General features: G+C 37.6%; 4 protein-coding genes and 1 non-coding gene across 6 annotated transcripts; 3 read left to right on the top strand and 2 right to left on the bottom strand.

Annotated features, from left to right (window-relative positions):
- The first annotated feature begins 8,379 nt into the window (after positions 1 to 8,379).
- On the top strand, positions 8,380 to 8,453 carry Trnai-aau (transfer RNA isoleucine (anticodon AAU)). The gene has a single exon. It is a non-coding gene; the product is annotated as a tRNA-Ile (tRNA).
- A 23,488-nt stretch (positions 8,454 to 31,941) lies between these two features.
- On the top strand, positions 31,942 to 86,655 carry LOC131681238 (low density lipoprotein receptor adapter protein 1-B-like). Of its 2 annotated transcripts, none has more exons than XM_058961947.1 (4): positions 31,942 to 32,810; positions 82,912 to 83,100; positions 83,159 to 83,712; positions 83,814 to 86,655. In XM_058961947.1, the coding sequence occupies exons 1-4, from the start codon at positions 32,765 to 32,767 to the stop codon at positions 83,835 to 83,837; spliced, it is 813 nt and encodes a 270-aa protein (XP_058817930.1). In that variant the 5' UTR covers positions 31,942 to 32,764; the 3' UTR covers positions 83,838 to 86,655. The 2 variants fall into 2 exon arrangements, with proteins under 2 accessions (XP_058817930.1, XP_058817929.1); XM_058961946.1 differs by having other exon boundaries at positions 83,783 to 84,426.
- Positions 86,656 to 95,211: 8,556 nt separating this feature from the next.
- LOC131681240 (YEATS domain-containing protein 4) lies at positions 95,212 to 96,368 on the bottom strand. The gene is made up of 3 exons (XM_058961950.1): positions 96,122 to 96,368; positions 95,555 to 96,035; positions 95,212 to 95,498 (listed from the first exon to the last, which is right to left on the bottom strand). Exons 1-3 carry the CDS (start codon positions 96,167 to 96,169, stop codon positions 95,335 to 95,337), a joined length of 693 nt encoding a protein of 230 aa, XP_058817933.1. The 5' UTR covers positions 96,170 to 96,368; the 3' UTR covers positions 95,212 to 95,334.
- A 2,689-nt stretch (positions 96,369 to 99,057) lies between these two features.
- LOC131681237 (5-methylcytosine rRNA methyltransferase NSUN4) lies at positions 99,058 to 100,726 on the top strand. Its single transcript, XM_058961945.1, has 3 exons — positions 99,058 to 99,201; positions 99,260 to 100,527; positions 100,582 to 100,726. The coding sequence occupies exons 1-3, from the start codon at positions 99,139 to 99,141 to the stop codon at positions 100,724 to 100,726; spliced, it is 1,476 nt and encodes a 491-aa protein (XP_058817928.1). The 5' UTR covers positions 99,058 to 99,138.
- Positions 100,715 to 101,979, bottom strand: LOC131681239 (general transcription factor IIH subunit 3). Its single transcript, XM_058961949.1, has 6 exons — positions 101,938 to 101,979; positions 101,693 to 101,873; positions 101,442 to 101,637; positions 101,139 to 101,384; positions 100,908 to 101,080; positions 100,715 to 100,852 (listed from the first exon to the last, which is right to left on the bottom strand). Exons 1-6 carry the CDS (start codon positions 101,942 to 101,944, stop codon positions 100,789 to 100,791), a joined length of 867 nt encoding a protein of 288 aa, XP_058817932.1. The 5' UTR covers positions 101,945 to 101,979; the 3' UTR covers positions 100,715 to 100,788.
- Between the last annotated feature and the right edge of the window lie 16,450 nt (positions 101,980 to 118,429).

Below are 118,429 nucleotides of genomic sequence, written 5' to 3'. Positions count from 1 at the left end.
TCAAACACCCCGATTGATTAGGTGAACGTTGGAACCTAAGAACCTAAGCTCGCGCAATCATGAATCGGTCACGTCCGGAAGTCTCCGCCCTTGATCATAGCAGCCCAAATTCATGCCTTTAGTTGGACCAATAGAAATAAAAACTAGACAAGACGTCCATGTGCGATCGTTGAAGAATACGCGAACATGCGAATGGCCACACGCTTATAAAAATAATGTGTCCACGCGAAGTTACATACTAGCACACGCGACAAAAACGTCCACATACAAACGCTCGAGTCCTTCTCGATCATCCACGCACGACTACACCCACGATCTCGTAAAAAATGTAACACCCTGGTGACTAAGGGAACGGTTTAGCACTTATAAATTAACAATCCCGGTCTCGAGAGTGAGCCTCCAAATGCCCGTGTTCCCGCGAAACTACATAAAAATCGTATGCAAAGTCACATACACGCGACAAAAAAAAAAATCAAAATGCTTGAGCCCTTCGCGACCATCCACGCAACCTATGCTCGCGCTCTTCCAGACATTATAACATCCCGGTGATAATATGAACTTCTCGGCACTTGTAATCACTCAAACGCAGTCTCAAGCGTGAACCAACAGTCCCCCGCACTCGCGCATTCATGAATCGTTCGCGTCCGGAAGTCTCTATCCCCGATTCCAGAAGTCTAGGTCCATGCCTTAATTAAATCAATTAGCTCTACAGTTCCAGTAGGACAACTCTCGAAAAAAATCGGCATATTATTAATACTCAATAACAATACTAACTCTTCTCTTTATTTTATTTTTTTTATTTATTTTCGGTCTCATGCGTTATTTTCTTGTGATGACCTTTTTGAGCTCATACATCCAAGAAGAGCAACATTGCTGCCAACAATGATTCTTCTCTGCCATCGGACGTCGCCAGGTTTTAGAACAATGGATATGTATTCTCATACTCGATGGTATCAGATAAGTAGGAACGATCAACAAACTGCAAGTAGTATATTACACATTTCTTGTTTTGAAGTATAAAATATTCGTATTAAAATATTATTTACAGGCTCTACACATATCTCAACACACACAAATACACAAATGCTTGACAGGTGATTGGGCCAAGTGCATTCACTCGTAGGATCTATCATTTCGATGATCGCCTCGATTCTGCGAAACCAGTGCACAAGTAAGCTGACATAAGCTAGTCTCATCTGGTGAATGCATGTAACCTGGAAACCCCAGACACGACAGGACGAGACGGACAGACTGGACTCGACGGGGCCTAGTTCAGAGTTTTTGAGCATTCTTCAATGCACGGTTATTGACCTAAAAAAAGAAACATTCGGCATGTTATTTTTCCTTTTATTACTGTATCTTGAGTTGGGTTCATACTGATATTCACTAGCACAGTCAATTGCATATTCTCCCATATACATTCACATCCAAAACGTGCAAACGCCCGTAACTTTCGCGATAACACAAACCTGGTCAAAAACGCGAACTTACATTACAATTTCAATCATCCACATACACCTACACTCGCAATTTCGCCAACACCCCTTTACTTAAGTGAACTTTTCAGCACCTATAACTTTACAACCGCGGTCTCAAGCATTAACCCACCACTCGCGCGATCGTAGACCGGCTACGTTCGGAATTCTCTACTCTCGATCAGCCTAGACTCATGCCTTCAGTTGGACCGATCGGGAATGATGCTCATATTCACTAGACAACACGTTTCTCTACCATACACTGAAAATTAATTATTAGATTCACGGTCCGCGCGCGATCGTTCGAGAATATACGTGAATGTGCGAATGGCAACACGGATCTAAAACCGGATTTATGCACGCAAAGTTAGAGACACGCTGGCATTCATATGCTCGAGCCTTTAGCGATCACACTATTACACAATTAGTAAACGCCCACGCTAACTCAGACAGATATGCACTCCTGGACTCGAACGCTAAAAACCACACCTTCCACGCATACACCACCCAGGACTGAACATTAGATTCATACATACAAAGCAACAAGTAATAATTACAGGTATTCGACTGGCAACCGGGGGAAGTACATCTCAAACGCAGAACTTATCATTTCAATGATGGCCTTGGATCTGCGTTGCCTGTGTTCAAGGCACCATAGCTTTGTCCGTCAGGTCAAGGATGTATGAAACCCGCTAGCCACCACCCTCGGCCCTAGCTGCCCATAAAGGGATAAAAAAAAAAAAAAAAAAAAACTTTTGACGTATTTTTATAATTAATACTATTTGCAGTCAAATATACAATTTTCTTTTTGAATATGATTCTAAACGCTATTTTAAATCAAAATGCTCATATCAAAAATTTTCTGAAATGTAGTTTTCGAGATATTTCAAATTTCGTTTTAACAGCACAATTATTTTGTTTTCTTACGACCTTTTCATAAGTTATTCACGTTTCTCCATCAACAATAATACGTTTTTCAAATGGTCCATAACATTTCCTGTAACTTTCTTTTTGACATCAAGGTGATATTGTAAACCATTTGAAAGCTATACGAAAACAATCAAAATACTATTTAACCATAGGGTCCTATGATTAAACTAAACAGTTCGATCATATTTTGGTTGTCTTCGTATAGATTTCAAATGGTTTACAATATCACTTTGATGTCAATGAGAAAGTTACAGGAAATGTTATGTGCCTTTTGAAAAACTTATTATTTTTAATGGAGAAACGCGAATAACTTCTGAAAAGGTCTTAAGAAAACAAAAGAATTGTGTTAATAAAACGAAATTTGAAATATCTCGAAAAGAAAGAAAATTTTTTCAGAAAATTTTTGTTATTAGCATTTTGATTTAAAATGACGTTTAGAATAACATTTTGAAAAAAATGTATTTTTGACTGCAAATAGCATGAATTATAAAAATATGTCAAAAGTTGTTGTTAGGAAAACATTTTTATTGAAAGCTTCTCCATGATCCAAATACACTGAAAAAATTTCTTTTACGTCTTTAAAACGATAAACATTAGATTTTTGACATTTTAACCTTGTCAAAATAAAAATGCGGACGAGCATGGTCAGGCGATTTAAAAAGTTTGACATTGGACTCAACTCGCCTGTGCTAATTGCCCCTAGGAACAAATGCAATTTGCGAATGCGATTTAAAGGCAATTGCAATACTTAGACAAATTTTCTGGCGACTGAAATGGACTTGGTTGTTTTTTGCGTTTTTCAAACATGGCGGTTCATGCATGGCATAAGCTTAAAATTGTTTTTGAACAATTGGTGTGTTCTCAATTGTATTTTGTTTGTCTAGTGCACTTAATTTGGCCAACGAATGTAGAAAATTGTGGAATCGTGTGTAAGTATAGTAGAACAAGATCTCTGACCTAAAGTCTTAATGAACGTCAGTTTTGGTGTGCAATTGGCGATTCTACGTTGAAACCGCTCGCAGATAGCGCTGGAAGGAAAGTGTTGCTGATTTTATTCTGTTCTGTCATAGTGCATACATTTTCTGTAAACATTGGTAAAAATGACTTTTAAACACCAAATTACCGATCAATTTGTTGATAATTGTTTATGAAAATGGAAGAAAATCATCATTTTATCAGATGATGAGTAAACATCTTGCGAAAAGAGTGTAAAACATAGTGGTTTCTAATATTATTCGCAGAGCTATATGCGCGCTGTTTCGAAATGTAATTGGTTGAGCACCGTAGCCGCCGCAACAGCATTTCCCGTTCGTCCTAAGTTAAGCTAAACCTTCATGAGATGGTGTAAATTCATGAAACTCTCCAGATCACGTGAGGAAAGAATATATCCGGCTAATAGGAAAGTGTCAGCTTTGTATCATGCACAGCCGATCCGTCTCTCCGATAGTCTTCACTGAATCTCCTACGTAGTTCAAAATATAAAGGAGTTTGACATTGGTGCTGATTGGGTCTCGGTTTCGAGTTGGAACTTTATTTATGGAACGATTTTTTATAACCACAATACCCCGATTACATTTCGAAGAAATGTATGAGTCAAATAGTTGCAAATGGCTGTACTTTCAGAATAATTGCAAATAAAACTAAATTTCTTACTCGTTTCATTCATATTTTGGCAGTGGTTAGCTTTTTCCGAGAAGATAATGAAGATTTTGTTGTAAGCTACGACTCACTTACGGGTGAAAAAAAGCAAATTGTATCACTTTGCCAGTTCATGAGCTGAATCATAGGTGTCGCATGACTAATTTTGGTTTTGCTGCAAATCGCCAATACCAATTTCACCTTTGATTCTTCCTATAAGTTGATGGTGATTACCTACTATACTGGTAAGTATATGTGAGTAGATATTGAATCCGAAAATTAATATTATTTTTAATTTCATATTAGGCAATTAAGGGCGATTAAATGGCGCGTTCCGTGGGCGATTTGAGGGCGATTTAGGCGCGGGTTGGCCGGCAAAAAATGACGGCGGTAAATCGCCCAAATGTTGCATTTGAAATAGCTCCCTAATAGGCATCTTTAGGGGTGTGCGGGTTAAGGCATATTCTGATACAGATTAGTACCGTGAGTTAATGTCTCAGTCCTTTTTCAATTTTTAGGCCCGAAACTATTGAAAAAAACATTTTTTAGTTTGTTTCCTTTTATGACAATAACACATCAACACCCATGCGACTTGCACGACTCTATAGGTTGCCTTATCAGATCTACCATAGTTTGCAGGTGAAACCTGGGATGGCAGGCTGCTAGCGGATTGACAAAGTACCAGATCATTTTGTGTGTGGTGCTGTCCCGGTTAACAATGAGGCGAACGAGATATTTGCCGATACGTCATTTAGTGGGACAACTGTCAGTTTGTTGGTTGAGTTTAATTTGTTTTTTTTTTTAGTTTAAAAATCAGAAAAGAATAATTAAGGTTTAAGAATGATATGAGTGCACTCGTAAGGACACCCGCTATCAATACATATGAAAAACTGGCACAATTTTTCCAAATTAAAGATCCCTATTGCCAGCAATTTGGTGGCAAATCGTAGGGCAATTGGCACATCCGAGTTGGCAAATAACGCCCCGTTAGCCAGCAACTTGCCCTTTTTGACTGGGATGATGGGGTAGCGCTAATTAACTGTTTTGTTGGAACAAAATTCAAAATATCGCATTTTCGCAGATTTTTGTTAAACATATTTTGATTTAAAATAAGACTAAGAATTATATTATATTATTAATCTTTTTTTTGTAAAAAATGCCACATTTTTTTCAATGTATATTTTTTCGTACATAAATATTTATTCCCTGAAACTCGTTCTCAAAAAGTTTTGCTGAATAAAATATAGCAATCGAACCAAAATTTTTGAAATTAATGCACATAGAAATGTTTACGCCCTTTTGAAAAAATTGCTCTTGTATCAACATATTGCAATTGTTAGAGAAAATAATGGAGATTCATAAATCGAACACAACTTCAAAGTTTCGTTCGAATCGACGATGGTCATAGTTTGTGGTCGGCCGGTTTCTCATGGAATCCTTCATGAGTACGATCACGCAGGAAATCCCGATTTTAACGAATTCTGCAATAAATGCATAAAGGTGAATTTTTTTCCAAAATGTGGCCACAACTGCTTGGAATTGTAGAAATAGGTCACTAACAGCCATTCAAAGTTTCTTTGTCCACATTGGTCACCATCATCGGTTCCGGAAGCCCCGGCGGAAGTATCCAAATTCAGAATAACAGTCACATTGGTTTCTCGGAGATGGCTTGACCGATTCGATCCAACTTAGTCTCAAATGAAAGGTGTTCTATCCCCGTAAATGGCTACTAAATTTCATCCCGATCCGACTACTGGTTCCGGAGTTACGGGTTGTGGCGTGCGGTCACAAAGCATATTCCGATTCAAACCGATACTCCGATGAATGCAAAAAAGGTCAACATTTCGCCAAAATGTCTGTCCATGTGTCGGAAGTAAGAGATTCTAAAATTATTGAGTTTATTCATATTAATAGTTGCTAGTTATTATGATGGTGTCATCAATGATACATTTAACAAATTTTTCCTCAATTAGAGGATAGTAGTAATCAGTGTAAAGTGTTTTTTCGATTTGTGCACAATTTTCTTTAATTGAATAAATTCTGAGCAGTTTTCTTTTGGTGATTAAATCATTGAAATATATATATATATATATATATATATATATATATATATATATATATATATATATATATATATATATATATATATATATATATATATATATATATATATATATATATATATATATATATATATATATATATATATATATATATATATATATATATATATATATATATATATATATATATATATATATATATATATATATATATATATATATATATATATATATATATATATATATATATATATATATATATATATATATATATATATATATATATATATATATATATATATATATATATATATATATATATATATATATATATATATATATATATATATATATATATATATATATATATATATATATATATATATATATATATATATATATATATATATATATATATATATATATATATATATATATATATATATATATATATATATATATATATATATATATATATATATATATATATATATATATATATATTAATCCTCTTGATGGCCAAGAAACTTTCCTAACCGGGGCTCATATTTGCCAGGCCAGGGCCAGTCTTGAAAATAGTTTCATTTAAATAGAATATGTAAAAGAATTGTGTTGGCATGATTCCATAAAACTGGTAATAGTGGGAAGACGCCAGATCAAAAAATAGAAGTTGAACCGTTTCTACGCATTTACAAAATATCTCCCGCTAAATCAGAAGCTTTAGTGCTAATTTTTCCATTCTCTTCTACACCTTGCAATCATGTAGTTGGGAATACCTTGCATATCCTAGCTCCATCAAGAATTGTCGTATTCGGTTAGCATATAAATCCTTTAAGCTCTTGAATATCCGTTGTTGTAATGAGAGTAAATTGTATCTAATAAATAAATAATAAAAGTCAAATTGTACACCAATAATCTGTCGGTTTTCTATAGTCTTTATTGTGACAAAGCACTTTTTTGGATTTTTATTTTTTATTGTCTTACATTTGGAATTGACTTCATAGGGAACTTCTTAAAATTTAATCCGATCAGAATTAAAGATTTATGCAATAATTTTATAGCCTCTCCCGAAACAAAATCCTGGCTACGGGATTGATCACTACCACTGGTATAAACCGGTTTTTAAGACAAAAGATTCTCGGAATCCCTCCAGTTTGCCAAAATGTACGTCGACCCTACGCCTAAGACCGAGTCACATGTTCATGAAGATGTTAATGTTAATGTCGAGTCAAAACCATGTTACAATTTCGAAAATGTAGCCATCTTTTTCGTGCATGCAGTATGGAAAGTATTTATTTTTCTCTAATGCTTATTTACATTGATAATTCTTTGTTTTTGGAGGCAATATGCTAATATTTACAATTTAACAATATAAGATGGGTGGGTTATGTCAGACACATTTTTGGAGTGAAGTAAAATTCACTTTCGGCGGTTACTTCGCTTGCAGCAATTTTTAAAAACTATTGAAAGATTGTAATAAAATCAGATATTTTGGTAGCACCTCGTGTTCTATCTTATTCCTTTCACATCCGCCCATTCACAAAAGTCCATGATTGATTTGTATCAACAATCAATACAGTTTACGGTTCTTTGCGTTCTATTTAAGACAGAAGGGCGATCGATGACCGCTTTCTGCCATAATTAACTATTAACCTAGTGAATCCTAGTGGTATAAGTTGTTTCAACTATTACTTGTTGACAATAACGGGTTCGATAACAATTTAAACTGTTTTCTTGTTCTGCATAAATGTGTGGTGAATCTTCCTGCAGCTGCCTGTATATTTGATGAACCATGTTATTTGATGGTATGAAGTGATATTTTTTAATTACACCATTTTCTCTTTCGTCTGTATAAAAATTAAAGTCGGGAGTTGACGGGTTATGTGGTGCCGTTTATAGTCACTATGTTTAGTTTCCTTTCCCTTCAAAAGGAAATTAAAAATAATACCTGCCCGTCTACTGTCATAGTTGCTACCTTATGCGCATTGGATTGGCTAGCGCAGATTTCACACCGAGCACACGTGATTGGTTATTTATATTTATATTTTCGCGCGCAAGACATATACTATGTACAGTCAACGGGGGTTCAGTTTGCGTCTTCCGTTGATAATTTTGATTAACTAAGATTAGTACGAGTTTTGTATAATCATATTTCATGGCAAAGATAATTGTCACTAGTGTCGACTTGAAAACGAACTAACATTTCATCAGCTTAGTCATGCATTATAATTTAGACAAATAGAAACAATAATTTAAAAAGCTGATTCGCAAGCGGCTCCATAGCTCAGTTGGTTAGAGCGTCGTGCTAATAACGCGAAGGTCGTGAGTTCGATCCTCTCTGGAGCCATTTTTTTGTTCGCTGCTCTTTAAGCGAAAACAAAAACAATTAGGTACGCATTAATGTTTCGTTGCATGAAATCAAACTACGGCGCGAAATCTAGGCTATCAGGGGCAGACGCGCGTGAGAAGTCTTATCAATTTAGTTGTGGCGCTTTAGAAATTATGGGTACGGACGGCTGTCTAACACGTGATACACAGTTACTAGAAAAAAGGATTCCGCGGCGATAAAGACAGTAAATATTTTTATTCTTGAAGTGAATGCGCAGTAAAATGTTGCTGTTTATTGGAATCATAATTGACCATGACATGTTACTGCGTAGAATCTTATTGCAATTGCATCCTTGATCTAATAATACTGATACACAGGAAAGGTTCACAAGTGAGTGCATAATATCTTTTAGTTGGAAAGAAGCAACTGATAAACATGCCTGTCCCCAGGTTTCTGCTTCGGGGGGTCTTGAAAATTTAATGGTTAATTCCATTAGTTTTAATCACATGGAATCACTAATTTTTACCCTAGAACGGTTTTGTGGGGTACATTTGTACCCCAGAGCTATTTGCAGTTCCTGTTATTCCGTTGCGGTTTATTTTAACTGCATGCAATCTTTATCATAAATCAATTTGATTATTAAATTTCCATTGAAGCAGGTGCAACCTATTTGTTTCACTTGACCAACTTAACAGCGCCCGCTTAAAATTTGTCTGTACCCCACAAAACCATTTACGTTAGTGTTTTGCCATGCCGTTCGGAAAATTTATTATATATTTTTCTAAAAGTAAAATATCGATACATAGTAAGCGAAAAACTTGTGTAAAATAAATAATATAATCTGTTATTTGATATAATAAAGCTACTATAGAAAAGTAACTAGAAAATGTGCCTAGATCGTTATCGTAATTTTTGCTTTTGCGGTTGAACGAGGCAAAACATGCGTGAATATGATTTGTATAGAATATGCACCACGCACCACTCGATTCGTCATCCTCTGTAGCCCAGGCTCTAGAACATACTACCTGTTTCTTCGATGACTTCCCGGTTCATATCCGTTACTGCATATTGCTGTATTTGTACTGTTCATATTGACGTTTGGTGTTCAAAAAAGCATCAGAATAAATGCACTTTTTGACCTGTTTTTTAATAATTTACTACTTGTTCAAAAAGCAATTTAATAATCTCTATAACGTCTTATAGATGGTCGAAATTCAAAAAAAAATATGCATATAAGAGCGATTTTAGTTCTGGGGTTCGAATGCACCCTACAAAACTGTTTACGTATAGAAAAAGTTGTAGGGTTAAATACTGCAAAGTTCAGACTTCAAAAGTATTCAAACTAGAGTTCCTATTACCGACTATTTTTGGTGCGAACCAGTACTGTAATACTGAAACCCTCAGTACCGGTAATCCAATTTGTTTTTCACGAAAGAACAGAAAACACTCCAAAGTGAAATTAGTAGTTCAAAAGGTAAAGTGTAAATAACAAATTGTGCCATCCGAAACGATTGATTCGCCTACCAATTGGCTATGGCACTTAGTCGGCGATCATCCATTTGTAGAGAATGATTTTTTATCAAACCGAATACAGACGCAACTCAGGTCATAAACTAATTATGTCGGCACATAATGAATAATGAGAATCAATCCAAACGAAGTTTATGAAAGATTTGAAAAAATCTAAAAACTTATGCTAGTAGAACATGATTTGAAATTTTATTTAAGATCCAAGTAATTGCAGTCGAACATTTCAACGTTTATATTTCATTAGCCATAGGGTAATTTCGGGAGAGATGCCGTGTCGGTGAGATGCCGCACTCTCTATATCTCGTATACAGAGTTATGTGATATTGCGAGTTTGTCTTTCAAAGCATAACAACAGTGGAGATGTAAAGTAATCCTTCTTATTAACCCACAAAAATATTATTAATGATTATATGAACCCAGTTGTATCGCGGAGTGTCGAACATTTTCAGAGAAAATCGTTCCTTTTCAAATTGTGCGATTATTTAAGGTAAATCGTGTAGCTGGCACCTTTTAAGAGGTATTCTGATCATGATTGCGGCCATCTATAATTTCAGAGGAAAATGTCGTCGTGCGGCATCTCTCCCCTACGATTGGGAGAGATGCTGCATCAAAATTGCGGGTGAGATGCCGAATTCGGTGTCAAAGGATGGTTGGTTAAAATGTATTTTTTCACATCAGAATGTCATTAAGGGGTTATAGACAAAGTTGTGGCGAAAAAGTGAGCTAAGTTCGTGATTTTTTTAAAGCGTTGTATGCAATTTTTTTTTTTTGAAAAAGCAAAAGACAGCTCGTTGGTAGTGCTATCGAAGTTCGAAAAAACAAGTTGAATTAAAAAATATATTGAAGGTTGCCGGAGTTATGGCCCATCTCCCGTAGCGAGTTTTTTTTTGGCAGAGGTTTGCGGTGAACGCTCTCCAAACCGAACCGCTCAACTGAAATCAAAAAAGATATAAGGTTATTGAAGAATAATGTATTGTGGTGCACTTGAATGGATCGGTTTCCCTAGCCAAATAAAACATCACTTAAAATCCAAATACAACCTAAAATGCTTCAAGAAGAGAGAACGCAAAAAAGATATCATCAACTTCTAAATAAACAAAACAAAATAAATATTGACAACTTGGATATAACAAAAGCGTACGGGTTATTAGTAGAAAAAGTTAACACTTGTGCAAAAGAAGTACTTATGAACAAAAAAATACCTATAACTCCCAAAAGAAAAGCTGCGCTTAAAGATCTTAGAAACGCACAAGAGAAACTGAAAAAAGCAAAAGAGGTAGGAATAGACATTGAATGGTATAGAAAGGAAATTAAAATAAAACGGCAACTCTACAAAGCAAAAATAAAAGAACACAAAGAAAAAGAAATAATTAAATTCTACAATGAGTTAGAGGATTTTGAAGTTGGAGAAAGAATGAAACGTTCATACAACTATTTGAAACAGTTTACTAGAAGCAAAGCAAACAAAAACCCAATAATCCCAATGAAAAAATGGATAACAGAATTAGAAAATTCCTCTGGACAAACTTTAACAATACCCAATGATCCAGTTAAAGAAAAACTAACCGAACCTCCAACAAAAATCGAAATTAGGGAAATAATTCGAAATCTTACAAATGGTAAAGCATCAGGCAAGGATGGAATTAAAAATGAATATCTTAAATATGCGAACGATGAACTAATAGAAGAATTATGGCTAATAATAAGGAAAGTATGGGAAACAAATGAAATACCGGACCAATGGAGAGAAGCTCTGCAGATACCTATACCCAAGAAGAAAGCCCCAAAAAATACTGCAGATTTCAGAAGAATAACACTGAGTAGCGTAGGGTATAAAATTTATACAACTTGGCTAGTTAGAAGATTAAAGGAATATTCTGGAGAACCGGGATATCATCAAGCAGCATTCGTTAATAATCGGTCAACTGATGATCAAATGTTTTACGTTAGAAGATATATGGAGGCATACTGGAATAGGGGAGAAACAGTGATAGTAGCATCATTAGATATAAAAAAAGCATTTGACATGGTGAATCTGGATTCAATACAGGAAATACTGTTTGAACTTGGAGTACCGCAACATATAATTAACAGAGTTAGACAGGCAATTAATTATGAGTTTACAAGTATTCTTTGGGAAGGCATAGAAACAGAGAAAAGAATGAAAGGAAAAGGCATTAAACAAGGTTGTCCAATGTCCCCATACATATTCACGTTAATAATCCAGAAAAATTTAAAAGAAGTTAAGGCTAAGTTTCCTTCATTAAATCTACTTGAATTGAATAATAAGCATTTACCTGTTTGTTTAGCTTTTGCAGATGACATATTAATAATAACGAAGTCAGTAAAAGAATTGGACAGCATTGTTAAATTATTAAAAGAAGAATTCAGGAAAGTAGGACTAGAGCTAAATCCAAGTAAAAGTGAAATTATTATTAGGGAACCTTCAACAAACAGAAAACTACCATTAACACTACTGATCGATGGAGACCAAATTAATGTTGTTAAAACGATGAGGTACTTGGGGACATATTTAACGGAAACTTTGGATAGAGCAAATACTACAAGAATTAGGTGTAGACAGGCAACAAATAGTGCAAAGATAGTGATAGAATTTATGAGAAAATTTAAACCAAGTTGGAAAATTGCCAAATTGATTTATATGACAGTGATTTCTCCAGCAATGACATACGGATTAAAAGGAGCAGCTTTATTAAAAAGAAACAGAAAATCAATAGCAAGGTACGAGATTCAAATAGTAAAAGAATTATTAAAATATTCCAGAGATAGACCAAGAGGTAGGATTAAAGTATCAAAATTACTTAAAGGTAAAACCGCAGTGAACAGAATAAGAGTATTGCAGCTTAAATATTGGGCACATATTCAAAGAAGGGAAAGGGGGCATCCCCTAAAAATTGCTCAACGATTAGAATTTAAAGAAAGGAAAATAGGCAGACCAGCAAAAACTTGGAATAATACAATAATGGAAAATAAAGAAAAAATACCAGAATTATCAGAAACTGAATGGAAAATCTTGGCGAGAACAAAAAATAAATTTAACAGAAAGGTGGAAGAGATGTACAACAAAATAGGTAGTGAAGAAGAATCTTGCTCTGAAATTGAGGATACGTAGATAAATAGGAAATAGGGTATAATTATAAAAATGAATCAAAAGAACAAATAACTATTTTGTAGGGTAGAAAAGGAAAGTTAGAGAATCTGTTAAAGGAAAAGCTTAGTGGCGCGTATATTGGGCTGTATTGGGAGGGGTATAAACAGAATCGAAAAGATGCAGGGTTTTTTACCTAACATACTTGGTTTTCCCTGCCAATAAAAAAAACAAATAATAAATAAATAAGAAACAACACAATTATTATTATTATTCGCAAATATTCCTTGATTATAATTATAAGAACACAGAGAAAAGTAAAGAGAAAACAAGATGATTACATACATATATGTACAAGTATGTGTGTAGATCTGTGTATGTGATATGTATGTATATGGGCAGGGCAATTGAAGCCATCCGTCTGAGGAACGTTCCGTCCGCTAGAGCGCCAAACATGCACTTTGTGTCTCGTAAGATGGTCCAGGTTTCCGCAATTCCAACACATCATGGATATGTCCGGGTCCTTGCAAGCTTCTGCCAAATATCAAACACCTGAAGTAATTCTCCGCTTGTTTATTCACTCGAGAGGTGGCCCTCAATTGGCACCCAACCATAAGTTGCCCTACCTCAAGCGCCTTGTCAGCAGCAGACGACAAAAAAAAAATGAAAAAGTCATCCCTGTCTGAGCCCCACGTACTCCTTAGTTAACCGGATCGTCATGAGCAACTCAACCAGGTTAAAATGCAGTTTCAGTGCACCTTTTAGCTCGTTAACAGTCCTGATATCATCCTGGTCTATACACATAATCACTGTGTACGGGCTTAAGGCTCTAACTTCTGCCCTTTCACCCAGTGATGTGGTAATAATCTCTTGTATAGTAGAGCTGTTCATCGTGGGGTCCTCCTTCAATTCGAGTATATGTATGTAATTGTGTATATGTGTGTATGTATGTAAACATGTATTACAATGTGTATATGTATGTAGGTATTGTATATGTATGTGTGTATGAATGTATGTGTATATTTTTATGTGTACATGTGTGTATCTATGTATTTTTATTTTATGTGTATATGTGTGTATATGTACATAAAAATGTTCCAAAAAAATGGTTGCATTATACACGGGATTGTTTTGTAGTGCACATATATAATCTATTAATGTGAAAAACTAATACTTATGGATAGAAGTCAGATCTTCCTCCAATTACAGCTCCTTGGAGATCTCCGATGGAACAACTTACACAAGTCCAACGGGCAGTGACACCAGACTAGAAAAACGGAAGCGCTGAGGAAAACACGGAGTCTATCAGTTTGTTTTTTTTGTTACTATTTCCCCTTTTCTTTCTTAAATAAGCAGGAATTCAAGAAATGTGGATGAGAGTCAAAGGAGACATAAATGGGAGATAGGAATGAAGGTAGAAAACTGCAAAAATGGTAAGTTTTATAGTACACATGTGTTATGTTATATATATATATATATATATATATATATATATATATATATATATATATATATATATATATATATATATATATATATATATATATATATATATATATATATATATATATATATATATATATATATATATATATATATATATATATATATATATATATATATATATATATATATATATATATATATATATATATATATATATATATATATATATATATATATATACAAATTGAACCAATATACTAAATACGCGTCGATTTCCTGCTTAAATGGAATCGAAAGTTTTACTGTAATGTTGCAATCCAATTGATGCAAACATTACAGTAAGGCGGGGCTAGTTGATGGAATGATGACCTCGGAACATGTCTGGCTCTGTACACGAAATGGGTCATCGGAAAGTCAATTGAGCTAACACCTTCCTAAATCCGTGAACCAAGTTATTTGCATGAATGTCTAAATACATGCAAACATCTTTTTTCTGTAAATCACTACCAGCTAGTGGGAGATAGAAAGGTTAACACACACACACACACACACTTGAATGGATCGGTTTCCCAATAAAAAAAAAATTTCCTGCAAAAAAACATGTTAGCATAGCATAGCATAGCAAAAACGACCGCACTCATCATGGATGTCTGATACAGTGAAATCTGTTTATACAATAGTATAGTTCACTGCACACCTGGCCATGTCCTTACGATCGCCAAAGGGAAGGAAATGTTAGTTGAATACCTACTTTATAAGATGCGGGAAACCCACGCAATCTTCATAGGCATTACCGATGTTAGAATTGGTTAGCAGGGAAGGAACATGGGATTGGGTTTGGAGTGCTTTATATAATATTCAAGTAAATGGATAATAAAAATTTATTATAAATTAGATTGATCTCACCAAATTCACTTGGCTGATCTGTAACAGATGCAGGCTTCAGGAACCATCGTTATGCTACTTTTTCCGAGCATTCCGCTTAGATGGGATACCGCAACAATAAAGTCTCAGATGAAGTTGACGAAGAAAGCATCTATGATGATCCGGGTTTTGGTTTTGACTGCAAACCACTAACCGACCAATACCTATGCTGACGTTTTCACTAAGCTGAGTATACTGTTATGGAGACAGCTAAACACAACAAATTCGAATGTGCAAGAGAACAGCACAGTTTTCAAATTTCCTCAGCGCGAGAAAAAGCCGTGAATTGCAGCACCAAGAACTTTTTTGCGAGAAAACACATCCACCTTAAGTCAAAGCCTTCTTCTTAGTATAGGAGGGCACTTATATCAAATTCACTCATGTATTATGCAACTTATCACAAAAGCGGATTTCTGCTTTTAGCAAAATAGTTAATTTAATTCAATTAAACTTTCACCACACGACCGCTAGTTCAGTGCTACGCCACCCGGCAACAAAATAATGATACGATAAATTTATTCATCTTCAAACGCAGACGTATTCTCGAATTCACATGATATTGCATGTCGCAATATTAAAACATTTATGTATTCTATTCACATGGTGACAATTAAATAAATTATTATTTTCCACTCGGAAAGTTTTCACAGAAAAAATTTCATCCGTCATCTTTTTTCCTGCAAAAAACATGTTAACCAAAAAATTGAGTTTTGTGGTGTTCAAAATTTTAAACAAAAAATCAAGGCAAAGAATCAAAAAATTTTGGATGAAAAAGAAACCGTTCAAGTACACGAGAATGTAAATACAAACAATCCAAAAAAATCGGATGAATAGTTTTTGCGATATCACGTTCACCGTAACGGCACTTTTCAAACAACTTATGGGGTTTTTCATTGAAAAACCCTGGGGCAGTTGATTACACTGGTGTTGCATTTTCTAGCAGAAGAGCAGGCCACTAGGCGTGTTTCATTCCCACTTCTGCTAGAAAGTGTAAAATCAGTGCAATCTTCCGCCCGGTGTTTTTCAATAAAAAACGACATTAGTTCCGAGATATTTGCGTTTAAAGTTTTGTGTTAACTTCATTCGCGGAAGAACCAGCGCGCTGCGAACGGCTGTAGTTTGAAATCTATTGCTCCGATCTGGATGAAATTTCGCACAGGTACTTTCAAAAGTATGTACTTTCAGAATGTTCAATAATTTCAATTCTGAGTTCAATATTTTCAATTCTGAGTTCCAACTTTTGGGGTTTTTCATTGAAAAACCCCGGGTCGGTGGATTGCACTGGTGTTGCATTTTCTAGCAGAAGAGCAGACCACTAGACGTGTTTCATTCCCACTTCTGCTAGAAAGTGCAAAACCAGTGCAATCCACCGCCCCAGTGTTTTTCAATGAAAAACGACATTTGTTAGATGGAATATTTCGGCTTAATTTTCAACCAACTTTAATCAACATTAACCATGAATTGAAATGTTTCTACTTCCGTTAAAGCTCTGCGCGATTTCTTTTGTTAATAAACGTCAAGTAAGATGAAAAAAGCACTTGAACATTTGGTTGAAGCGTCAACCAAATGTAGCGAGGCAGCCGTTTCTCTGATAGTGTGGCTTTCGCTCGGACCGTAACGATCGAACAAAATGTCTCCGGCCAAGACGCCGAAAGGAACAAAACAGCAAAAAGGAAATGTATACACGCCGATTTGTCAACAGCTCGCCGAACAGAAGAAAAAATTAAAAAATTGTGTACAATCGGTTGTCACGGTAAAGATGGACACGTCTATCGATACCAGGACACATGTTAGTGAACTCGGGTGATTCGTAGTTATACTGCCTAAGCTCGACCCTCATTAACAGAAGACAAAGATTAAGCCCGTCTTTTATCTATGGAACGATTTGAGCCTTGCCTGCACGATTAATATTAACGGTATGAACCAGCAATTCACCATCTCGCTTCTGTTCCGCCATCGTCATTTGGAACTGTGAACAGAATCTTTCCAGCGGACAGATAAACGTTCCCCTTCTGTAGCTCGTGTCAAATAAAAGATCTAACAGCTATCCTACAAGTCAACCGCTGAAGGTGTTTGAGCTACAAACTGTAACCTATGGGTTGGTGTCATCAGCTTTTCTTGCCACTACGTCACTCAAACAGTTGGCCATTGATCACACTGAAGAATATCCACTCGTTGCAGTTGAAAAGTGTTTCTACATGGATGACGCTTTAGCAGGAGCACAGACGTTGAATGAAGCTTGTCAGCTGCAGCATGAATTGATGGAGCTATTACGACTTGGGTGCTTCGATGCTCATAAGTGGTGTTCCACTTCTGCTTTCATTCTCAAGGATGTTCTAGATAAACTGAAAGGAGATTATGTGAATGTTTCCAATATCGATTCTAAGTCGATTGTCAAAACGCTTGGTATTGCTTGGAATCCCAAGGAAGATTGGTTTTCGTTTTGCGTACCGACAAATTAATTGAATCCACAACAGCTACTCACTCGTCGTAACGTGCTGAGCGAAGTCGCACGAATCTACGACCCACTGGGATTAATCGGTCCTGTATTAGCAACTGCCAAGTTGTTTCTTCGAGAAATTGCTACAATCACGACCGAATGGGATGAACCGTTACCGAAATCAATTGTAAAACGCTAGAGAGATATTTTGAAACAGGCCTAGATAAAAACATCAATGAATTAACTACCGGTACCACAACCCCAATCCAATCAGGAGCTTCTTAAATCGGGAAATATTTGGTATTCAGGTCTGGGTGTTTCATTTCCACCGTTTACATCCCTAATGAATGATGCAATCCCTTCATAAGATTGATGACGAGGATTTTCATTCCACTCTCCAGAAGCGCCAGCTGCCTTTGTTGCAAAAATGAATCGTTTTGTCACATCAAGCTGAAGCACCAATGATCGCGGTGCATTTAAATTAACCAGCAGGCGCCATGATGCCGTTGCCTTTTCACATCAGATCCGTTGACATTACCCATAATCACACATAATCGCCATGCCGCTACATATTAGAAGCGGAAACCGAAAGGCAAACGACAAGAAACTGGCATTTAATCAGGTGTCCAATGCCTTCAGCCTAGGTAACATACATATGTCCATATATTCGTGTAGTTATGATACCGGCAGCTTACCAGAAGTGAGAGTACTTATTTCCCGCCACAGTTCAGCATACACATATGGGTACTTAACGGGATGATATTAGCTACAGTAGTGATTGCATCATCAATCAGTTCAGGTTCATCATAATGGCTCTATGCGGCGAAGGCTTACATCTGCACTGCATGGTGAGGTATGCTCGTCATATATGGGTGCTTAAGAAGGAAAGAAATCCAAAACCCAGAGTGCATACTGCTTGCATGACATGTCATACAGGAACTGTTGCGTCAGAAAGTCTGATCTCATTTGCAGATCGTGAAAGATATCGTGCAGTACACACCTCTTTTGCTACAAAACCGAGCACCTAATTATTGTTTACTTCTTGCAAATCTGTGAATTGTGGTTGGTTTGTAAACTATTTACAGATATTTTCTAATTGCAGTGAGTTTATGAATTGTTAATCAATTCACTAATTAAGTTTGCTTTTTGTGTTTCGAATGCATCTCGTCAGTAACTAGCAGCCTTTGGGTGCACTAAAATTCAACACATGCCTAAGACAAAACAACAGGGTGGAGAAAATTTATCCGCGATTGATGTTTTAGTCATAACTTTATTGCTTAGTTTTGAAAAATTTAATTGCGAGGAATGTTATTGAATATTTTCGTCAACGTCGCAAAATATCCTCTATTGACTTTTACACATCGTCGCTGTTGTGCTATCTTATGACAAACGCCATTTTGGGGTAAACTGAGTTAGATATGCCACATTACTTGTTTGAAAAATCTCTACAAAGTGGCGTTTTCAGAATTTTGAAATTCTACTTGGTTACTTAGATATAGCTAGAAACATGATAAGAAATTGTGAGTTTTTTGCTTCAAATCATTATATCTATGGATTGGCTCAAGTTATATTGAAGTTTTAGACGGTTTTATGTGTGAAAATGTCTGAGGAACACAATGGCATAAACATTTTCGAAAGAAAATTATACGAGTTGTGAGAAAAACACAGTTTTAGTTTTGAACTGGAAATAAAATATATTTGGCAACACTGTAATCAAGAATAACCATTTTTTCTAGATTCCCTGACTCATTTCCTTTAAAATGCATTTCACCGAATGTTTATAGACTATATGAACCCAAATATATGAATAAAAGTTAAAAAGTGATGATTTTTCTCTATGGAAAATTTTCCATGCACGATTATGACACGTCATACAAATTTTGTCATCAATACACGCCTATGACACGTGTGAGTGCGACTTTTGATTACATTCATAGTAAAAACTCGCAACATAGTCAACCGATCTTCGTAATATTTGAGAGATTAATGCAGAACAGATAGAAGCATCAATTGTCTTCTTTAGATTGTTTATACCATTTATAAGTTTCAAGATATTCAATCTCAAACTTTAAAAATCGTTTTTCTCGAAATGTGCTAAATGGCGCTTGTCATAAGATAGCACAACAGCGACGACATGCCTTCAACTGCTTCGGGAAGTCATTGACTATGAGCTACCGAACCAACTCTCTAGAAACTCGATTTATTCTTTGATGGAGTATTGTAAGCTTCTTTTTAGAGTGTCGCACATTTATACGTTGACGTTATTTTTCAAGATATTTCTTTTTCTATTCAAATAAATTGCACCAAACTTTCAGGGTTGCTTTTAAATGTTAATCAATAATGGTTCTCAAAATTTGGAAACCCTGATGCGTTTTGGCGGTGGTCATCTATTTTCGTCCGCGTGCCTTATCACCTATTTTATAAAGTGATTCTTCAACAATGCTATCTTTGAAAATGAACCACTTTTGTTGTGCAACTAATTTATTATATCTTTTTTTTTTCATATAATTAAGTGACCTTCATTTCATTATATTCAGAATTGCATATATTTTGTGGACTGTAATTTTAAATGTTCATTAATATGATGACATCGTAAGGGAACACGTATCCGCCGGTTGATGCCAATCGAGCTGATGTTTCTTTGGACTGATCAGACTACTTTCTTTGTTTGTTTAGTGTTTTTGACCAACTAGGAAACTAATCCCATGGGCATTAGAGTGGCTCGTGGTTTCCTGTGCAAAATTTGGTAGCGGTTGGTTGCTTCCCGGATTTGCGCATTTCGTTCAAAGGTTTTATGAGATTTTATATGGGAAAATCAATTATTTTGCATTTACGTTAATAAAGATCGTTATTTCACTAAATATGAAAAACCGTCTTTATAAAACTATAGTGCAAACCTTGGTTAACTTTGTCGAAGACGGTAACTATCTACGAGTTTTCAAAAAGTAGTTATAACGATTTTAAAACTTATGGTCCAATCCAAATGCAGAAATTTATTTTTTTTCCAACACTGCTAGTGCACCAGCGACATCGACATTTAAAACTTAAATAAACGAGAATACAGTGAAAGCCCGTTTTTATCAGCCCCTATTTTTGTCGGCTTTTCGATCCGATTTCGCCAACCAACCAGGGTTATTAGGCTATGTATACGGACTAATGTTGAATATTTTAACGGCTTCGGTTTATAAAAGATAATAAATGAATATTTTTTGTCATTGCTTCCATTTTGTAAACCAAAGATACACCAAAGGGGCTGATAGAAACGGTTCTTCAGTGTATATTCATCGCCGAGACTTGGTACCTTCGAATGAAATGTTCAGAATAAATTGCTGAATAACATAGACGTAGTCAGAAAATAAAAAGAAAAGGGGGGCTTGTATACTACCCAGTCACCTTTTCAGATTGTTTTGTATAAGACAAAGAATCATTACGTCCTTGTAAATGCGAACGACTGAGCTTTCTTAATATTTTGATAGACCCAAACATGAATCATACTACAATCGTTGCTGTAGGAAGTAATATTTACCACATTTAAGATTTACACCTAAAAAGTTATGTGTTGCTTTTTCTTGAGGCTAAAACTAACTCAGTTCTGGAAATCGTACTGGGGTCTAACCTGAAGTATATTTCAATTTTTCTAATATCACTATTTTGCGTGAACATAACTCAAACTCATCACAAACGGTTATTTGCAGTAACTATCCGGGTTTCGTTCTTAGATTCTCAAACGAAAACGTCAATAGAAATAATTCCAAGACTTTTCTATGGATATGCATTTTTTTAAAACTCTCTAAACGGCAAAGACATAGGGTAATTTCGGGAGAGATGCCGCGTCAGGAGAGATGCCGCACTCTCCATATCTCGTTTATGGGGTCACTTTTATACGGTAATATGATATTGTGAGATTGTTTTTCGAAGAATTACAACACTGGAGATGTAAAATAATCCTTATTATTAACTCGCAATATTTTTATTAATGGTTATGTGCGTCCAGTTACATAACGGAGCGTCGAAAATATTTCTGTGACGCTTTAAAATTTCGTTTTTTAAATCGTTCAATTTTTTTTGAGATTCATGTATCGGTTGAATAACTGGGACCTTTTAAAAGGCATTCTAATCATGAGTACAGTTGTTGGAACAGCTATGGATTTAGTACAACTCGTGTTTGCTTTTGAGCAAGAGTTATCTTTTAAGCTGTAAATATTTTTAATTCATTAGGTGTTAGTTCAATTTATAATAATTCAAAAAATCTTACATTTCTAGTCCAAATTTTCTGTGTTCACTGTCCAACGATTTTAACTAGGGTTTACGGTGCACTACGTACTCGGCCGTCACGTCCCGGGAACACTCGTAGAACTCGTCCTCGCAACCAGCCATTCCGAATCCGATCTTCCACCACTACTCCCAGATCTCCAACTTGAATTGGTTTGCTGTCAATAAACCACTTGGTGCGTTTGATGATCGTCGGGAGGTATTCCTTAATCCAGCGGCTCCAGAATTGATTCAGCAACTGCTGACACAGTACCCAATTGCAGTGAGCCACATTCTTACCGTTGACTAGCTCCCTGGCCGGTTGGTTCACTCCACTGGTGCTTAACATCATGAAACAGTTCGGTGTGAGACCTTCTTGCGCCTCCGAGTCCATTGGCAAGTACGTCAGAGGCCTCGAGTTGACAATAGATTCCGCTTCGACGAGTAACGTGTTGAGGGTCACGTCATCTGGCTTACGCACGACGGACAGTGATGCCAGCGCGCTCTTAACCGACCGGACCATGCGCACCCATGATCCTCCCATATGTGGCGTAGAGGGTGGATTAAAACGCCACTGAGTGTCTGCGTTAGTGAACGTACCAGCCAGATTGTTGTTGATTCGGCGAAGTTCTTTTTTGAGATCGCAACTAGCACCAACGAAATTTGTGCCCCGGTGGCTGTATATCTCGAGTGGGGCTCCTCTCCGTGCGATGAACCGTCTAACCGCCATTTTACAAGACTCCGTAGTGAGGCTGTGCACCACTTCGAGATGCACTGCACGTATGGCTAAGCAGGTGAAAAGCGCTACCCAGCGCTTTACTTCGCCAGGTGAAAGGGCGAACGTGTTGTGTTATTCTAGCTCGAGGAAGTGGGGCCATTCTGGGAATTGCTGGGAAAGCTTTGTAAACTTTACACCACTGGCACTGCTTCTTAGCTTGTTTGAACGCAACTCTCATCTCCGACACGTAAAACTTTTGGCGCATTTCGTTCACTGACGTCTCTGTATTACAGTGCTTGTACTGCCGATGGTACCAATCAACGATTAGCTTCGTAACGCAGTGTTGTTTTGGAAGGATGGTAGGGAATTTAAAGTCAAAAGACACGTGTTGAGCGTTCGCGATTCTGCTGTCCATCCGCAAAATGCCTTGAACGTCCAAAAATGGCGAAAGCTTTATGATTTTGCTGGTCTTTTCGATTCTCGACTGCTTATCTACGGGTAGATCTCGATTCCTGGTGAGAATAACAATTTCATCTCCATAGGCCTCGTGCTGAATCCATTTCCAAATTGTTGACTCAGCTCTCTTCAACTCGTTCCGGTTCAACCAGTCCCTCTTCGAAGGAGCTTCCCTTTTAGTTCTGCAGCGAAGAATATTCACAAACCTGTGCAGGTACGCCATAGCTCGCAAAAGGCGCTCCCATTTGGAAAATCTTCCAAACTGCACAAGCTGTTGCACGACAATATGGTGATGAAGATGAATTGGACGTAGTTCTTCCGCAGTATCCACTTTTTTCACTTTCTGCTGAGGCCAAATATCGGTGTGTTGACGCAGGAAAGCCGGAGCTTGAAACCAGCGACTTTCGCAGTTGATATTTGGTCCCTTGCCCCACTTCGTTGCCTCGTCTGCCACGTTCAAACGGGATGGGAGTCAACGCCATTCATCAACCTGGCTCAGATCAAGAATTTCCGTCATTCTGGCAACGAACTGGCGATACTTTTTGGGATCCGACCGCAACCAGGAAAGAAAGGTACTAGAGTCCTCCAGAGTACTTTACGAGTTATCGGAAGTGTATGGTTATCGATAACAGACTTAGACAACCTCGCACCGAGAACGGCCGCTGAAAGTACCAGTCTGGGAATAGATAAGAGCTTTAATGGAGCCGCTTTCGTTTTTGCCGATACTAAGGAACAGCGAACTCTTGAACCTTCGACAATGCGAAAATATGCTACTGCTGCAAAGGCTTCTTCGCTGGCGTCGACAAATATGTGCAATTCCAAGGAACGACAGTCTTCGGGCGTGTAACCAGGGCAGTAACAACGTGGAATTTGCACTTTCTCGAGCTCCTGCAATAATTGAACCCACCGTCTCCATTGGCCAAGCATTTCGTCGAATATTATTTCATCCCAGCTCAGCCCAGACCGCCATATGTGTTGTACGAGTACCTTCCCATGGACGACGAAAACAGCTACTAAGCCAATAGGGTTAAAGATATTCATGACAACCCGTAGGACTTCCCTTTTCGTCGGGATAACTTCATTTAGTAAGAGTGCTTGTATATCTCCCAGAAACACGCCTTGAAAGATGAAAACATCCGCTTCTGGATTCCAAATCATTCCAAGAACTCGTTCGTACCCTGCCGATTTGTCCACCATCAGTTTCACAGACGATTCTGCAGGCTACTCCCCGACCCGTGTTAGAACGCTGTGTGAGTTTGACAGCCAATACCGGATATTGAAACCCGCCTTCGAATGCACCAGCTTAACCTGCGATGCCAACAGTAGGGGAGAGGGGGTAACAATGAAACACATTTTTTATACGATTTAATTTTGATAATAATACTTGTTATTTGTGTAGCCAAAAGTGATACATAGTTTCCCTATGTTGTTAACTAATACATATATTTTTTCCAGCTGGTAAAATTCACGGGAAAAAACTTTTTTTGGGTAATAAACAGTCGGTGGTAAAATGTACCAGTGAGCCTCATGGGTAGGAACTATCAAACACGACGTCGTCTACAGTGAAATGTTCTACTTGCAAATGTCATTCTTTTGCTTTGACGAATAAAGATTCTAAAGCTTCCTATTAAAGTTATTTTGAGTTTATTTACGCAAGATATCACTATATCATCGCGTAATATCGGACCACAATACATGCATATAAGATGCAATCCTGAAAGAAGCGATAATTTCTACAAAACTTGCCCAAATTGACAAACTTTCCATTTAATGAGTTGTATTTATTGTGGAAAATCGGAACCCATTCAGATTTTAATATAGATCACAAAAACAATAAATTTTCACTGTTCTCCATATATCATCGTTTCACAGTTACCCAATGGGTCTATTTATGAAGATTGTCAAATTACACAGAACCATAACAAGTTACCAAAAAACTTTGTTCGCGGCAAATGTTGCGCATAAAATTTACTACAAATAACAGTACACTATGGGAAGGTCTCATACAAACAGGTGGCCAAAAATATTTTGTCTGTTATTTTTTCGTAAAAAGCTTGTTTGAGTTGCTAATAATGTACGACTCTCATAAAGAGTTTAAAAACCTCAACTGAATTAGTAAATCCCTCTGTTTAGAACTTCTGAACAAAATTTTTGAATTTTCGGGCACAGTATTTCACCCAATTAAAAATAATCGACAGTGACAAGATCACATGTGCTTTTTAACTTCTCACACAGAGAGTGACAGAATCAAAAAAGAAGCCGCGAATGTGACAGATAGATATTTTCACGTATGTATTCGAATATAAGTAAATAGAAGGCTGTTTTGACAATTATTTCATCATTGATATGACAAATGGATTTGAAGTTTCCGGCTAGTCAAATTTACAAAATATATATTATAGAATTTGCATTAAGCCCTTTTTACTGCATAATTTTTTTTGAACATATTCACGTGAGAGTTTTGGAAGTCGCTGAGAACGAATAGAAAGTCGAAAAAATATAATTTGCGATTCCAATACGGCGTTTCAAAACGGCGAATCAGAAGACGTCGGAGAGGTATATTCCGTAACTTCGTATAACCATAAATTTGCAAAATAACGTAATTGATCTATTGAAATCATAAATTAAACATGTATTGACATTTTGAATGCTCAAATCAATGAATCACAGGGGTACTAAATGGTGTAACTGGAGAGACAGAATACAAATTTTCATTCATTATGTACTTAACCTCAAAAGTAGGAAAAAAGCGCAGTTTTTTGAGTACACAACCTCAAATATCACAAAATCCTAACATTTTCCTATTAGAAGAATAGGTACTACAATTTTGATACCTAATTCGGATTCTACGCGGCAAATTACTTCGGAAATAACCCTTAGCTTTCCAACTACTAAACCATTTCGACTTGTGTTATGTTGTTATGTCTACTAATTGTAACTGCCATAGAAATTTCATTTGAAGCGTTCTCAGCTTGGGGCAAATATGGGCAGCTGAAACCTTCGCTATAAGTTAGAAGATGCATCATACTTGCATCCCCAATCGAGAATTCCGGGGGGCATTGGGGGACTTTTATTCTCGGGTCTAATTTAGGGATACTAAACTACTGTACTAAACATTGTAAGGTTATTTTTCATAAAGCTGCATACCGATACAATATATATGATTTTCCAATCATTTTCTCACAAAGCTGGTATTATAAGCTTTAAATTGACATATATGAACACATGCTTCATGTAAAATTCAGCAGAGATACGAACAATTCAGAAAACGCACGAGCTATGTCTTTTTTCATAATTTTTATCTTCAAACATCCATATTACCTAGTTATGTCGAATATTTTTCTGAGATACTTAGGAGTTTTCTTAGCTAGAGTATATAGAAATACTCAGCATAAAATATAATTAAATTGGAGTTGATGCAATTTTCGATTTTTGGCCACATGCCGCCCCATAGTGCAGTAGAATAAACATTTATCTGGTGAACGCTAATTCATAAAAATGGAATAATGATTTTTATTGCAAATTTACTCTGACTGTTATAAAACAAACAAATATCCATTAAAAGAGATAGAGTTATCAGAAATCTTCCAAAATATAGTAACACGTGTAAAGAATTAGAAACCATGAAATATGAGGGAATGAGACGATTATGTTCATGCATTATGATTTTATTGCGATTGTTTCATAGTTCCTGCTGATCCACCGTTACTCTCTCTCCCCTACTGCTTGCTCCTCAGTATGGACGCTGTAAAAAAAATCGTCGACGTAGTGGTGTTTAATGATTGCAGCAGCTGCCTGTGGGTACTGCTCTGCGAACTCCTCTGCATTCCGGTTTTTTACGAACTGCGCTGCTGATGGAGAACAGGTAGAGCCGAAAGTTGCCACGTCCATTATGAAGACTTCGATAGGCATGGAAGGATCGTCTCTCCATAGGAATAACTGAGCTGATCGATCTTCCGGGCGAATGAAAAGCTGACAGATATCAGCGCGTATAGCCACTCCAAACTGCCTAAATGGACATAGCACTGATGGAAGCGGTGCAAGTAGGTCCGGACCAGTAAGTAGAGTTAAACGACTTCCCTTGGACCTTCGCGGCAGCATCCCACACTAATCGAACCTTGTTCGGTTTCCGTGGGTTCGTGACGACGTTAAGGGGTAGATACCAGGTTCGTTTAGGATCGAAACTGGCTAACTCCTGCCGATCCGCCTTGTGCGCATACCCTTTACTTCATATTCTTTCAACTGGTGTCTGACGTGGTCGTACAACTCGGGATTCGATGTTAGACGACGTTCGAGGCAGCGGAATCTTTTCTCTGCCATTGGTCTGCCTCTTGGAAAATCCACAATATCATATTTCCATAGCAAACCCGTTTGGAACTTTCCTGACGTGGTCCGGAGAGTAGTGCTTTCGAGAATTTCCCGTGCACATTTATCATCATCGCTTTCAATCACGGTTGATGGTTGTCCCACACTTTCCACTGCGAAAAATTGTTTGACCAGGTCATGGAGTTCTTGGTCGGGTGAATGAGTGCTAATGTGGAACAGATGGTGAACTGATGGCTCGATTCTAGTAGGTCTGGTTTTCCACTTGGTGAACTGTCCAGCCAAGCCTAGTTTTGGTAGCGATTGGACTACCTCTGGCTCCTTCTTTGATTTTAAGCGGTGCCATCACGAACGAGTTGTCCAAACCTATCAAAATTGTGGGAGCAGCGCCTGAGTAGCTGCGGACTGGTAAACCTCCAAGACGCGAAAATTGTTCGCACAGTTCGCTGTAGTTTAGTGATTGATCAGGATGATTCAGACTCTTAACGGTGTGCACCTTCTTCAGAGTATGCCGCTTTGCCTTCTCTGTTCCTGCAATCTCCAAATCAATTAACTAGGATTCTTCTTCCATCCGCTCAATACCACTTGTCCACTGTAGGCAAAGTGGGTGCACGTCACCAGTCACTCCAAGTTGTTCAGCAATCGTCGATTCCACCAGCGTCTTGACTGAGCCATCATCGAGAAAGGCATACGTTTGGATTGTTTTGCCATTCCCGTGTAGCGACACCGAGATAATCCGGAATAAAGTCGTCTGCTGGAGCTGCCGATGAATCGTAACTGTACTTGTTGTCCTTGGAGTTTTAGTTGATCGGCGTAGTTCCGGTTTTCCAGGATGTAGTAGTTTGTGGTGTCTGTCCGCACATCCGTTCTCCCCACAGAGTGTAGCTTTACAAGGGAATCTTCCGTGAAAAAATAAGCAGCGACGGCATAGAGATCGCTCTTCAACAAATTTCCACCGGTCATCTTTCCAAAGGCGTGGCAATCCTTTATCTTGTGTCCACTCTTCTGGCAGGCTGTACAGGGTTTGGGTTTATTATCCTTGCGTTCGACTCTATTGAAATTTTCCGCTGGCCTCTCCTCTGCAGTGTGCGCGTTAACGTACATTTTCTCCTTCGGCTTTTGCTTTTCCTGCTTGTTGCCACGGTGTCCGTCGGCTTCGTTCGTGAATGTCACCTCACTAGCTGCTGTGACAATTTGATCCATATAACAGCCAAACGTGGTGAGATCGACGACAGCATGTTGACGTTTGTATAGCGATCAGTTGATCTTGATGGTGGCTGGTAGCTTGTTTACCAACTCCTGTAACAGCAGGGGATTCGCCAAATGATCTTGGAGACCTGCGGCTTGGAGATGGCTGCAGAAATTTTTGCAAGCCAATCCGAAGCTGATCAATGTCTCTAAATGTTCCGCCTTAGGGTTTGGTGTAGCACGTACTTTCGTTAGCAATGAGTTGATGATTAGTTCTGGACGCCCATACAGTGTATTCAAAGTGTCGATGATCAATGCGTTTCCTTTGAGGCAGCGCTGCAACCGCATAAGGTTTCCCCCCTGCGAATAACCGCACATATCGGTTGAATTCTGATAGCAGCTCATAAGCAATGGCCACTCGACTGGATCTCCAGAGAAAGCCGGCAGCTCTCTGGGAACGACTTGTCTGGCAGCGAGTTGTTGTGAATTGGCAGTGCAGAATAATTACCGAATATCGGCGGTTGCGACGGAAACGGCAGCGGAGGTGGAGGCAGATGTTGGTATCATCGGCGACACAATTGGAGACAAACAGGATGACACCGTATACACAGAGGGGGATGTTGATTGGGCTTGGGGCGTACTCATATGCACCGGCACAAATGGTAGCATCTGATAAGGTAATTCTATTCCTATGGTATGCGGGGGCGTTTTATTGATCACATCAAATGATCGCGTGGGTGGCGGCGATTCGAACAAAGACAGGCTTGTGATATTTGAGCGGTGGTAGTAGCGCTGGTGTTGGGACACACTTGACTTAACGCGTCCGTAACCCTCACATTGTTGTTAATAGCCGGAAACTCATAGGCAGAATTGCGCACTGGCATATCCGAAGATTTCGTTGGACCACATGCAGCTGACTGGGTTTGCCGAACCTGTTGGATTGGGTAAGTTGCTTTTGCCAACAACTGTTGCTGCAGAGTGTCCACTCGTTGCTGAAGATCAAACAATTGCTTCGTTATGCGATCCGGTGTACCAGTCGATGAAATGGAGAAATTAATAGCTGTCGGTATGGCGTGATAATCCGGCGAAATAGTGCTAAGACCGCCTCCTGTTTTACTGCACACGGTTGCACTAGTTGTCACCGCATTTTGCGATGTACTTTGCAAGCCATAACGATTAGTATGGGATGGTGAACACGAAGTATGCACACAACGATGGCTTTTCTGGTAGTCGACGCCCGATGTAGATTTGAGCAACTCCGACCGCTGTTGATCGACCCGATCCGCTTGATTGGGCCTTAATTGTTCATCATGCACAGCGATTTCGGTTGAGGTTATCACCGGTAGCACTGGAACAGCCTTGGGAGTGGTGCCGGTCCGGGAGTGAGTACCCACGGGAATCTGATATGATTCGGTGCTGACACTCACTGTCGTAACTAATTGACTCTCCACCCAGTCTTTTCCTTTTGTCCTCTGCGTACCACACTCAGATGATCGACGAGTTCTGCTGCTGCTTCCATCCATCTCTAGCTCAAGCTGAGCTTGCAGAAGCTCGTACTTTTTGGCGATAAAATCCATCTCCAAACGCCTCTCCTCTTCAAGGCGCTGAAGATTGAGACCGACACGGATAGCTCGGGAGCTTGTTGAAGTCGACCGGCTAGCTGCCACGAAATCTAGGACGCACATTTATAGTGCCGACAATGCCAGCGTCGCATTCCTCACGTGCACTCAAATTGAGGTTAGAGTCGTCAAATGGTAGATACCTACTTGGGCACGTCATATATATTTCGATAAATATCTCGAGACACTAAGGGAAATCGCTTTTCATGATATTGTATTGTTTTTGGTATGTCGCCGAAATAAAGAAACAAGGAATAATACAATCGTTCACCTGCCTTTTGATTCAATTAAACATAAGCAACACTCCCGACTGTCGGCAGTCTGGAGCTGAAGTTGCTTTTGTTACAAAGTGAGCATTTCCAAATTTATTTAACAAACGATAAATCCATCATAAATTCTCGGCAGCCGGCTGCCCAGAGCAATAAATACATGATAACACTTCTGAAAGTTGTACAGATCGTATCACTTATCAAGGTGACTTCAAATTTGTGTAACTCATTATTTCATTCTAATTGTAGTCTATTTTTGAGGAAATATAAAAATTGTAATTTTTAAGAAATTGTCGCCGACATCAATTACAATCGATTGGTGTATAAAAAAGGATAGGTTATATGACGAATATTTAAAACATTCTGAACTTCTTCGTATTTACTCAATTTTTCCTATCGCTCACTATTATTTTGTAACTTACATAGAATATTGCGTTTCTTCACGTTTGTACGAACATTTTGTTATAATAATATCCATATGTAATATGTTGAAGTCTTGAGTAAACATTTTACATTTCAAACCGTAAAACTAAACAAGGCACAAAACATTACAACCAACCGTATGCCACGTGAATTGTGAAAATCATACAGCCAAAAACCTCAAAAAAGCATTGTAACTTTTGAGAATATACCAAAAGAAAATTGAAGTCAATAATAGGGAAATCCTTCAAAATAAGGTTAAAATCTCAGTTTGGAGATTATATTGGCGAGCACTTTATTTCTCCAGGAACTGCATGATTTTCTAATTAAACCACATTTCCCCGAACCTTGCAAATAGAAATGCAAGAACAATTTTCCTCCGCTGTCCTCGTTCGACAAGTAAATACTTTCAGCGATCTAATTCTATCGCATACGCAATTTTGCGTACAATGGTAAAACGCATAACAACCGGCGACCTTACCTTTGCATGCAAAGTGATTTGCATAGGTAACTCCGCGATGACTCCTCAAACTGAGTCACCCAAACAGCCCAAAGCTCTGAACGTAAGTGATTCGATTTCCAAATTAAATGCATTTCGCCCAAGTGCACAACCATCAGCGTTACCAAGGTGATCGAAGAATGAAATGTACCTACATAGGAGCAACAACGACTATGCGGAAAAGCCACACATCCATAACGAGGCGCACGAGGGCCAGAAACAGCAACAAGCGATGAGCGATCCGATCGCGATCACTGCAAAGCGGCAAAGTTGAAGCGGTGGAAAATCGCAGTTTGCTCTCATTGTAAAATTGATCCTCGAGCGGGACGGACGCGCTTTTGATCTTCCCTTCGTCTAAATTCTCGGTACAATGTGCATTCGATCGGGATTCATCGTTCCTGTTCTGATCTAGTTTCGGTGTGCAAATTTGTGTTTGACTTAATCTGGCTATTTTTGTGACTAAGGCTTACGCCATCGTTACGTCACAAACTCCATCGGTGGTGATTTAAAGCAGGGAAACCGCGTGCAATTTTGCGTTTGTTTTCGCAATTCAATGCGTGTTGGTTGCTACTTTAGTTCGCGTAACAGTCGTGTGAAAAGTTTAGTAGATAGTTTTATTGAAACGCTTTCAAATAGCAAGGAAGACTCCGCTATCCAGCCATCAATCATCTCTTGGAAAAGCTCTGCGTGCATGAACCTCTTCGTTAACTGCCAGTCAACCTTTGCCGCATCCATTTTTCCTGCAGCATTATTTGGCGCGATTAATTAAGTCAATAAATTAAAAGTGAAACTCTCGTTTGGAGAGACGTTCATCCACACGTTAGTTTGCGAGGCCACACTGACTTTGAGGCACAAGCCGGCCCAAGTAAGGGAGCCTCGGTGGTCGCTAATGATCGATAGTGCATAAAATCGGTGCAATCACATAATACGGCATTGCAGGTAGCTGGGCAAAGTATGTTACATCGAGTACTTGTTGGAAGGGTATAATCGAACCATAATCAAAGGCAACAGAAGGCGTCACGGAGTGATAGTGTTATTATTAATCGACGGTCCCGCGGCTTGCTGTATAAAAATATCAACCTGCTAGAAGAGTCAATAACACTTGGACGGATCTTATCTTTGATTCGAGCGTTGGAAATGGCATTTTTCAAGAGCATTTGGAAGAACAACTCAAAACACAAAAGTAAGTAGTGAGCATGTATTTTATCAGTATTCAAATAGATGTCAATTTTGGCTGGTTGTTCTAAATAATTAGAGTATTTATAACACCTTTTGGCAGCCGTTACTTGAAAGATTGTGCATTAGAGTGGCTATACATATGCCATTTTCAGCACATCACTTTTTGAGCTCCATACGGTGTGCAAATTTTGTTCCCCAGATCTACGCATTGCATTTAAAGTTTGCATGGAAATTAGTAAGGAAAACACGACACTTTTTGCATCTCTTCACATTCAGCTCATTATTTCACTCAAACTGAAAAACCAACCCTATAAAAGTTTGTCCAGAATCTGATTAACAACTTTGCCAACTGTAACTAGCTAAAATTTTAAATGAAAATGCTATTACTAAATTTGTTATGAAATTTGCGTTTCGACTTCGTTTCATCAGAATCCGAACTAACTTAGTGACAGGACAAAACTGGCACCGTATTGCCGCTAGCTCCAAAAAACGGGACACACTTCGTGTTCCTGAGCATCAAGCGTGATGTCCCGCAAGAAAAGGAGTTCATTTCAGGCTGATGAGAACTAATGAAATTGAAACATTTGGTTTGGCTTCCACTAAGGACATAAACAAGTTCTAAGATATTTAGGATTGAAACGAGGGTGTTGATGGCACATTTGCAGTGGCATTTGCAGAATTAAAACGATTTTAATCCAGCTAACAGTGTAATAAAACATTTATTACAACTCATGTCACTGTCTTCGGATATTATATCGATTGAGAAATATTATTAATGGTTTGTTAATAAAATTTCTCAGTCCTACAATCAATTCATTAGATATAGAAAAATTATTTTTTCCTAAAAGGCTATATATAATGCGCTCGGCCAACAAAATCAACATAAACTTTAAGGGTTGCGTACAGGACATGACCACGGTGATATTAACAATACAGCATCTTTCAAGAGTGTGCAATATAATTCACGAATGAATTTTAATCTATTAAAACTATCGAATCATTTCAGGGCTGGATACTATAGTCTTCACTAGAAACATGCTACGTCACGTCATAGTTTCCTCTCCTGCTGCCATATGTTACAATTTTCTGTAAAACAAAATTCAAAAACCAAGTATAACACCATGCTTTCTGCTGAACAGTCCGTAATAATAAATCAATACACTCTGCTGGGAATGTGCTTATACAAACATTAAAGTTTCCCAAAGACAGGTGAGCTTACTGTGAATGGGACATAATTTAGAAAAGGCAAATAAATGGGCTTTTAAGGTACTCTGATAAAATAACAATAAAGCATTTCTTTATAGATTTTCCAACAAAATATCGAAAATACCGGTTTTTATGCTTATAAAACCGGTGTTTCAGTATTGGACATTTGGACAGTTTTGCCGGTCTTCGGTAACGGTAAAACCGGTACTCCCAACCCTAACTTGAACGTACCACTGGGTGAAGAGCATGCGATAAACTGTGCCACGGTGTGTTTGGTAGAACAACATTATGCAAAAAAATTCAACATCTCTGAAACTTCAGGATATGAAAGAATGGACTATTCCTTTTCATTTGCATTCATACAACACTGAAAGTGAAAATCTGGTAGATAATTTAATTGACTACAACTTTGTTAATAACTGGAAATTGATCTGAAATCATCCAAAAAAGTTATTTAAGATTTTGACGAAGTTATGTCTAAGATAGTTTAACAGGAAGCCTTGTGGTTTGTAAATCAATTTCCACGCACCTAATTCAGTTACCAAGTAGTTGTGTGTAGTTTTGAAGTACAGTCAAAGAAATTTGAGTCTTAAAAAGTCTCACTTTTTAGCTGAAAAATATAATTTCACATCCCATCTGAAATAGGTCACTATTGATATCTTTGAAATAAGGAGAGAGAAAGGTGTGGACCAAACTTGTACGATATTAATGTTATTTTCCAAGATGGCTGATTTTGCATAGCTTTCCAAAAAACATATCTTTGACTCCTTTTCGTTTTCCTCGCTTGATCTCGGGGATAACTATTGTATTCTTGAATCAATCTGCTGCACCATCGCCCCCTTCTCTTGTAAACCAAAATTGACTTAAATTCTAACATTTCGAATGCCACAAAGTCCATCAGACAATTCGTGGCATTGTAATATTTGACGGAATTCATTGCAACTTCTTCGTCGACAATTCTAATTGACCTATTCAAAATTGAGATATTTGAAAGGTACAAAAAACTATTTCTGATTTTGGTTCAAGCCTGCAAACTTTCTCGATAAATTCGAATAAGGTTATGCGAGAAATCGTCACTAAAAAGACTTTTCTTACTGAGCGAAGATGGTCCAGTGCGAAGTTTTCTTTATCGTTTGCTTATGTGATCCATGTTGAACGAGTAACGATTTCGGAATCATTTCTCAAAGTGAATTATAATGGTTGATTTTGAAGCCTTTATCTTAGATGAAATAAATTCAAGAATATAGAAGAAAAAGCTTGCTGCTAACCCAAATACCAAAGCTTTTTGTTCACTGTCGCTTATACTACGTCAATTTTAGAAAAGATAATCAAATTTCTTAAACAAGCGTTGCAATGAAATCCGTCAAATATTGCAATGGTGTCAAAAGTTTCATCGAGTTTGTTCAACTAGAACGTTTGAAGTTCAAGACAAATGAATTTTATACGACGAAGCTGATAGAGAATCTGGAATTATAATTTTCGACTTAAAGATGAGACTTCTCAAGCCCTCAAATTCCTAAAATTCCTCAACTCCACTACCATGCTTCCTGTGAAATTAACTTAGACATAACTTCGTCAAAATCTTAAACAACTTTTCTAGATGATTTCAGATCTCTTTTCAGTTGTTAATAAAGTTGTAGACAATTGAATTATCTATCACATTCTCATATTCAGTGTTGTTCGAATGTCTAAAGCACCATCTAGGAGAAGAAATGTGAACTAGTTCTAATGTGAAGCCTATGTTTCACGAAAAAACGCTTTTAATCCACCTAACAGTGTGATGAGACATTTCTTATAACTTTCATCACTCTCTTCGGATATTATATCGTTTGAGAACATTTAGAACTTGATGCTTTGCGATGTTTTTGAATACACATACTACATGGGATAGTGGCAGGACTCAGAGAATCGCTCAAATCAGCATAGGACAACATCAGTGCTAGAAATCTCAAACCAAATCAATGGGAAAGCGAAAAAATGACCCATAAAATAGACATACAAACGAATTATTGTTACTGCTCTGTTAATAAAATATCTAAATTGTGGTGGGAAAACTGAATTTTCCTAAAGGGGTTATATATTGTACTGAGCCAAAAAAATCGAAATTTTTTTTGAATCGATTTGAAGCTTATACTTTACTCAAATTTCCAACGCGACTGAGAACTAAGAAATCAACGCTTTTTCTTGAAAAGGGCGACACTAGCAGTAATACCATTCAAAGAAAATCAACAGTGAATATTTCCAGACTTGGTTTTATTTCCTATTTAAGAACTATTGTGTTTTTTGCATCCTAGATTGCATGATTCAGTGATCGAAACCCAAAACTTCATAAAGTATTTGAAATTATTAAATTAAAATTTATTTTTGCTATATAAATCGACAAAATGATAGTATCGCCCCTTTGGCCCACCTATCAACATTGAAGTATCGCCCTTACGTTTTTACATTTCTTATAAAAGAAATGTATAGAATTCGCTCAAACTTTCAAGATTTTTTCCGAGGCCCGGAGGGCCGAGTCTTATATACCAATCGACTCAGCTCGACGATTTGGGACAATGTCTGTGTGTGTGTGTGTGTGTGTGTGTCTGTGTGTGTGTGTGTGTATGTAACGGACAAATTCTCATTCGTGTTTCTCAGCAATGGCTGAACCGATCTTATCCAAACCAATTTTAAATGAAAGAACTAAAAAACAGTATGAACGCTATTAATTTGTTTTTCATTCTGATGTTTAGTTTCCAAGATATGAATGTTTGAATGCGTAAAAATGGCGTTTTTCGCAGTTTTTTTAAATTATCTGCCGAAATTGACTATATAGATTAACAATTTATATGTTTTTAGATAGCTTTAACGAATACCTTTCTATCAAGCTATAGATTGTTGAAATCGGACTATTATCAAAAAAGATATTGAACATTAAATGCGGACGAAAGATTTTTATCATTTCCCATTGCCAGAAATATGACCAAAAACATGTAATCTATTATTAACGCCAAAACGGCTTATTTTAGGTCAATAGTATCTTCGGAGAATATAATGTAGGCAATATGCCCTTTGTTTTGGTATTGTGCTTTTGCTGATTAATCACCCTATGAGTGAGATATTTTCACAAATTTTCTTGGAAGTGATTATATCGAAATGATGTCTTCAGGAAATTTGTAGCTCTTACCTTTGCGAATAACTTTACTGAAGACTTCAAATATCTATTTTGAATACTTTAAAAGTTATGGCTTGTTGTTTGTGGATTACTCTTTGTCGCCTATTTATTGTTCAATATAGTAATAATCCATTGAAATAAGCCAAACAGTATTTCGATAAAACGAATTTTGTATTTCATTTTTGTATCTACTACCGCTAGAAATAATCACCGAACACTTCCAGGTTGTCTGGAAGGAACTTGATAACTTATCAGTGCAAAAATGTTCATTTGTGCGAACCTTCTGACTGCAATTTTTCTAACTTATGACCATCGGATCGATCTGAAACCTTTCGGAAAATGAAAAGCGAAATAAATAACTCCAAGCAACGGCGAAGCCAAGAGAAGGTTTTGGGGTTTAACACCATACAGCCCCCCACCACCACACCAAAAAAAAAATTGGATTGGAGTTGAAAATTTATTGATGCAAACTGATTTAATTCAATATTACAATAACATTATCTGATCCGTAGATTGATAACCTGTTGTTGTAAACATCATGAGGACTTCTGATAAATTGTCGGAATGGGGTCCTGATATGTAACTGATCTATTGGTCTTGATTTCACAGTTGTCTAATAGCCTCTATATCAAATTCCTGCCTGAAAACATTCCAATAGAAAATTCCAGAGTTCTGTAATCAATCATAATCCTCAGATTTATTTTCAAATTTTCAGCATTTTTCCTACACAATATTACGAAAGCTTATTAAACAATTTTTCCTAATTAGTTTGTGAAAATTATAAACTATTTGAAATTTTTTAATAGTTTTATTTTTTATTTAACCGTGATTTTTTAATAAATAGTGACCATCGCTTCACAACGCAGTCTATTTTTCATGGCTTGCGGTGAGCATGATCTCTCGAATTGCTAAACTGAAAATTATGGAATAGAAATTAATTTTTAGTATTCTTTACAGACCAGCTGGTGCCCTAAGACGATTTTGCTAGATTTTTAGAGCATTGTGCACTAGACTGCCCAGAAAAATGATGAATTTTTGAAAACTCAATCGGCCCACCCCTGAGTCGATTCCTAGTCCCACCAGGAGTACTTGTACCAAATTTGAAGCAAATCGGACAAGTCTAACTACCGGACCAACGTGCCTGAAATTTATATTGGATTTTTCAACAATTTACATGGAGAAAACTCACTAGCTCGTATTTTCGCCGCTAGGTGGCACTGTATACATCGTATTATCACTGTAAGTGAAAATAAGAAAGATATTTTAATTATCTACAACTTTGTCGAAGACTGCAAGTATATCCGGCTATGTTAAAAGAAGTTATTAAACTTTTAACGAAGTGATGTCTGAGTCAGTTTTGCATGGGGCCTAGCAGTGCATGGTTATGTATCAGTACTCGAGTCCCGCGAACTATATATTTTTGTGAAATAATAATTAGATTTAGCCGAATAGTATGTTTACAAGAATTATAGTAAATAATACGAGTTATGTTTTGGTTAGAACATTTTAGTTCCACCTGTGACCGCATAGAGAGCGCCACTACTAACTTTTCATAGAAGAGAGATAGAGTATCAAGATGTTCAGAAGAAATACTGAAAAATGCCTGTTCTATAACTTTGTAGAAGACTCCAAATTTCTATCTCTCTCCGTTGAAAAGTTAGTGTTAGCGCCCGCTATGCGGTAACAGGTGGAACTAAAATTTTCTAATCAAAGCATGACTCGTATTATTTACTATAATTCTTCTGAACATACCATTGAGCTAAACCTAACGATTATTTCACAAAAATGTTTAGTTCGTGTGAATCGAGTACTGATACTCAACCATGCACTGCTAGGCCCCATGCAAAACTGACTCAGACATCACTTCGTTAAAAGTTTAATAACTTCTTTTAACAAAGTCGGATTTACTTGCAGTCTTCGACTAAGTTGTAGACAATTCAATTATCCTTCTTATTTTCACTTACAGTGATAATACGATGCATACAGTGCCACCTAGCGGCGAAAATGCGTGCTGGTGGGTTTTCTCCATGTAAATTGTTGAAAATTCCCATACAAACTTCAGGCCCGTTGGTCCGGTAGTTAGACTTGTCCGATTTGCTTCAAATTTGGTGCAAGTACTCCTGGTGGGACTAGGAATCGACGCAGAGGTGGGCCCATAGGGGTCATTTTTTTCCTGTCACCCTACTGTACACCCAGTGCATTAACGCAAGTGACGGAAGGTTATCGAAAAGTTTCGTGAAAATGAAAGTTCCAGTAATGATGATGATTTTCCCAAACGGTTCGTTTTCGTGAGGTTTTTATTTGTTCTTTGGCATTAGGATTAGCGATAATAATTCAAATCAAGAATACTACTGGGAAGTCACCTTTAGAAAAAGTGGATGTCGAAGTAAAATTTGAAACTATGCACGCATGTACTTCAGAGATAGCGTGATATCAGGAGCTGCGATTTCATTTCAACGCTTTTTTGTGAAAAGGGCGATACTTACAAATGTAAACATAGGGCTTTTTTCTTACATGCGAATGAGGGCTTTGAAACGCAACAAATTAACCTAAAAATTTGGATTCTACGATATTGCTTTCTTAAACTACAGCAAAAAATACAACGGGCGAAACTGTATTTTGTTTGTTTATTTAAAGTTTCGCTCTCCACGCTCCATGCAAACAAACAGGGCGATACTTTTTTGCTAGCAGTTTAGAGGCAAAACTGTTATTTTCGTATTTTTTAGGATTATCAAACTGATACCAGCTGTAAATAGTAACAATGATCTCTATTGAAAAAAACCCGGACGAAATCGGTGGTGTAAAACGGAAGTTATTGTGAAAAAAACGTAAGAGCGATACTTCAATGCTGATAGATGGGACCGAAAAAGTAAACAATCGCCAAAGGGGCGATACTATCATTTTGTCAATTTCAATAGCAAAAACAAATTTTAATTTAATAATTTCAAATACTTTATGAAGTTTTGGGTTTTGATCACAGAATCATGCAATCTAGGATGTAAAAAAACACAATAGTTCTTAAATAGGAAATAAAACCAAGTCTGGAAATATTCACTGTTGATTTTCTTTGAATGGTATCACTGCTAGTATCACCCTTTTCAAGAAAAAGCGTTGATTTCTTAGTTCTCAGTCGCGTTGGAAATTTGAGTAAAGTATAAACTTCAAATCGATTCAAAAAAAAAAATTCGATTTTTTGGCTCAGTACAATATATAATCCCTTTAGGAAAATTCAGTTTTCCCACCACAATATAGATATTTTATTACCAGAGCATTAACAATAATTCGTTGGTTTGTTTATTTTATGGGCCATTCTTTCGCTTTCCCATTGATTTGGTTTGAGATTTCTAGCACTGATGTTGTCCTATGCTGATTTGAGCGATTCTCTGAGTCCTGCCACTATCCCATGTAGTATGTGTTATCAAAAACATCGCGAAGCATCAAGTTCTAAATGCTCTCAAACGATATAATATCCGAAGAGTGATAAGAGTTATAAGAAATGTCTCATCACACTGTTAGGTGGATTAAACACGTTTTTACAATAACTACCGTCTTACACCACCGATTTCGTCCGGGTTTTTTCAATAGCGATCATTGTTACTATTTACAGCTGGTATCAGCTTGATAATCCTAAAACAATACGAAGAAAAAAAACAGTTTCGCCCTGTTTGTTTGCATGGAGCGTGGAGGGTAAAACTTTAAATAAACAAACAAAAATACAGTTTCGCCCGTTGTATTTTTTGCTGTAGTTTAAGAAAGCAATATCGTAGAATCCAAATTTTTAGGTTAATTTGTTGCGTTTCAAAACCCTCATTCGCATGTATGAAAAAGCCTTATGTTTACATTTGTACGTATCGCCCTTTTCACATAAAAGCGTTGAAATGAAATTGCAGCTCCTGATATCACGCTAACTCTGAAGTGCATGCGTGCATAGTTCCAAATTTTACTTCGACATCGACTTTTTCTAAAGGTGACTTCCCAGTAGTATCCTTGATTTGAATTATTATCGCTAATCCTAATGCCAAAGAACAATGAAAACCTCTCGAAAACGAATTGTTTGGGAAAATCATTACTGAATTTTTCATTTTCACGAATCTTTTCGATAACCTTCCGTCACAGTGCTCTGAAAATCTAGCGAAATCGTCTTAGGGCACCAGCGGGTCTAATTCAAAGCTATCTGCGCGGCGAGTTAAATCTGTAAAGAATACTAAAAATTAATTTCTATTCCATAATTTTCAGTTCAGCAATTCGAGAGATCGTGCTCACCGCAAGCCATGAAAAATAGACTACGTTGTGAAGCGATGGTCACTATTTATTAAAAAATCACGGTTAAATAAAAAATTAAACTATTAAAAAAAATTCAAATAGTTTATAATTTTCACAAACTTATTAGGAAAAATTGTTTAATAAGCTTTCGTAATATTGTGTAGGAAAAAGCTGAAAATTTCAGTATTTTCTCTATCTGCAACATATAAACCCTTAAGTATACCAATTAATTGGAATAGGTTCGAGAAATTTTGGAAGAAGTCTATAAAATAACCCCTTGAAAACTACCTAAAAATTGTTGTAGTTCGATGCAATAAAAAAATCTCCAAAAATGAAATGTACCTATTAATGTGAAACACAGTGAATTATACATACAATAAAGACCCAATTTTATCAGTCTCATGGCGTATTTTAGGCTGACAAAATGGGGACATTGACTAAATCGGGCAATTTTTTTTTCTTTTTAATAAACTGAAGCTGTTAAAATATTCTTCCTGTCCCTTGATGTAGTCTGATAACTATTTCTGATTATGATGAACTTTTTATTTTTGCATATTTCCATCTTCATGATAAGGAAAACAAGAAAGGATTTACTCGAATTCAGTCTTGTTTGTCTGCCCATCAAACATATGTTCATATTTGGCTGATAAAATCGGGGTTTCAATGTATTATAATAGATATTCAGCATTGGAAAAAGTTTCTTGTGAACGAGTGTAGAACGACTTTGTTTCTACTTACTTGAAATCAGCGGCGTAGCCAGAAATTCGGTTTGGTGGGGGTTTGGTGAAAATCGATCTTACTGTCCAAACGGCATAATTCCGAAATCGTAATTTTTGAAGTTTTAAAATTATGCAGAATTATTTTTTCAGAAAATAGTAACAGAGTTCGTGTCTTAAGCGAATTTGTTGAGACTTTATTGTAGTCATGAATATTAACCTGAGAAAATTCACCATAAATACTTCTTGGACGATATACCGTCAAAATTATTTTATCAAATGATGCGTTCAATGTTCAATACAATGGTGGAAATGAATATTACATGTTCAGTACGATTTGCACATACATACAATGGATCGACAGCCACGATCTTGAAATACTATGTGATACTGAAACATCACTTGAAACCAGCGGCGGATCATGGAAAAAGATCCGGGAGGTCCAGGCCCTGCCGAAAATTTTGAACTTGTTAAGAAATTTTAAACTAGTTTTAATTTTAAAGTAGCAACCCCTCACTGCATACTCCCTCCGGGCCGGTATGATTGTCGATTTTTAGAGTGATTGCATAACCTTTCTATATGAGAAAGGCAGAAATGTACCAAAGTCCAAAGAAGTCAATTTTTGTCAAACATCTTAATGTTTCATGCATTTTAAAGTCATTTGGCATCAAAAATACAAATTTGATTTTGAAAATTTTTCATTTCAGTTTATATGGGAATTTGCTGTGTGATTGCACTTTTCAACTCGTAACTCCGGAACCGGAAGTCCAATCAATAAAAAATTCAATAGCAGCCGATGGGAAGGTTGTACCTTTCATTTGAGACTAGCTTTGTGCAAATCGGTCTAGCTATCTCTGAGAAACAGAGGTCACATTTTTTTCCACATACACATACATACACACACAGATATTTCCCGATCTCGACGAACTCAGTCGATCATATGACACTCGGCTCTCCGGGTCAGGATTAGATTGACGAATTTTAGAGTGGATGAGGAAGGCAAAAACATTTTTAGCAAATGTTGAAAGTTATGCATTTTTTTGGTGCGCAGTTCTATGTTTCATAGACATTAAATCAATTTTAACTTCGCTTCCTATTAAATAAAGACCCTTATCACAGTACATTTCTACAAAAACGAGCTCAATTTGAAAATAAATCTGAGGATTATGATTGATTACAGAACGCTGGAATTTTCTATTGGAATATTTTCAGGCAGGAATTTGATATTGATGCTATTAGACAACTGTGAAATCACGACCAATAGATCAGTTACATTTCATGACCCCATTCCGACAATTTATCAAAAGTCCTCATGACGTTTACAACAACAGGTTATCAATCTACGGATCAGATAGTTGTTATTGTAGTATTGAATTAAATCAGTCTGCATCAATAAATTTTCAACTTCAATCCAATATTTTTTTTTTGTATGGTGGGGGGGGGGAGGGTTGTATGGTGTTAAACCCCAAAACCTTCTCTTGGCTACGCCGTTGCTTGGAGTTATTTATTTCGCTTTTCATTTTCCGATATGTTTCAGATCGATCCGATGGTTATAAGTTAGAAAAATTGCAGTCAGAAGGTTCGCACAAATGAACATTTTTGTACTGATAAGTTATCAAGTTCCTTCCAGACAACTTGGAAGTGTTCGGTGATTATTTCTAGCGGTTGTAGATAGTAAAATGAAATACAAAATTCGTTTTATCGAAATAATGTTTAGCTTATTTCAATGGATTATTACTATATTGAACAACATATAGGCGACAAAGAGTAATCAACAAACAACAAGCCATAACTTTTAAAGTATTCAAAATAGATATTTGAAATCTTCAGTAAAGTTATTCGCAAAAGTAAGAGCTACAAATTTGCTGAAGGCATCATTTCGATATAATCACTTCCAAGAAAATTTGTGAAAATATCTCACTCATAGGGGGATTAATCAGCAAAAGCATAATACCAAAAGAAAGGGCATATTACCTCCAGTAAATTCTCCGAAGATACTATTGACCTAAAATAAGCCGTTTTGGCGTTAATAATAGATTACATGTTTTTGGTCATATTTCTGGCAATGGGAAATGATAAAAATCTTTCGTCCGCATTTAATGATAAATATCTCTTTTGATAATAGTCCGATTTCAACAATTTATAGCTTGTTCGAAAGGTATTCGTTAAAGCTGTCTAAAAACATATAAATTGTTAATCTGTATAGTCAATTTCGGCAGATAATTTAAAAAAACTGCAAAAAACGCCATTTTTACGCATTCAAATATTCATATCTTGAAAACTAAACATCAGAATCAAAAACAAATTAATAGCGTTCATACTGTTTTTTAGTTCTTTCATTTAAAATTGGTTTGGATAAGATCGGTTCAGCCATTACTGAGAAACACGAATGAGAATTTGTCCGTTACATACACACACACACACACAGACACACACACACACACACACACACACAGACATTGTCCCAAATCGTCGAGCTGAGTCGATTGGTATATAAGACTCGGCCCTCCGGGCCTCGGAAAAAATCTTGAATGTTTGAGCGAATTCTATACATTTCTTTTATAAGAAATGTAAAACAACTTCAAAAAAAAGTTGCACTAGAACCCCCGACGGATTATTTTGAAATTGGATGCAAATGAAAGGGAATAGTCCATTTTTTCATATCCTGAAGTTTCAGAGATGCTGATTTTTTTGCATTGAGTTGTTGAAAAAAGACACTGTGTGTGCATACACTAAGACACGGACTCACGATTTAACTGTGGCAAGTTAAGGGCACCACTACCGAAAATCCATAGCGACTGCTCGCAAACAGTCAAATCATATAGAACTTGCACCTTACACCCGTTTCCTTGCTATGTGCAATGTTTATTGTGCGTTTTGACATTAAAAATGTCTTACTCCACTATCGGGGCTAGGTGTCATTCTAAAATCTAAACTATCTCCCATGTAACGAAACTATGTAAGGTTTGCACGCTTATAACTCCGATATTACTAGATGGATTTTAATCATTCATGCACCAACCGATTCAGAAACACCTAACTTAAATATTGGTAATAATTTAATATCTCCCCAATAAAAGTAGACTTTTAAAAATTGGTAAAATTAAAAAGTTCACGAAAAACGGGAAAATTACCATTCGTGAGGCAGATTTCTCAGACACAGCCGTCATTAGAGGGTAGGTTAGTGGCTCAATCACACACGAAAAGTCATAAATAGAAGCAACGCATGTCCGTTTAAATCAGTTGTTGCTCTTATCCCATACGAACAACATCGTCTCCGGGCGATGCAATAAGCGCTATCGATTTTCGGCAACGTTGGCATTTGCACACACTCGCACCTAAGTGACTAAACCATATACGGTTAGTTTATAAATAGAGGTGACGCGTACCCGTTTGAATCAGTTTTTGTTCTTATATCGAACGGGTAAGATCATGCCTGCAGCGTCTGGGCACTACAATAAGCAGTAGACGCTATGCATTTTCGGCAGCGGTGGCCGTGTGCGGATTTTTCGGGTACCAGCACGGTGTCACAGAATGATTTGCAAAGTGGGTGGGTGGTGTGGTTTTGATTTAATTCAATATGGTGTGTGCTGCTTAAGAGTGTTGCGTTTGAAAAAAATATATTTATTTTTATGCATGCGTGTGCGTTGTAACTTGTTAATCCATGTGCGCTTTGTAGCTGCGTAGGGTAAAGAGCCTATTGGTTCTCATATATTTCATATTTCGGTTATGTTTTTTTTTTCAGTAAGGCATCTGACAACGTGCTTCTGTAGTTATTGTACTGTTCAGCAGCGTAGTATTTTATATAGGAGAGTACACTCAGGTTTTTTTACGCGGATTATGAAATTTACGCGGTTTTCATTTACGCGTTTTTTTGAAATTTACGCGGTTTTCATTTGCACGGCCTGTATCCCCTGCGTTAAAAAACCTGAGTGTAATTGCATCGGAAACAATCACATTCCCAGCAGAACTTTTTGTTTTCTAATTTCAAACACTTTTGTTTCGTACTGCACACAACGGAAAATTTTAAAACAGAACTTACCGTCCCAGCAGCAGTTTAAGCGGGTGTTCTTTTTCGATTCAAATTCAAGCCATGTCTTAAGCGTTACTGGTCTTAAAATTGTTTTCCCAGTTTATCCAGTCAGAGTATCTGTCCTACCCTATGTATTTAAAACACAGTTCTAATTGCGTTTTAAAGTATACAACAAATAGAACGGTTGGGTATACTAATTTAAATTTTAAAATAAATCTGCTTTAAATTATGAAACAAACCGCTGTACTGAAAATGTAATTATGTCAGTCCTATTACCACATAAAACACCTATATAATAGAAAAAAAGGCAGAATTGGTTTAATAATACAATGTTTACACTACAGAGTTATAACACGTTTTAATAATTAGCAACAAGAAAAATGTCACCAAGATAGCATAAAAACCCGTTTTAACTAGTAGTGCGAACGTTGCATAACAATGTAATTTATCAAATAATTTCATTTTTTCCACCACTAATCGATCAAGAAATACTTAATCTTAAGATTGTTCATTTAAGTTCATTAGTACATTATTGAAAATTTAAATGGAAAATGAAATTTCATATTTCATGGAGAATCTGTATATTGCCGCTGGCGGGCGTGGGCTTCCTCATCACAGTTCGTCGCTGTTGTGCTATCTTATGACAAGCGCCATTTAGCATATTCCGAGAAAAACGATTTTTAAAGTTTGAGATTGAATAGCTTGAAACTTATAAATGGTATAAACAATTCAAAGAATACAATTGATGCTTCTATCTATTCTGTATTAATCTCTCAAATATTACGAAGATCGGTTGACTATGTTGCGAGTTTTTACTATAAATGTAAACAAAAGTCGCACTCACACGTGTCATAGGTGTGCATTGATGGCAAAATTTGTATGGCGTGTCATAATCGCGCATGGAAAATTTTTCATAGAAAAAATTCACCAATTATGAACTTTTATTCATATCTTTGGCTTAATTTGGTCTATAAACAATCTGTTAGATGCATCTTGAAGGAAATGAGTCAGGGAATCTAGAAAAATTAGTTATTTTTGGTTACAGTGTTGCCAAACATGCTATATTTCTAATTTAAAACTTAAACTGCTTTTTTCACACAATGCGTGTATTTTTGTTTTGAAAATTATTATACCATTGTGTATCTCGGATAGTTTTAAACATAAAAACATCTTATACATCAAGATATCTTGAGCCAATCCCCATACACAGTTAATTGAAGTAAAAAATTGAAAATTTCTCAGCACGTTTCTCGCTATATCTCAGTAAGCAAGTAGAATGTCAAAATTCTGAAAACGCCACTTTGTAGAGATTTTTTAGCCAAGTGATGTGGCATATCTAACTCAGTTTACCCCAAAATGGCGTTTGTCATAAGATAACACAACAGCGACGAGTTCTCAATATGGAACTTTTCTTTTGAATATATTTTCTGGACAGACCAGCCTATTTTTACTAGATGAATCAGCCAAATAATGCCAATCACCTAGTGAGATAGTTGATTGATTAATAGATTACCGTTAAAACCTTCAATAAATTATGTTTTAATGGGGAGGGTATATAGCAAATTGTAACATATGAAAACAGGCGAGTGAGGAAGAACGTGAGTCGATATGTGTGATAAATAAAATTCATTTGCACGCTCTTGAAAAAAGCTACATTTTTAATGTCACCGTGGTCGTGTCCTGTACACAACCCTTTAATTTTTTTATCATGGTCAATTTATTCACGAACAATTGTATCGTCCGGACGATAAAGTCTTCATGTTACTTGTTTGGCAACATAGCGATGACTAATTGAACGGACACTCGGCACATCTATTTGATTTAGTCACTTAGGTACGGGTGTGTGCAAATGCTAACGTTGTCGCAAATCCATAGCGCTTATTGTACCTTCCGGACACTATAATCATGATGTTGCTCGTTTGGGATAAGAGCAACAACTGATTTAAACGGGCACCCGTCACCACCATTTATAACTTTTCGTGTTTGATTGAGCCACTTAGGTGCTTCCTATTGAAGGGTCTGCCTGGGAAATCTGCAACGCGAATGGCATTTTCCTTTTTTCGGTAAACTTTTCAATTTTACCGATTTTTAAATAAAAGTAGTCTATTGCACAGTTATTAAGTTATTACAAATATTTAAAATAGGCTTTTCTGAATCGGCTAGTGCATAAATGATTGAAATCCACCTAGTAATCATAGTTTCGTTACACGGGAGATATTTTAGATTTTATTATGACACCTAAAAGATGTCCCACATCAAGTTGCATCACGATAAAAACTTTATAGAAAATATCCCATTGAGTATTTTCTCTTTAAAATTTGGATTTAAGTAGTCTAGAGTGTATGATTTACACTGTATTTTTATCGCTGGCAGTTTTTCGAAAATTGGAAAAGTTTTAGTACTAGTTTAGATTTATTGTCTAACTAGCCCAAAGTCTGGTGCTGGTTACTGATGAGGAGAATCCGAACACAAAAACATTTGGTTCAGTCCAATTTTTTTTTCCTTTTGGAAATATTTTTGCATTACTACAAAACTCTGGGCATCAAAGCGAAGGAGAAATGCAGTCAGAATGGATATTCTATTAGTGATCAGGATCATAAGCGTGTAGTGAAAGCGTTTAAGCGGAATCCCAATGTTTCGGTCAGGAATGTGGCTAAAAAGTCAAATCTGTCGTTCAGAGAACCAAGGACCGGGCGGGACTGCATACGTACAAAGTGCAGAAGTCTCCAAATCGCGGCGAACGGCAAAATACGGTGGGAAAGTTACGGGTCCGGAAACTGCACGCAGATGCTGACGACGCATCGTTATCTCATCATGTATCTTCCGGGGCTACTGTTCTTCACTGCCCAGCACAAGTTTGATGCTCCAGAGGAAGCAAAGAAGAAAAAACTTTCAAAGTTTGCCAATAAATACATGATTTGGCCAGCGATCTGCTAATGTGGCAAACGGGGTGCGCCGTTCGTTACTACCGGGACTGTAAACGAGAAGATCTACCTCAAGGAGTGTCTACAGAAACGTCTGCTTCCTCTGTTGAAGCAACACGAGGGCCCTACGGTCGTCTGACCGGATCTGGTTTCGTGCCACTATTCAAATGATATCTTGCAGTGGTACGAACCCAATGGGGTAACTTTCATACCCAAGGACATGAAACACCACCCCCCCCCCCCCCCACCCCAACGCGCAGGCCAATCGAAAAATACTGGGCAATTATGAAGCAGGCACTACGGAAGTATCCCAAGGATCTGAGGAAGACATGAAGAAAAAGCGGGGATCCGTACAGAAGAAGCTGTGGTCGAATGTTGTACAGAATCTAATGAGTGGAGTTAAGCGTAAGGTACGAACGTACGGTTATGGCATTAAAGTTGAGAGAAATAAATTTGGCAAAAGCTTACTAATGGATTGGACTGAATGTTTGGAAAGGATTGGTCCCCTAGGTAATGTTTTACAGCGTTTTTTCCGCGATGCAATTCGATCCCTTTATTTTGAGGTAGCTCAGAAATCAATCTGCGAGTAACCGAATTAAAGGAATATTTAAGGTTCAATTGAAAAAGCTTGGATAAGCGACCATTTTGGAAAACGAAAAAAGCAATTTTTTCTCACTGTTGGAAGAATCTTCATGAAAATGATTCAGGGACGATCCATAAATGACGTAGCATTTTTTGAGTGATTTTTAGCACCCCCCTCCCCCATCGTAGCATTTCGTCACAAACCTCTAAATACCCCCCCTGGTAATTACGTAGCTTGACGGTAATTCTCCCCTCCCCCTTGTCCCCGCAAAATTAAAAAAAAATTAGAAACTATGTTAGTTATTCCCCTTTAAAAAAGCTACGTAGCATGACATGACCCCCTACCCCCCTGTCGTCACACATCATCACAAAATACAAAACTCCCCCCTCCCCCATATAATGCTACGTCATTTATGGATGACCCCTCAGTAATATTCTATTGATGCCCTGAATACATTAACTCATTTTCATAGACTTTTCCAACGGTTTGAGAAAAATCTCCTTTTTTCGTTTTACAAGATGGGCGCTTATTGAGGCGTTCTCAGTTGAATCTTAAGCAGCACGAATCTGCATATACTCGACAGAGGAAATTGCCCAACATTCGCACAGCATGGTAAAATCTGGCAGAGAAGATGTAAATCTCTTCTCCGACGGCATTACATATGAGTTGGCAAACTGGCTCGTACCGCACGAGCTCGAACCGTTGTTAACTGATTACAGAAAATCATCTGTGATGGTTCAAACGTCTCGCTAGATATCGTCACATATCGTAATACCAAATCTACTAGGAGCTGCTCCACAAAAAGGGCTTGGCGACTAGGATTTATGGGTATTGAAGTGACATGTTTGACGTCGTGAATGAAACAAGCTCACTCATGGTAAAGGCTTGTTTACTTCTTTATACATCATGCTGGAATGCCAAACTTGCTAGCCTCAAGAAGTTATGTAGAAAAGCTGGGAATCGTAGAGGTGGGTCGGCTCGCAAAGATAACAGAAGTTCCTTTCAATCCTCAGAGCGGAGTGGTTGGAAAATGTCTTAAGTCTTAACGAGGCTAGTAGATTCAAAAAGTTACTTTCGAAATCGAAAGACTTTCATGTCAGTTCAATTAGAACTAACAACGGTGACTCGTCTGAGGAAGATGAAGTACTCCACTGCTTTTTTGAAATACAGTTTACAAGTCATTATCGACGACTGACCGTTGTGTTTTTTCAGATAGATCGAATTTATGCGCATTTGCTCGTAGAGTGGTGACAACCAAATCGATCAAATGAGCGTTTGAAAGCTTTGCTTCGAATGAGTCTACGAGAAAAGAAGGAGCCAATCCAGCTCTACTTTAAAGAGAATATGCACACTTCAATCGCATTTAGAAAAAAAAAGTTACTTACAGTCTTGCAACAGAAAACATTTCATTAGCGTAACGAAAAATAAGTGTAAGATTCATTCACAAAGGTAGACGCATTACTTAAGAGGAGGCAAAGAGTTTCAGACCTCCTTCCTTCTCCAATCAGTGGAACATTTAACCGACCATTACATTCGGGATGGTACTTTGGGCGAGCGAGAAAGTGTACTAGCATCATGTTACATAATGTTGTGCATAACAATAAAACAAGATTTCTCAAAGATACCCAAGTTTAGGAGTTTCTCTTAACATTGTAGGTGCTTTTGACAACATGTCTTTCGAAACCATTTTGGGACGAGATCATAGGAATATAGAACTGGATACACGCTTTGTTCCGACATCGGTGCTTATTGTTAAGACAAGTAGAGATTTAGAAACTGAATGCCTGCTGAAGTTCTCAAGGTGTTGTGCTGTCACCACTTTTACGGTTCGTTAAGGCCGATGATTTGTTGAGGAAACTCAATCAGTATGGATTACCAATATGTGGTTTTTCTGATGATTATCATAAAATTGTCACCGGTATTTGCATTATCACATCTTAAAATTTAGGTAAAAAATTAAAGGGTTGTGTACAGGACACGACCACGGTGACATTAAAAATGTAGCTTTTTTCAAGAGCGTGCAAATGAATTTTATTTATCACACATATCGACTCACGTTCTTCCTCACTCGCCTGTTTTCATATGTTACAATTTGCTATATACCCTCCCCATTAAAACATAATTTATTGAAGGTTTTAACGGTAATCTATTAATCAATCAACTATCTCACTAGGTGATTGGCATTATTTGGCTGATTCATCTAGTAAAAATAGGCTGGTCTGTCCAGAAAATATATTCAAAAGAAAAGTTCCATATTGAGAACTCGTCGCTGTTGTGTTATCTTATGACAAACGCCATTTTGGGGTAAACTGAGTTAGATATGCCACATCACTTGGCTAAAAAATCTCTACAAAGTGGCGTTTTCAGAATTTTGACATTCTACTTGCTTACTGAGATATAGCGAGAAACGTGCTGAGAAATTTTCAATTTTTTACTTCAATTAACTGTGTATGGGGATTGGCTCAAGATATCTTGATGTATAAGATGTTTTTATGTTTAAAACTATCCGAGATACACAATGGTATAATAATTTTCAAAACAAAAATACACGCATTGTGTGAAAAAAGCAGTTTAAGTTTTAAATTAGAAATATAGCATGTTTGGCAACACTGTAACCAAAAATAACTAATTTTTCTAGATTCCCTGACTCATTTCCTTCAAGATGCATCTAACAGATTGTTTATAGACCAAATTAAGCCAAAGATATGAATAAAAGTTCATAATTGGTGAATTTTTTCTATGAAAAATTTTCCATGCGCGATTATGACACGCCATACAAATTTTGCCATCAATGCACACCTATGACACGTGTGAGTGCGACTTTTGTTTACATTTATAGTAAAAACTCGCAACATAGTCAACCGATCTTCGTAATATTTGAGAGATTAATACAGAATAGATAGAAGCATCAATTGTATTCTTTGAATTGTTTATACCATTTATAAGTTTCAAGCTATTCAATCTCAAACTTTAAAAATCGTTTTTCTCGGAATATGCTAAATGGCGCTTGTCATAAGATAGCACAACAGCGACGAACTGTGATGAGGAAGCCCACGCCCGCCAGCGGCAATATACAGATTCTCCATGAAATATGAAATTTCATTTTCCATTTAAATTTTCAATAATGTACTAATGAACTTAAATGAACAATCTTAAGATTAAGTATTTCTTGATCGATTAGTGGTGGAAAAAATGAAATTATTTGATAAATTACATTGTTATGCAACGTTCGCACTACTAGTTAAAACGGGTTTTTATGCTATCTTGGTGACATTTTTCTTGTTGCTAATTATTAAAACGTGTTATAACTCTGTAGTGTAAACATTGTATTATTAAACCAATTCTGCCTTTTTTTCTATTATATAGGTGTTTTATGTGGTAATAGGACTGACATAATTACATTTTCAGTACAGCGGTTTGTTTCATAATTTAAAGCAGATTTATTTTAAAATTTAAATTAGTATACCCAACCGTTCTATTTGTTGTATACTTTAAAACGCAATTAGAACTGTGTTTTAAATACATAGGGTAGGACAGATACTCTGACTGGATAAACTGGGAAAACAATTTTAAGACCAGTAACGCTTAAGACATGGCTTGAATTTGAATCGAAAAAGAACACCCGCTTAAACTGCTGCTGGGACGGTAAGTTCTGTTTTAAAATTTTCCGTTGTGTGCAGTACGAAACAAAAGTGTTTGAAATTAGAAAACAAAAAGTTCTGCTGGGAATGTGATTGTTTCCGATGCAATTACACTCAGGTTTTTTAACGCAGGGGATACAGGCCGTGCAAATGAAAACCGCGTAAATTTCAAAAAAACGCGTAAATGAAAACCGCGTAAATTTCATAATCCGCGTAAAAAAACCTGAGTGTACTCTCCTATATAAAATACTACGCTGCTGAACAGTACAATAACTACAGAAGCACGTTGTCAGATGCCTTACTGAAAAAAAAAACATAACCGAAATATGAAATATATGAGAACCAATAGGCTCTTTACCCTACGCAGCTACAAAGCGCACATGGATTAACAAGTTACAACGCACACGCATGCATAAAAATAAATATATTTTTTTCAAACGCAACACTCTTAAGCAGCACACACCATATTGAATTAAATCAAAACCACACCACCCACCCACTTTGCAAATCATTCTGTGACACCGTGCTGGTACCCGAAAAATCCGCACACGGCCACCGCTGCCGAAAATGCATAGCGTCTACTGCTTATTGTAGTGCCCAGACGCTGCAGGCATGATCTTACCCGTTCGATATAAGAACAAAAACTGATTCAAACGGGTACGCGTCACCTCTATTTATAAACTAACCGTATATGGTTTAGTCACTTAGGTGCGAGTGTGTGCAAATGCCAACGTTGCCGAAAATCGATAGCGCTTATTGCATCGCCCGGAGACGATGTTGTTCGTATGGGATAAGAGCAACAACTGATTTAAACGGACATGCGTTGCTTCTATTTATGACTTTTCGTGTGTGATTGAGCCACTAACCTACCCTCTAATGACGGCTGTGTCTGAGAAATCTGCCTCACGAATGGTAATTTTCCCGTTTTTCGTGAACTTTTTAATTTTACCAATTTTTAAAAGTCTACTTTTATTGGGGAGATATTAAATTATTACCAATATTTAAGTTAGGTGTTTCTGAATCGGTTGGTGCATGAATGATTAAAATCCATCTAGTAATATCGGAGTTATAAGCGTGCAAACCTTACATAGTTTCGTTACATGGGAGATAGTTTAGATTTTAGAATGACACCTAGCCCCGATAGTGGAGTAAGACATTTTTAATGTCAAAACTATTTTTTCGCCACTACGGAGAAAATTGCACAAAATATATGATTAGACTAGTTAAGGAAGTGCAATTCGACTTCCTCTCATCAGAATCCGACACTAACTTAGTGACAGGACTAAGTTAGCGCCAACGCCTACTGCTGCTCATGAGGCACTCTTGAGCACCTTCTTATTAGGCTGTAGAACAGTAACCCAATAGGTCATAAAACTAGCCGCGTCTGATTGTGACTCCAAATAGTTAGTTGTAGCGATGGGCAAACCGATTCAGTTTGGAGAGTGAATCGTGCCCAATTCACTCACTAATCTAAATTGACTTTTTTGATCGATTCAGTGATTCATTTCAGTACTTTCAAACTTTGCTTACACATTCTTTGTATAAGACACCTACCCCCTACGCTGAATTTTCGAGATAATTTTTCAATTAACACTCTAGTTCCCACCACCGCCTTAGGCGGTCTTTATAAAAATCTAAATAAAAGTACTACATGATTGTATGTTGTCATCCGTACTAGCATTTCTTACCAACGCTTATACCTTTCATACACATACATTGTTTGAATATTCGTAGCTTTCTGTCAAAGGCAATTGAAACTCAAAGTAGGACATTCGAGGAAAACGTGGAAAAAAACTATTTTGTGTTTAGTGGTAATCTTCATTAGACAAATGTTTTGGAAATTTCAATAACTAAAAAAATATTTTTGAGTAGCCTGTTACTAGCATTTCACTGTAGATGTTAATTGGTTTAGTGGAATAATTCGGAAGTTTAGCATTTTTGGTAAACTACTTTGCCCGCCTAAAGGCGGTGTTGGGGACCTGAGCCAAGCAAAATTTCAGTCTTTACTGATTTCTTATCGTACCGAAACTAGCATTATGTGCAATTTTAGCTGAAAAGAAGTATGTTTTAAAAACTTTGGGTGAATGCTGCTATTAGAATATGAATGTTCTTATGCTTTAATAATATTTAGGGGAGTCTGGGGCTAGTTGGTGGAATCTTTTTTCTCCTTTTGTATTAGGAATATGGCGTTGTATCTAATCCTGCACTTCAAGTACTGTGTAATACATTCTCCAATGTGTTTAGGTTGCCTTACATTCTGTTTCATACACGTTGTAAACGATAGATATTAGAGTTAAGAGCCTATTTTAGTCGTATTAGGGAGGGTGCCTCACAATTCAATGCATTAACTACTCGGACTACAATTGATGCAATGCGTATGAATTGGCACCAATACCTTTGCTTTGAACAAAGATGGCTAACGCCGCTCTAACCAATGGCTTCACATGGTTAGGGCGAAAATTTTGAATGGAAAGATTTTTCGATAGCGCGCGAAAATAACTTTCCGTGGCCGAATGTAATATACGTAACCATAAAAAAAATTTTTGTTTGTTTGTTTACTTCGGAATTTCATCTGAAGAATTTCAAAAATTCGCTTTTGAATACGAAGTATGCGCCGAATTTAAAATTCGGAACATTGAAACAAGTATCGATTGATTTGCAATTTTATTTAGAAGACATCTCACGCGATCCATACATTCTCCAATCCGACCCATATTAATAGCTCAATAGCATGATAGCCATCATTGCCGGCCGCCCCCATCTCCATCGTTCACGAGGAAGGATAAAGGATAAGGTAGACAGGAAGTGTTGATGCTCCATCTACTTAACGGAAGGACGACGATTCAGCAGACTCTTCCATAGGTGTCGCGGAGTTGGTAGTTTGGAAGGGTATCAGGTCTAGGATTCGCTCCAAGCAAGCGATGCGACCTGTAAAGTATATTTTATTAGGTAGTTGTTTAGTTAGTCTTCGAGTGCACGATCACTCGAAAAAGAGAAGATCTTGTTTAGTTTTTGGTTCTTTTCAAACTCTGGGCAGCCGGCTACCGAGAGTATACTATGTTCCCTAAACAAAAGCAATTTGAACTCCACACAGCCGACCGTGGAAGTATTGCCTAGAAAAAGCTAATGTTATCTGCGTAATGGGCCGGATCACTATTTATTGCAACAGTATCTGGATAGAATTCGCTACTTCTTCTCTACGATATATTTATTGGCTTGAAAACTACCGAGTGATAACACATTATACAGGCAAAAATAGCGCGAGATGTTATAAATCAAGGAAAGTATTTCTTATTTTCCATATCGGATTGTTTGTGGAATACAAGTATACGAGCGATAATAACGAACACTGAAGGGAAATATAAAGGATTGTTAACCTGATGCATGGGCTTGTTAGCAATAACGGAGCTTGAAATTAGGTTCATAAAAACGGACGCGGCGAATTTTCAATACGTATTGACCCGTGATCATAGATACTAGTCAGATTAGTCGTATTGGGGCTAATTTCCGATCAACTATTCATTTTTACGACAATGTTTTCTAGACTAGATCTGTTCGCACCCTCTCATTCTGATACTATCGGCAGAAGGCTGATAGCAAACAGTCGTCGCTGGTCTAAGGACCATATGTCATCAATAGACTTAGACTCGCGTGGAGGCATGAGATAGGAAACTTGTGAGAATTTTGTTATCTCACCGTTTGACGACCTTAGAAGTCATTAATTAGGGGTTATATAACAGTTGTGGCAAAAAAGTGAGCTAAGTTCGTGATTTTTTAAAAATGTTTTATGCAAATTTTATTTTAAAAAGCGTTGGTAGCACTATCTAAGATAGAAAAAACAAGTTGAATGAAAAAAATCAAGGTTGTCTGAGTTACGGCCCATCCAAACGAAACGTGTGTTTTGGCAGAGGTTTGTAGTGAACGCTCTCCAAGCCGAACCGCTCAACAGAAATCCAAAAACTAAAAAAAAATACTGAAAAAATGTATTGTGGTGTACTTGACCGGATCGATTTCTCAGAAAAAAATTTTCTTGCTAAAAAATTATGTTGACCAAAAATACGTTGAAATTTCGCACAGATATTTTCAAAAGCATGTACTTTAAGAATATTCAATAATTTTTTTCCGATTTTTTGAGTTTCAACTTTGTATATAACCCCTTAAAGGGCACAATACCTTTAACTAAATTAGTAGTGGAATTATCGTTTCAACTTCGTCTCGCCAGAATCAGACACTAACTTAGACCCGGAATAAGCTAGCGCTGGATTGATTATGAGAACTCCTTCTATTAAAGGACATCATGATTGACTAGGTATCTGCTCAGGAACACGAATCGTGCGTCTACGTTTTTTGAAGCTGGCGTCAGCTTAGTTATGTTCCAAGCTAGTGTTGAATTCTGATAAAGTCGATACGCGAATTCCATATCATATTTCTTTTAAAAAAATAAGATTAAAATGACGTCGTTGGGCACAAAATAATGCACACAATTTGCAACATGCCATGCAAATTATTAGCGGCTGCACTTTTTTTAAATTCTCTGTACCTACTAAAAAAATTGTTTGTCGAGCAAATATATCGGAAAGATTTTTTTAATTTCGATTATAGAGGTTTTAACCTTAAGGTCATTCGCGTCTTCGGGTTAGAAAAATCTCTTATGAAAAATTTCTCACCCTATGTGCGGGGTCGGGACTCGAACCCAGGTGCGCTGCGTATAAGGCAATCGATTTACCAAATACGCTACGCCCACCCCCATCGGAAAGTTATTTTCTATTTTCTTTAAATAATTTAATAAAATTCACTTGCGTACACATGTTCGCCATTTTTATTGAATCACATCAACTCGCAAAAAACAAGCATTCTTACTACTCAAGCAGCAGACAATTACATTCAATATCCAAAATTATTGCAATGTTTTGATAGATTGTATGCAACTTTTTGAGTTCAAATTGTTTGTACTGGATGAAGAGAAAATGCTGAGCTTGTAATTGGCCTAATAACATAAGATTGTTTTCTTTTGTAAATTTGAAGAGAAACATTCATGCTTATATGACGTTCGGTTTTGATCGTCAATACCGTCAGGAAAACATATGGTCTATCGATAAACATCTGTTGCATTTAATTTAGCCTTACTTAATCAGACACTGACTTGAAATATACAAATTGATTAAAAGTTTTACACCTATTCGGAATGTATCAGGAATCGTTCTCCTTGGAAGGCTCACCAACCAAGGAATCTACCAGTAGCCGTCAGTTAAACATTCTTTATAACAGACAATGTTGTTATGCTTCGGTAGTCTTTTACTATCGAGTTGTACTTTTTTATTGTAACTACGACACACGAGGCCATATATCCAATGATTTTTTTCCTCCACCGATCGTGATCATGTAGCGAAGGGCTTCGAAGAAAAACTTTAGATGTTTGATTGTTCCTTGCTGTCGATATAGTCTTCATCGTTAACGCTCGAACCAGGTTCGTTTGAGCTTAGTTTTACTTAGAATACGACGAAACTGCATAGTTATACCAATGACAAATAATACATCTTTACTCCTAATGAATTTTGATAGAACAACGATTGAGCTCAAAATTAGATGCAATCATCAAATTTATATTTCAGCTTCCTTGCGTTAGCAATTCTAAGGCTTAAACAGAACGCAATTTAATTAAATTACCTTTGTATTAAAATAATCAATTATAGCTTGTTCTACCCATCCACCCATTGAATATCTTCCCAAAACTTATGTGCCCACCTATCTTATAGTTTTAGTTGATCAATATTTAATCTCGTTAAGACCCAACAGTACCAATTCTAAAAAATAGCCCTAATTAATCCTCCCTAATCTTAATTAAATTGAACCACTTTCTCTAATTATTTCTAGTTAACCCATTCATGCCCATGTTGTTTGTGGACAACAACGTTTTTAAACAGCTATAACTTTTGATTGAGGCGAGATTTGCTCACAAAAACAAGTAAGGCTCATTAATGTGATTATTGCCTTTAATTTGAGTATTAACAGTTACAAGGATCAACTCTAAAACTGAAGTTATTGCAATAAGTCTGATTGGATTCCGATGGAGCAGTGCTGCCAGGGATAGTTTACGTTGACGACGGAAAATGATTTTTTCATATATCTTCGTTATGGTGCAATATTATTGAAAACTGATAAAACTTATCAATTTAGACTGTCGTTGGCTACGTTTTCTACGTAATTGGACTATTGTCAATATTCTAGGAGAATTGCATTGAGCATTACAAGGTAAAAATTGACCAGCTTCTAGCACTGCCATGGAAGCACCTATCTTTATGAAAATAGGCTTTTCGTGTTTCTTGACCCAACCGTTTTCAAGAAAAAATAGTTTTGAAACCCTACATGCACTAGAAAAAAGTTGGGCATGAAAGGGTTAATAAGCTTGTAAAATGTTCCGCTTAGTTAATAGTTAATTGCTCCAACAACCTCCCTACTAAAAATCATAAAATGCATTGCTATACAAAGAACACACAAAATGACCCGTCCCCCTAATCTTACGAATATTATATTATCCCCTCTTGTATATGTATAAGTTAGTTGTAAAGTTTTTTAGTTTCATTATATGAAAACAAAATAATATTGAAATGTGTAACCCCCTAGTTTTAAGAAATTCAAAATGTAAAACAATGAAAAAATGGCACCTTTAAGTTAACGCAAACGTGCCTTATCAAATAAACGAATTGAATAAAAAAATTATAGCTTGTGCTACTTTAGTCCAAGCAATCCGCTACATAGTGATTTAAACTGTGCATGATCTTAATGAAGCCACATCCTGTGGTCACTCGAAGCAATTTGATGCTGGAAGACTCCTGCATCTATGCGCACGTAGGGTTAGTTGCATAATTAATGTCATGGTAATTATATCACGTGGACAATAGACGCATGCTGGCGACACTAAATTGTAACACTTTCTAAACCACTTCTCATAACCCGTGTAGTTATCTTACATACATACGTACATACTAAATTGTGATCAATATGCAAATTACGCAGTATTGATACCGGAGATTGATTGAGTATGTTTCTCCACTTGCTGCACTTTTGCAGCTCAGTGGAAAACGGTTGCAACCGACTGGTTATGGTTTTATGGATTATAGTTATACTCAGCCAAGCAGGTTTTTCATCCCCTCTCGATGAAAGTAATTGTGATTTTTTAATTTATAGGAAAATATGCTTGTAAAACCTTCGCATAATCTATTTTAAAAAAACGGCGAACTGGAGCAATAGTAAATAAATGTGATTATATATTCACAATTTCCATGTTATTTTTGAAAATCTCTTTATTAAAAATTATTATGATAAATACTTTTTTCGAATGTTTCCCATATTGATGATGGTGTTTACTGTTTTGTGATAACTAGAAGTTTAAAATTACGTTAGTCATCAAGTTTCTGTTAGGCACCAACCACCTCCTGTCAAATGATAACCCAATTAAGAGCGATTTTCAGGGTTTTGTGATAAACAGTAACCGTTATTTTGGATTTTAAAACAACGGCAAACATCAACTGCCGCTGACTACTGACAACCCTTTTTCAATTGACACCTACATTGATGATGGTTTTTACTGTTTTGTTGTGACTGCAAGCCGCCATCTTGGATGTCAAATTAGTGTCAATGATCATATTGTCGCGCTTATAATAAAATCTCACATTGCGGGCGTCTGAAAGGCGCCGCAAATATAGCCGCAGTTGCTCCGCAAGCTGATTTCAGTGGAGCTTTATTTTTCTGCCTGCTGTGTGCTTTTCGAAAGCTTCAAGGAAAAAGCTGCCTATAAATTTATATAGGCGGCTGTCACGCGCCTATCTCAATTGAGCTTTCATATAATCGCATATCGAGCGATTATCCTGCAAGGCACAATATTCTGTTATCTATGTATCACCTCCTTTTAAACGACAACCATATTCATGATAGTTTCCGTGGATCTCTGGCAACCGGAAATCGGCCTCTCGTGTTATCAAATTACTTTAATCAATAATTTATTACTCTATAGTAAATGACGCTAGTTTCTATACAACACGATTCACTTTAAGAATATCAGGTTAAGTGACAAATGGTTCACTTGCCCTGAATGGGGGGGGGGGGGTTGTAAGGAGAAAGAGGTGGGGGGACTGAAGCACCATTTTATCAATCTTTGATTTTGTCTGCCCCCGATTTTGTCTACCCCTGATTTTGTCAGCTTTTTGACCCTATTTCGTCAACCTCATATGAAAGTATGTTTGATGAGCTCTAGCAGACAAACCAAGCCGAGCTCAAGCAAATCCCTTCTTGAGCATATTTTTTTTATCTTAACCCTTTATAAGGCCCAGAGTTTGGGGCTATTAATGAATGTTATATTAATAGAAACGCGGTTCTCTCACTTAGTTTAGAATATATTTACATTTATTTCGTAATAAAAACTGTTTTGAAAATATACTGCTACCGCCCGTTAGAAAACGTCAGTCTTTGTAATGTTTGATGTTTTTCCAACGAGATTGGTGCAAATATAAAGACATATCGAGCTGGATCAGCAAATCAAAAAGAAATTAAGGTGGGTTACTGGTTTTTACCTGATTAACAGTAAATAACCCCTGGATTCTGAGGATAAGTAGAAAAATAAGACCACAGATTACAGACGTTCATTTATTCATTTTATTTTTTTTTCTTTGTAATTTTTACCGCTTATAAACCAAATTTTCGTATTAAAAATAGTTGTTTTTACAAATTTGCATCACCAACTTATAGGGTCTAGAGTATTTTTTTCGAAATCGATCTAATTTTATTGTCCAAAAGGAAATCGCCGTATTTTTTACATTTCTTATAAAAGAAATGTATAGAATTCGCTCAAACTTTCAAGATTTTTTCCGAGGCCCGGAGGGCCGAGTCTTATATACCAATCGACTCAGCTCGACGATTTGGGACAATGTCTGTGTGTGTGTGTGTGTGTCTGTGTGTGTGTATGTAACGGACAAATTCTCATTCGTGTTTCTCAGCAATGGCTGAACCGATCTTATCCAAACCAATTTTAAATGAAAGAACTAAAAAACAGTATGAACGCTATTAATTTGTTTTTGATTCTGATGTTTAGTTTCCAAGATATGAATGTTTGAATGCGTAAAAATGGCGTTTTTTGCAGTTTTTTTAAATTATCTGCCGAAATTGACACTATAGATTAACAATTTATATGTTTTTAGACAGCTTTAACAAATACCTTTCGAACAAGCTATAGATTGTTGAAATCGGACTATTATAAAAAGAGATATTTAACATTGAATGCGGACGAAAGATTTTTATCATTTTCCATTGCCAGAAATATGACCAAAAACATGTAATCTATTATTAACGCCAAAACGGCTTATTTTAGGTCAATAGTATCTTCGGAGAATTCAATGGAGGCAATATGCCCTTTCTTTTGGTGTTGTGCTGTGCATAACTTCAACATTTGCTAAAAATGTTTTTGCCTTTCTCATTTACTCTAAAATTCGTCAATCTAATTCCGACCGGGAGGGCTGAGTGTCATATGCCAATCGATTCAGTTCATCGGAAAATGTCTGTGTGTGTATGTGTGTATGTGGAAAAAATGTGACCTCTGTTAATCAGAGATGGCTGGACCGATTTGCACAAAGTTAGTCTCAAATGAAAGGTACAACCTTCCCATCGGCTGCTATTGATTTTTTTATTGATTGGACTTCCGGTTCCGGAGTTACGAGTTGAAGAGTGCAATCACACATCAAATTCCCATATAAACTGAAATGAAACATTTGCAAAATCGAATTTGTATTTTTGATGCCAAATGACTTTAAAATGCATGAAACATTGAGATTTGATGTAAACTCGAAAAAAATAATGTTTGACAAAAATTGACTTTTTTTGACTTTTGCAGATTTTTGCATTTCTCATATAGAAAGGTTATGCAATCACTCTAAAAATCGACAATCATACCGGCCCGGAGGGAGTATGCAGTGAGGGGTTGCTACTTTAAAATTAAAACTAGTTTAAAATTTCTTAACAAGTTGAAAATTTTCGGCAGGACCCGGACCTCCCGGATCTTTCTCCATGATCCGCCGCTGGTTTCAAGCGATGTTTCAGTATCACATAGTATCTCAAGATCGTGGCTGTTGATCCATTGTATGTATGTGCAAATCGTACTGAACATGTACTATTCATTTCCACCATTGTATTGAACATAACCAGCCATGGAATCGTAGTCTGGACAAATGAGAAAAGCACAATTGCACCACTAGGTGGATTAAAACAGGTTTTTATTTTGGGAATGCGTCGAGTTGAGACGAAAACGTAGTATGATTAATAACGAGGATAACACTTTCCGAATGTAGAGAGAAATTTATGAAAAATTACGATTTCCATGCGACTCTAGCAGGTCCTGATCGATTTTGATGAGCATTTGATTTTTGTTGTATGGCCAATTATATGTATAGGTCAAATGCTCAAAAACGGTAATTTAAGGATATCATCATTCTGAAACCGCCAATTTCGGAGGTTTAGTATTTTCGATGAGTTTTACAAACGTTAAACAGCGCTTCATTTGATAAAATAATTCTGACGGTATATCGTCCAAGAAGTATTTATGGTGAATTTTCTCAGGTTAACATTCATGACTACAACAAAGACTCAACAAATTCGCTAAAGACACGAATTCTGTTACTATTTTCTGAAAAATAATTCTGCATAATTTTAAAACTTCAAAAATTATGGTTTCGGAATTATGCCGTTTGGACAGTAAGATCGATTTTCACCAAACCCTCACCAAACCGAATTTCTGGCTACGCCGCTGACTTCAAGTAAGTAGAAACAAAGTCGTTCTACATTCGTTCACAAGAAACTTCTTCGAATGCTGAATATCTATTATAATACATTGAAACCCCGATTTTATCAGCCAAATATGAACACATGTTTGATGGGCTCTAGCAGACGAACAAGACTGAATTCGAGTAAATCCTTTCTTGAGCATGTTTCCTTATCATGAAGATGGAAATATGCAAAAATAAAAAGTTCATCATAATCAGAAACAGTTATCAGACCACATCAAGGGACGGGAAGAATATTTTAACAGCTTAAGTTTATTATAAAGAAAAAAAATTGCCCGATTTAGTCAATGTCCCCATTTTGTCAGCCTAAAATGCACCACGAGACTGATGAAAATGGGTCTTTATTGTATGTATTATTCACTGTGTTTCACATTAATAGGTACATTTAATTTTTGGGGATTTTTTATTGCTTCGAACTACAACAATTTTTAGGTAGTTTTCAAGGGACTATAGACTTCTTCCAAAATTTGGCGAACCTATTCCAATTCGTATACCAATTAATTGGTATACTTAAGGGTTTATATGTTGCAGATAGAGAAAAAACTGAAATTTTCAGCTTTTTTCCTACACAATATTACGAAAGCAATTTTTCCTAATAAGTTTGTGAAAATTATAAACTATTTGAAATTTTTTAATAGTTTTATTTTTTATTTAACCGCGATTTTTTAATAAATAGTGACCAAATCAAGGAAGTCACCTTTAGAAAAAGTCGATGTCGAAGTAAAATTTGGAACTATGCACGCATGTACTTCAGAGATAGCGTGATATCAGGAGCTGCGATTTCATTTCAACGCTTTTTTGTGAAAAGGGCGATACTTACAATTGTAAACATAAGGCTTTTTTCATACATGCGAATGAGGGCTTTGAAACGCAACAAATTAACCTAAAAATTTGGATTCTACGATATTGCTTTCTTAAACTACAGCAAAAAATACAACGGGCGAAACTGTATTTTGTTTGTTTATTTAAAGTTTCGCTCTCCACGCTCCATGCAAACAAACAGGGCGATACTTTTTTGCTAGCAGTTTTGAGGCGAAATTGTTTTTTTTCGTATTTTTTAGGAATATTAAGCTGATACCAGCTGTAAATAGTAACAATGATCGCTATTGAAAAAACCCGCACGAAATCGGTGGTGTAAAACGTTAGTTATTGTAAAAAACGCAAGGGCGATACTTCAATGCTGATAGGTGGGACTGAAAAGGTAAACAATCGCCAAAGGGGCGATACTATCATTTTGTCAATTTGAATAGCAAAAACAAATTTCAATTTAATAATTTCAAATACTTTATGAAGTTTTGGGCTTCGATCACTGAATCATGCAAGCTAGGATATCAAAAAACACAATAGTTCTTAAATAGGAAATAAAACCAAGTCTGGAAATATTCACTGTTGATTTTCTTTGAATGGTATCACTGCTAGTATCGCCCTTTTCAAGAAAAAGCGTTGATTTCTTAGTTCTCAGTCGCGTTGGAAATTTGAGTAAAATATAAACTTCAAATCGATTAAAAAAAATCGTTTTTTTTTGTTTCAGTACAATATATAACCCCTTTAGGAAAATTCAGTTTTCCCACCACAATGCATTGATTGAGGAATTTGGATATTTTATTAACAGAGCATTAGCAATAATTCGTTTGTATGTCTATTTTATGGGCAATTTTTTCGCTTTCCCATTGCTTTGGTTTGAGATTTCCAGCACTGATGTTGTCCTATGCTGATTTGAGCGATTCTCTGAGTCCTGCCACTATCCCATGTAGTATGTGTTATCAAAAACATCACGAAGCATCAAGCTCTAAATGTTCTCAAACGATATAATATCCGAAGAGAGTGATAAGAGTTATAAGAAATGTCTCATCACACTGTTAGGTGGATTAAAAGCGTTTTTTTCAAAAAAATCATCACCACTCTGACACTTTTCACTATTTCGCATTAAAAAGTAATAAGAAGAGTTTCCAGACTCCTAGTCCTAACAAGTATATTTCAAAAGATTGGAATACTTCTCCCAATATAGTATAGGCAATATAGTTGAAACTGCCTTATAAAGGGTAAAGATGCAAGATATGCAAAAATAAAAAAACAATAATTTTTGTTTTAATTTTGCACTGGAGGAGCCACTTACACACTTAATTTTTTTCTGCTGAATCTCAATTTTTTGCAACTTTTGCCGAAATCTCAACAGCTGAGATCTCAGCAAACATCTATTTTTGCTGAGTTCTCAGTAAAAGTGACATTTGATAGCTGAGACTCGGAAAATATTTCACCGAAAATCAGTAAACAAATATCACTTTGCTGAGATATTAGTTTACAGATTTGCTGACAACACGGCTGTTGGGAAAGCGCCCAGCTGAATTGAGTGTGTAAGGGAAATTTATACAAAATCAGCGATTCTCAACTTTTTTTTCGGATCACGGACCCCTTCGAAATCACCATGGGTTATTGCTGACCCCCACATCTTAACATCGATTTTTATATTTATTTTCGTTACATTTGGCGCGACTCAATGTTATAGCATAACTGAGCCGTGGAGCTTTCATGTTTTCACATTACGTCAAAATAAAAAATAACACAAAGTTACTGTGGACAGGAGCTACGTGTTGAGAACTTTTTTGTTTGTGATGATGCATTAGCTGTGTTGTCCACCACATCTTGGGAGTCATTTGCCTTCTCTTGCGTTATCGTTCACGTTCATGTTGTGATCGGTACAGCTTTCATGATGTTCGAAGTCGGAATTTCTTATTTGTTTCTTGCTCCTGCGGGTCGCTGTTGAGAAGAGAAACTATCAATAAAAAGGTCTTTCTAACAATAACTTTAAACATCTTTTTCAATTTCATACTAGTTTACAGACAAAACTATAATTTTGTTATATGTTATGATTGTACGTCAATACAAAGACTTGTTCTTATCAAAGCATTCACGTTTCTGCGATGATGGAAGTCACAATAAATGCAATAATTTTTATGCTGCCTCATTTTTGTGTCCATCCAGCTGCAAAACGCAGTTCATTTATATTTTTGCCATGGTTGTCAAAATATTGCTAAATACTGACAGAACCATCATCAACAGAAGAGGTTGTGTACTCCACCGGTCGTTATGAGGTCTCTGTTGCTTTATTTTTATTGCGATTTAATTTTCATTCGTTAATTCGGCGCTGAAATCATTACACCGCCGTACCGGCTTGAGCGGTATAGATATCTACATACATAGTTGATTTTGTGCGGTACATGTACAGCGATAATTCGCTCAAGCAAAACAAAGGAATCATCAACTCCGGCAGCATTTCGCCCCTTCGCATGGTGTTTTAATTTTATTATAGTGATTTCAATTTTCTGAAATCACTCATCCAACCGGCGCGCCGTCGATGACGACCTTGCTCGTGTATGTGGATTTTGTTTTCTAGTGATTTAATTCGTTATTGAATTTATTTTGACCGGCGGTGGTTGACTTGAATCGATTATAATTAATAATGTTATTATTAATTGCTTTTTAATAATAACGACAGTTTCGGTCTGCTTAATTTTGAAGCTCATCAAGAACCTAGCAATCTTCTTGACAAGGCCAAAAATATCGGGATGTACCATAGGTCACAAGAAACTGATCGCGCTTTAGGGCAGTTGAACGCGCTATGATGTTTTAGAGAGGTGTGCAAAGGAACGGAACTATCATCACGGTGTACGTCGACCACCCTCCATACAAAAGTCGGACAAAACCTCATACATTGTTCGAATTTAATAAAAAATTTACTTACGACTTTAATATTTTGGACCATACGATATTCGATACGATACGATATCTTAATAATATAAAGTAAACTTTATAATAAAATTAATTTTCAAAAAATGAAGTGAAGTGAATATTTCAACAGAATACACGTTTTTGCCTTTCTCATATAAAGAAAGGCTATGCAATCACTGAAAAAATCGACTTTTCAACAGAGGCCCGCAGGGCCGAGTGGCATGCACCATTCGATTCAGTTCGTCGAGATCGGCAAATGTCTGTGTGTGTATGTATGTGTGTATGTGTGTGTGTCATTTAAACTCACACAATTTTCTCAGAGATGGCTGAACCGATTTTCACAAACTTAGTATCATCTGGAAGGTATAACGCTCCCATAAACTGCTATTGCATTTTAGTTCATCCGACTTCTGGTTCCGGAGTTACGGGTTGTAGAATGCGGTCACACAGCAAATTCTCATATAAACTGGTACAACCATGATGTCCAAATGACGTAAAACATATTAAAATGGGTTTAAAATTACTCTAGTTTGCGGGTCTGGATCACTAATGATAAATCAAAACAGCTTTGACCACATTGGCCACCTATGACGGTTCATGATGCCTCCGGGGAACTCGTTAAGTTCCGATTTTTACAAACATGATTTCAAATGAAAGATACAGTAATGCCATTGACTGCTGCTGAATTTTATTCAGTTCTGACTTTTGGTTCCGGAGTTACAGGTTGGTTAGTAAGGTTACAATGAAATTTCCCATATAAATCGGTACAATCGTAACACCGCAGAAGCTAAAAAACTATCGAAATGGTCACCAAATTACTTCGTTTCGCACGTCTAGATCACTGATTGTCAATCAAACATTCTTTGGATATATTGTCTACTATCGACGATTTCGGAAGTCCCGGATTCCGGGCATATTCCACAATTTAAGTCACATCGGTTCTTCGGTGATTACTGAACCGATGTTCTCAAACCAAGTCTCAAATGAAAGGCCACATTTGCGGTTGAGTATTGTGTCGCTACTCAGCACACCTCCCCCCCACCCTTACCCTCACACCTCGCTCCTTCGTCACTCCTCTCCCTTTGGACCACCCTCACATCCGCATTTCCTTCATCCGCCCCGTAAGCCATGCCTCAATTTAATTTTTCTCAGATTGTGGGGAATATTCATACAAAAAATTCCTCCAAAAATTCCTGACACCCTGTGAATATATTGGATGGTTTGGCCTCTAGTGAACGTTTTTAGTATTTCCGACCACTGTGCGCTGCCTTCTGTCTCGTGGTGGATTTGGATTGGTTTGTAGTAGTTGTTAAGCCAACCGACTTAACCTAAATCTCTTGAATCTAAGCTAAATTCAGCTCCAGCGGGCTTTTCCCTGCTCCCAAATAAATAAATAAATAAATAAATCTCGCAAACCTCATCCACCCGGGGAAACTGCTTTGTGTTCTTACTAATTTTGTTTTGTGTCGTCATGTTTTTATCCATAGCTACTTTTCCTTATTTGCTGTCCAACATTCGCGATACATCTGACCTGCTCAGGTATGCTGCAAATATCGTCACCTGTTGAGACATGAACCGATCCGGAGGTGTCGACCAAAAGGATTTACATCTGCTTACAGCCACCTTCGCAGGGCTTCTTATCCTTCTTGGTGCTAGTCGTTCCTATTTATCTGCTAGCTGGTGCTGAGAACTTTTTGGCGGCGGTATTTCACCCTATACCGATGCTCATTTTCGCGATCCATTTCGCTGCCATTCCAACGGAATAATCGTCGGTGGTAAAATTTCTCTAGACAACGATATCCCGATTTTCTCCAACTTCGTGTTTTTACTCCTTAGCTGCCGTTGCTATCCCGCAGACCGATATCTACTGTTGCTAATATCGACGCTTGACGAAAGGTGAACCGATCCTTCAGAGAAGCCGTCCAACTTGGCTACATCCCTTTCCAGCCACCTTCGCAAAGTTTCGAAACAAAAGAAGTGAAATTTTTAGTCAAATTGCAACAAAATTTTAAATAATTGTTTTTTTTTACGTTATTCAATAAATTACTGTGAGCATTAAATCAGTTTACATGGTTATGATTTTTACATAAGAAATCCGATTATTTGAAATGAAATAAGTTGTGCATATAATTAGTGTCTGACGCGTATTTTATAATTATCAAAATCATTTGAGAACAATCATTATCATTCAGTTGTCAAGTTTATTTTTTCAGTTGTCTTAGCCCAGTTTCCCAGGAAATATTGACGAAGCATTGTTCATCATGTACAAATTTTAATATTTAATGAGAGTTTTCTCTTCAGTCTTCTGAAGGAATTTGCACTTGGCGGTTCATTTGTCCCGAATTGAGTGATGACCACACGAATGAACTCATGATGAATGACGTTCATGTTTGACAATTCTCGGTGGTTTATTTACTTTGTCAGTACCGTGAGTTCGAGTGCAACGGGTGCCCATTTGTTCCATTCTAACTCACGTAACTCCCATGTAAACAAACCACCGAAAATTGTCAAACTAAGTTCATCCGGCTCATTTTGCGGGGTTATGTCGGTTTGTGTAAAACCTAATATCCTCTCAAGGTTGATTTTTACAGCTGATTTTTTGTCTACTAGAAATGCTCGAGATATGTTAGCCATGTTCTATTTGTTATATAAATGCACAATAATATCCATAAATAAATAACTTATGGCATTCATTCGAACATTGTGATGAATTTCATAAGACTATTCTATGGAAATCATTATTTCTACCTGCTTATAAATGTCAGTAATTTTCATAAATAACGCCGTTGGTGAGCGTTCATTCGAACATTTTCATAAATTTCATAAGACTGTCTTATGAAAATAATAAGAGATAAATTTGGAAAATTTCCCCTCCAAATCATAAGACAGACTTATAAAATCCATTTAAAATCCTTATGTCTGAAAGTCATAAGACGTTTTTACGGAAATTCAATGTAAATTTTGCTCGGTGTAGCCAGAGGTCCGCCCAATAGAAAAATATTGGAAAATCGTCAAGCGGAATCGCAATAAGACGCGAAAGACACTTGTCAGCGAGATTCAGCTCAAGGCAAATTGGCGTTCTGCGGTAAGGACAGTGACCAAGCGGGCTAAGCCAAACCTCATGGAGTAATTCACATTCGCCAAAAAGGAAGCTTGAGTGATTTTTATTCTGTTTGACTTGAACTTCCAAAAGAAACATGATTTGTCTTGTTTGAATAATTTTTTGTCATATAACATGCTTTATTACCAGAAAAGAAGTTTCTCCACTTGGCGTCTACTTGATTGTTTTCGACAGATCATGTAGTCGAGCTTCTATTGCGCTGTCTTCAATAGAAACGGGAATCCGTGTTAATTGGGATTTTCGATTGATTGACACCAGTGTAGTGGATTGCACTGGTTTTGCAGTTTCTAGCAGAAGTGTCAATGGAACATACCCAGTTTTCTGCACTTCTGCTAGAAAGTGCAAAAACGGTGCAGTTTCAGTGCACTCCACTACACCGGTGTCAATCAATCGAAAACCCCAAATGTTTCACAGATATAGGCTTCCCTTCTTAGGATTCGCTCATTTCTATTAAAGCGCCATTTAGTAGCACAATACAATTATTATTGCCATAATATAATTAGATGATTTGAAGGGGATTGACACAAATTGGTTTAATTTAAACAGCTGAATACTTACACTTTTCCTAACTAAGATTCAAACGAGTATTCATTTTATCTTTTATGTAATTCCAAACATGACACAATTTAACAAAACGTAATCTACTAAATGACTAGATATTACCGTGTTCCAGGTAATTTTACTCGAAACATGTACTTTTCTTCCAAAGCGCCATAAAACTACGCTTATCAACATATAAATCAAACGCCACTGTGGAGTCAAATCACGTGATTTATGAATTACAACGTATTGTAAAATGAAAATCTAATACTATGTTCACACCACAGAGTTAAAACACGTTATAATAATTAGCAAGAAGAAAAATGTCATCAAGATAGCGTTAAAACATGTTTTAACTCGTAGTGTGAACGTAGTATAATACTATACGTTCAGCCTACGAGTTAAAACGCGTTTTAACGCTATCTTGATGACATTTTTCTTGTTGCTAATTATTATACGGTGTTTTAGCTCTGTAGTGTGAACATGGTGTAACGTAAAACGTAATTTTAATGTAGAATACATTTAAGCTTTCAATATAGGGGTCCCGTTTCAAAATATCGGCTGCGGCGCCGCGTCAGATTTTGAACGTTAATAACTTTTATCATACTTAACAGAATGATTTGATTTTTAGGCCAATTTGTTGAAAATACGTTCCTCTATGCTGTATTAAAATTTGAAGTATGTATAACATGCACTAATAACAAAAAAATGTGTTTTGAAAAATCTTTCGAAAACGACTCGGAAAAGTGAAAATTTTCAGCCCATCCCGCACACAGCCGTCACTTTGGTAGACCAACCGAACAATAAAATAATGAAAAGTTTATATATAGGTCCACTACATGTTTGTTCCTATGATTATTCGCATTGGGTTGCTTGACGAGAGCAGTTGGTGGGGGAAAGACGGCATATTCCTTTGGTTAGGCCATTAGAAGCCGGACGGAAAGGAAAGGCTCATGCACGGCACGAGAACGAGCGAGAAAGCGATAGTAGTGCATATTAGCGCGATTATAAAAATATCTGTCGGTCGGTTTTTCTCATCATTCGTATTCGTTCAAGTTCAAGCACTAGCAAGCAGCCAGTCCACCGAAGGAAAGCAGTTGGCGATGACGACGGTCGGAAAAAGTGCCCCAGCTACTGGTGACTCATCACAACCCGATCAGGAACTGTCGCCCTGCAAGAATTTCGCCCCAACTAAAGGGCAACAGAGAAACTAATCTGTGTTCTAATAAGAGTTAAACTGGCTCACCGTGTCCGCGGGGAGTGCGTCTGAATTATGCTCCCGCAATAAAACAATAAACGGTTCTTTACAGGACCAATTAATTGTGTTCTAATAAGTGTTAAACTGAAATTTACATTTTATGGTGTATAACAAATAATTTTCAGAAAGCTATATAAGAAATACGATGTGTGGAAAGAAAGAAAGAGAATTTAAATTATCCTCTCTCGCTCGTTTTCGGGCACTGCATTTCCATTCCTTTCTGCTGCTAATACCATCATAACGAAAACGAATGTGCGTATTCTCCCGCCATGGCTAGTGTTGCCACAATTGCATGTCGCTATTACAATTTGAATTATTTTATTGAACTATTTGGCAGCTTCCGTTGATTAACTACATAAATCGATTTGTTTGTGCAGCTCCTTGCTAGTAGCAAACTAAATATCCTTTATCAGCGCTAACAAATAACACAAAAGAATTTAAATTTGTGAAAATCTTTTCCTTCCTTCTTTTCAAATCTGCAACATTCTTTGAAAATATTGTTGGAATGTTGTTATTGAAAAACTGAACATGCAAGTTTGCTAGCACTGGCCACTAGATTGAATGCGATGGAAAGACAGAATATTCGTTTTGGTTATGCTAGTATTGGTAGCCGAACGGAAAGGAAAGGCACAAGAATGGCACGAAAACGAGCGAGAGAGCGATAGTAGTGCTTTCTCGTGTGTTCATATATGAATATTGGTCGGTCGGTTTTTCGCATCATTCGTATTCGTTCAAGCGCTAGCAAGCAGCCAGTCCACCGGAGGAAAACAGTTGGCAATGATGACGGTCCGCAAAAGTGCCCCAGCTACTGGTGGCCCATCGCAACCAATTACCGATCAGGAACTGTCGCCATGCCAGTATTTCGCCCCAAATAAAGGGCAACAAAGAAACTAATCCGCTGGCTAACATTCCAGCGTCTGGTTCGTAAGGTTGTGTATTACTTCAAAGTCGAGCTACGCTTACAAAACTCAGCCGTAATGAAGCCACTGATGCCTACTTGGTCGGTTTGTGGGAGTGGGCGTAAATTACAATAAAAGCAACGGTTCTTTTCAGGACCAATCAATTGTGTTCTAGTGAGAGTTAAACTGAAACTTTCATTTTAAGGTGTGTAACAAATTTTCAACAATCAACATAATACGTTGTGTGGAAAGAAGCAGCTTGCACACGGAACAAAAAATTAAATTATCCTCTCGCTCGTTTCGTGCACTGTTTTTCCATTCCTTTCTACTGTTATTATCAGTATTACCAAAACGAATGTGTTGTTGCATGTGTTTAAGAGAAATGTTGAAGTCGCATGCTTCTATTCGAGCTTTTTAGCAGCCTCTGTGAACTAACTGCATTAAATAATTTTTTTGTGCAGCTCCGTGCTAGTAGCAAACAAAATGGCCCTACCAGTGTCTGATTCGTGAGATTGTGCAGGATTTCAAAGTCGAGCTAAGCTTATAAAGTTCAGCCGTAATGGTACCCGAAGAAGCCAGTCTTGTCGTTTTGTTCGAGGCTACAAAACAGTTCGCCAGGCACGTAACTATCATGCCAAAAATATCCAACGATCCAGCGCATCACCATCAACACCAACGCCGATACCAAAGGTTCTTTTCAGAACCACCATTATTACCATAGAGAATTATTTGAAAATTTCCCATTCAAACGTGGTTCTGTTGAATATTAGATTTAAATTAACGTCTCGAATTGAAATCACGACGCTCCGGTTATGTGACAGACATTACCCACCCATCTTTTTTTATTGTGACCACGACTAACGGTTTAATATAGACACCCCATTTCAATATTTCTGAAGGAACAGAAGGTCGAGTTTGGAAAGTTTGTAACTTTCATTGTACTTAACCAAATTACACAATGTTCGCACTAATGATTCAGAAATATGACCAGGAATCTTCTATTAGATTTGTAAGTATGTATAATTTACATGAATAAAGAAAAATTGATTTTCAGGAATCAATTATTATCTGTTCTTCCATTGGCCAGTACTACGCGACTTCCTCATGCTAACAATTAATTTCATCGTTAGCCATCTCCCTCACCAAGGCCAACAACGCCAACAAAACCGGTCCTTTTTAGGACCACCATCATTTTTGTAAAGAATAATTTGAAATATTCCTCGCCCAAATCACCTTTTGTCCGAAAATTCCAATGAGTATCAACATATTTGAAGAACGTGTTCCTTATGTATTCTACATCTCTCCGGTTATGTCGCAGACATTACCCACCCATCTTTTTGATGATCGTATATGCAAGGCCGTAGCGTGGCCTTCTGGCGTCATTGACGAGGTTTCACTTTTGCACCCTTTTGATGTTTACAATAACAATAATCCTGTTCTTGTGAAGGGCGAATTTAAATCCATGTCTAAAATCAAAAGGTCTGGCAGATGATTGAACATATCACCAATACACATAAGGAATGTTCAATAGTGTATGTGATTCTTCTGTTTGTTTATATCACCGATAGCAAAAGTGGAAGGTGATGACGTCACTCCGTGTGTTGTGATTAATTTTCGCCTACTGATTGTGGAAAGAAAAAAGTCTGCACACAAGACGATTAGAAAAATGCCGTCATGTTCGGTACAATCGTGTGCAATTTCTTCATACGCGATCAGGAAGAATCGTTTAAAAATAGGGCTTCACGCAGTACCACAAGAGGAAACGCGCCGGAAGAAATGGCTTCAGTTCTGTGGCATCCGAGATCCCACCGGTACACACCATGTTTGCTCGCAGCATTTCAAGCCTGCTGACTTTGAGTTTAGGTATCGGGATGGACCCCGACGCTTATTGACGGAAAACGGTGAGCATATTTTTAATATTCATTTTGTTTTTACTTGCTACATAATAAATATTTGTCCAGCTGTACCATCGGTCCGAAGGCCTCTATTAGAAGTGGACACAAATCGTTCCATACGTGCAAAGCGAAAGGTGAATGCAAAGCTAGTGGAGGAGCTGTTATTTGCATCTGCGCAAGCCCCCACGGCTGGCGACTGTTGCGATATGGAAACCATACAACGTGTTACAGAGATTTACACGCGATCTGTTATTCCGGATTTGACAAACAACGACACGGATGTAAACTTCAAATGTGTCACCAGCGACGACACCAGTAGCTTTGTTCCAGCTATGCATAGTACTATGGTGGAAACAAGCACCTTCACGGAAAACGAAGCGCAGGAAATGTCTAAGGATCAGAGTATCACCCAAGAATCGCACGGTTTTGACGTACTATTGGAAGCAATAGAGGCTTCGGAAATGACACCAGTAGCTTTGCCTGAAAAAAGTTCAATCGAAACTTTTGGATGCTCAGATACCGTAGGGCAACCGGATGTTTATCCTGCCAACCGCGTTAAAAAAATGTATATAAAGCCGCAAACGCTCAAACAGTTGAAAGCCGAAGTTCACGATTTGCGTGGAGTTATTCGAAATTTACGACTTCAGGTGTTTACAATATTTGATTATTAATCTATAATATTCATAATATTGATTTTTTTCAGCTTCGAGTGAAGGAACAACGATTCAAAAAAAAGATGGGTGGGTAATGTCTGCGACATAACCGGAGAGATGTAGAATACATAAGGAACACGTTCTTCAAATATGTTGATACTCATTGGAATTTTCGGACAAAAGGTGATTTGGGCGAGGAATATTTCAAATTATTCTTTACAAAAATGATGGTGGTCCTAAAAAGGACCGGTTTTGTTGGCGTTGTTGGCCTTGGTGAGGGAGATGGCTAACGATGAAATTAATTGTTAGCATGAGGAAGTCGCGTAGTACTGGCCAATGGAAGAACAGATAATAATTGATTCCTGAAAATCAATTTTTCTTTATTCATGTAAATTATACATACTTACAAATCTAATAGAAGATTCCTGGTCATATTTCTGAATCATTAGTGCGAACATTGTGTAATTTGGTTAAGTACAATGAAAGTTACAAACTTTCCAAACTCGACCTTCTGTTCCTTCAGAAATATTGAAATGGGGTGTCTATATTAAACCGTTAGTCGTGGTCACAATAAAAAAAGATGGGTGGGTAATGTCTGTCACATAACCGGAGCGTCGTGATTTCAATTCGAGACGTTAATTTAAATCTAATATTCAACAGAACCACGTTTGAATGGGAAATTTTCAAATAATTCTCTATGGTAATAATGGTGGTTCTGAAAAGAACCTTTGGTATCGGCGTTGGTGTTGATGGTGATGCGCTGGATCGTTGGATATTTTTGGCATGATAGTTACGTGCCTGGCGAACTGTTTTGTAGCCTCGAACAAAACGACAAGACTGGCTTCTTCGGGTACCATTACGGCTGAACTTTATAAGCTTAGCTCGACTTTGAAATCCTGCACAATCTCACGAATCAGACACTGGTAGGGCCATTTTGTTTGCTACTAGCACGGAGCTGCACAAAAAAATTATTTAATGCAGTTAGTTCACAGAGGCTGCTAAAAAGCTCGAATAGAAGCATGCGACTTCAACATTTCTCTTAAACACATGCAACAACACATTCGTTTTGGTAATACTGATAATAACAGTAGAAAGGAATGGAAAAACAGTGCACGAAACGAGCGAGAGGATAATTTAATTTTTTGTTCCGTGTGCAAGCTGCTTCTTTCCACACAACGTATTATGTTGATTGTTGAAAATTTGTTACACACCTTAAAATGAAAGTTTCAGTTTAACTCTCACTAGAACACAATTGATTGGTCCTGAAAAGAACCGTTGCTTTTATTGTAATTTACGCCCACTCCCACAAACCGACCAAGTAGGCATCAGTGGCTTCATTACGGCTGAGTTTTGTAAGCGTAGCTCGACTTTGAAGTAATACACAACCTTACGAACCAGACGCTGGAATGTTAGCCAGCGGATTAGTTTCTTTGTTGCCCTTTATTTGGGGCGAAATACTGGCATGGCGACAGTTCCTGATCGGTAATTGGTTGCGATGGGCCACCAGTAGCTGGGGCACTTTTGCGGACCGTCATCATTGCCAACTGTTTTCCTCCGGTGGACTGGCTGCTTGCTAGCGCTTGAACGAATACGAATGATGCGAAAAACCGACCGACCAATATTCATATATGAACACACGAGAAAGCACTACTATCGCTCTCTCGCTCGTTTTCGTGCCATTCTTGTGCCTTTCCTTTCCGTTCGGCTACCAATACTAGCATAACCAAAACGAATATTCTGTCTTTCCATCGCATTCAATCTAGTGGCCAGTGCTAGCAAACTTGCATGTTCAGTTTTTCAATAACAACATTCCAACAATATTTTCAAAGAATGTTGCAGATTTGAAAAGAAGGAAGGAAAAGATTTTCACAAATTTAAATTCTTTTGTGTTATTTGTTAGCGCTGATAAAGGATATTTAGTTTGCTACTAGCAAGGAGCTGCACAAACAAATCGATTTATGTAGTTAATCAACGGAAGCTGCCAAATAGTTCAATAAAATAATTCAAATTGTAATAGCGACATGCAATTGTGGCAACACTAGCCATGGCGGGAGAATACGCACATTCGTTTTCGTTATGATGGTATTAGCAGCAGAAAGGAATGGAAATGCAGTGCCCGAAAACGAGCGAGAGAGGATAATTTAAATTCTCTTTCTTTCTTTCCACACATCGTATTTCTTATATAGCTTTCTGAAAATTATTTGTTATACACCATAAAATGTAAATTTCAGTTTAACACTTATTAGAACACAATTAATTGGTCCTGTAAAGAACCGTTTATTGTTTTATTGCGGGAGCATAATTCAGACGCACTCCCCGCGGACACGGTGAGCCAGTTTAACTCTTATTAGAACACAGATTAGTTTCTCTGTTGCCCTTTAGTTGGGGCGAAATTCTTGCAGGGCGACAGTTCCTGATCGGGTTGTGATGAGTCACCAGTAGCTGGGGCACTTTTTCCGACCGTCGTCATCGCCAACTGCTTTCCTTCGGTGGACTGGCTGCTTGCTAGTGCTTGAACTTGAACGAATACGAATGATGAGAAAAACCGACCGACAGATATTTTTATAATCGCGCTAATATGCACTACTATCGCTTTCTCGCTCGTTCTCGTGCCGTGCATGAGCCTTTCCTTTCCGTCCGGCTTCTAATGGCCTAACCAAAGGAATATGCCGTCTTTCCCCCACCAACTGCTCTCGTCAAGCAACCCAATGCGAATAATCATAGGAACAAACATGTAGTGGACCTATATATAAACTTTTCATTATTTTATTGTTCGGTTGGTCTACCAAAGTGACGGCTGTGTGCGGGATGGGCTGAAAATTTTCACTTTTCCGAGTCGTTTTCGAAAGATTTTTCAAAACACATTTTTTTGTTATTAGTGCATGTTATACATACTTCAAATTTTAATACAGCATAGAGGAACGTATTTTCAACAAATTGGCCTAAAAATCAAATCATTCTGTTAAGTATGATAAAAGTTATTAACGTTCAAAATCTGACGCGGCGCCGCAGCCGATATTTTGAAACGGGACCCCTATATTGAAAGCTTAAATGTATTCTACATTAAAAATGAAAAAGAAAAAGAGAAGAAAATAAATGATTTGGAACTTGGCATTGAACAGCTTCGGAAGTCAGCCATTGATATTCAGTCCGTTTCAAAACAGTCGATCAAAGATGAAGTGCGCTCATCCCTTCAAAAGATTTTCACTGTGAATCAAACCGATTTGATTCTAGGAGAGAAGAAAAAGGTGGTTTGGACAGCGGAAGAAATTGCGCTGGCATTTTCGCTAAGGTATTCAAACTTCATGTTTAATCTAAATTTTATATTTATCAATTACTTCGCATCAGGTACCACAGTCAACCGGCATATTCAATCGTACGGTCTGAAATGAAGATTCCATTACCATGCCTGAGAAGTCTCCGTGAATGGGCGTCTTGCATTGAGATGCGCCGAGGAATGCTGAACGATGTTTTTACAGTATTGAAGATCGCTGGAAAACACATGTCTGCAAGAGAGCGAGTTGTAGTTTTAGGATACGATGAGGTATCAGTCAATGGTACCGTTGAATATGACAAACGAGACGATAGCGTAACTGGCCCTCATAAGGAGATGCAGATGATATCCGCTCGAGGATTGTTTGGGAAATGGAAACAACCGGTCTTCGCAGATTTTGATCAAATGATGACTAGGGAAGTGCTGGACAACATAATTACACGTTTCCACGAAATCGGTTTCAATGTAGTAGCGAATGTTCATGACTGCGGAGGCGGTAATTTAGCCTTGTGGAAACAAATCGGTATTGATCATACGACAGGGAAAACCTCGCTGCAGCACCCAGTGACCAAAAAGGATGTATATTTCTTCCCAGATGCTCCCATCTACTAAAATTGATTAGATTTTGGCTTTTGGACCACGGATTTCTCTATAAAAGTAAATGTATACTGTGAATTCTTACTTCGTAAATGCTTTACAAATTCTGTTGCGCAACTCTCACAGGCAAACTTGTTACCAAACAATTTATTATGCAGCTAGTCCAGAAAGCTTCTACGCTTGAAACTCCTTTCTCCAAAGCCGGAACCAGTTTCAAGAATACCGAGTTTAACTCCTTGTTCAAACTGACACTCAAGCACGTGACAGTTTCCGGAGCTGAGCGTCAAAATGTACGACTTGCAGCAGAGTTGCTCAGTCATACAACCGCCATCAATCTTCGCCGGCACTTTGGTCAATATGATGAGGCTCAGTTGTTGGCAGAAATTATCGAAAAAGTGAACGCATGGTTCGATGTGCTGAATTCATATCAAATGAACCAATCGATTACATCAAAAAAATGTTACGGGATGGAAATTGACCAACAAAACTGTATTCTAGATGATATGGAAGATTTAATGAAAAGCATTAGGACGTTGAAAAAGCAATGTTTGCCAGCAGCTTCGCATTTACAGGTAGATGAGGATAAATGTTAAATTACAGTTTTTCTTACATTTTCTTATGTTTGCAGATCTTTCAGAAAGCTGTTCTTATTTCTATAATATCCCTTAGAAAATTATTTTCTCAAATGAAGACTGATTACAACATCTCATTCCTGATGACCTATAAACTCAACCAGGATTTCGTCGAGAATTTATTTGCAATGCTGCGTCTCAACGGTGGATCTCATGATCATCCCTCGCCGCTTCAAGCACTCGAACGTCTACGATTAGTTATCCTCGGGAAAAGTCTAACACAACAAGTAAAAATGAACCAGAATACACAAAATTTGCTTGTCGAAGAAAACTTCATCATGACGGAACTATTTAGAAAAAAGAAAAGTTTCAAAGAAAATGCTTGTGTTAACCCGAAATCGGTAGAGGAAGATGCATCAAGCGATGATGAAGAATCAAATCCATGGATATATGAACCGAAAGAGCGCTCCATAGAAGAACAAGATGGTGTCGACTATGCAGTTGGATTTATGGCACGCCAGGTTATGAAAAAACACTCCAACTACGGGAATTACACACATCAGATTGAACCTGATAACGCCAATTATGTAGAAGATCTGTCGAAAGGAGGGCTTATACAACCATCAGAAATATGGTCAGGAGTTGCAAATGAGATGAATTCTTACTTCGACTGGCTGCACAACGAAGGAAAGGACAGCGATGAGCCTGGATTCCGTAACCGATTTCATGTGAAAGAAAGAACGCTGAAAAAAATGGAGCAACAATTCCCCGAAGTGCCCAAAGATGTCGTGAAAAAGCTCACTACAACGCGAATAAATATTAGAGTCAATGTGAAAAAAAGAATCCAGGAAAAAAACTACATATGTACAAAATTCAAAAACTAAAAAAAAATAAAAAAGTTGCAGGCATGAACGTACTGGATGATCGTTCCGCTGTAATAAACAAGAACCGCAAAAAAATAAAACATAATATAAATTAAAAAGTGTAACTTTAAATCGAAAGAAAATTCTTAGTGAAATCTTAGTATATTACTTCTCTTCGACTTCTCCTTGAAAAAGCATAGCTACGGGTTGATTAAATATACTCGATTGTACTTTGTTTTTTCTATCGTTACTAATAATGCAAAAAAAAATGAATCTTAGTGTTTAACATGCAGAACTAAATGCTTTTGTATAACTTTATGAGTCCAGCACATTTAAAGCTGTGAAAAGGGGTATAATTTAATTTTAAATTGATTTCATTGAATTTCTCCATTGAAACCATAAAATTTTTGAACTCGATGACGTCATCACTGGTTGCTTCGGGATTGTTTACCCTTTTCGTGCTACTAACCTAACCAAATCCCTTCATCTGCCAGACCTTTACTTTACGTCATTGAATTTAAATCCCTATAGTGAGCAGACGTTACACGGGACAGCTTCGCATTTTGGCAAATTCCCCCGCGACACAAACTGTGTCTCAGCATGTAATGCATTATCCCGACCAAGTTAAGTGGATGAATCTGAAAACAACCATAGCAGACAGATAAGAACTCAGCAACAATATCTAACAATGTTGTTCTTTAATACTAAGTACATAGTAAAGATTAATATATTCAAAACGAAAAAGTCATTTATATTACTTTGTACTGCTATCTACACAAAATTGTTTTTTTAAGAAATTAGCGTCCCACGTTAGCGCTTTCGACATCTGTTGACTTTAGTCTACCACCAACGATCAAGTAGGGTGATTAATTACACTGAATTCTCACTTAATTTGCGAACAACTGCCTCACTTGCAAAAATACAGCAAAAAAAGTCCATTTTTGTGCGCTCTATAGGCCAAACAAGTGTCTATGCATTATCATAGCCATTCTATATTCATAACCATATCAACAGCGGCACTGGGACGCCTGGCTTCTGAACTGCACTCTATCTATTTAAAAGTCAGTCCGATATCGTCGAGTTACATGTACTATTAAAAAAAACAATTGTTGGCGATCGGTGGCGGCCACTGGTCAACATGGCCCATTTGTAACAGGGTGTATGCAGAGCAAAATCGTGAACGGCTTATCTCAGACCGGAGCTCAACGAAGCACCATTCACCGATCGCATGGCCGCAATCAACATAAATATTACCACACCTCAGCTGAATGTGTTACGAAAGCTCAAATGTTGAAAACAAACTTTATCGGCTCGCTTTTTTTAATTATGAAATTCTCTCTATCTACTTATTCCAGAACTTTGCGAGGAACTGGCCCTGGCTAATAACATCCGGGACTTTTCGGATAATCACGAAGAGTTGGAGGATGGTTTTGACGATACGATTACCTACAGCGTCAAGTATTTGGGTAACACTACAATCCCTACCCCTCGATCAGATAATTCTACGGCCGACGCGGTGAAACGAATCATAGCTTCTGCCAAAGGTATGTAATAATGTTTGAATCAAAGTTTCAATTTCTACTAACCAATTGCTATCAACAGGAAACAAAAAGTTGCAGCGAGTAACCCTTTCCATCTCGCCGAAGGGAATCGAAATGCAGGATCCTGCTACGGGAGAAACACTCCTGCAGGTGTCCATCTACAACATCTCCTACTGCTCGGCAGACGCTGCGCACGATCACGTGTTTGCCTTTGTCGGAACCACGTCCAATCCGGAGACTGAAATTAAGGAGATGTGCTTCCGGAAGGCGGCCGAAGAGGTGGAGCTCGAAGGACCGCTCGTGTGCTATGCCTATCTGTGTCAGAAGCGCAAAATGGCTCAAACCGTCACGCTCACTGTGGCCCGCAGTTTCGAGAGGGCCTATCAGATTTGGCAAAACAAGCAATTCCATGCCGAGCGAAAGAGAAAGGAGCTGGAAAAACTGAACGCTTGCAATCGAGCGGAAAGTAGTGGCACCAGCAGTCATTACAGCCAACGGAAAACGACGGGGTCGACGGACGAAGCCGATAGTCGAAGTTTACTTATCGATTTCAACTCGGATCTTACGGCAGAGATTTGCTCTAAAGATCATCGCGATTTATTGCAGAATACTTGGGTGAGTGGAAGATCGTTAAACGATGGCAGGTGGGATGCCTACATAATAATTGAGATATTCATCATTGCAGGTATCATTTGACGATGATCAATCATCACAAGAATTCTTCGCAGTGCCAAATCTGAATGCTACTAATGGTTGGAGCCGGAGAGCAATTTGCTCAAACTAAATTTGATTTTTCGGAACTTTGTTTTTGGATTCTAAATGATCAATATTTTGTTAGTGATAAGGGAAATCTTCGGATACCCATTTTTAAATAATTATGAAATTTGCGCCGCTTCAAATAATTGTGATAAATTTTTTTATGACCTGCGCTTTCAAATAAATGTAAAGAAAGGATATGGTTTTCATGCTACCGGAGAAACGTTCGATGTAGTTTTATCCCACTAGGTCCGGTATAAGGTACAAAATGTTCCAGGAAAATTAATACTGTATAAAACACTCATGAAATGTTTTGAGTTGTTGATCTAAACTCCAATTATCGCAGAGAACGTGCGAATTGAGTCTAGTTAATCTGATTCATACAATACTTTTGACGTCTACTTGAATGAGTCATCTCATGTATCCAGGTCCGCAGCGTGCGATGGGCCGGGTTGGCCCTCGTCAAGGGCCAGCCTTAAAGGGGCGCTGAAATCTTGATCGGTTTTAAAAAAAAATAAGTGAGGATAAATTAAAAATGAGTTAGGATAGGTGCGCCATTTGAGATTTTGATTGAAATGCGAAAGCGCTCGAAATTCATTGTGGGTCTCAAATTTCTAAGACCAGCAGCTGTTTCGTTCGACTTTGTGTCAGCACTTTCTCGAGCTGTTATATTTGGCGACCTATCAAGAGAAAAATTTTATAAGGAATCTCATCTGTCAATAGTTTTTATGAAAAGTAACGGATTTCCCCACATGGGTCGCAGTCTCCTTGAGCCAAGAGTGTGTGAAGAAGTGTCGTGGTGGGTGGCGTAGTTCACTTTTGTATTTCTACGCAAACGAGTGCTTAGAAAGTTTTTTAAGCTATTTCACCTTCATGATTTTCTACACACTTACCGCACCGGATCTTATTGCTACAATGGCCCATTTTGTTGTGTTTAGTGAAAAACATGACGCGCCGTATAAACTGCAGATGGCAGACAAATCTCGTTAAAGAAAAAGCTGACTTTCTCGTTGAACGTCTCCCGATATAAGTTTGAAGGGGCGTACAATTTTGTCCCGTCTTGTGCAATTGCCCTCACTGGAGAAAGGAGTCCTTGAAACTATTAACCCCTTCACACCATACATGATCAACTCGAATCGGTGACTACATTGTCGATCTCAACAGCATGAACGGACATAAAGATGCGGTAATTCTTCATAAAACACAACTTTCGAGATGTATTACGGCTGAATATTTCTGCATCAGTTTTTTAGAAATCCTTAGAATACTTAGTTGATTATCTTTAATCCGAAGGATCAGAAATATGGTTCAATCGAATTGAATGTGTATGATTTTGAAAGGAAGGTCGGAGTCTTCGGCAACGCATGTTGAATTCGAAGAAAGAGACATAAATTGTGGGAGATACACGCAGGTTTTTTTACGCGGTTTTTTACGAGGGTTTTTACGCAGATTTTCTAATTAACGCAGATTTTCCAATTAACGCGGTTTTTGCAAAAATATTCTAAGTCCTTTTGAATGCAAAAGACTTAGAATATTTTCGGAAAGATGGAAGAGACGCGTCTGGAAGACTCCTTATGGCCCGCACCCCAACAATATGGGTATTTTCGAAATGGTCTTGAAAAGTAGGTGCCAGAAATTGATTTTTGACGCCATTTTGAAATCAAAGATGGCGACTTCATGTTTAGCGAAATTCGCTATATCCAAATCAATATGGATATTTTCGGAATGGTCTTGAAGAGTAGGTGCCAGAAATTGAATTTTGACGCCATTTTGAAATCAAAGATGGCAACTTCCGGTTTAGCGAAATTCGCTATAACCCAATCATTATGGGTATTTTCGGAATGGTCTTGAAGACTAGGTGCCAAAAATTGATTTTTGACGCTATTTTGAAATCAAAGATGGCGACTTCCGGTTTAACGAAATTCGCTATAACTCAATCAATATGCATATTTTCGGAATGGTCTTGACGAGTAGGTGCCAGTTATGCGAAGGATTTACTTCGATTCGTATTAAAGTTCGACAGAGAATGCGCTAAAATTGCTAACGAAAAAAGCAGTTTTTTCCACACCGTGTTATAAAAATAAATCTTCATAAAAATTTATCAGCTTATGTAGAATGTTACAGTACTGTTGATTGATTTTTATGAAGATCTTACACACGGTGTGGAAAAAACTGCTGTTTTCGTTTTCGATTTTTGCCCATTCTCTGTTCAACCTTAATCGTTTTGGCCCTTATTGCGGGTATCACTTCGCGGTGTAAACGAAGTGATCAACACCCTATTCCGGGTGTCACCTTCGTGATAAAATGTGTAGAGTTCATTCGAAGTGACAACTTGAATGCACAGTTTATAGAGAACAGTTGCGCAAAGAGTGAAGTCCAAAAAAGTCTACCTATCGAGCACAATTGGAATCCATTTCTGATACCTCTGCAGCAAAGCTGGATTCTAATTTTGCTCGATAGGTAGACTTTTTTGGCTTCACTTTCTGCACACTCTTTGCGTACCTTTATACTAAGGCCTTTGCTTGAATGAACTCGGTATTATTATGAACGTCACGTCACGATCACTTTGTCGAAAAAAATGACACTACCTGTGTATTTTTTCCACCATCATTTTCAAAGGTGAAACAGTCACTTAAAATGAAGAGAGTTTAAAATTTGAATTTTGTTTTGCTTTTTTTTATTATTACTTTGAAATATTTTATGCTGTTTAACCAGAAATAGACAAACAAGAGAAAATTTGTGTGATTTGTAGATTTTAGGTTGAAGAATCCTGAAGTAGTTAGGGGAGGCCGGTTTGCTTGATTAATTGATATTTATTTGCGACCTGTTTTTGGCTTGGGATGTACGACAATTCCGATTCTGCAGAGATCTGTTTTATTTCTCTAAGCGGTGATCAATTTCCATGCTACCTGTTTTCCCAGGCAGTCGTAGACATGTACGTACAGCCGGAATAACGCGGATAATTGGGGGCGTTGTAGAAATCCCATAGCTTATGGGATTTGAACTAATTGGGGCTGTGGCCGTATATTTCATCTGCGCAAACATTTAGCGCCATACTTTCTTTGGCAAAGTTGTCGTGCTTACATAGACCTACAATTAAGAGTAATTGAATATCCAATTAGTTAAGAACTGTGCCGCCAGGGGTGCTTTAAAAGAGAGTAAATAATTCGAACCTCTCGTCGTGAATTGATTTAACATGAAATTGAAATTGAAACACTGACTATTTTGAAAGGATATGGCTCAGGATGATTTATCCAGAAAGTCAAGAGCTTCTGGATGGTGGAAATAATAACTCGGAATTGTCCCACCAGATTAGACCAATGCGAATGCAAATGTTCAACTAATGTTAAAACATTCTTTATTTCAAAAACGAGATTATTTAGACGGGTACTGTCTTCAGTAAAGTTACTCGAGAAATCAAAGACTATCAGATGATGACAGATTCGTTTGCGATACTCTCACTAGGTGGCGCTAGTGAGCGTACTAGCTTGCAGCACATTATAGAATATGATACATCTCAAAACTCTAATAACGTAGAAAGCAGTGGCGTAGTAAGAAAATTTTTCGGGGGGGGGGGATATGAAATTTTTTTGTATATATATGAAAAAATGTTCAAAAACATTCTGAGCAGGAAAAAAATGTTCAAAACCAACAACTCAGGGAACGGGTTTGGGTAGTCAAGGTAGGAAAGCTAGCTGTTGGTATAAAATTAATGCTCTTCCCCTACGAGGACAATCTGGGCGGCAAACTTCCGACTGTCTAATTTACTGAGCCCTTCAGTTCCCTTGTGCAATTCAGTACCATTCCTAGTTGAGCTTCCGACTGGTACGCGAACTACTCGGTCTAGTCCCCGACCATAGATCTAGCTTACTCCGACGAAAAGTTCCCCGGCGAGAGAAGTTCGAAAGTGAGCCAACCAGCCAGGTGCTGCGGTCAGTTCGGCGATTCCGGTAGAGTAGGGCATCCGGTTTGCTGGAGCCCCGGCGCGGCTGGTGGTGTATCGTTGCAATCTACGCAGTCTCGTTCCCGGCAGTGAATCGGACTGTACGCTGACGGTGAGGTCCCAGACGAAAGAAGTTCTCCCGATACCTCCCGATACCGATTTGGTTCAGTACTACAACTTCTTGAGCCCTTTGGCTCCGTGACCGGTGCCATTTAGCACCGCAACTCCTTTAAGCCCTTTAGTTCTCTTCTTGGGCCATTTGGCACTACTTCCTTGATGATCCATTCAGCACCTCGACTTGTTCGCGAACAACTCGGTCTATTCCCTGACGATGGACCTGACCTACTCCGACAGAGAATTCCCCGGCGAGAGAAGTTCTCCCGAGATCGAGCTAATCAGCTAGGTGCCGAGGTCAGTTCGGTGATTCTGGTGAAGCAGGGTGTCCGGTGCACTGGTGCGCCGATGACCCGCGACTAGTGGTGTCTCGTCGCTGTCTACTCAGTCTAATCCCCAGCGGTGAATCTAGCTTACGCTAACGGAGAGTTCCCTGGCGAAAAAAGTTCTCCCAATATCTATTCTTCTTTTGTTTTCGCTATTTTTCTGTCGAAGCAACCGGTGGGGTGCCGTGGTCGGTCTGACGAATCCGCATGGAGCGTGACGTCCGGTTCGCTGGCGTTTCGACGACTCATACTCGCTGCTCTGTTGCAGTCTACTCGACCAGTCCTCGGCGGTGAATCTAGCTTATTCCTGCGGAGAGTTCCCTGGCGGTGATTGCTCTCCCGAAACCGTTGTTCGATGTCCATTCCATTGTAAGTCGGTCGTGACCTACATCAGCGGTTCTCAACCTTTTTCGTACCACGGACTTCTTAGATATCACACTGGGTTGCTACGGACCCCCATAGATAAACATCAATTTTGTATGCTATCAATATGTTATTTTCAATTTGTTAGGAAACATGACGTGAAATTTCAATATGCACTCGGAAAATATATTTTTCTTCGCGGACTCCCAGCAATGACTTCGCGGCCCCCTAGGGGTCCGCGGACCCCAGATTGAGAATCACTGATCTACATCATATCTCTGTTTACTGCGTTCCACGTCTTTACGTCGCTTGTCATTCTGTAGGCTACATTATCCGGGTTGATGTCCGGTCCTCCCGTTTTAAGTAGCTCCCTGTACGTCACTTCAAACCTCGGACATTCAAAGACTCTCCTCGGACATTCAAAGACTTCAAACCTCGGACATTCAAAGACGCTCCGGTGTCTCCTCGACGATCTCACACTCCAAGCACAGTGTTGACGTTGCGTACCCACACCGATGAAGATACTCCTTAAGCAACCGTGGCTCGGTAGGAGCTGTTTCAGGTGGAAGGCCATCTCTCCGTGCTTTCTATTGACCCACGCCGACAGGTTTCGATGAGCCGGTAGGTCCACTTTCCTTTCTCCGTATTGTCCCATTCCTGCTGCCATGTCACCATCGAATCGATTCTCATCATTTTCCTCACGATTCTGGCGTTTCATTGTTTGTAGCACTTGATATCCTCCGTCAGGATGATGCAGATGGGGATCATCTCGGCGACAAGGCATACTGCCTCCGGTACGCAATCGCAACTCGTACGACCAGCAGTCGAAGCGTCCTGTTCAGTTTTTCGCGGTTTCGTTGTCTCCGTCACCGACACCTCCATTTCTTCAAGTGTCTCACCGTTAGTGACACATCGTCCACGAAACCAACGATTTTCACTTTCCTGGGAAGCCGCAGTGTTAAGACCCCATCGTACATCCCATTTCAAAGTGTTGGACAGAGAATGGAGCCCTGTGGAACGCCCGCTGTGACTCGCATTGCCTATTGCCCGTTTGTTTGTCTGGTACAGCAGTGCTCTACTCTGAAAGTAGCTCTTCAGGATCAGGCTCATTCTTTTATGCCACGCTGCGGCATTGGTCTATTCGAGGCTGGATGGCTCGGTGACTTCCCACACTTTGGCAGCAACATCAGTTTCTGCACCTTCCTCATTTCGGGGATTACCATCATCTAAAGACTTCAGCAGTAGCATCCTGAACATGTCCGGATATGCCAGGATCGCTGCTTTCAGTGCCACGGTTGGTATTCCATCCGGACCGGGGGTTTTCTTTTATTTTAGTCACATCGACGCTTCTTTGAGCTCGTCGTTAGTCACTTACCACTCGGTTGTGTTACCTCCTTCTTCTTCGCAGTACGGTGTCGGTGACCAGGTAGTTGAATCGTGTTTCGGGAAGAGACCCTCAACGATTATCTTTATCTTACCCGGGTATATTTCAGCTGGTGTCGACGGACCCTCGTCTTCGTCATGACGACTCAGTACGCGTCACCCAGGGATTGGCGTTTATTTCACAGCACAGCTGCTTATTGCAATTGGCTTGCTAAGCTTGATCTCCCGTACCTACCTTCTCGAAATGTCGCTTGCGCTCCTCTCTCACTCTCCGATCTTACGCTCTAAGCCCGCCTTCTGGATCTAAGACAAGCTGCGTGTAGCGTACTGAGCTACTCATTTAACCCGTAAGCTGCATGCCGTCTACTGCATGGCCCTAGTTTTCATGACATTGTAACGTCACAAGCCGTCACAATCCTTCTTGTTAGATCAGCCGCATCAACGTACTTGATTCCGTTGTTCGCCGAAGTAACTCAACAAAGAGGTCTTCGTTAAAGGCTTTCGTCTTCCACTTTAGCTTGCGGCCCGACCTTCTTCGTGCTGCAGCAGGGTTCCATTGGCCGATGCGGTAGCGAATCGCCCGGTGGTCTCTATGGGGATACTTCTCTCAAACTCTCCAGTCCATGTTCGCCGTCAGTCAAGGACTACAGAATGTGGCGAAATTTCTCTCGGTACCAATATCCGTTTCGTGAACCTATAAGCTCCCAGCTCCTCGCTTCGCCGCGATCTACTTGTTATAGTCCTCGGCGGTTGAGCTAGCCTCCACGACGTGCCGCCAGGTAGGTGTCGAGTCTGCAGTCTTTCACTACAAGGAAATATTTTCACAAAATAACTTTTGCAAATGAACCTTTGAGAATTTCATTTAAAATATTAGGCATATTTTTGTTTAACATATTGATTTTCTTCAAAATTCTCCAAAATATTTCGGGGGGGGGGGGGTTTCGTCCCCAAAACCCCCCCCGCTACTACGCCACTGGTAGAAAGATAGTGTTTTCGGTAAAGTTCTAGAGGAGGACCCTTCATCTGTAGAAGCTTATAACTGAATTCGAATTCCAAACTCAACACGTCGTCTCTTTGTTATTCTAGTCTCTTTAGTCAAGGGCTACCCGATTATGGACAAATAAAATTGAAATAGATTCGCCAGGCGGCGCTAGTGAGCTTGCACTATTTTTCAAATTCTATTTCTCGAGATCATGACAATTTAGAAGCGTGGTGACTTAGGCAATATTCATCAACGGGTCGAGTGCCATCGGACGGCGAATAGGTAATTTCAGAATTCAACCTCTGGACGGAGCTAGTGAGAATACAACTTCCAGTACATGTTAAATGATGTTTTATCTCGAAAGTTTAATAATTTAGGAAAATGACGTTTTCTGTAAAGTTTCTAAGGACGACAACAGCTGTTTGATAACACAATGATTAAATTGGATATCACCCACTAGGTGGCGCTAGTGAGCATACATTTTTTTATTTCAGTATCTCAAACTTCTGGTAATTTAGAAGGGTTGTGTCTTCAGCAAAATTGTTGGGGGGTCGGTGATGATTTGGAACTGCGGTTGCATTTGACAACTGAGCGCGTGATCACGACATGATTTTAGCTGCAGTGATAATTTTGGGTAAAAAATCACAAGTCAAAATGATCAGCCATGATTGCAATGTGATTTTCTTCGTATATCAATTATCATTATAGTATGTAGAGGGGTGTCTACGAGCCAAAGTGATTCAAAGTGTTTCTTTTTGGGAAAGAGCTTTATTTTGAAGGAATAGCTATTGGCAGATGAAAATTAATGGTTTTGTACATTTTCAATCCTCAAGGGGGTCCGTCGATGAATCAAAATGGAATTTTTTTCAACTTTCTGGGATTTAGTTTTATAAGGGAGGGAGGAGGGAAAGGTGAACGGATGATTAAAGCAAATCCCAACGTCTCAAGCCGTGATTTAGCTAAAAAGATCGGCATGTCGCAGAGCTACGTCCAGAATGCAAAGAAGAGAGCTGGACTACATACATACAAGGTACAGAACTTCCCAAACCGCGATGAGCGGCAACAATCGACGGCTAAAACTCGGGCACGGAAGCTCTACGAGAAGATGCTGACTAAATATGGCTGTTGTGTGATGGACGACGAAACGTATATAAAAGCCGATTTTAAGCAAATTTCGGGGTTGGAGTTTTTCACCGGCAAGAGCAAGTTCTATGTGGACGACAAATTTAAGAAGAAGAAAATGTCGAAGTTCGCCTCCAAATATTTCATTTGGCAGGCCATCTGCTCTTGCGGACTGAGGAGTGAGCCTTTCGTGACAAAGGGCACAGTAAATGGCGAGATCTACAAATCTGAGTGCTTCGAAAAGCGCCTTTTGCCGTTCTTGCAATAGCACGACGAAGCTCCGCTATTTTGGCCAGATTTGGCATCATGCCACTATTCTAAAAGTGTCCTGGAGTGGTATGAGGTCAATTCTGTCCATTTTGTTCCAAAGGACATGAATCCGCCAAACTGTCCGGAGCTGCACCCGGTGGAGCAGTACTGGGCAATGATGAAGCGGGAACTTCGGAAGAGCAAGAAGACAGTCAAAGACGAGAAGGACATGTTAAGAAAATGGAAAAAACTGAGAAACTGGTACCGGATGACACTGTAAAGACTTTGATGGAGGGCATCAAGCGAAAATGCGTTCAATTTTACATTCTAGGCTCCATCGATTATTTTTTCTTTTTTTTTTGAAATAAATATATGTGTTGAGGCAGGATCGTGGTTTCCGGCGAAATTCGTTTTATCGGGTTCACAGACAGGCAACAGACGGAAGCACCACCGAGCCGAACCGACAATCATGAGCGGGAAATAAAGAAACAGTAGGCTCTACGCACTAGTAACACTTCGGGATACTTTATTATACGATATAATTTCGATCTTGTCTACTCAACGGTTTGACTAGGAAAGAGGCAATTTATTTCACTGCTATCGCCTATTTAACCTACGTTACTTTTTAATTCAAATACTTTCTTACATGCTAATTTTATGGCAAGTGAACTGACAGCACTGACAGCATTCGGTCTACTCTCTATTGCCGACAGTGTTGAGAACTGTCAATATGTATAAAACTACCCTAAAATTTTGGTTTGATTTTAAACATTATAAGAAAATTGGCGTGAGATTTTCGGTGTCGCAATAATTTCGTGTTCGCCCTTTATTTAAAGGCAAACTGTTGGCGGTTGTAAATCATTAGTTTTGGACATTTGCAATGGACAAGGGTCGCCGCGCCAACACTTTTAGGTAAAAATAGTAAGCGCACTAGCGTGACGCCGGCGTTTTACCTGAAATCGGCGGAGCGGCGCACACCTCTAGATGGGTGTTCGCCGATGAAACAACGATCAGTTGCATATTGAAGGAAATGTTGGAAGTTGAAAATCAACGGTCATGGTCATTTGCAATGCACATGGGGGTTCGCCAATGTGCCAAAAATCAACTTTATGGGAATGAGTTCTGCGTTGAAAGGCAGGTTGTTGGCTGTTTTAAATAAAGAGTTTTGGACATTACCAATGCACAGGATAGTCCGTCGATGAATCAAAATGGAGAATTTTTGAACCTTATGAGAATAATTTTATATTGAAAGGCAATCATTGAACAGTTTTGTCATTTCCACGGCAAATCATCATTTTTAATGTACATAGTTTTGGTAATTTTCAATGCACATATTTTACTCTCTTGACATACTCCATTTTGGAGTAATCTGAGTTAGATATGCTAAGTTATTGGCTTATCGGTATATTCGGCTTGACTACTGAGATATAGCGTAACACGATTGTGACAAGCGCCAATCTCTTGAGTGAACGAGTTGTGCTGTTTTGATACAACAAAAAAAAACAATGCTAGGACATATAAAGCAAGCATTGAATCTATGATCTTTTGGCTTGCTAGAAATATTCATAGGTTCATATTTTGAAAGCAAAACGTTTCCCACCATAGTTTTCGCTGCTCCATAGGTTGACATGTGTTTTTGCAAATGATCGAATATATTTCCTTTAGAGATTTCCACTATTTTGGGAGGTATGCTAAAAGGTAGTGACAGATTGTGAAAAACGAATATAGTCTTTTCGTTTCATGGCGTGTCAACAATAACATTGTTTAATTGATATCTATTGACATTAAATTGTTAATGAAACAATCATTAATTCATTCATTCAAAAGACTGAAAATTATAAAAAATTTGAGTTACAAAACCATCATTCTTTAACCTAATATTACTGATACCGCATGAAAAAGTTTCTATTTTGACACATTGGCGGATCCCCATGTGCATTGAAAATGTCCAAAACTATTAATTTACAACTGCCAACAACTTTTCTTCAATAAGTCTTTTCCTTGCTAATCACCATAAAAAGCAATGAAAAACACCTATTTTGAATTCATACACAGTTGCGTTTCGGCTTCGCCTCATCAGAAACCGACACTAACTTATTGTTGGAATAGATTAGCGCCGGTTTGACGCAAATCCCTTAAAACTAAAACACACTTTGTGTTTCAATCGAACGACTGATCAAACGTGATGTCCCGTCCGAGCAGAAGTTCTGTTTATGCCAATGAGACACAGTGAAGCCGAAACTTGTCTTGGCTTAGCAGGCCTATATAGGACCTAAGGTTATTCCGAACATCATCTCACTGTCGCTCTCACTTCACGGTGTTCATTTTAATCACTTCACTGTAGGTGACAACGGTAATAGGTAGAAACAAGTGATGTGTAGGTCAAGTGAAAGTGAACGTGTAAGTGAGAACGGTAATAAGGGCCTTTATTTTTTAATTTCAACGTATTGTAGAAACAGAAAAGATCCACGGCTCCGTTATGCATACATATTGAGCCGTGATAAATAAACCAATAAAAAAACTCCAAATGCTTGATGCTATGCAAAGATTCTCCGTAAAGGGAAAATTTGGACCATACCAAATTTGTTCATGGAACGGACAATATCCGATTGTTTTTCAATTACGAAATTAAAGGGGCAAAACTTAAAAAATGTTCTCCTTTTTTTGGAATCTACCCAATAACAGAATGAACAGTGGCTTTGTTAGTTTTCATGGTAGGTTTTTATGTTGTCTGGAAAACAGTTGCTGTCTGTTACAGTAGTAAGTCCCCCTTTTTGTTCATATCCATCGTAAAAGTAAACTGTATTAGTCCGGTCTTCTTCTGGGACGTCTGCATATAGAACACTGAACGGATTGAGCGAACAAACAAAGCAGTTATTAAGACATTTTATTTCAGAACTTTTCGATGTTAATCCAGCCAATCGAATTGCTTCAGTATGCTATATCATAATCGTAGGATACTTGATAATCTTTTACAGATAAAAAAAGATCGATTATCCTCACGTGGCCGGCTGTTGAGTTTGTACTTTGCCTATTTCGGTTTTAAATTTCGCTATCGTCTCTCGTGCTAGTTTCAGCTTGTCTTTTAGTAAAGCTATCTCCGATTTTACTTTACCTTTCGTTTCGATGATATTTTCCAGCGACTGTACTTTTTTGTCTTCGACTGAAACAAAATTAATTGTAGATTCAAACACAGTGTGGTAAGAAATACAAACTCACAATCAGTATCATGCTTCCAAGAGCCACCGGTTAGCGGCTGCACGTTGGTCAGCAGCTGCTGCATCAGCTGCGTTGGTTCCTGAAACACAATCTCCTCGTACTGTTCGGAAACTAGCACCTTCTTTCCCTCCAACTGGTTGGAAACTTCTCCATCCAGAACCGGCGATTGGAAAAGTTTCAGAATGTGATACATTGTAACTGGTCGTTCGGTTGGATCATGAAAGTGAATTTTTATCACAATTTCAAATTCTCCCCAGCCGGTTTCGGTTACCTCGAAGGGGGGCTTCGTTACGACTCGGTTCGGGTTGACATAGCTTTCGTGCAGCTTGAAGTGGATCTTTTTTACGTACGTGGACATGTCCTCATTGCGATACGGCTTCACATACACTGTCCACTGATGAGTGTGGCCGTCCTCTTCACGTTTCTTGCCAAAGGACCGGGCTATGTTACCGTACACCAGGGGTTTGACGATGGTGAGTCCCTGTTGGTTGAAAAGTGGAAGATTAATTTATAACAGTTATTGAAACTTAATTAGGAATTCGTTCAACAAAATAATCGAAAGCATACCTTAACACGGCCACCGGAATCCGGTCCAAAATCAGTGGAAATGTTCATATTATTCGGCGCCAATTCTTGTGCATAAAGTTGTGACCAAAATGCTATACCGGCAAGAGCTTTTTGAGACTAGCAAGTACTTTTACATTCCTTGATCCAAGGTATAGCTCAAAGTAACAAGTAACGATGTGACTAATAAATTACAATTACAGACTGCAACTTATTTTGCTTCGTTGATGCAAATATGCAATTTTGAGATATTTTTTGGAATTGAATTCGATCATGAATCGACCAAAGGGCCGTAGTCGCAATGATATCGAATCGAGAAAAATAGCTTTGAAAATTCGGTTCAGAAAATTAAATCGTATTTTAACAGTGTTTGCATACTGCGCCTTCAAATGTATTGAAACACTTTGAAACAATATTAGTTTTCGGAAGCATAACTAAAATGTTTTATATAATAACGTTTTCGTTGATAAAATTGAAAACAGATTATTTCGCCGAGTGTTGTTATGAAATGTTGATTAGGCCATTTTTGAGTCGCCCTCTTGTTTTGACGACTCTCAATTTCGCCCTGCAGTGTCGCCAAAAAACAAAAATCAAATGTGGCTTTCGCCGTGCTCGCTGGAGGGGAAAATTTGTTATTCCCCCTGGGCGTAACAAGCACTTGGTTTTTGTTTAGGGCGAGTCTGTTTACGGACCTTGTAAACAATGATGCTGTCAATTTCGCCTGTATACACTCCTTAGAAATGCAGAGGCGTAACCCGCCTGGCTTTTTGTTTACAGTCGAAAGTCGGATCCGCCGTTTTGTTTTTTATTGATTTTCATGAAGTGTGAAATATTTATAAATGAGTTTTTATATTTTTTATAAAGTATTTTTACTCCTCTTTCAGATATTAATCAAATCTCTGTTTGTGTACATTTGTTAGTTTCGCCCATTTGTCGGATCACGATCGAATTGTATTGTTTATGTTTTTCGGCAAATGCAGGGATGCCAGATGGTCAGTGTTTATGATACTAATTGCCTGTGTAACGACAAGACGATATATAGATAGCGCTACACGACAGGTCTGGTGAAAAGAGATTATAACTAGAGCACTTTAGTTAGAGTGTGGCCAAGAGACCATGACGTATCCAAACGAACATGAAATTTGACGTATTTCTATTGTGTATACGTCAAATTCCATGTTCGTTTGAATACGTCATGGCCTCTTGGCCACACTCTAACTAGAGTGCTCTAATTATAACTACTAGAGAGGCAAAGCGCTACTGTCTCCATGTATTCACGGACTGAAACATGGGGCCTCGCTCTAGCATGTTGTATCCAAGACGGTGATGTGACGTCATATTTTCGTAGCCAACATAAGAACTTTGCGTAACAAAACGAACGAAATTAATTTTAAATACAAGCGAGGAGCACTTTAGTTTACATAAAATCTTTTGTTTACAGCTACTATTGTTTGTTGATGACATTTTAAGCGATTTTGACGTTGTCAAACTGACCCCCATCGATCGGTGGAAAAGCGATGTTGCCGATTGTCAAACTCTGTATGTAGAGATAGGGATGCCAGTTACCTGGATGTATCCCATTACTTTGACATGTGTGTACCCGGGGCAAAAGGTGTCAAACTAATGGGCGTAGCATGAGTGAGAGCGAGATGATAAATTTTTAGTGGTAGCAGCGACATGCGACCTCTAGTAGTTATAATCTCTTTTGTCTGGTGAGAATAAAAGATTATAAAAAGCCCACTGAGACGTCCAAAAAATTGTTTCAAAATCGTTCAACACGGGTCCAACGATGGACGTTTGTTGAACGGTTATTTGGACGATGTCCAAATTGGTCCAACGAACGTCCTTCATTGGACGATTTTGAGACCAACCGTTCTTAGAGGGAGAGATTATAACTACTAGAGGTCGCATGTCGCTGTTACCCAGTGAGCAAATTTTCTGGCAGAAACCGCTCTGCTAGATTTCTGTAAGTCTTGGTTTGGCAGCCCTGCCAGATTTCTGCGCGTATCCTGTCGGGTTAGTTGAGCTAGGGCAAACATGGTTTCGCTCGCGTTTTCCGGCAAATTTTGACAGGAACCGAGCAAAACCCTGACATAACTCGGACATAAAATGTGCAAAGATCCTGGCAATTCTTACCTGGTAGAATTTAGCACGAATCGAGCAAAACATCTGACAAAGATGTGGCAGGAAGCGTGCAGAGATCTTGGCCGTACATTTCTGACTGGATTCTGGATAAAAGCGAGCGGCATCGGTTGGTTTAACCGCTTCTGTCAGAAACGGTTGTTGCGTTTGAGCGAATTCGTTGCCAGAATTCTCGCACAAAATGCTCGCAGAAACTCTGTCAGCATCAATTTCGCTTTCCTCAACTTTTGCTTGCCACGCTGACCGGGAACATCCAGCCCATTATGACTAGATCACTCTAGTTAGAGTGTGGCCAAGCGGCCATGACGTATCCAAACGAAAATGGAATTTGACGTATACACAATAGAAATACGTCAAATTTCATGTTCGTTTGGATACGTCATGGCCTCTTGGCCACACTCTAACTAGAGTCGAAGACTGCATATCAAGAAGACTGGCAACTCTGTCCGGAATCTGGAGACAGTAACAGCAACGCCACTTGCGGGTAAAGGTGGTACTTCCCATAGTGATGTACACACATATACACTTTTACATTAAGCTTCCTACCTTCCTCCTGTAGAGGCGCTGGAACCTCTGTCGCTCTTCGTTTGTATGGAGGAAGGAAAGAGATATCAGTCTTCTTAATATGTAGTCTTCGCTAGTGCTCTAATTATGACTGCACTCGCATGCCATCTGATGATCGACGTTCAGCGTAAGGTCGCGAATATATTGCCATAATTTGACTAGTACCAATAATGACAAGTAGTTGGCGTATCGAGCGCATAAGTGTCATGTTTAAAAACGTTATTCACCACTGTCCCACGTGCGGCTTATCAGTTTGTTGACAAAGTTTTTGCCGGGCCCTTTTCGAACCTTATTATTTTGTAAAAGTTCTTGCAATGCTTCGCACTAGATCGGTGCTACTTTCTTCGATTAGGCATAAGCATGGTAAAACGCATTGGGTAAATATATGAAATTCGTACATTGTCAGCAAATAATAACTATGGTTTTAATTCTTAGTCACAAATCAACAAGAAGCAGTTCACCAAAGATCGAGCATTAGACAATTTCGATGATTTCTATGGCCAGGTATTCGGAAATCGTTGGAAGAGCATCCGGGTGGCTCTGTTGACCGAACACAAGTATATGGCGATGGTGAATCAATTCGGTGATACGGAAAAAACTATTGCCTCTTTAGTGGCGGATGGCGCTATCAATGTAAGAGATATTTACAATGCCAAAAAGCAGTTCTTGACCGATGGAAACAAAGATATGTTTTCCGATGACAAAGTCTTTAAATTAGAGCAAACAATTGAATCGTTTGTCGAAAATCAACAACGGCAGGAAGTTGATCGGTTGTATAATAATGACGCCCCAGAAATAATGACTCGAAGTCCTGAGCTGAATGAAGAACAACCTTCAGTAGACTACAAAAAATCTTTAAATCAAACCCTGCAGGACAACACAGAGATGGATTTTCAGCGACTGATAGATCCTAACTTGGGGACGTCGGCTCTGCACGAATTCGTTCCTGCGACTAAATTAAAGGGTATGGAGGACTTTGTTCTCGAATCTGAGCACTATAAATATTATAGCAATAATGCGGATTTTCCGATCAACATCGAAATGGACAACCACTTTGAGATCCCTGAATATTTAAATATCTTTTCTTATGAAAGAGGAAACGTTTCCGACTTTCGATCTCCCCGAAGTTGCTCTACGGGAGTTCTCTCGCATTTTCTACTAGACGGAGCTTCTATACTTCCCGCTTTGGCATTGGACGTTCAGCCTGGCGATCGAGTTCTGGATGCATGTGCAGCTCCGGGAGGAAAGTCACTGCTGCTATTACAAACTCTGCGGCCCGGGACTCTAGTTTGTAATGATGTGCAGGAAAGTCGCGTAAATCGAATAAAGAAATTGATGCACAGCTATTTTTACGATTTTGGTGACAGCAGGAAAAAAGAACGATGCTTCATTACACAGTCGGACGCACGTGATTTGCAGGAGTATGAAATGTACGATCGCATTTTAGTGGATGTACCCTGTACTACCGATCGGCACTCGCTTATGGAGAACGATAACAATATTTTTAAGCCAAGCAGAGTTAAAGAACGTCTTCGGTTACCGGAACTGCAGGCTGGTATTTTAGCAAACTGTTTGAAGCTCCTAAGACCTGGGGGAACGCTAGTGTATTCGACATGTAGTCTTAGTCCGGTACAAAATGACGGTGTAGTGCATATGGCTCTAACCAATGTCTTTAATGACACGGGAATGACGGTGACGATAAAGTATGTAATCAGGTATTTCTTCAAGAAACAGTGTTTATTTCTTTCTTTTTCCAGAGATTTGAGTTTAGTGATGCAGCCATTCTCGGATACATACAAATTCGCTCATTCAAATACGCTGAAATACGGTCAGTTGGTGTTGCCGTTTCTGCCGGCTAATTTCGGACCTATGTATTTTTGCAAACTAGTGCGAACAAATTAGTAATATTTTTTATTAAGTTTTCATGTTGTTTTTGTACAATAAACAGTAAGAAGTCAAAAGCATCACATTCTCATTTTTTTCTTCTTCGGTTTGGTAGCTATTGTTGCTGGTGCCTTGAATACAGTGCTGTAAGAAAAAATGTTATTGGAATACAGAAACATGAACAAAGCAAAACACTCACTGGCACGTTGTACAGATCGGGCTAAATTTGCAGAAAATCGACAAACACACCGAACACACATAGCCAATGTCGATAAGCTCCCGATGGCAAAAGCAAGCTGCCCGGTAATCCACTTTGACCGGAGGAGGAAGCACCAGCTTGCAACGCATCTGAGGTTCCGGCAGAAAGACCCACTGGAACAAGGAACGAGTATGTTAAATTGCCGGTTTTTTCCAAGAGTGAATAATTTACCAATAGATATTGCAAGAATCCGTCCAACTGGGGCAGCTTCAGGTATTGACCTCCCGTGATGTCGCAGCCCTGTTGAAGAAGACTTAGTGGTTTATCCAAAGCGCAAACGTCTAATGTTACGGCTTGCTTTTGTGCAGTGAAAAATACGTTCATGTATGTCATGTACTGAGAAGCGCATTCGTTGCTTCCAGTTACTACCAGAATGCGAGAATTGATTTTTACTCCTGGCGGTTTGTTGCGGTTGATCTAGAGAATAAATCATTTTATTAGTACTTGTAGAGAACTAGAATAAGAAGATATTACTCTAGCGATGTAGCATAGAGCCATTGCCATACTGCCTGCTAGAAGTGACTCGGCGGGGGCCGTCAACCGCGGAGCTTCACTGATCACTTTTGCCAGCTTCTGTTTGATGGTTTTCTCCACTAAAGTGAACACTTCAAACTGACCGTCAACCTGGCGAATTTCCAGTGGTTTTCCAGGCGTTGGGTAGAGAAATTCACTGACAAAATAAGAATTTACTGATTACAACAAAAAGCGAACATACGGACACTTACGTTGCATGATGATGGCATGAAAGTACAGCCAGTTTGTTCTGGGCTTTCTGCATTAGATGCGCATTGGCAAAAGCGACGATTGAATCCAGACATTGTGTCAAGTGATGCGGATTTGTGCGAAAGATTTGCTGAGATGGATTGGTGTCCAGTACAATAACCAGCAAACTGGCATCTTTATTTTCTGGAATTATAGCAATTATCGTGATTCAAAAGCGTATTATAAATTGAATTCAAACAGCACTTACCATCCATATCAATGTTGCAAAATTGTAAACAATTCGATTGAACATAAAATGTCAAAGTAATTCACCTCTGTTCTGCTATTATGGCTGCATCAGCGTAGAAGGGTAGGACAGCCGCTATGGCTGCGTCAGTGTGATAGGGTTGCTGAACAGGCTTATCACTATTTTTCAAAGAAAATCTGGCTGTTCATCTAAAAACGTCTGGCAAAATCTGGCACTTGACAGTCATCGAAATTTGGTATACATTTTAGTTTTTATAGATCATTTATAGCATCAATGGATTTTTGTATAATTTGTGACATTATTACCCAAATTTCCAACATGTGTGTAGCAGCTTCTAAAACTTAAAGGTCTTTTTGTCTGGAAGCTGCCAAAAACTCTGGTTGTGCCAGATAAATTTGGCATAATGACATCCCTGTTGCTGAATTTTTATATTACGAAATAATCCAATAAACTTGTTTTATGTGATACAGTCTTCATAATTTAAAAAAAAAATATGTTTGTTTCAAGTTGCGTAAAATGTATTGCAACGAAAAGTTGAAATATGCCAAATATAGCGCAATAGTTGAAGTTGACGCGAAAGCTTTTTACATTTCGTATAAAAGAAATTATAGAATTCGCTCAAACTTTCAAGATTTTTCCAAGGCCTCGGAGGTCAATGTCTGTGTGTGTGTATATATGTAACGGACAAATTCTCATTCGTGTTTCTCAGCAATGGCTGAGCCAATCTTATCCAAACCAATTTTAAATGAAAGAACTAAAAAACAGTATTTACGCTATTAATTTGTTTTTGATTCTGATGTTTAGTTTCCAAGATATGAATGTTTGAATGCGTAAAAATGGCGTTTTTTGCAGTTTTTTTAAAATTATCTGCCGAAATTGACAATATAGATTAACAGTTTATATGTTTTTAGACAGCTTTAACGAATACCTTTCGAACAAGCTATAGATTGTTGAAATCGGACTATTATCAAAAGAGATATTTAACATTAAATGCGGACGACAGATTTTTATCATTTCCCGTTGCCAGAAATATGACCAAAACATGTAATCTATTATTAACGCCAAAACGGCTTATTTTAGGTCAATAGTATCTTCGGAGAATTTAATGGAGGTAATATGCCCTTTCTTTTGGTATTGTGCTTTTGCTGATTAATCCCCCTATGAGTGAGATATTTTCACAAATTTTCTTGGAAGTGATTATATCGAAATGATGCCTTCTGCAAATTTGTAGTTCTTACTTTTGCGAATAACTTTACTGAAGATTTCAAATATCTATTTTGAATACTTTAAAAGTTATGGCTTGTTGTTTGTGGATTACTCTTTGTCGCCTAATAATTGTTCAATATAGTAATAATCCATTGAAATAAGCTAAACATTATTTCGATAAAACGAATTTTGTATTTCATTTTACTATTTACAACCGCTAGAAATAATCACCGAACACTTCCAAGTTGTCTGGAAAGAACTTGATAACTTATTAGTGCAAAAATGTTCATTTGTGCGAACCTTCTGACTGCAATTTTTCTAACTTATAACCATCGGATCGATCTGAAACATATCTGAAAAAGCGAAATAAATAACTCCAAGCAACGGCGTAGCCAAGAGAAGGTTTTGGGGTTTAACACCATACAACCCCCATCCCCCCCCCCCAACCACACCCAAAAAAATATTGGATTGAATTTGAAAATTTATTGATGCTGACTGATTTAATTCAATATTACAAAAACAATTATCTGATCCATACATTGATAACCTCACACCTAGAAAAAATCGTGTAAATTTACGTCTCCTGACCCTGACATATACGAGCATCAAAAATGACTTAGTTTTACGTTTGAGTTTAATTTTACATGAGGTTTAATTTCGTAAATCATGTAATTTTACTCCACATACAGCGTTTGTTCTGAATGGTAGGAAGTGTAATTTTATGTCATTGCGCATGTAAAGTATATGTAGCATGTAAAATTAAACGGAACACGGTAATGTTTCGTCATTTCGTGAATTACTAGTTGTTGAATTGTGTCATGTTTGCAATTACGTCAACGATAAAATTCAGATTTTTTTGGTGTGCTGTTGTTGTAAACATCATGAGGATTTTTGATAAATTGTCGGAATGGGGTCCTGATATGTAACTGATCTATTGGTCTTGATTTCACAGTTGTCTAATAGCATCAATATCGAATTCCTGCCTGAAAACATTCCAATAGAAAATTCCAGAGTTCAATCATAATCCTCAGATTTCTTTTCAAATTAAGCACGCTTTTGTAGAGATGTACTGTAATAAGTGTCTTTATTTAATAGGAAGCGAAGTTAAAATTGATTTAATGTCTATGAAACATAGAACTGCTCACCAAAAAATGCATAACTTTCAACATTTGCTAAAAAATGTTTTTGCCTTTCTCATTCACTCTAAAATTCGCCAATCTAATCCCGACCCGGAGGGCCGAGTGTCATATGCCAATCGACTGAGTTCGTCGAGATCGGAAAATGTCTGTGTGTATATGTGTATGTGTGTATATGTGTGTGCATGTGGTGAAAAATGTGACATCTGTTTCTCAGAGATGGCTGGACCGATTTACACAAAATTAGTCTCAAATGAAAGGTACAACCTTCCCATCGGCTGCAATTGAATTTTTTATTGATTGGACTTCCGGTTCCGGGGTAACGAGTTCAAGAGTGCAATCACACAGCAAATTTCCATATAAACTGAAATGAAAAATTTTCAAAATCAAATTTGTATTTTTGATGCCAAATGATTTTAAAATGCATGAAACATTGAGATGTTTGACAAAAATTGACTTTTTTGGACTTTGGTACATTTTTGGTACATCTTTCTTCATGATCCGCCGCTGGTTTCAAGCGATGTTTCAGTATCACATAGTATCTCAAGATCGTGGCTGTCGATCCATTGTATGTATGTGCAAATCGTACTGAATATGTAATATTCATTTCCACCATTGTATTGAACATAACCAGCCATGGAATCGTAGTCTGGACAAATGAGAAAGGCACAATTGCAGCACTAGGTGCATTAAAACAGGTTTTTATTTTAGGAATGCGTCGAGTTGAGACGAAAACGTAATATGATTAATAACGAGAATATCACTTTCCGAATGTAGAGAGAAATTTATGACAAATGACGATTTCCATTCGACTCTAGCAGTTCCTGATCGATTTTGATGAGCATTTAATTTTTGTTATATGACCAATTATATGTATAGGTAAAATGTTCAAAAACAGTAATTTAAGGTCAAGATAGCATCATTTTGAAACCGCCAATTTCGGAGGTTTAGTATCTTCGATGAGTTTTACAAACGTTAAACAGCGCATCATTTGATAAAATAATTTTGACGATATATCGTCCAAGAAGTATTTATGGTGAATTTTCTCAGGTTAACATTCATGATTACAATAAAGACTCAACAAATTCGCTAAAGACACGAACTCTGTTACTGTTTTCTGAAAAATAATTCTGCATAATTTTAAAACTTCAACAATTACGGTTTCGTAATTATGCCGTTTGGACAGTAAGATCGATTTTCACCAAACCCCCACCAAACCGAATTTCTGGCTACGACTTCGAATTTCTGGCTTCGACTTCAAGTAAGTAAAAAAAATTCGTTCTACACTCGTTCACAAGAAATATCTATTATAATACATTGAAACCCCGATTTTATCAGCCAAATATGAACATATGCTCTAGCAGACGAACAAGACTGAATTCGAGTAAATCCTTTCTTGAGCATGTTTTCCTTATCATGAAGATGGAAATATGCAAAAATAAAAAGTTCATCATAATAAGAAATAGTTATCAGACTACATCAAGGGACGGGAAGAATATTTTAACAGCTTCAGTTTATTATAAAGAAAAAAAATTGCCCGATTTAGTCAATGTCCCCATTTTGTCAGCCTAAAATACACCATGAGACTGATAAAAATGGGTCTTTATTGTATGTATTATTCACTGCGTTTCACATTAATACAGTGACACAATCTCATTTTCGTACACCGCTGTGCGGAATGCTTATATGGTCAAGGCTTCTGTCTGTCACGTTACATTTTTACGCATATTTCATAAGATAAGTCAGCAAAAACAATAAAACCATATTCTATTACAACTGCACATTATTAAGGTAACTAAACCGCACATTTTTTCTACAGAAAGTTTTTTTCTATCATGAACCGTTTTCACTTTATTGTCATTTTGATACGTCTGTCACGTTACACAATTTTCGCAGTTAGTTTGGAGGTTGCCCGACTAAATAGAAAAAGTCTGTTCCGTTGGCCCCCAAATTTGCATGAAAACATTTTTAAGTTGAAGCTTAGAAAGCATGGAAGAGTTTGAAATATTGTTTTCCTGAAGAAAAATGTTGTTTTCGATTTTATGGAGTATTCTCAATGATCTGTCACGTTACAACCAGAATCTGTCACGTTACAGTTCTGCATTTTCATTGAAGCAAAGATATCAAGACAATCGTACACAAATCATCCTTAATCTAGGAAATGAGTATTAACGGGAAATTTCATGTTTATTTTAAAAACATATTGGTTTTGATGAACAAACGTGAAAAACTTTTGAAAAGGTCGTAATTTCACAAAGTAACATATTATATCGAAAGAAAATCCAAAATAACTTGAAAATATCTGCATTTTGAAGGATAATGTTTCGTGAGCATTTTGAATTGAAAACCCATTTTGAAATACATTCTATAACTAAATTATTTAAAGAAAAAAATATTAAATGAAAATTCAAAATTAAAAGAATTATTGAAATATGTTAAAACTTTTTATTGTTATTTTCTCTACGATGCAATTATATTTTAAAGTTTTTTTTATTTGCAATTAAATTTTAAACGTGTTATGTTTTTTGCGCTTGGTATTTGTGAGTAATTTATTAAAAGGGCGTATTTTCACTACCAGATATTTTTGTAAAATAAAATCAAAACATTTCGAAAAAAATTCTTAAGAGCATTTTGCTTCGAAATTATATTTAGTATTAATATTGTATAAGAAAAATATATTTATGACTGGCAAATACTAAGAAATTTAGAAGAATACTTGAAGTTAAAAATGTTTTCTTACTAATAACTTCCTAATAGTGCAATTATAGTTTCATCAGTTTACAGGCTTTCGTTAACAAAAAAACGTTGCTTTTCTGTAATTGTATTTTCATTTTTTTGGTTTTTTAACAATAAATTTGTATTCTTTACATTTTTTTGCTTTTTATGAAAAGTTTCGCCAAAAAATATTCACACAGAACAATTAATTCCCTAGAACTCGCTATCATATAGTTTTGCTGCACAAATGGCGATTTTCGAAAAATATATATTGAAAGTAGTGCATTAAAGATCCCATACGCCATTTTAAAATATTACTCTTGAATAAAAATTGTTTGTTTAATATTGAAAAATACTTAGTCTCCCATATACATGAAACGTAAAAGGTTTCATCAGAATCAAAGATGGTCACCAATATTCAGCTTTTTGCTGGTGGCTGCGTTTTTAAATGCGCACTCTATTTTGACAAGTCGTCTGTACAGTGTCAACTTTGACAACTCGTCAGCAGTGTCAATTTTGACAAGCGGTCTCATCAGCCTTGAGTTTCATGGCTATCATATATCCTGCTTTATTTACAAGCAGATTCTCAGCTTTTAGAAAGTGTCGAGAGAATTATGCGATTAGAACCTCTGCTCTTACCTAAATTCATCACACATGAAATGACTAATAATAGCACATGAAACTTGCTTTTAAACCACCCGGAAAAGCATCTTTTACGATAAAGTACCTAAAACTAGACTTAAACAATGTTTGTTCGCATCTGATTTTGGATACAAATTTGTAGCAAAATTTAGCACCAAGAATTGACAATTGTTAGCTGCAGCTGCGTTTACCGAAAAATCGGTTGCAATTTTCCTGACTTATTAGTTTCGACTAAATTGAGTATCGCTGATTGGTTTTCCTCAGTAGAACAATCGCCCAATTACATTATAAGACTGATTAATTGCCTTATTATTCGACCGATTTTTGTATGCCGATAGCGAGTAGCTAATAGTTTTGAATAGCAGATGTTCTGTATCCACATTTCGAGTTGAGTGCCACTGTTGAATGGGACTGTTGACTGTGCGGATCCGTACCGAAATCAGTTTAGTTTTTCAACTGAAAACCAATATTTTTATTTGACGTTCAATTTTAGTTGAGAGCAGAAGTGAACGCCTACCGCGATCGAAAAATTGAATCTAAAGCACGGTTTGTCAAATTTGACAAGACTGATGATTTGTCAAAATTGACATTGGACGGAGGATTTGTCAAAGTGGGGTGCGCATTTGAGGACGCAGCCACCAACAAAAAGCTGAATAAAAAATCAATTCTTTGTTCTTCTCATTGATGAACAGCTTCTTGCTCAGAACACAGGCATTGTAATTGTCCGTTCTCCGTACATTACGAGCCGTACCAGAGCAGACTTATACTTAAATGCTATGATTCAATTTATTTACCTTGTATATAACATTAATTACTCGATTTTCCCAAATTTTTCTAATTAAAAATGGTTTATCCCTCATCATAAATTTTTTACAGCTCAAGTTTTTCGCAATATCTCTTCTGCATTTCGCCACATCTAAGTTTTTAACAACATGTTAAATAGTTGGACGCAACCTATGAACAATTTCAAAGATTTTATGAAGTGATTTAGCTTCATTTTGGTGAGCAATAATTAGTTTCCGTCCCAAAATGGCAGTTAATTTACTTTTTTTTTAACCATTACGTTAATTTGAGGGATTTTCTTAAACTAGTGTTGAGGAAACTGTGCCAATGAACACTTTTCTGTAGTCATAAAATCTATTTTTCAAAGTAAAACAAAAAAATCAAGAAATAACAGGTCTTAAATTACAAATTAAATGACTTTACGAAAGTGTACGAATATGAAATTGTGCCATTTTCACACCAAGTAATGATTTTTTTTATGCGTAGTGTACGGAAACTTGCACACTTTAGATTACAAATGATAAGAAAATGACAGATACCAAATTTACAAAACAATACCTATATTAAATAGCGCAAATGTTTGTGAAACAATATTAAACATATACACTAGAGGTGTACGAATATGAGATTGTGTCACTGTAGGTACATTTCATTTTTGGAAATTTTTTATTGCATCGAACTACAACAATTTTTAGGTAGTTTTCAAGGGGTTATTTTATAGACTTCTTCCAAAATTTGGCGAACCTATTCCAATTCGTATACCAATTAATTGGTATACTTAAGGGTTTATATGTTGCAGATAAGGAAAATACTGAAATTTTCAGCCTTTTTCCTACACAATATTACGAAAGCTTATTAAACAATTTTTCCTAATAAGTTTGTGAAAATTATAAACTATTTGATATTTTTTAATAGTTTTATTTTTTATTTAACCGTGATTTTTTAATAAATAGTGACCATCGCTTCATAACGTAGTCTATTTTTCATGGCTTGCGGTAAGCACGATCTCTCGAATTGCTGAACTGAAAATTATGGAATAGAAATTAATTTTTAGTATTCTTTACAGATTTAACTCGCCGCGCAGATAGCTCTGAATTAGACCCGCTGGTGCCCTAAGACGATTTCGCTAGATTTTCAGAGCACTGTGCACCCAGTGCATTAACGCAAGTGACGGAAGGTTATCGAAAAGTTTCGTGAAAATGAAAATTCCAGTAATGATAATGATTTTCCCAAACGGTTCGTTTTCGAGAGGTTTTTATTTTTTCTTTGGCATTAGGATTAGCGATAATAATTTAAATCACGGATACTACTGGGAAGTCACCTTTAGAAAAAGTCGATGTCGAAGTAAAATTTGGAACTATGCACGCATGCACTTCGGAGATAGCGTGATATCAGGAGCTGCGATTTCATTTCAACGCTTTTTTGTGAAAAGGGCGATACTTACAAATGTAAACATAAGGCTTTTTTCATACATGCGAATGAGGGCTTTGAAACGAAACAAATTATCCTAAAAAATTGGATTCTACGATATGGCTTTCTTAAACTACAGCAAAAAATACAACGGGCGAAACTGTATTTTTGTTTGTTTATTTAAAGTTTTGCCCTCCACGCTCCATGCAAACAAACAGGACGATACTTTTTTTTGCTAGCAGTTTAGAGGCGAAATTGTTTTTTTTTCGTATTTTTTAGGATTATCAGCTGTAAATAGTAGCAATGATCGCTATTGAAAAAAACCCGGACGAAATCGGTGGTGTAAAACGGTAGTTATAGTAAAAAAACGTAAGGGCGATACTTCAATGCTGATAGGTGGGACCGAAAAAATAAACAATCGCCAAAAGGGCGATACTATCATTTTGTCAATTTCAATAGCAAAAATAAATTTTAACTTAATAATTTCAAATACTTTATGAAATTTTGGGTTTCGATCACTGAATCATGCAATCTAGGATGTAGAAAGCACAATAGTTCTTAAATAGGAAATAAAACCAAGTCTGGAAATATTCACTGTTGATTTTCTTTGAATGGTGTCAATGCTAGTATCGCTTTTCTCAAGAAAAAGTGTTGATTTCTTAGTTCTCAAACGCGTTGGAAATTTGAGTAAAGTATAAACTTCAAACCGATTCAAAAAAAAAAAAAATTTGGATTTTTTTGGTTCAGTACAATATATAACCCCTTTAGGAAAATTCAGTTTTCCCATCACAATACATTGATTGAGGAATTTAAATATTTTATTAACAGAGCATTAGCAATAATTCGTTAGTGTGTCTATTTTATGGGCCATTTTTTCGCTTTCCCATTGATTTGGTTTGAGATTTCTAGCACTGATGTTGTCCTCTGCTGATTTGAGCGATTCTCTGAGTCCTGCCACTATCCCATGTAGTATGTGTTATCAAAAACATCGCGAAGCATCAAGTTCTAAATGTTCTCAACCGATATAATATCCGAAGAGAGTGATAAGAGTTATAAGAAATGTCTCATCACACTGTTAGGTGGATTAAAAGCGTTTTTATAAAACAATTGAAATTGGAAAATTAAACGTTGGATGGGACAGGTGTCGTGTGTGTGATGGTCTGGAGGTGACATGATGAAGTATTGTGGGTTTAATCATAAAATTGCTGAATGTAAAGCCGAGTGTATGACATGTCCAATTTGTAGTGTCAATCCTCCGGTGAAAGACTGTAAATCGGGAGAACATAAATGCGCAAACTGCCATTTAGCCAGAGTTAGAAGTGAACAGAAATTGAATATTGATATAAACCACACCGCATGGAGCAATCAATGCCCAGCGATCTACGGCCGCGCCAGCGACGAACTGAGTGAGTTGATTTTTCTACATAACAATTAACCTAGAGCAGCATTATGAAATTTTATTTTTGAACATTGCTCGGGTTCCCTCACACTTTGATGTAGGGGCGGCGAAACACTTTACGCCCGAGTGGGTAGAACGCATAGGGTGAGGGGTCCATTAGTAAGGATTGTTTCCCTTCTCGCAGTGCACACGCTTACATTACATTCACATTAAACCACGTTCGTTTATGCAAATGGAATTGTGGTACATCGATGTTTTCAAATATGTGTAGTGCGAGAAACATGCGTTGCGCATCTAAATTTTTTGAAATTGTTCAAAATTTCGAGTGGGTAATTACCTACTAGGTTATTTCCGTGTGGGTAGTACTACCCATACTACCCACGCTTTCCGCCGGCCCTGCTTTGATGAGCTAAAGCTTCTTATTGGCCGTGTGAAACCAAAGCTGGCAGTATTGACAGAGACCCACTTGACTCAAACCCGAGATATGGATGAGTTTTCCATCTCAGGGTATAAATTAGTGAGTTGTTTTTCAAGATCGGTGCATACTGGGAGGGGGTTTTGATGTACATAGTTTTGTGGTTTCATATGGGTTTTAGACGAACATAGCAAAAGAAAAACTATTTACACTTCTTCAAACACGTTTTACTTTAATTGCGTCTTGTTTATTTGGATAAAGGTTAATCAATGTGGAAAAGTGTGAATAGGAAAACAGTATGCATGTAGTGGTAGGGTTGCCAGGATTGTTATTCCAACACATAGTTGATTGTCTAGAATTTGAAACAATTTCCAACAAAACGGTCGGTGACAACTGGTTTTTGGCAGTAGAAATTTAGCATTCTAGTTTTCCGGGTATCTATGGAGGAGTTTACCATTCACCAAGTGGAAGCCAGCGAGATTTCCTGGAAGCGTTTGAAGATTGGTTACATGGAAATTTCGGAGGAGAAGATAAATATCGTTGGTGGAGATTTAAATATCCAGTGGGGTGAACGTGGTTCTTCTCGAGAACTGAAAACAATAGTAGATGCCGTAGGAATGAAGCAAAAAGTTTCGGAACATACCCGTGTTTGCCTCAGCAGCAGCAGTTTGATTGACTTGGTTTTCTCCAATATTGAGGAGTGCGAAGCTAAAATTTTAGAGGAGTGGAAAATCACTGACAATGATACAATCGGAGTAGCTTTTATTGGTTCTCCACAGTTGTACTTGCCAGATCGCAACAGCATACATGTTTCATGGAAAATGTACTCTAGACAAAAGCTACAAAGCATTCTCAGAAGTGACAGAACGCTTTTGAATGATATATCATCAGTGGAGGGAAAAGTCCAAGTTCTTAGTTACGCTCTGACAAGTGCAGTAGCTTAATTAACCGAAGTTGGTGTAAATAATTCCTCCAGACCAAATAAATGGTTTGCACCTCGTTTGGCATCGATAAAATTCCAAAGAGATGGTGCGTATAGATTATTTAAAGAAACAAAAAGCTCCGAGAGCTGGCAGGCTTATAAAATCCTCCGCAACAACTATGTGTGTGAACTTCGTTTAGCAAAAAAACCTATCAGTTCAGCAAGAAATAAATGAATGTGCTGGCGACTCCAAAAAGCTCTGGAAATGTTTAAAAGCTCTTATCAAACCTGGAGATGTGAAAAATTCAAAGGTTATTTTTGATGGTTCGGACGAGGTGTATTCTGACGAAGTTACGGCAGAAAAACTTAATAAGTGTTTTATCAAAAGCGTTGAAGAGATTCACGAAGCTATTCCACCACCTACAGGATGACTAGTAGAGGAAAGCGAGGTAACCGAAAATCAGTTTTGTGTTTTCAAGCCTATCAATATGCTTAAACTTAAAGAAATTGTCTACTAAGCGGGTGCTGGTGGATACGTTTGACATAATTGCTGATAGACTGTTAACAGTTTTTAATGAGTCACTCCGGCAAGGTGTTTTTCCGGAAGCGCGGAAGCAGACGGTTGTAATTCCAGTTCCAAATGCATCACGAGCAGAGGATCACAGGCCGATAAATATGCTACCGATCTACGAGAAAGTTTTAGAAACGGTCGTCAAAGAACAATTGCTGGACTATGTATAGATAGTGCTGGTAGACTGTTGTGTGAACAATCAGGATTTCGGAAAAATCATTCGTGCGAAATAGCGCTTAATCTATTATTGTTGAAATAGAAGTAGGCCATCGAAAATGGAAAAGTTTTATTTTCCTTGTTTGGATGTCTTTGTTTTTTCCTTTCTTAAGGATTTTTTATGAACGTGTCCACTGGAAAACAGACAGAGAAAGGATGACCGGAACGGTGAGAATGAAGTAACGGTGAAAATTCACCTTTATTGGAAACACTGAGAAAAGATATGTCCTCATATCATGGTGATCACAAAAACTGTTGGGAACATGTGATGGCATCATCACAGTTCCTCGATGGCGGAGTGGTTAACGCACCCAGACTGGGAGATCGCAGGTTCGATTCCTGCTTGAGGACATATCTTTGTCATTGACATCGTGCCTCTATCTTAAAAGTTAGTGGAAATAAATTTTCTATCTCACTTTCAGGTGAATTAATCACAATTCAGTATACATCAAAAGAAGGGGGCTTCGATTCTGAAAAAGTGTTTCTAACACACCAAGTCGCTAAAACCAACTCCTAGAGCACTATTAATTAAACGCACGTGTTGGTACCATTGCGACCACTGTGCACTGTGCGGTGTAGTGCACTGTCAAAAACGAAAATGCCATAAGTGATCACAGAAACGCACCGCGTGTCACCCACATCACCACGTAAGCACAGACTAACAGACATAACACTATGAGGGAATTCCCTCAAAAAACATCGATCCGACAATTTTCCCAGAGCACTAGCTCCACCTTTTATTCACAGTCCCAAACACTTATTTACTGGTAGGTTACCCCTCAGGTTTGGGAACAATTTTTCACTAGTGGTCTATCCCACATATGCTTGTTCATATGTCAGTGGAGCCATAATTTCAAATGTGGCCACAGTCCCAACTACAAATATATTTAAAATGACCGTTAAAGCGGGCGAAGCTTTGTTTTTGAGTGTTATGTCTGTTAGTCTGTGATGTAATTACCAATACCTATACGATTATACAAACCCGCAGGCTCATTCAAACAAGCACGAGGCCTGCTGATGCTGTGGAAAATTTGCTTGAACTATTGGTACCTTTTGTTATTTTTTTTTTGAAAATATTGAACAACCAGTCCACCCCATTTTAAGACATCGGGTTAAGGCATCCAAAGAAATTTCAGATTGGTCAAATGGCCTTTTGTGCATTTTAGTTTGTAGTGCTTTTCTTCTAACATATTTTGCTTTTTAGCAAGACTTGAGTTGCTCCGAAATACTATTTAATATTTAATATATTTATAGGACTGATATTGCTATAAACAGTCAAAAATGTCAAGAATTATTTTTTTGTTTTAGTGTCAATATTACATAGTAGACCTCTCCACATTTTGAAAAAGTTTTGACATATACATGGGTCAGCTCAAATTTTTGTTCTATGTGTGAATTTAAGAACTTTCGCCAAAAATGGCTTAATTTGGACATGATTTAGAGGTGTCTCCAATCGAAAATCGTTTTTTTGCTATGTTTCCATAAGAATATCACTTACACTCTCATTTAATAGACTCTACATGCCCAAATATCATGAAAGGTTGTTCCTTAGACATATCTTAACATGTTTTAACAGGTGAACATAGCTCTAATCGCAATAGAAACTTTGTTAACTGGATTTTTATGTAGAAAAGTATTTCAAAACCAAGGAAAATAAGTAGTATTTTTTCTTGGTTTTGATATTCTTTTCTATATGAAAATCCAGTTGACAAATTAATAAAATTGATTTTTGACGCCATTTTGAAATCAAAGTTGGCGACTTCCGGTTTAGCGAAATTCGCTATAACTCAATCAATATTGATATTTTTGGAATGGTCTTGAAGAGTAGGTGCTAGAAATTGATCTTTGACGCCATTTTGAAATCAAAGATGTCGACTTACGGTTTAGCGAAATTCGCTATAACTCAATCAATATGGATATTTTTGGAATGGTCATGGAGAGTAGGTGCCAGAAATTGATTTTTGACGCCATTTTGAAATCAAAGATGGCGACTTCCAGTTTAGCGAAATTCGCTGTAACCTAATCAATATGGGTATTTTCGGAGTGGTCTTGACGAGTAGGTGCCAGAAATAAATAAATCTGCACCTTCCCGCAAGGTTTTCCATAAAAATTGATTTTTGGCGCCATTTTCAAATCTCAAATGGCGGCTTCCGGTTTCGCGAGATTCTCTACAACTCAATCAACTTGAGTATTTTCGGAATGGTTTTAACGAGTAGCAGACAAACGTCGATGTTTGCCGTCATTTTAAAATTCTAGATGGCGACCTCCGGTTTACCGAAATTCTCGCATGAAAAATTTGGGCAATCATCTAAATCACCCTCAAATATAAGATCTAATTTATGATGACCAGCAAAATGCAAAATATTTTCATGTGTTCATCCAGGAAAGTGCGGTGAGAATGGAAGAGAGAGAAGAAAGAGACGTATGTGGTGTGAGTTGGAGGTTTTAATTTATTCAAATTAAACATATTGCTTAAATTTGAGTAAATTCAACTGTTTAATTAAAACTATTTGTACTACAACTTCAACTTCCAAAAATACCCTTATTGATTGGGTTATAGCGAATTTCGCTAAAACCGGAAGTCACCATCTTCAATTTCAAAATTACGCCAAAAATCAATTTCTGGAATCTACTCTTCAAGACCATTCCGAAAATACCCATATTGTTGGGGTGCGGGCCATAAGAAATCTTCCAGACCCGTCTCTTCCATCTTTCCGAAAATCTTCTAAGTCTTTTGCATTCAAAAGGACTTAGAATATTTTTTACAAAAACCGTGTTAATTGCGAAATCCGCGCAAAAAAAACTTCCAAAAATATTATAAGTTTTTTGCTGAGGATTTTTTTTTGTGCGGATTTTCGAATTAACGCGGTTTTTTTACGCGGATTTTCCAATTAACGCGGTTTTTACGCGGATTTTCCAATTAACGCGGTTTTTTTACGCGGATTTTCCAATTAACGCGGTTTTTTTACGCGGTGCGTATTCCCCGCGTAAAAAACCTGGGTGTAATTATTAATCTATTTAAGTATTCTGATTTTTTCACAGACCCTATTTTTTATGAAATTGATGCTTTTTATATCATTAGACAGGCTGATTTTTAAGGCAATTCTATTAAATCCTTGAAACTATGACAAAAAACAGACCCGTAATTTTGTTTGTTAACATGTAAAGTATGTGCAAAAAACTACTGATTTCTCTACAAAACATAAATAAGAACTTTAGCTCAATTGGCTTACAATCTTACAAAACCGTTGAGACTCGATAGGATTACCTAGATTAAGCAAACATTTCATTTGAGCACACAAGGCTTATAGGGTTTATTTCGGAAATCATGGATTTTTGAACAATTCAAAAGATATGTTTCAATGAATTAATCTACTCAACTAATCGGAATTTTATCTACTAAGGGACTATTCACCAATCGAAAGGAAATCCCTTGGTACTGATTATTGTTATCTTCTAATTTAAGTAAATTTTGTTAAAGGTAACATTGATGACACCACTAAAATTACAAGAAACTATAAATATGTGTGAGCTCATTAATTTTAGCATCACACTTGCTTCCGGCAAATCAAAGAGAAAACATCGCACTTGCTTCTCCTGGGCCGAAGAGACTTTCTTTTACATTTCTCTGTTTTAAAATTACTGCAATTTATCCGATTCCTGTGAATCATTTGCAAAGTTTTTGTCAGCGACAGTGTGCATGGCCTACTGTATAGTTCCTGGTATAGTTCTATTAAATTGAAATATTTGTTTGCCTATAGCACGCCTTAATGTGATGCCTAGTATTTATACTAAGAGTACAGAGTGCACAGAAATTCAAATTGGGTGCAATTCAAAAACTTGTCATTTAAATTAAAATAGAGTTGCCAATATCGAGTATAACATCTGAGTTTTGTTAAACTGTGACAATCACTTGCGATGAAGCGTTCACTTGTGAAAAGTTTTAGCGCTTAGTCGTCCACACAACTTTTTATACTTTTTTTCAAAATAATTCGTTTAGTGGACTCGGTTCAATGCTTTAGCCAATCGAAGTAGTGGCGCTTCTATCTATTTCTATCTATACGAAACCTTTATTTACACAAAAGTCTCGAGACACTAAAAGTAATCGCTTTTTTATTATGTGGTATTTTTTGGAATGCCGTGTTTCGCCGGAATGAAGCAAGGAATAATGAAATCGTTCACCCACCGTTTGATTTAATTAAACATATGCAACACTTCCGGCTGTCGGCTGTCCGGAGCTGAAGTTGTTTTTTGACGTAGGACTACGTCTTTGTTTTAGATATGGGGGTGCACTTTGCAAATTCTACTAAAATGGTATGTAACGAAAAGTAGTCCAATTTTAAACGCATATAATTCAGCCATCTCACGATAAATTTTAAATTTTTTTGTTCATATCGCCCCGAAATACTTTTAAGAATAGATTCCAATAGACAAACCCAAAGGATTTTAATATCATGGCATTAAAAATTTAAATAATGTACAACCTAGTCAAAATATCGCGCATTTACACACAGAAGGTAGCGCTTCCCAAATCCGGCACGACAGATTTGTGCACCTAGCGCGCTACGCTTCTATGAATGACGTCATCATCGACTATTTAAAGAACGGACTTGGTCAGACATGCTCAGTTGCCTGTTGAACGACTGGTGAAGCAGATCACTGCGCTGTGATTTTTACAGCCAGTGTAGCTGAGTTAGAAGTCCGTTACACTGGCTGTGAAGGTACGCTTCCCTGTGCCGTCCAACAGGCGACCGCTCCAACTGCTTCCTGTAATGTTGCCAGTAAATTTTTGGTTTAACCTTCACATGTATTCGCTATTTGCGCTTGGAATTAAATAATGTAGTGGCAGTAATAAGCTTCCCATTTTGGTTTAAACAAAAGCACAGTTTTTAAAACAGGATTTGATTAATTAGTTTAGCTCATTTAAGCAATTTTATCCATTCTGTAATTTAAAAGGAATTTTACGGAACTTGGTGAATTTGGCACCACTTGCAACTGGTATAATCAACCTGCACAAAGTGTTGCATAACGCAGGGCTCTTTTTGGAACAAAATGTGTTATCATTCAGTCCTTTGCT

This window comes from Topomyia yanbarensis, chromosome 2 (assembly GCF_030247195.1).
Source record: "Topomyia yanbarensis strain Yona2022 chromosome 2, ASM3024719v1, whole genome shotgun sequence".
Lineage (NCBI taxonomy): Eukaryota > Metazoa > Arthropoda > Insecta > Diptera > Culicidae > Topomyia > Topomyia yanbarensis.
The sequence above is the reverse complement of the archived record's forward strand: the minus strand, read 5'-3'. Positions and strand labels throughout refer to the sequence as shown.

Excerpts from the sequence above, each read along its gene's own strand:
- LOC131681238 (XM_058961946.1), top strand. The coding sequence starts at position 32,765 with ATGGCATTTTTCAAGAGCATTTGGAAGAACAACTCAAAACACAAAA. Across the intron at positions 32,811-82,911 it reads GAACAACTCAAAACACAAAA|AACTTTGCGAGGAACTGGCC; the intron begins GTAAGTAGTGAG and ends TACTTATTCCAG. Across the intron at positions 83,713-83,782 it reads ATTTATTGCAGAATACTTGG|GTATCATTTGACGATGATCA; the intron begins GTGAGTGGAAGA and ends TCATCATTGCAG.
- LOC131681240 (XM_058961950.1), bottom strand. The coding sequence starts at position 96,169 with ATGAACATTTCCACTGATTTTGGACCGGATTCCGGTGGCCGTGTTAAG. Across the intron at positions 96,036-96,121 it reads ATTCCGGTGGCCGTGTTAAG|GGACTCACCATCGTCAAACC; the intron begins GTATGCTTTCGA and ends TTCAACCAACAG. Across the intron at positions 95,499-95,554 it reads TTGGAAGCATGATACTGATT|TCGAAGACAAAAAAGTACAG; the intron begins GTGAGTTTGTAT and ends ATTTTGTTTCAG.
- LOC131681237 (XM_058961945.1), top strand. The coding sequence starts at position 99,139 with ATGCTTCGCACTAGATCGGTGCTACTTTCTTCGATTAGGCATAAGCAT. Across the intron at positions 99,202-99,259 it reads AGCATGGTAAAACGCATTGG|TCACAAATCAACAAGAAGCA; the intron begins GTAAATATATGA and ends TTTAATTCTTAG. Across the intron at positions 100,528-100,581 it reads GGAATGACGGTGACGATAAA|AGATTTGAGTTTAGTGATGC; the intron begins GTATGTAATCAG and ends TTCTTTTTCCAG.
- LOC131681239 (XM_058961949.1), bottom strand. Across the intron at positions 101,385-101,441 it reads CTCTATGCTACATCGCTAGA|ATCAACCGCAACAAACCGCC; the intron begins GTAATATCTTCT and ends TTTATTCTCTAG. Across the intron at positions 100,853-100,907 it reads CCGATCTGTACAACGTGCCA|CACTGTATTCAAGGCACCAG; the intron begins GTGAGTGTTTTG and ends TTTTTCTTACAG.